The sequence below is a fragment of the Vigna unguiculata genome, chromosome 7 (assembly GCF_004118075.2).
Source record: "Vigna unguiculata cultivar IT97K-499-35 chromosome 7, ASM411807v1, whole genome shotgun sequence".
In the NCBI taxonomy this organism is placed as follows: Eukaryota; Viridiplantae; Streptophyta; class Magnoliopsida; order Fabales; family Fabaceae; genus Vigna; species Vigna unguiculata.
In genome coordinates, this window is record NC_040285.1 from 11,553,799 (window position 1) to 11,697,977 (window position 144,179).

Sequence of the window (144,179 nt, forward strand, 5' to 3'; positions counted from 1 at the left end):
GTATGTGTTCGACGCGGACTTGTTCAAAGGCGGATTAGATGGTTGCGCGGACCAGATGGTAATATTGTTGGAGGATGGGGTCCTTGATTTGGAACTCGTCGTTCAGATGACCTATTGTGAGTTTGGAGTCGGTTTTACATGTTAACTTTTTGACGCCGACTTCACGGGCTAGAGAGAGCCTGGCCAGGATAGCTTCGTATTCGACTTGATTATTCGACGTTTTGAAGGCGAAATGAAGGGATTTCTTAATTAGGATGTCGTTGGGCCTTCCAGTACGATGCCGGCACCGGCACCCCTTGGGTTTGAGGAACCATCTACATGAAGCGTCCATTGGTCCTCAGCAGGTGTTTGCTATAGGTCGTTGACGAAGTCCAAGAGACATTGGGCTTTGATGGGGCCGTGTGGTTCATAGCGGATGTTAAATTCGGAGAGTTCCACGGCCCATGATGACATGCGGCCGGCTAAATCCGGTTTTTGCAGTATTTTCTGGATTGGGTAATCAGTCTTGACGATTATGGTGTGGTTTTGGAAGTACGGGCGTAGGCGGCGTGCAACGTGGACCAAAGATAGGGCTAGTTTTTCTACCATTTGGTATCTGGTTTCAGGATCTTGGAGTGTCCTGCTTACAAAGTAAACGGGATGCTGGGTGCCCTCTGCTTCTTGGACAAGGGCAGCGCTTACGGTATGATCGGTGGTCGTGATGTATACTAGCAGGGGTTGGCTGATGTCTGGTTTGTGAAGGATGGAAGGTGAGGTTAGGGATGCTTTGAGCTTGAGGAAGATTTGTTCACAATCTTCAGTCCACGTGAACCGGGCGGATTTCTTTAGGAGCTGAATTATGGGTTGAGTTTGTTCTGCTAGTTTTGGTAGGAAGCGAGATATAGCCATGAGGCGGCCAATTAATCGCTGGACTTCCTTGACGGTGGTGGGGCTACGCATCTCGATGATGGCCTTGCATTTTTCGGGGTTAACTTCTATGCCACGCTGGGTTAGCATGAAACCGAGGAATTTACCCCGGTCTACGCCGAATACGCACTTTTCGGGGTTTAGGCGGAGGTTGTATTGGCGCAATGCCTCTAAATCTATAGCGTGTTGATGATGGCTTGGGGACTTGACGACCATGTCATCAACGTAGACTTCGACACAGTGTCTTGTGAGGTGGCTGAAGACTTTGTCCATTAGCCGCTGGTAGGTTGCTCCAGCGTTTTTGAGGCCAAAGGGCATGACTCTGTAGAAGTAGTTGGCATCATCTGTGATGAAGGCGGTCTTGTGCATGTCTGCTGTGGCCATGGGTATTTGGTTATAACCTGAGTATGCATCCAAAAAGCTAAGTACTTTATTTCCTGCCGCGCCGTCTACGAGGCGGTCGATGTTGGGTAGGGGGTAGGCGTCGCGAGGGCACGCCTTGTTTAGGTCTGTGTAGTCCACGCACATCCGCCATTTACCATTGGCTTTCTTCACCAAGACGACGTTAGAAAGCCAGGTGGTGTACTGCGCTTCATCTATGAATCCTGCGCTCAGCAACTTCTCGGCTTCTATCTTGGCTGCCTGTCGGCGTTCTTCACCAAGTTTGCGTTTTTTCTGGGATACATAGCGGGCTTCTTTGTATACCGAGAGCTTGTGGGATGCGACGTTAGGGTCTACCCCAGGGAGGTCAGCGGCTGACCAAGCGAAGAGATCCGTGTTGTTTGTGAGGATGGGTGTAATTGTGGCACGCTCATCAAGACTTAAACCAGTGCCCAAGTTGATGGAATGGCCGTTGGGGAGTTCCAGGGAGGTTGTGTCCTCGACTGGTTCGAGGCGGGCATCCCGGCCTATTCTAGGGTCAAGGTCCTCGCCGGATAAGGCGATGCGTGAATTAGGTGGTCGTTCGATGTGGTTTGTCTATTGGATTGGGAGTTGGGGCCTTAAGCTCGCCATGTAGCATTCGCGTGCCAAACGTTGGTCACAGTGGATGGTTAGGATGTCACCGGATGGTGCTGGGAACTTCATGGCCAAGTGCGGGGTGGAGACGACTGCACCAAGGGTGTTGAGAGAAGGACGACCCAGGAGTATGTTGTAGGATGTGGGTGCGTCGACTATGAGGAAGCGGATTGGGATTGTTTTTGTTTGGGTTCCTTCCCGAAAGACAGTATGGAGGTCTATGTAGCCCCGGGTATATACTTGTTCGCCAGAAAAGCCGTATATGGGCTCGTCATATGGTATCATAGCGGTGTCAGGGATTTGTAACTTTTGGTAGGTGGTCCAGTAGAGGATGTCAACTGAGCTGCCTTGATCCACTAGGACTTTTTTAACGGCATAGTTTTCGATTTCAACTGTGATGACCATGGGGTCGTCTTGCTGGTGGTCGAGGCCGTGGAAGTCGTCATCTGTGAACACGATGGGGGGCATACGTCGTCTATGATGGGATTGGGTGATGTGGTTGATGGATTGTATGTGGCGGAGGTGTTTCTTTCTGGCCGACGAGGTGGAGCCTCCGCTTGCGAAACCACCAGAGATGGTGTTAATGGTGCCTTGCAAGGGGGGATCGACAGGGGTGATGTTGGTGTGGGCAGGTTGTGGTTATTGGTCATTGGGTTGGGTGGGGTGGTTATTGTGGTTAACGCCGCTTGGTTGTCGTCTGTGGTCGTGTCGTGGAGGGTGGTGGGTTCGGGAGGAGGCGTGGTCATCCCTGCGGATGAAGCGGCGAAAGTGGCCGGCGCGTTCCAGTTCTTCGATCTTATCCTGGAGCGCTTTGCATTCTTCTGTGGTATGACCGTGATTGCGGTGGTATCGACAATACTTGGTCATGTCAGCGTTGGGGGGTGGTTGTTTTGCGTGGTGGGGGGAGGAGGTCAGCCTGGAGGGCCTCGTCTAGGATGCGGGAGCGGGCTACTGTGAGTGGAGCGTATCTGGTAAAACGTGGTTGGCGGGGTTCACATGGTCGGGTATCAGGGCGAGGGTGAGGCTGTGAGATGGGATTGGGAGTGGGGTTGAGATTAGGAGTGAAGGTGTTGGCAGCGTAGTCGTTATAGAATTTGGTGTGAAGAGTTTGCATTTCTTCCATGCGAACGTAGTCAGCTGCGCGCAGCTTGAGTTCGTGCATGGAGGTGGGTGGGTGGAGGTAGACATTGTTGGCGAAGGGTCCGGGTTGTAGGGTGAGGGTCATACATTGAAGTATCATTTCCTGGTTAAGATGTGGTGTACGAAGGGCTGCTTTACTGAAGCGATCGATGAATGTTCTGAGTGGTTCATTGGGCTCCTGTTTGATACCCAGTAAGGACATGGTGGTGGTTTGGTGTGGGCGGCTGCCGGCGAAATGTGTGGAAAACATGTGGGAAAGGGTGTCGAAGTTATCAATGGAGTAGGGTGGGAGGGTGGTGAACCATTCTAGGGCGGGGCCTTTGAGTGTTGTGGGGAAAGCTTTGCAGAAGACTGCGTCTTGGGATGTATACAAAGCAACGTGTGTGATGTAAACTTTCAGGTGTTCATCGGGGTCGGTCTCGCCAGTGTAGCGGTCGAGGTTGAATGGTTCCCATTGGATTGGGAGAGGGGTGTTAGCGATAAAATCTGTGAATGGGTGGCGGCGTCTGGGTTGGGGCGGGGGGAGGATGTGGGGTGGGGGTGGGTGGTTGATCATGGTGGGAAAGGTGGAGGTGATGTTATGAGGAGGGATGTGGGTTGTGGGAAGATACGGGGGGTTGTAGGGTGGGACGTATGCGGTGTGGAGAGTATTGGGTATGTTGTGGGGAACGTGGGTGGTTGAGGGTGCTGTAAGTCCTGGGTGACCGGGTGGGAATTGTTGGGGGTGTGTGGTGGTAAGGGTGGTTTGTTGGGTGGAGGTGAAGGTGTGGGGGGTGGGGTTGTATTCACTTTCTTCCTCTGTAGGTTGGAAGGCCGGAGACTTCATAGCTTCAGAAGTCTCTTTGGCTTTTCCCTTCAGGTTGGCGTCAGCCTCAATCTTTCTTCTGAGGCGGGAGTTTTCTTGTTTAAGCGCTTCCATTTCTTCAGCACTGCGCTTCTTCAGGTCTGCAAGCTCCTGTTCCATCTTCACCTGGCCGTCTAAAATGGCGGCCAAGTCAGGGGTGATGCCGGAAGGTCCAGAGGGACCAGCATCCACTTGCTTGCTAGCTCCAGCTTTGCTACGGGTAGAAACCATCTTCAGAGAAAAACGGGTACTAAAGGTGTTCGTCTCGTGCCCCACGGTGGGCGCCAATTGTTCCTGCAGAAGGACAAATAAGATAAGTTAGGCACGAGTGTCACCCTACCCTGTAGTCCGTTATCTCTTCAGTTGGCCTCTTCCCATTCGATACATGTCGGCTTGAACCCAGGAGGGGTTACCTGCAGAAGAATCTCCGAAGCTCAAGTAAGTCAAAGCTCTCAAAGAGTCAAATCAGCAATTAATGAATGCGTACCTTTAAATGATGGGGTCCACGTGTATTTATAGAATATTAATGACGTTTGACCATTGCATGGGCCGGGTTTTGACTTGGGCCCCAACTTGGGCCATGAGTGGGCCTGGGCCCCAAAACAGGCCCTGGAGGCTTATTGAAGGCGGGGCATTGATGTTGGTTAACCTTCTAGACAAGTAGTCGGTTTCGACCGGCTACCTGGCTAGATGGCTTTATGCCGATGGTATCCGGGTACCAGATGCTAGGCGGTTTTTTATTATACATATCCTTACTAGTAACTCGCTACAAAAATTGTGCAAGTCATGGTGGTTATTTTTTTATATTGCGATGTTTTTAACTGTCATTATTTATGTGCGTGATGGTTTCCGAAAATGCCATAGATTATGCTGCCAAAAAGTATAATATGACGGTTTAAAACGAACGCTACAACACCCACCATTTTATACATTATATAAAATGATGTTTTAAAAATGGTAAATAATAGCAGTTAAAACTGAGATAATTTTTTATTAAAAGAAATTCAATAAAAAAGTGGCACATATAAACACCATTATTCACATTATATTAAAATGTTGATAATTGTCAATATTATAATTAATTCTTAAATGAAATACATCATTATCAACTTTCATAGTATTATATTATTTATTATTAACCACCTATGTTTATAATTTTAAAATTCAATTACATTTATTTCTAATAATGAAAATTTAAATATATAAATATATATATATATATATATATATATATATATATATATATATATATATATATATATATATATATATATAAATAAAAGACAATCCAAATAAAATGAACAAATTTTTTTTTTCTATTGATGGATCAACAAATCCAAAGTACACAAGAGTTCAAATATATCAAAAAAATGAAATAGACAATAATAAGAGTTATTCATGGGATTGAATGAGTTTTTTTCAATAATTGAGAAATTACTTTGATTAGAGGTGAAAACTTTGGTTAATTAGATTTTTACTTGATAAAAGAGGTAGCAGAATAAACATTATTAGGCATAGTAATATTTAATTTAAAAGTTTATTTGGTTAAATTTACTATGACTAATCTAAAAGGTACTTTCTTTTAAGTGAGAAGTTATTTTGGTTAAAAGTGAGGATGCCAACAAACACTACTGTAGAATGAGCTTTCCACGATAGTTAAAACAACCCTCCAACGACGATTTTTGAATCGTCGTAGATGTCGACGATGTTAAAAGTCTGACAAAAATGACAAAGATTAAAACAATCATCGTTAAAAGCCTCAAATGATGACATATGTTCTTGAACCGTCATTAAAACTCATCAAAACAAAAGGAACAAAAATTAACGTGTTGCATATCACAATAGAATTAATAAAGGCAAACTTACCAGAAACAAGTAAACAAATCCTTGAATAAATATAAAGTACCAACCATAGGTGAAGAGGAGACTCATAGCTAAGGTTTTGCGGTGTGGTGTAGAGAGCTTCGTAGAGGATCCTCGCAACATGGTGTAAAGAACTTCATAAGGAGCCTCGCGACGTGGATTTTACAGTACAATGCGACAAAAACTTATGGTGTGCTGCTTGGTAGTGCTTCATGACTGGTAGAGGTTCGTGCGAAAAGGTTTGCGACTAGTGAAGCCTCATGGAGGTTCACCATTGGCGGTAGTGGTGGCTGTGAAAATGCAAGGGGAAGAGAAACTGAAATTACAGGGGGAGAGAAAATGAAAGTGTAGAGGAAAGAGGAAACACTCAAATGAAAGTCGCGCGCGAGAAAGGACATCCTTTTTTTATGAAAGTACTACATTTGGCGACGATCTCTATATAACTGTTGTTATTTCTTGTTTGTCACACTTTTAACAATGGTTCTCTAGATAACCATCGTCATTTCTACTTCAAACGATGATTATTTAGACAACTGTTGTTAAAAAGTTTACAAAAGTTGCAATATTTCAATTATGCACTTTTTTACCATGGTGGCTTGTTAAACATCGTCAATCATTGTCGTTGAAAGCTCTTTTTGCACTATTTAAATTTTGAGAAGTTACATTGATTAATTTGATGTCTAAGAGAATAATCAATTGAATGATAATCCTTAGAAAACAAATGATGAATCCTATTTTAAAAAAGCAATGAACCAATTTATTTATATTTTTATTATTGTTTTAATCCCTTTTTATTTGTTTTGCAATTTTTTTTCTTTTTTTCAGATATTATTTTTTATTTAACTTCTCATTTATTTTATTACCTTTCTTCTTTTGTTATTTTTTTTTGTTGTCTAACCTTTTAGCACATTTTTTTATAAGACCTAATTTGTTAGAAATCTATTTCGTGTTAATTAGAAGGTGACTTTGGGTTATCTTACCCATATTAATATTTTTCGCTACTTTGAAAACAATTAATTAAATTTTTATAAATAAGTAATTTGACCCTTTAACAACAATGTTACCTTTTGACGCAAACGAGTGTTATTGATGATTGAAATGAACTTATGTGAAGGAATGAAAAAGAAGTATCATTATCATACTTTTTATCAAGCAAAATCACATGTGAAAGGCAAAAATTGCACAAAGGCTTGTGTTGCTTTCATTTCCCATGCCTAGACTTTTTGATCTGATCTTGTAACCACCATGTTCCTTCAAGATCCACATTGTACCTTTTGGACATACATCAAGACTATACCAAAAGGAATAAGAGGGTACTACAAACTTGGTGACCTTGCATACAAGCAGTGATTCCTTGAAGACAAAAATCCTCTTCCACCTTTGCGGCAACCTCTTAAAAATTGTTGCCACAAGTTTATTCTATCATGACACGCAACTGAACCAAAAATATTTATCAAAAGAAGGAAATTCAAGTGCATTTTTCTAATGTGGAAGAAAAACCAAGACAAGTAGAAGGCAGAGGAAGAAGAAAAGTTAAAGAAATCTCTTACTTTAATATAACAACAACAAACACATAATATCCATGATTTATTGAAGTTGTTATAAAGAAGAGGATGAAAGCATTAGAAGACCAACAAACAAAAAAGTTGCAATGATTTGCTAAATCTTTCACAAATGAAATGCAATATTCTTTTGCCTAGTTGATCCAAACCCTCAAAGTTCCCTTATCCTCATATCCTTAACTAGAGCCATCAAAACATCAAGAAAAATGATGCACATTACTTTTGTTTTTATGTATTATTTTTGTATGTCATGATATGCATAATCTATTATTGACTAATCTATTCTGTCTCATTTAATGTAAATTATCTCAGTGATTGTAAAATTTATAGACTACATTGTTTTGCTAAGTAATAAAAAGGGGGAGAAATAGTACTGAAGTATATGATTAATCTGAAGACTAGATAATAAGCAACAATCTAAAGACTGGATACTAAGCAATATGATAATAGAGAATTATAATGCTTAGTTATTATCCATTACTCTAACATGTCTTGATAAACATTCAACAAATTGGTGTGTTCTAATAAACAACAAAGTTAACAAATTATCAAAATTAAATTAACGATATACTTGAACTAATATTTGCTATCATTTGAAATATCTTTTTGATTTTTTCATACTCTTTTTTTTGTTTTAATCTAGTAGTACTTTATGAAACTCTGAGCTGCTTGTTATGTTTCATCTACATACTTTTATCATCATAAAAAAAAAGGGAGATTGTTAGAACTAGATGTTGTAAAATCCCATTAAATGATGGTGTTATTAATTGGGTTTTGATGATAAAAAATCTATAAAATAGTAAAGGCATAAGTTAAACTGATTCTAGTATGCAAAACCCAGGCTTGTTAAGTAAGAAAAGATTGGAAAATGTATGTGCACAAACTAGTGAAGTAAGAATAACTTATGAATTCATTAGAGTCTATGAAAGAATATATTGTTAGATGCTATGTAATAGTCTAACATATGCCAATCATAATTGTTTTTATTATATACTAAATAACATGTGTTTATAAGTTAAAAAGCAAGCTCTGTCAAGAATGCAAAATAAATGAGTTTCATTAGTATCATCTACTCGTCCTTACCTCAAGTATCGTCTACTCATATCATCTACTCTATCCATTTCAAGATATTGTGTACCACTCTTAGACACTTAACAACATAGTGTCTACTACCATCAGATGCTTGACAACACAATGTTTATTGTAAGACCTTTGAATAGTAGCTAGTGATAGAGTAGCTGAGTCAAGAGTAGATGAATGCATGGTTATGTTGGTTAGACAAGTTTAGAGTGGTTAGATGAGTATAATGTTAGATTACCCTCAGTGTTAGACGAGTGTCTATTTGACAAGTGGAATGTTAGACGCTCAAGGGTGTTAGAAGTTATGTGTGCATTAGATGCTCTAAGGCGTTAGATGTTGTGTGTGAATTGCATGCATCATGGTTTACGTGCATGGTTGAGCTCATCAGACAAGGCTTTGTGGCGTGGGTGAAATTGAGAATATGGATAAAGGAAAGACACATGAAAGATAGAGAAATGATATGAAAGGAGAATATGTCGTGACACTTTGATATTTGTTGTCCTTTTCGGGGATACAAGTTGACAAGGTAATGATATGGTACTATTTTACTTTGTGTGAGGGAACAGGTTTAGAGCACACCAATAAATACTGTAGAAGTTGTGACAAGTGCCGAAGGAGTGGAGGTATATACAAAAAGGCATGAGTTACCCTGAGGGGAATAATAAATGTGTAAATATTTGGTTGCTAGGATATGGATTTTGTTGGTCCATTGTCTATTTAACATTAGAATGAATACATATTAGTTGTAGTGGATTATGTGTCTAAATGGGTAGAAATAAGGCTTAAATAGTCATTTGGTCCTAGGTTTGGTCAACTTTTTTCAATTTGGTCCTAGCTTACGAATTGTTCTAATTTTCATAAATTTCTTTCAATCAAGTCCTTTTCCTTAACGTCGTCAAAATTGTTAACAAATAATGTACACGGTGGATTGTTCTTGTAACGTGATGCACTCTGTTCACTGTTTGTTCATTGACGTGGCTTTTTTGGGTTTAGGGTTTGATTTAGATTTGGGGATTTTCTTCCATTGAAGATCTAAGGAGGTTGTCCATTGTGTGCATTGTGCATTTTGTAACATCCCGACCGGATATTATTAATTTAAATAATTAAAAAATGGATATAAGTATAAAATCGCATTTATGATAATTCCTTTTCCCAAAATGCGGGAAAATTTAAAACTTTATTTCAACGCGTCAATTATAAAATCCATACGACGTTCAATTATTACAAAGATTAATTGTTCATAATATTCATTACAAAATAGTTCATGAAGAAAACTAGTAAAAACTCCCATAGCTGGCCCCACTCTGAATCTAAGCATCCACGTGCTCACCTACATCCACATCTGCTCCCATGTAACGAGTTACATGATCATCGCCAAACACACACAGATAGGGTGAGCTCGAATACAAGAAAGATAAATACAAGATAAGTAATAAAGCAATTCAAAATATGACCTAGGTTAGCACCCCAATCCTCAATCCTCAACTCCCAAACCTTATGTTCGACGCATCTTGATACTACACCCTTTGATGAGTACATTGATCGATCTTTGCTGCATGAGTGTCTACTCGCCCCTCTGACTACAGGCCACCGCCTAATAGTCCACACGCGAGAATAAATTGCAACAACCACAATTCGCGACACCAAGTGGAGTTCCCCAAAACGAACCACAGTTTGTAGTTATCCCCAGACTACCAAACTCAATCAGTTACACTAAAGAGGGCAATCTTCCGGAACCTCATCGTACGAACCACAATCTCGCACACTCCATTGGACATCCAAAACCACCAGGCTACAACCTAGAGTGGGCATGTGTTACCCCAATACATGTTACACTTGTAACTGGGCCCCCAGCAAAGCATCGCCTCATGACCTCCATCCAAAGCGGTGCAGGAATCCTCCTCGCGATCCAACACTGCACCCAAAACTGCTTGGTGCAATCCTCGCGTCGCTAGGCAAAACTTGGATCCAAACTGCTTGGTAGACACCTCACATCATTAGGCGCTATACGCTTTCCAGAGCCTTTACCAGATCTTTTCCGCTTGGCGGGATCACATTTTCCGCCAAGCGCCATGCGTTCCAAGCTTCTCTATTTTTCCTTTATCACCTAACAGCACACCCCAAGCCGCCAGGCAGCACACCCCAAGTCGCTAGGCGCCACACTAGTAGCGTCACTGCTACTGATTTTTGGCACTTTGAAGCAAGTCCCAAAGAACCTCAAACACTATACATACGATCTATAACATGAAATATGCTTATCTAGTCATAATAACATGACTGGATCATAGTCCAACACAATCCTAAACAACCAAACAATATACAAAAGCAGGAAGAATACATAACCATTGTCCCAACTATCGCATGGGGCAATAAAATAGTAATAATGATAATAATAATAATAATAATAATAATAATAAAAACAACAATAACAATAATGATAATAATAATTATAATAAAATGAAACAATACAAATAAAAAATAATAATAATGAAAATAATAATAAAATAAAATGAAACAATAATAGTAAAACAATAATACTAATAAGATAAAATAATAATAATAATAATAAAATAATAAAATAATAAAAATAAAATAAAGCAATAATAATAAATGATAATATAATAAAATCATAAATAAAATAAAACAATAATAATAATAAAAATAATAATAAAATAATAGTAAAATAAAATAATAATAATAATAAAGATAAAGTTAATTATAGAATAAAATAAAATGAAAATAATAATACTAATAATAAAAATAATAAAAATGAAAATAGTAATATTAATAATAAAAATAATAATAAAATAATAACAAAATAATAATAATAATATAAATAATAATAATAATAGTAATAAAACAAAATTTTAAAAATAAAAATAAAAATAATGAAAATAATAATAAAATAAATAAAACAACAATAATAAAACAACAATATTAATAAAATAAAATAATAATAATGATAAAATAAAAAATAATAATAAGACAATAATAATGATAATAAAATCACCAATAAAACAAAACATGATAATAATAACAATAATAATAATATAATAGTAAAATAAAATAAATAATAATAATAATAATAATAATAATAATAAAGATAATTATAAAATAAAATTGTACCACACCTAGCCGATCCCACTAGCATATATCACCCTTGACCGACACCTATGTCAGTCAAGGCTGGGAGACTAGTGTACCACACCAAGCCAACTTAACAAAATAATAATGAAATGATCACTATACCTATACACCAAAACATTCAAGTAACCGGCCTAGTCTCGGCTGACCTAAGCCTAGCCGGCCTGAACCGGTAACATAAACATCTAGGGGAATAACTTGCCTAAGACAGCATGTGGGCAACACAAACCGCCAAAGGAAGTAGTCGGTTTAGGCCGACAACCTTAATACACTTAGCAAAATCAAAGCCCCCTGATATTCAATGAACCCACATACAAGAGTAGTTCACTGTGTACATTATTCTGTTAACGATTTTGACGGCGTTCAGGAAATGGACTTGATTAAACGATACGAAATTTAGGACCACATTGAAAACAAATCTTAAACTAGGACCAAATTGAAAAGAGTGGACCAAAACTAGAACCAAATGACTATTTAAGCCTATAAACAACTACTATTCAGATGGCTAATTAGTGATGGAGGCAACCATTTCTGCAATGAGCAGCTCAAACGCATACTTGACCATTGTAATGTCAAACATAAGGTGACTACACCTTATCATCCTCAGAATAATGGACAAGTTAAAATTTCAAAAAAAATAACTTAGTAATTCTAGAGAAAACAATTTCTAATTCAAGGAAGGATTGATCATTGAATTTGGATGAAACTCTATGGGTCTATAGAACAACATTCAAGACATCTATAGGTATGATCCATACCATTTTGTGTATGGAAAGGCTTGCCACTTACCAGTGGAGTTTGACCACTAAGCATTTTTGGATTTTAAAGACTCTGAATTATGATTTAAAAGTTGTTGGTGAGAGGAGAGAATCTCAGATGCATGAATTGTAAGAGTTGAGAATGCATACCTATGAATCACTAGCATTTACAAGAGAAGGATGAAGGCCTTTAGTGATAAGAAGATCTTAAAGAGTAGATAATTCAACCAAACCAATTATTGTTGAGGCTGTTTCTAGGAAAATTGAAGTCCAATTGATTTGGACCATTCATTGTCAAGATAGCCAAGCCATATAGAGCTATTGAAATTAAAGATCCTATGACAAAGAGGAGTTGGCTTTTGAATGGATAGAGACTCATGAAATACCAAGGTGGTGACTTTGTAGGACTACCACAAGGACAATATTAAATGACAAATGATAAATAAGGCATCGAGATAAAGACGTTAAGCAAACACTACTAAGAAGCAACCCAACATAAATAACTAGTTTCTTTTGATTTATGTTTTGAATTTTATTTTATATTTTTTCTTAGTTAGGATGCCTCTAAAATAGAATAAAAAAGGGTGAGAATAGTAGGAGATGATTGGAAAACTAAAAAAAAATAAGCGGTTACAATTTGAACAAAAACAAAGCTTTGGGCTCTTATTGAGGTCGTACCCAACCAAATTAAATAGATAAATATAGTACTCAGGAGTTAACCCAAGGTCGTCTCCCAATGACCATTGTTTTCAATCAAAGCTTTCCAAATTAAACAAAGGGGGAGGTGGGATGGGTTGGCAGATTCACAATTTCAACACAAAATTAAATTGTTAATTGCCGATTTGATAAAAACGCATTGATTCTCTGATTCAAATAAAATTCCACCTATCACAGATCACCAAATTAAGCATGCTATCTAGAAATTCTTGTGAAATCGTAATTAAACCACTAAACGAGAATTAACACGATTTCATCACATCATTTAATCATAACCACTGATTAAGCATATATGAGAACATCCAAAAATAGAACCCAAAGACATTAAGCATGAATTCAAGTCTATTTCAATACAAGAATGAAAACCCAAACATTAAGCATGCCCATAATTCGTATCCAACAACCAACCACCAATTAAAATGATGAAAAGCAACATAAAAAGCGAAAAATATGCACAAAATCTTAAGATTTCATCACATTCTCATCAAAGAATCAATACTGCAAATTAGTTTTCCATGGGACTCGAGTTATAGCATAAACCAGAATGAAAACGCATCATAAACAAGGGGAAATGGAATTGCAATGTAAATTATCAAACCAAAATGTGAAACCCTAACATGGGTGTGGTCCAAAATGCACCAAAACCTCAAAATAGAGTGGCGGCCATCAATGGCTCTTCCAAGCTCTCCAAAAATGCGAAAAAGAAGATGATAAAACGAAAATGAGGGTTCTACCATTAAAACCCTAAACCCCTAACGTGGTCATATCACCATAGAGGCCTAAATTTAGAAAAATGCCATTATGGGGTGCAAAATTATATAAATGCCACTATGGACTGAAAATGCTAGCCCAAACACTAAAGTGACATGGAAATGACATGGATTGACGTCACAATGATGTGGTAACTCTCTCTTCATCTTAGAATTAATGTCCAACCTTCAAAATTGCTTCACAAAAATACCTACAAAATAATTAGAAACAAAAATTAGAACAATTAATGTTAAATTAATCAAAATTCAGAATAATGACCCAATGAAGCCCAATTGATGAAAATGAATTAAAAATAGACAATTAAGCACTAAACATCCATAAAGATGAACACAAAAAGGCAATGGATTAGGGAAAAATAATGACTCATCTGGCTTGAGCACAAAAATCTAGTGTTGAGCCACTATCCTCTAGGGCCTTTAAATGATGTTTAAAAATTTGAAGTTTTAAAATAGACCTTTTATATAACCACTCTCATTTTAAAAGCTCATTTCAAAAACTTCCATTTTCTTTCTGCCTTCTCTCCTTTTCCAAACCTCCAATCCTCTCAAATTCTTGAAACTTCCATCAAACCTCTCACTTTTCATCTTCATTCTACAAGTAGGTACAAAAGTTTTCATTATTCACTTTGTCTCTGTAAAAGAAAAAACCTTTTAGTGTTCGCTCAAACCCATTTTTTTGGCTTCAGGATCCATTGATGCTTCAACCTTCTTGCATGTAGGTTTTAGGTAGCTTCTCATTGTGGATGATGAAAATCACTATAATGCAGATTTTGGAACTGATTTTACAAATTACGTTAATGGAAAGTTTCCATTTTTTTTACTTGCATGCTTCCTATTTTTGTGCGAAACTAATTTTTGGTTTCATGTGCAGAGAATGCGAACTACTCATGTTTTTAATTTGTATGAAATATTGTTAATAATTATGCATGTAACATTTTTCTTTGAGGAAAACCTAAACGCAACAATAATTGTGTTTAACAAGTAGAAAGATGAAATTGTAATGGTCAAAATTGCTTAAATGGACCCTTTTGAAGAAGCAAATTCCACCCCAAATGCATATAAAATAATAGTGATTCTGATAACCAGAGCAAAAGTTATGGTCCTCTGAAGTTTCACTAAAAATCAGTCCAAAATTTTTTTGAATCTCTTAACTCAACTGCTCCAGCTATTTTTCCTATCAAGTTCAATGTCTTAGAAGTGGGGGGAAAAAATTTCAAGTCAAAACAAGCACCGTAGCTACCAGAGCAAAAATCCAGAAGTTAAATGCCAGATTCGGACACTATTCATACACTAGATGACATTATTCATGCGCGTCGCGACACTATTCACACTACACTACACAGAAACACACAGAAATGGAAACATGCATTGAACTTAACACAACATTAACATCACAATGAACATATACCAACTCAACCACACTTGAACTACACACACACACACACCAAAACACGAAATACAAACACTGAAAATTTTACTTTGAACAAAACGATTGGTCCCCGGCAACGGCGTCAAATTTGATAGAGGCCGTACACCACCAAATTAAAACATATTAAATGCAGTACATGAAAGTGAACCAAGTCGTCTCCCAACGACCAATATTTTCATTCAAAGCGAAATTTCTAGATGAACACAACAATAAAATACAGGGGGGGATTGGCAGACAGATTCAGAATGCTAATGAACAAATTAAATTAAATGCTATAGTGATTAAAACTGTATTGACATCCTTGATTCAAACGCAATTTCACTTATCATAGGCCATCAAATTAACACCAACTTGCCTTATCTCAATCCACTAGATAATAATTCACTAAGCGAAAAGTACAATCTAACTTCATTATGCAATTAAGCAATGCACACATCCTTAAATTCGTGACAGCTAAGCTACATATATTAAGCATGAACGTATCTTAACCAAAACATATGCAATTACTTTGTAAATTAAGCATTAACAGACTCACCACATGCATTCCACGAATTCAGAACAAAAACATGGCAGATTTCACAAAACAAGCACAACCTCAAAGCTTCATTGCATTCTTCATCAAGAAGTCAATACACGAATTTAGCTAGACATGGAAATGAGCAATTAAACACTTCAAAACTGGAATCACAAAAACAGAACCAAGAACCCTAACTTATGAAATCTGAAAAAACAATGTAAGAGCAAAAATAGAGATTTCAAAGCTTAAATGGAATGCAAAACGGTGCTATCATATATAAATGTGAAGACCCCATTAATGGGTGTTGTTCTAGTTGTATAAAACCCACAAAACGAACTGCCCAGCCAAGAAAATGAATTCAAAACGTAAAACCCTCAATGGGTGCTGTCAAATATGCATAAAAACGGTAAAAATGAGCCAAAAACGTGAAAAACCACAAGGGGCACGTCCATGGAAGCTTGGAGAACGAAAATGGAGGTTTTGAAGAGAGGTTCAAGATGATGGAGCGGCTGGTCCCTTTTCATGCAGACCTAATTCGTGGTCATATCACCCCTGCCACTCATATTTACAAAACTGTCACTTTGCCACTTAGATTTACAAAAATGTCACTCTGGGCCTCAAATGTTGACCCATTGACTTTGCTGACGTGAAAATGACATGGAAATGATGTGGCAATGATGTGGAAAGTCTCTTCAACTAAATATTAATGTCCAAGCTCCAAAATTGCTTCACCCAAATACCTAAAAATAATTAAAAATAAAAATTAGGCCAAATAATGTGAAATTAGTCCAAATTCGGAACAGTGGCCCAATAAAGCTCAACAGATGAAAAACACTCTAATGATGAACAATTAAGCACTAATCAACTGTCTAATGGGTGCACAAAGGCTAGTGGAATGGAAGAAAATAATGACTCATCAGGGAGCTCTTAGTTATCTTGGGTTCAACTTGATGTTGCACAATTTTCCACTTGGCATTAAGGTTAGAGTATCAAAATCTAACACTATATTTGTTTGATGTTTTGTTAAGTTGAGAATATGTCATCTTTGAGTTATCATTGTGTTTACCAATTTTAAATTTCATTTCCTCTGTCTTGTAAGTCTTTAAATGTGTTTAGCTTTAAATTTTGAGTCATATGTCATATGTTTAATTGAAGTTTTTCATTCCTTGTTTTCCAAGTATTTGAAATTGCATGATCAAAATGACTAGTTCGAGTATATATGTCTTTGAATTGATTGGTTGACTTAAAACTATGACCTAAGTGTTCAAATACATATAGACACCTTTCTTTAACTTGTGCTAAGCTAGAATCTCAACATAGACAAAATTTTCAAGGCTAAAAACCAAAAAGTCGAGAGCTAAATGTGCACCTTAGTGAACTCAAAAATTGCAAATCATGATGCATTATGATTCTAGCTTGCATGACTTGAGTGTTTGATGTGTGTGACAAATTACTTCCATCATTATTTGGCCCTAGTCTTCTTTAGTATATGCATGATTGATTGGTCTTTGCGATTGCATGCTAAAAATACTTTCCATAGAGTCTTCTTTCCATGCTTTGTTTGAGTTAGTCTTGTTGCTAGTTTTGTCACATAATTTTCTTTTCATAGAGTTTACCTTTCTTTATTTTGTGTTTTTCTTACTTTTCATTAGGGTCTTAAAAGTTTTTTCATTTAAGTTTCCATTTCTTGCTTTCTTATTGTGTTGCCGAATCATCAATCCTCTTGTGTTGCTTTTCTCTTGATTTTAAGACTTAGAGGATTTTGCACTAGGAGGAGCTTGAGTGATTGCCTAATCTTTTGCATGTTGTGAAGAAACCCAAACACTTTGATAATGTTTTTTTAAGTGTTAATTGGTCTTGATTTTGAGCTTATCTAACAATTTCCACTTTTTCTTATCTCAGTTTTGAGTTGCTTTGGTGTATGGAACCTGAATTGAAGGAGATGGAAGGAGAATCCCCAATTAATTACACACCAAGCCAAGGAGAAGCCTTAATTAAGCAATAAATAAACTTTGGACCAACTTTGGTGAGGTTGATTCAACAATTGTTATTGTCTAGAAAAGAAACCATAAATCAAATCCTAGAAGTTAAGCAAGAAAGTGAAAGACAACTCAAGGACCAAATCCAAAGGCTTGAACTAGAGAGACAACAAAGAAAAGTGGATAGGCACATAGAGAAAGAAGGGAGCTAGCTAAAAAATAAGTTAGAGAGGAGGCTAGAAGGACAAGGGCTTCTTCAGCCAAGGATTCTTATGGTGGAGGGCGAATAAGTATCATTATAGAGGGGATGAAAGGCATAATTCAACACTAAGGAGGCCACCACCTTTAATCAAGATTCCCAAGTTCAAAAGAGATAATGATCCCAACATCTACTTGGAATGGGAGTGTTAGGTACTTATTTTTCCATGTTTTAGGTAGTTAATTGTGTCTTTCTTAGCATAATAATCTAGTTAAATAGTTCATTTTAGGCTAGATTCCTCTTTTGTAGTGATTTTTACCTCTTTAGTAGAATTCTTGCTAATAGGTTGTTTTTAAGCATCTTTTTAGGGTTGTTCAATAGTTTTCAGATTTAGCATCTAAGCTTGGCATTCCAATCAGTTAGAAGTTTAGTTTGGTATTCATAAGGAAAAACAATCTAGTTTTCTAGCCTAGTTTAGGTGTATTTTCATTGGTTTGTTTAGCTAGGCTGTGTAACTTGAAGAGCTGTTGTAAAAGTGAACACAAGGTAGCGACAAAGAGATATTCTAAAGTTGATCAAGATCAAATGATGGAGAAAACAACATCTATAAATAAATTGTACAATAGTTTTGGACCAAAATTTGAAATGTTGACTTTTTGGTTGACTTTTTTGGAAATCAGTTTCTGTGATTGATTATGGTTTTGTAAGCTGTTTGAAAAGTTAAGATACATTTTTGGAAGTTAGAGAACCCTAGAAGAGGGTTAGAAGCTGAATTTTTGGACCAATCTCATGTTACACTTATTTAGTAGTTAGCTAGTTAGCTTAGCCTAATGAGGTAGTTTTTCTTAGCAACTAACACTTTAACTCGAGTTGTGTGGCTTTGGCAAAAGTTTCTACAGGTGAGGCAGTGATGCAAGATTGGCTGGAGAAGGAGCACACATAGTTCACAGCAAGATCAAAACTGAAAACCAGATTTCAACTTTCACATGCTAAATGGTTGACCAAGAGTTGCCTTTCACATTTTTGGGTTCCAAACGGTGCCAAACATATGGGCGACCATTGAAGGTGCATTTGGTGGCTTTCTGAGTAGTAGTAGAATCCTTGCGATACTCAAATCGTGCCAGCTAGATCAAAGTTAAAAGTGTTGTTTGGATTAGTAGAGTTAAGTTGGTTTTGGTTATTTTGGAGGGAATTCTAAATGGTTTTGGTTAGAAGTTGAGTTAGTTAACTAGTGGTAGTTAGTAGGTATACAAAGTATAATCTGAATTAGGTAAAGAATACAATTCACATATTAGAAACTTAGTTCCAAATTCAGTTTTCTTTTCTCTCGACTTCTCTCTCATCTTTTAGCTTGGAGTTCAAGAACCTAGGTGAGATAGGTTCAAGTTCTTCATGGATTTGTAATTACATTCAGTACACTCTATTTGATCCATGCTTTTTCTATAATTTTCCATCATTTATCTTTGTTGTTTTGCACTCTACTTCGTTACTGCTAATGTTATATTGTTTTCATTATGTTTTCCACTATTTTAGCTTGAGTACATCTTAAATTCGAGTTGGATCCAATTTCCTTCCATAAATTGCTATGTTTTTGGTTATGGAGTCATTCCACTAACCTAGTAAAGATAAAAAAAATGCCAAGGTTTCTGTGTCAAACCTAGTCATTGGAAACAAATTTGGTGATAAACTTGAGTTTAAGTGTTCTTAAGCATTTTCCTCTGTAATTCTCGTTTTTGTGTATGAATTCTATGTTTTTCTCGTTGTGAATGTTTCATTTTTGGTTAATTTAGTGGTATGAATATGTGAAATCATGAATTTTAGTCTAAAAAGCAGAAAATCAAAATAGGTACAAATGATAATGAAAACCGTTATTATTGTGTTCTTCAGTAGAAATTAGGGTTCAAATTTTGGGATCTTCGTTTCGACTGCATCATTTGCTTTCGCTCTTATTCATGTTATATTCTTCATCTAGTGAAACATTCTACACCATTATTTCATTCATTACATCACTTAACATCTATTGCAATTCATGCTCAGCGTCTTAGGGCTCATATGAACTCCGGTTATGTGAGAATGTTGACTTACTGATTTTGATTGCATTTTGATGTTTCCTTAGGTTCTGTTAAGTAATAAACATGTGTATTACTTATTTTAAGCAATTAAATTACGTTCCATTCCATTGCATAGTGAATTATCTACCTCATGTTCATCATGCATTTCATCAAACACCTTATGTGCATCATGAGTTTGTGAGGATTTTTCCTCAATTAGTTTGTTGGTTTGTACTTTTCTAGTGGTTTTTAGTGTTTGTGTGAAGCATTAGTCATGTGCTAGGTTCAGTAGGCTATTCAACCATCCATTACAACATTTGGTTGAGCATTTAGAGTAGATTTGCATGGTTCTAGTTTTCAAGTTAGCATAGCTTATAAAGTGTTTAGTATATAAATTTCCCTACCATAATTTTCATATAAATAGGCATCTTTAATTATTCTTGTCCACGGATGGACACTCAAGTTTTCACTATTACTATATTTTAAAGAAAAAAGGGAAATTGATTTTGAATGAACTTAATGCGACTAAAAGGGGATTTGACTCTATCTTTGTGGTTATGGATATGTTTAGTAAAATGACTCATTTTATACTATGTCACAAGGTAGATGATGCAAGATATATTGCTAGACCCTTCTTTAAAAATGTGGTGAAACTTTACAGATTTCCTAGAACTATTGTGTGTGATAAAGATACTAAGTTCCTTAGCCATTTTTGGAAAACTCTTTGGTCAAGGCTGGGAACCAAGTTTCAATTCTACAACTGGTAGCATCTGCTGGTGAGCCAGAGGTGTTAAAGGTCAGGTTGGGGGTTCGATTCCCACTGGCAACAACCCACCCAGTATGAATGGACGGAGAAGGGTGAGGGGTTGGGGTGCATTGGGCTGTAGTAACCTGACAGCCTCTGGGGCCCGAGGAGGGGTAGCCAGGGATGTTACATTTTGCATCTCCAAATTTGGAGACACCTTAGGCTATAAATAGAAGTCCCTCCCCCTTGTAAATTCACTTTGAGATTAGTATAGTTTTGCTGCCAAATTGCTTGTGTGCACTTATTTGTCTCTAAAGTTAAGGTTAGAGCATCCCATGTGGCGTCTTCTAGTCATCCTTTCTTGAGTATTGGCCTAACCTTACTTGAGAGTACTAAACCACACCATTCTACTCACCAAAACACCAAAGTAGAGACCTTTGTAGACACTTGTCTTTGCTTCTGCGCGCCTACAACTATTCATGGAGTCTTCTTCAATGCTTGGAGCATCCTAGCTTGAGGAGGGAATAATCACATGCAGTGTCTACTATTTTATCACATACTTAACATTCTTCTTTGTTCGACCATACATAACATCTACCAAGCCCTTCCACACTTGGTGTCTACCATGTTTACCCACACTTGGTGTCTACTTCATACAACCACACAATGTCTACTAATCACACAGAGTTTACTAGGTTACCCTACGCTTGGCATTTTTCCTCGTCCAACCACATAGTGTCTAGGAAGTACATCTACATATATCGTCTACTGTGTGTAACTACACTTAGTATTTACTTATAGTGTTTGTCATGCTTACCTATCTTTCAAATTTCTGCTAAAACTCTTATACATTTCATATAACCATCACCATTACACACCTCATCTACTACTCTTTTCTACACTCTTCATTTGGTTCTATAATTAGGTTATTTTCTAATTCCTACAACTTGTTTACCTCTCTTATTTGATCAAATACTTAGCATATTACTAGATCCTTATAGCATCTAATTCATTCCTCTTACACACAACTTCTACTCTCTTTCTTCTAGGCGTGTTTCTTCTACTTCTACACTTACTACTTTCCTAGGTCCTTAGCAGTTGTGTATTGATTGGAGATTCAAAAAAGAAATAGCTTGACTTTAATAATATAGGAATGACATAAAAAAAATATCAATTTGTGAGACTTAAAGAGGCTCATATGACCTAGTTTGCGGTGTGAAAAAGAATTATGTCTGATAGGTCATATGAATTTACTTAGTTTGTGGTGTGAAAATGATTTATGTCTGGTAGGTCATAGGGATTTATTTAGTTTGCGATGAAAAAAAGAACTTTGTCTAGTAGGTCATTGAGATTTACCCTATCACATGAGTGGAAATATATTCCTATTATGTATCTTTGTGGTGATGATAACTTGATGAAGGTAGTGTGACAAGTATAGATATCTGAGTCCAATTCAAAGCATGTTTCTTTCAAAAATAGTGTCAATTATATGTGATGATTGATGTCAATAATATCCTGACATGAGATGTAGTAAATGGGTTGATTTTATTAGACACTTGATTCTTGTGTTTATTAAACGAATTAATTGAAATTTTATCAATTAGAGTATATGGATAAGATATGATTAATTTTGTTTATGATTTAACCTATATATTAAAGTTTTTAAAACTTTAGCTTACTCTATGTTATGTATTTGTATGTTTTTTATTAGTGTGATAATCATGTGGTACACATGAGCAAATGATATAACAAGAAAAAAATCTCAACAAAGATAAGCATAGAAGATAAAAAAGAATATAAATATTTATATATTGTTTATATTATTTTCTTTCTAAAAGTTGTATAAATATAATAGGATTTCCAACGAAAAGGAAATTTATTTTAAATTGTAAAGGATACTACAAATATTGTGTAATATTTTTTAACTTAACGAGTAGTGTTACTTGGATGTTACACCTCTTCTCATACTAACTTGATCAATATACTTTAAATGCATAAATATGTTTTTAGTTCCTAAACTTGGACGTTAAATTAAAGTTCGTCATTGTTTCAAACATTGATATATGTTGGTCCTAAACTTAAAAAATGAACGGATATAATTTTTTTAACCCAACAACTTCAATTTTTTTTACGTGTTAAACGACATTCTAGGGGCTTTATTTGAGTTGGAACATGTCAAATGGTGTAAGCAACTCAAACTTCAATATGAAAAGTTGTTTAACATGTCAAAAAAATTTCACATAATTGAATTAGAATAACTATATCCATTCATTTTTTAAATTTAAGGATCAAATTGTATTAAATTTTATAACAATAACGAATTTTAATTTTGCGTCCAAATTTAATTACTAAAATCATATTTAACCTTACTTTCAATATGATTTAATTTCTTAACTTTTATAAAAATACAAATAAACAAATGTATTTATAATGCAATATTTTATTCATACTAATATTATGTATTTTACAGTTTAATTTCATATTATTTAAGATATATTAAGTGAATAAAATAAATTCATTTAATATTTGCAAAATGTTTTTAGCCAGAGATATTTCAGACCAACATGGACAGTGGTTATAACACATTGCCTTAATAAAAGCGTTAAAAAATGTTAATAATTTCGGAAAAAATAAATAATTAAATAAATTATTAAATTAAAATTTGTTACCAATAAATAAATCAATTCCGCTCTTTTTGGCTAGTACTGCCACGCCTCCTATTATTCGGGATTTAAGAAATAACTTAGCGCCTTATCATGTCTCCCGCCATCACCACTCTAACACAGCCGTTATCTCTCGCCGTCACTTCGGCGGCGCGTCCTCCACGGAAGGCGGCGACGGTTAAGACCGACAAAAGGAAAGGGCAAACAAGCCTCGGCTTCGGCGGCGACAAGAAGGAAACAAAGTGGCACTGCGTGGAGGGTTGTGGGGCATGCTGTAAGCTACAAAAGGGTCCTTCTTTTCCTTCTCCTGAAGAATATTTTGATGACCCTTCTGATGTTCAGGTCCATTTTCTATTTCTATCTTTTTTGTTTTTCCAAAAATCCAATCAAATTAACATGTACTAGGTTAATTAGAGTGGTATTGAATTCGGTTTCCTTAACCATGGTTTCACTATATTTGTAGACGAAAAAATGCAACTGAGAGAAAAATTACTAGTTAGGTTCCGAGATAGAGATTAATATAAGTCATAGTGATTGAAAAGAATGGTAGATACAACATGGTCATAAAAAAAGTTCGAATAGATTGTTTATTCTTTTATTTTTGTCACGTGTGATGTGATATACTGTGAACTGAGCTATGAACATGCCATTTACTGTATCTAATTATTTATCTGTGTTACTGTGATGGATTTCAGCTCTACAAAAGCTTGATAGGAGCAGATGGATGGTGTATTCATTATGAGAAGAGTACTCGGAAATGTTCCATTTACCCTGGTTGCTCATAATGCATCTCATTGTTGATGTTTGAACTTGATGGGAATGTTAGGTTTAGAGTTTAACTTGTCATTCATTTGTTCTTCTTCAGATCGTCCTTATTTTTGCCGTGCGGAGCCAGAGGTGTTTAAATCTTTGTTTGGAGTTAAAGAGAAGAATTTCCACAAGGAGGCCTGCAGGTCCACCATTCTCACATTTTAATTATGTTTTTTTCAGAAAGAATCGAACTATAAGATTACAGGGAAATGTTAAGAAGTGGACTTCCAATAACACACTCTCACACGCCTCACGCCGAGGTATATACATATCGAATATGAGATTAAATATTAATAGATAGTCCGATAGCGGGTAAAACGATAGACATAATAAATAACAAATTTTGTTATGTAAGAAGTGAACTTGCAACAGGGAATTTTTCTTGACCTATAACCATAAATGAATCTACCATTCAAAACTGAATGGTGTTTGAATATTAACTTGTTTCACATGCACCCTAGATACTTTCCCTCTATTTAGTCCAGGAATCTGTTTAGTCTCTAATGGCTTTAAGCAATATAATGGGTAAAGATTCTCATGAATTGTGGTATTGGAACAATTCTAAGTTTTTATTTGAAGCCTTTACAAAATGTTGGCTCCTTGAGATTCTATTTTCACTCTTGAAGCTGGAATTACGTGCAACTTTGTGTCAAGATTTGCTAGTGAAGCTTCTAGGGAGCTGGTTATATTTATGAGAAGTTTCTGTAGTATCTCTAGTTGTTCACAGTTAATTATTAATGTATGATAAGAAAGAAAGGCAAGGCCTATACACAATGAACTTAACTTTTGTCAACATTTGCCTTTATTTGGTTTGGGACTAATGATGGGTTGGAGCTTTCGAAACGATGGTGTTGGCATTATAAATTCATTATAACATTGCAGTATGGTGTAGTGTAGACAAAGTTTTAATTGTACTAATAAGAGCCCCATCTTTCCCTTGGAGTTGTGACTTCGGTATATGCTTAAACCTGAGGAATAAATCAATCATTACTCCTCACAATGGAGAAGAGTTGTTCATACATGCTGAATTTTGCTAAAGCAGAACTCATATTTCAAATTTTGTTACATTGCCCCATATTTTTTGTTGACCTTTTTGCAATTTGTTCACTGAATTTATTGTTTAAAAAACTGGCAAAAATTATTAAGCAGAACATTTCCTTGAAGGCCGAAGCTATTTTATCTTGAAACAAAGGCACCCAAAGAAGTGTGTTTCTCTTATCCAATCTTCTTTCTTTCTTGCAGTTTCTGCAGGGACACGATTAAGGCTATTTATGGTTCCAATTCAGAGGAACTTCATAATTTCAACTGCTCAATAAGGAAATCTTCTAGTTAGAATTTATGGATTTTGGACTCGTAATTTCTCAAGATATCTCGTCATTGCGTCCATTGATTATTATGCTGGTGGGGTTATTCTTGTTTATAACTTCTGATATATGATTTGTTGAGGTCATGCATGTACTATCTGAATCTACAAAGTACAGTCTAGCAACAGTGGAAAAAATAGAAAAAATATACAGATAATGAATTTTGTTGGGAATTATTAAGCTTGTCAAGATCATGTTGGTATGACAAACAAAAATTTTCTTAGAGCACTATGTTTAGAAATACTTTGATTATGATGGTTGAGGTTTCCTAAGCCTCTTTCTTTACTTCTTGGTTAAAGAGAAGTAACTACAAGCAGGTTGACAATTCAAAGCAGCATCCGTGTTCTGATTGCTAAATTACAAGAACTTTGGAAATGAGCTTAGATGAATGCCGTAGAAAAAAAATATATATATATATAAAGAAATTGGGTGTGTATAAAATGTGATGTGTTATATATAAATATACCGTTAATTTTATAAACCACAAATAGATGGACTTAAAACATAAAATAAGTACAGATTTGGCACTTACCATGAACCTATTTGAAATTAGAAACAGTTAATTATTATCATTGTATTGGTTTTACATTTTTGTAACTTAAACATTGTCATTCATTTGTATATTTCTCATTGATTATGATAATTGTTTCGAAATTTCATTTTACTAAGTTCAATTTACTTTTGTAAAGGATAATGAATTATTTAATACATATCTCTCTCCCACATATGCTTTATTTTCTTTCACGAGATATTTAACATTATATCAATCTACTTAGATCAATGTATAACAAATAACAAAATTGTTTATTGTTTTCAATAACCAAAATATAAAATTTTACTCATCTTGAATTATTTAATGTAATATCACCTCCACTAAAATACACTTTGATTTTACATTAAAAAAATAGAACTAAATGCATATTTCACCATAAGAAAGTAAAAATACATACCATTTATGATTTTTTAAAATGCATAATATCCTTAAATTCTTATAAATCCTTTCAATTATTATGATTTGAAATTTCATAAATTGTTTAAAAACTAAATTACAAAACCCTAATTATAAAAGTGTTTTAAAAAAAAATCACTATATTCTTTTCATAATCTATTAAAATCTAAGTAACTCTTTCATAAAAAAAAAAAAAAAAAAAAACAAACAAACTTGAGATTGAATACACCCTAATGGTGGGTGTTACTGACTTCCTTTGAGTGATCAAGTACAAGAATCTACACAAACTCTGCGAAATGCACAAGAATCCTAAGGCCTATGAGAATAATGGTCATTCATGACCTATTTATTTGTTTCCCTTATTTATATTAGATCGCCGAGCTAACCTAAAATACGACATTTTGTTTATTTTGCCTCAGTTACTATTAGATAGCTGAGGAAACCTAAAATATGATTTGCAAAGTAGCCTTCTGTCTTATGTACAAGTGGATTCGAACATTGACACCTTTCTTTCCACCATGATGAATATCTATCTCCTATCAAACCAGAACAAAATAACTTTTCGTCGTTTCGTAAAGACAATAGCGGTGGACGTATAATGTTACACGACGAAATTTGTTTGCTATCGTTATTTCATATTACAGTGCCAAGCCCCAGCTCATCCCCAATTTCATCATCATCTTCAAATAACTTCAAAAGCCGAGCCTGGTCCTGTTCCCTAATCTTCTTTTCCCACAACTTATATGCACCCACCACTCCAAGAATCAGTATAATCGAGACCAAAACACTCAGCAAAACCACAACAACTATATGCATTCCTTTTCCATCATCATCATCATGCTCATCAACTACAGAACATGAAACAACTAATTTTGTTAATATATAAAATACACTGAAGGGAAGCAAGTAAATGAGAAACAATGCAAGCACACCAAGCATATAATAAAATTTAAGTCCTATACATGAAAAAAAAAAAAGTCTAGGAGAGAGGGAGGGGAGATTGTGGATATTTTTCTCCAAGATTAACAAACTAACTTACGAAAAAATCCTGAAAGATTCGTTCACAAATGCAAGGAAGTGGAACAAACTAAATTCTGGCACACCTAGTAATTCCACAGGTTGAACCGTTAAAAAAGATTCAATCTTAAAAATAAAATAGTTATGATGAAAAAAATATTTATTTACAATAAAAAATGCTATCGTTAAATCTAAAAGGTGTTAATCCTACTAGCTTTGGTATCATTAGTTACTAGTTAGCTCATAAGTTTTCTACTCAAATGCTATTCCAACTATTGTTTATCTACCTTTACATAGAACAAAAGGTGCGGAAATGCATTTAGTGTAATTAATTCTTCAACTCAAATGCTTGGGTACCAAGAGGGCACTTCAATTCATCTATACAACAGATAGATGGATATATATCTTTTATTTTTCTATCTACATATGACGCTGAATAAGAATAGAAAAGACATTAAACCAAAAAAAAAATCCATGAGTTGGTGGCCCAATTAACAAATTTGCTGACAACACTTTCTGGGATTATGCAACTTTTGCCAATAGACGGGCGTTTGCACAGTAAACATAAAATGGAAGATAAACAGAACAATTTAGTTTATTAGTCTTATTATGTCTGCTAACAATCAGAATTAAAAGGCTATTGACATAAATGATTCTCTTAAATGTAAGCAATAAATAGTAGAAAGAACTACAGATCAAAAGAATCATTCATACCGATTGAAATGAATTGCTTTTGAAAATTATACAACTTTTGCACTTGCGTCTCCTAGGTCACAACATTTTTTCAAATAAGTGGTAATAAAGAATCTCTAAAGAAAAGAATTGCAAGTACTCACCAGCAGCAAGTGATAAGCACTCTGAACACAGAAAAGTAGCAACGAATTGATTTTCCTTGAACCGAATATATTCACCATCAGGTGCAGTAAAGTCAGATGGACAAAACTCCCATTCGTCAAATACATCGTCTGAAGTAATGCTGTCCTCCTCATAGAATCCACACCGCTTGCATTTTTTACTTGTAAAGTTGCTTAAAGGCTGAGAGTACAAAGCAAAACCCAAGTATTAGCATAAACAGTAACACATGCAGCTCAAATGTGAAGGTACTTGGAATTTAATGACTGAGCTTTAGGTTCCTAACCAAAGAAGTTCCACAAAGTTCAAAATTTAATCCACAAATTGTACAAGAACTTAGATCAAAACAGAGTCAGTCCCCTTGAACAAGAACTAAATAAACAGTATATGGTTAAACTTATTATTGTTGGAAAATCCAAGTAAGTCTAAAATTCACATACATATAAATGAGAAAATTGAACACTATATAAGAATGAAAACTGATAAATCCATTGTCTTAAGGTTTTGGATTAGAGATGATAAATCTCTTGTGTGAGTTGGGTTCATGAGTCATTGGTGTTGTGTCTTCCCGGTGACCTTCCCTCAAAAGACCCATCAATAGTACTAGAGCCGATGGTTAATCCCGGTTACCAGCTAAAACAACTCTCTCAATTGGAAGTCTTCATGACAGAAGGTCAGGTAAGCGTTTTCCATTATGATGAATAGGCGGTACAAGTGAGGGATACTCGTGGTTAGCTTGAGAGGAAAGTACCAATGTGAAGGGACTCATACTTGAAGAAGAGAATGTTGGGAAATCCAAGTATGAGTCTAAGTCTACATTGAATAGAGCTAAAAAAGTTGAACACCATATAAAGAGTTTTCCATAATATTTTGGGTAAAGGTAGTGTCAATCTCTTATGCGTGGATTGAACTCTTGTCTCATTGATGTTATATCTTTTGAAGGCCTATCAATTATGTTGTCTCATTTGGTGAAATAAGCAAGTGGTCAAAACTTCCCTTAGGAGACATCGTCCCTATTCCATATACGTGTGTATTTGAATTCACATTATACCTTGTGAATTTGACTATTTTCATTTCAATCTCCATTAAGAATTTAATTTTTGTTCTATTGAACATTCAAAACACTTTTTTTTTCGTCTAACTACACTGTCATTTGATTTTTGGCGTCTATAAGATGGCGTGGTCGTTAATTCCAACTTATCATCTCCAACTTGTTCATTAACTTGCACTTCCAATCATGTCCAAAAGCAAGTTGATTGATGAGTTAAAAGGTGATTGAAGAAGGTAAGAAAGAGTTGATAGATAAGTCTAAAATGTCATACAAAAATCAAATGGGAGCAGAATACTTTTACCAAGATAAAAGATATTTCGATTTCTTAAGATAACGAAAATTCTATTAGGGACTCAAATTACGAGTTGAATAAAACTTAATTAAAGCCTACATAAAAAATAACAGAAGCAAGAATTAAGACATAAAAGTAGCCCACTGAAATCCTAAAAGGAGAGAAAAAACTGTATAAATAACCTGCCAAGATTCTTCACCACTGAAAGCATACAAGACATGTGATTTCCTGACATCAAGAAGCACGGTCTTGCTTTCCCCTTTGCACAGGAAATACACAGTCGTAGTGGCTTTCAGCCATTCGTGCGTTTTAAAAACCTCAATTGATCTCAGCGACACAACTGCACATAACGTTGACCCTGTGCAAAACAAAAACAACAAAGCACATCCATTTATACACATACACAATTTACTTAATTTGTTGTAGTATTTAAAAAATCCCACATATATCAATCCAGGAAAGCATTATAAGTGCCAAAGTTCCCCGAACCGAATAATCGCACGCTTTATGAACGAAAATGTTTGGTCAAAGAACTAGTAGACAGATTACGAATTAATGAGGAAAAAGAAAAGCAGTTAATTCGGGAGAAAATTTTTACCTTGAAAACAAGTGAAGAATATCGAAGAGATGAAAAGGAGAAGAGAAACCCTAGAATTGGGATTCACCATGGCGAGAAGTGGAATGCAAGAAAATGGTTATTCTTGGTGGTTTTGGAGTGCGCGAGACTGACCAGGTCGTCCCGTCTGGTCTACGCAACGTGAGCAATACGCACATGTCAACGCAGCCGGAAGAAAACCGGGAAGCAGCCACGTCACTGCCGGCGAACCCTGCCATTGACTTGGACCCTGTACTCATAGTGTGACCAGTGGCTTCTCCTCTACTTGTCAAATCAGTTGAGGGTGTTTCGGCACCTGGAAATGTAACGCAGCTTCGATTTATTGTTTTCCTTCGCTAAAACATTATATGTATTATATTGTTTTATTTTTCACGAGTTAAAATTTAATTATTATATAGGTTTTATTACATTACATGTTAAATATATATATATATATATATATATATATATATATATTTTATTTATTCTTATGTTATCTTTTAGATTTAATACTAAAGGAATTTGATTTTTACCATCGATGGAAACGAATAGTGGAACATCCCATTTAATTAATAACGTAATTAAAAGAAGCGTCACATTAGAATAATATCTTAGTCCAGTCCTGAAGTTTAAAAGTAACTTCATTCAACCAACCAAAACGCGTAACGGTGCCAAAAGAAACAGTTACAAAATATTCTACACAAAACAACTTGAAATGTAAGGGACAGATGCTACATGGGTCGTGGCCCTAAAAGAAAGATCATGGATCAGGATCCAGCCCAAGCGAGCTACGCAACAGAGTCACCATTCCCCTGTTGACCGCGAGAATCTCTTGTTTCTGCTCACATCAATAATTTGATGATCATCGCAAAAGAGAAGAACCACACACAAGACAATCAAACAAGCAAAGGGTAAGCTAGAGCCAAAACCATTTCATTAATGATATCAGATACATATTCACAGTTCATTATACACACATCACACAAGCATGTTACAACCTTCCAAGCAATACACTAAGACTCGACTCAACTCATTCGGATACATATAACCTGGTCGGATTCAGCAGATGCTTGCACTTGTGGTGGATACCTCTGCTTACCCCTGAGCTGCTCACCCCCGAGCTATGTGTTACAAGTGTTACAATGAATCAATTTTCCCTCACCACAAGGTTAGCCCTTAATGAATTTCAGGACTCCTACTACTCTCACCACAGGAGTCAGTCCGCTCTAGGTGAGACTAACTGACCCCTTAGAGTGTCAGGATGCAACCTTACCTTGAATCCTTACCTAGTTATACAGATGGGGCACCACCATGGACACCCACTAACAGGGGCCATGGAATTACGTCTTGACTACTGAAGTACGACCTGAGAATCTCACCTAGAGATCCCAAGGAATTACGCACTGACACGGACCAAAACATATGCACAAAACCAGGTAATATTTATCATGCATGTATAAAGATCATGTCAACCCTCATAGCCAATCCCCTTTCGTGTTCCAGGTCAAATTCATACCAACTCGTCATACTCCACTCATGAGTATAGGGTGTCAACTCATCTCATTACCATGTTGCATTCATAACCAACCAATCTCATATTCATTACATGCCAAGAATTTGTCCAAGTTCACCACTCACAACTCATACACCCTCCCATTTCATGCATACTCATTTATTTCATATTTTGACATAGCAATACAACCAAACATGTATGTAATACCCCAAACAAGGATTCCAAACAGTACCCACACATCCTCTCGCCCAACCCTCGCTTAGGCCAGAAGCCCTCGCTCAGGTGAGAGGGGTCCTCTCGCTTAAGCGACAAGCCCTCGCTTAGGCGAGATCGCGACAGAGGCGAATGAAGTGTTTCTCGCGTACTCGCTTAGGCGAGGCTTCCCTCGCCTGAGCAAGCCCACTCCTCGCCTGGGCTACAACTGCAGCAACCCATCCTCGAACTCCCACGCGAGCTCGCTTAGGTGAGCGTCTCTCGCCTGAGCGAGATAGCACCTCGCTCAAAACTAAGACCCTCCGCCTGAGCGAGAGCTCGACCGCGATCTGGGGTGGGTTCTCTGCAAGTCTCGCCTAGGCGAGACCAAGTCGCTTGGGTGAGAATGACAGACCACGCCACTGTTCAACCTGCATCAGCTATATTTTCGCACCCAATAATATTTCCAGCCATCTCATACGTTCACAACAACATGCAATTTCAATCAATTACGATACAAACACACAACCACAGAAAACGCATCACATAACCAGAGGGTTCTAGCTTCCCTTACCTGGAAATAAGCTAGCAAGATATCCCGACGCGCCCTCGACATAAAACGTAAGAGCGCAACAGCTCAAGGAAAGAAATAAGTGGCTGGAAGGAAACCAAGAAATAGAGTAGAATGAGTTATCGAAATGAGTCTCACAGGAATGCCACAGTAGAGTTAGTGGAAAGCTACTACGAGTTCGGGAATAACTTACATGGAGTGGAAAAGTCGAAGTTCGCTTGGAGTGGGTGACGGCTAACCCTAGTAGAGCTCTGAAACAGAAGGGGGCAGTGTTTAGGTTCAGATTTGCAAAAGTGAGGCTGAAAGGGAACCCTAGCAGCTTTAGGGCCTTAACACCCTATGTGCCACCCTTTAGGCGCAACAGATTAAGGCCAACCCTTAAACATGAGGGCAAAAATTTAAAATTGGGCCTTACAAATAGGATGCAGAGAGTAAAATAATTGAAAACAATTAAAAAGGAATCTGATACATTGGCAACTGTTTTCTAATAATTTTTTATTGTGTTTAATTTAAATTTATATTTGACTTAAATATATATTTGGTCTCTATTTTTGTTATTTTTATTCAATTTGATCTCTATTTTCGTTGTGTTCAATTAGGTCCTCATTTTTGTCAAATTATGGTCAATTTTATCTTTTTCACTAACGGTGTTTAAATAGTTAATGTTTGTGAGCAGTACATGTTACGTGTCAGCTCTTGGTTTTTTTGTTTTTTTTTTTTAATTTTTTTAATTTCAAAAAAATTGTCCATGAGTCAACTCACAATTATGCCACGTGTCAATGCTAGTGCCACATGTTAATTTATGGATGTATTATTTCTTTTTGTTCAATTAAGTTTCGATATTCGTTATTTTTGTTTAATTCAGTCCCTATATTCATTATTTATGTTTAATTTAGTCCCAAATTTTGTTAAAATAGAACCATTTAATTTTTAAAATTGACATTATTATTAGTTATTTCTTAAATTCAATTATAAATTATAATATTTAATTCTAAATTGAATATAATTTTTAATTCAATTGTTAAATAGAATATAATTATCTAAATATTATTAAAATATAATTATTAAAATTTTAAAAATAAATATTAACATTTGTAAAATTCACATTTAAATTTAAGGCTTAAATACCTTTTTCGTCCTCATTTTCGTAGTGTTTGTTGCGGATGGTCCTCATTTTGACAGAATGTTTAAAATGGTCCTCATTTTTACCGAATGTTTAAAATGATTCTCATTTTCGCAATTCGTGTTTTATACGGTTCTTTTCTGTGATGCCATTTAAATCAGTAACGGAGCACTGTACAAGTGGAACTGTTTGTATTACATTGCATTGGAGTGTGTTACGTGTACCTGTACAGTGTTTTGTTACTAATTTAAACGGCGTCACAAAAAATGACCAAATAAAATACGAATTGCGAAAATGAGGACCATTTTAAACATTCGGTACAAATGAGGACCATTTTAAACATTTTGTCAAAATGAGGACCATCCGAAACAAACACAACGAAAATGAGGACGAAAAAAGTATTTAAGCCTAAATTTAAAATATTTAATATTTTTATTACATTTTAGATATTAAAATCTAAAATATTTTATATTTAAATGTTAATTTTATAAATATTAGTTTACTTTTCTAAAATATTTTGAATATTTAAAATATTTTTATATATCAATTTTAAAAGTATTTTAGAATATTCTTATAATTTAGTGTCAATTTGAAAGGGACAAAATTGATTTATTTTAACAAAAATTGGAACTAAATTGAACAAAAATAACAAATATAGAGACTAAATTGAACAAGAAAATAATACTACCACAAATTGACATGTGACACTAGCATTGACACGTGGTATAATATTGACTTGACACGTGGACAATTTTTTTTTGAAATATAAAAAAGTTTAAAAAATTTAAAAAAAAAGTTAAAAAAATCAAAAAAGCCAGGAAATAACACATAACATGTATTATTCAAAAACGTTAACTATTTAAACACCGTAAGTGAAAAGGACCAAATTGACCATAATTTGACGAAAATGAGGACCTAATTGAACACAAAACGAAAATAGGGACCAAATTGAATAAAAACAACAAAAATAGGGACCAAATGTATATTTAAGCCTTTATATTTTATCAAATAAATAAAAATATACGTAGAAAATAGAATTGTGGGCTTGATGGTAAGTGAATAATACTTTTTCGCAGTATAATAAAATGGAGACAATTTTATTTTAAATATATATATATATATATATATATATATATATATTTTGAAAAGTAAAATATATATTAAATTTCCTTTCTTTATAAATATATATAGAGAGATAGATTAGCTAAAATTTATTAACAATTTTAATATAAAGTTTATTGAAATAAAAATATTAATTAATAGGAAGGCTTTTAAAAATGCATTTAATAGTTTTACTAAGAGTTGTATTTTCATCAGATTTAATTGAACTGTCTTTGAGGTGGGCTTACCTCATTGTTAACATGTGATCGAGTCCCGAATTATCACTAAAGAGAAATCCACCTATAAAGACTCTCTCATGCTCATGTCACTAAAAAGTTTTTAGTGAATATTTGTTAATAAAATTAATTATGAGATGAGATACTTCTTGTGGTGACATATATTTATAGTCTTTTTAGGCCTACCATTAACCGGTTAACAAGTTCTATTATTGTTAATGGATTTTGTTTATATCATATATCTCATAAATATTATCTTCCCCGAATTTTAGGGAGGTTAATATGTCATATAGATCACACACTTGGATCCTATGTTTATTAAGCAGTTTTAGGTATGTCAATAATAATAATAATATTGTAAATATGGGTTGGTTTGGTACATAAGTCGAGTTGTACTCGTTACTTAGCCTTGATAAGTGATCTACTACAAGGTTCTCACTTTTGTTTTTTATCTTTGATGGTCAAATTGAACTCTTGTAGTAGAAGAATCCACCTTATTAGTTTAGGCTTGGAATCACTTTTGCTCATGAGATATTTGATAGTTGCATGGTCAGTGTAGACTTTTATTAGTGACCCAATCAAGTATGTTCTGTCCTTTTCTAACCTAAAAATAATTGCGAGAAACTCTTTTTTAGTTGTGACATAATTCACTTGAGCTTCATTGAGTACCTTGCTGGAATAATGAATGGTATGAAAGTGCTTTTCTTTTCTCTAGCATAAGACAACTCCAACTAAAAAATTACTAGCATCATATGTCAATTCAAAACCAATTTTTCCAGTCTGGTGCAAAGATAACTAGAGTCGTGCTTAGCTTCTACTTGAGCATTGAAAAAGCTTCTAAGCACTCTTCATCAAAAGAGAATTTTGATTCTTTGAGCATCACATTGCAAAGAGATTTTTCAATCTTTGAGAAGTCTTTTATAAACCTTCTATAGAATCCAATATGTCCAAGGAAGCTTATGATTCCTTCAATATTGTTTAGAGGAGGAAGTTTGGCTATGATGTCCACCTTAGCTAGATCAACTTCTATGCCTCTTTTTTAGAGATTTTGTGGCCAAGTACAGTACTTTCCTTAACCATAAAATGGAATTTTTCTCAATTGAGCACCAGGTTGTGATGAGTCTCCTTAGGCGTGTGGGCTAGAATGAAGACACTCCGTGGAGGATTTATGTAGAAGCAATTGAAGGAAAAGAGGATAGAGTGTAGCGGCTTGGGTGGTGATGGATAAACCCTAAAGAGGTTGGGCCAACTTTAGAGGAGAAAGGCTAGAAGAGCTTCTTGAAGAATACTCTAGCTAGGTGACTCTCAAAGGAATGTTTGTGGAGTGATCTCAACATCATAATATTACACATTCAAGAGTAAATTTACAGGGGGGAGAGACACCTCTATTTATAGCCTAAGGTATCTCCTAATTTGGAAAAGCAAAACCTTAAAAATTCTAACTTTGACTAGTTTGGAGACCAAACCAAAATTCCTCTCCAATAGGAGAAGGACATATGGTCACTTAAGAAGGCGGGAAAAACTCTCCATTCCTAGAGTGCCATGTGACCACTCAAGAAGGTGAAAAATACTCTTCATTCCTCGAGTTCTATGTGGCCACTCAAGAAGGTGGAAAATACTTTTCATTCCTAGAGTGTCATGTGACCACTCAAGAAGGTGAAAAAATACTCTTCATTCCAAGAGTGTCATGTGACCACTCAAGAAGGTGGAAAAATACTCTCCATTCCTAGAGTGTCATATGGCTTGATCATGCCTTCCTTATTGACCTAGATGCAACTTAGCCTAGACTTTTGTAATTGGGCCTAATGGATCCAATTGCAAAGCTAGGTGAATTATGATCTAAAATTACTTCTAGAAATTTATTTTAAAAGCATTGCCTAAATAGTTAGCCTAGTTGAAATCTAAACCAATGAACTTTTAGGAAGCTTGATGTCCTCTTTGGGCCATGAGATAAGCATTTGGGTTTAGGCCCATTGTGGTCTTGAAACTTTTAAGCCCATGAGAGAAGCATAGTGATTGGCCTTTGATTGGGCCTATGGTTAGGCCCAAGTCATCAGAAACTTTGTTGAGGTTTTCTAGGCATGATTCAAATGATTATCCAAATACTGAGAAATCCTCCATGAAAACTTCTATGCATTTCTCTACTAAGTATGAAAAGATTGCTAGCATGAATCTCTGAAATGTGACTAGAGCATTGCACAACCTGAAGGGAATCCTTCTATAAGCAAAAACTCCAAATGGATAAGTGAATGCAATTGTTTCCTGATCTAGTGGATCCACGACTATTTGATTATATCTAGAGTATCCATTTAGAAAACAATAATAGGCATGTCCAAATAATCTTTCTAGCATTTGATCCATGAAAGGTGGTGGAAAATGGTATTTTCTGGTTGCTTGATTCAATTTTCTATAGTCAATGCACATCCTCCACCCCGTGACAAATCTTGTAGTGATGAATCCCGTCCTAGGGGTCCGCATCCTATAGGCCATGGTTTAGACCAATCTTTATTTGTTTGTTTTTAATTAGTTAAATAAATGTATAGGTTAGTGAATTGTGTGGTGTATTTAGCATTGTCATTGGGCTTATATTCTGGCCCATATATATAAGTGTCTTTTATTCTTTTCCTTGTATTTGTTTGGTCCACTAACATCCCATAAGCCCAACATCAATCAACAACGCATTCCATCCTTCAATAGCCATCATGAACGTAACCAACGTATAACTCAACGTGAAGTGTGAACCTTTGGGTTGAGTCTTCCAGCAACCCATTCACTTCTATCACGTGATGTTTTCTCGTCAGAGTGTACATTGGTATGGAGTAGGAACGCGCCTTCTGTTGGGCCAACACTAGAATCAACTAGAAAACATTACATAAAAATAAGGAACTTAAAAAGGAATTAGTTATGACCTAGGAGAATATAAGAAAACAACCCATAGAAATAGATAACAATAAAATAGAAGGAATTGAGGCAAAAGATGTTGTATTAAGGAAAATTCTAGGTTAAATTACTCTTTTGGTCCCTCTATTTGTCAAGTAATATTAGTTTGGTCCTCAAGTTTTTCGTTGTCTCAATTTGGTCCTCATTCTCTTAAAAATGATTCAATTTGGTCCTTGCCGTTAATTTTGACCAGACGGTGTTAAAGTCAACATCATGTGTCAATTTCTGGTTTTTTTGAATTTATTTATTTATTTATTTATTTTTTTACACGTGTCACTTGACAGTTATACCACGTGTCAAAGTGACTCAATTTGGTCCCTATATTTGTTTTTAGTTTCAATTTACTCCCACTTTTTGTAAAAATGAAGCAATATTGTCCCTCCTTAAATTGACACTCAATTTAATTTTTGTATACAACTTATGATGATATTCTTAATAAAATTGGCATTTTTATTAAATATTTGTAGAAATATTTTTAAACAAGTTTTTTTTAGTTTTATTATTAAACAAAGTTAAACCCCAAACTTAATTTCAAAAATTAACAATTTTTTCATCATATATAAAGGCATCAAGTGTATCATATTATACAAACTTAGTGAAGGTTAAAAATCAAATAACTTGTCACACATAAGTTTAGGAACTAAATTTCAAGTTCAAAACAAAACCAAAGTCTAATGTTTTGTATAGAATTTAAAGTTAATTTAAAATATTTATAGAGCCTCACACTTCTCATCCCAATGGTATTCTTGCACAACATTGCACTAACATTGTTGAGTTCTAATAAGCTCAATATGACCTCCTTCCAACAGAGCCCGAGAATAGTAACTTATATTTAAATCTTTTAAATCTTTAGTAGATTATCAACTACCAAAAGAGGACGTAAATCCCTATCTTCATAAAGACCTTTTTACAATTCCTTTAACATTCGTTGTCGAGCATGTGCTATTTGCACTTTGAACTCACGCTACAAATGCTTATTGTCCAATACAAACAACATATTAGGCAATAAAAATTTGTACAACTTGAGTTGAAACTACACATAACACATGGTCAAAAGCGAATGTCAAAGAGGTTATAGAGAGATATTTATGGAGGTGGTGATTTACATCCTCTTTGGGTAGTTGGTAATCTACTCAGGGCTAAAAGATTTAAATCATAAGTTACTCTTTTTGGATTTTAATAGAGGAATGTGAGATTAAGTTGGTAGGAACTCAAAAATATGCATATTGGTGTATTTATTTGGAAAAGAGGAGAAAACATTTAATCAAGTACACACAATGTGAACTTGAAATGTCATTCTTATTGTGTTTAAGATGCAAGTTGTCAAATTCTTTCATGATAACCAATGAAAGAAGCTACTCTACCAATCTCAAGCACTCATCGCATGCAATTGGCTTTTCTACTTAAAACTAGATTATTATTATTATTATTATTATTATTATTATTATTATTATTATTATTATTGTTGTTGTTGTTGTTGTTGTGTTTTGTATTAATTTTTTTAATTCAAAATTATTGATATTAAAAACAAAATTTGTTGTAGTATTTATTTAGAATTTGTGTCGTTCTAATTAATTGATCACAAGTAACATTGACAATATTAGACAATTTGTTATATTATGTGGCTTTAGTGACTAGAATGCTTTATTTCAAACTTTGTCCCATGTTGGACTTAGGTAGGCTTAGGTGATAGTACTTAAGTCTCATATCGGACTTAGGTAGCCTTATGTGTTAGTATTTAAGTCCCATATTAGTACTCTACCAATCTCATAATGTCCTGTGTTGCACTTATGTAGTGTAACGTAACATTTATCATTTTTCTTATTATAGATGTGCCAAAGAGAACATTCATCGTGCTTGGATGTATGAGTATTGTTATAATGGTGGAAGATGTTTGAAGGAAGCTTTTGTCATTGGAGTTGAAGAGTTTTTCCGGACAAGTCAGCAATATGAATGACTAATTTCGTGCTCAAAAACTCACAATCGTGGCCCAACTCTCTAAAAGACAACTTAAATAATTTGATCTTAAGTGAATTCAACAGGTTGATTTGTTTGTACAATTTGTTGATTTCACTTGACTTAAGTGAAATCAGTCGATTGAAAACCAATTCAACTGATTGAATGCATTTAAATTAGAAACTATATACAACAAGTCTTTTAACCTATTAGAACTCATTTTAACAGATTAAAAAGGACACACTAAGACTAACAAGACATCTAACATATATCATATAGCCTACGAATATGGTACAACATGTAAATATCATATTCTACACTTTATTTCCAGATTTAACACTATAGAAACATGATCATCAAATGGATCTTCATCAATCTTCATCAATCACATGTGATCTTATGCACTTTGCTTTATCAAATCTTTGCACCAATGTTGCTTGTGCTAACAGAATCAACCTATAAGTTTTACAATTTATTGGTAAAGGCAAATGAACCAGTATTTGAAGGAACAACTGGGTCAAAACTATCAATATGCATTAGACTTTAGGCTTGCAAATCAAATTGAAATGTTCCTAACCAATGTTTGGACTTTATTTAAAAAATCCTATTAGATTTAACACTACCAAATACTTGCCAAACAATTATTATGAAGCTAAGAGATTAGTTTCAAAGTTTTGATTGAAAGTTAAGAAAATTGATTTTTGTGCGAACGATTGTATGCTTTTCTATGACAATGATAGTGGGAAAAAGGATGCATCCTTACTTCAATGTAAATTTTGTGGCAAACTCGATATCACAAAATCCATCCAGGAAGAAGGAAAGGAAAATAATACCATTGATATCCATGTTCTACTTGTATATAATTCCAAGCTTACAAATAATATTTGCTTCAATGAAAACAACAAAACATATGAGATGTCATGATGAGAGAAAAACATAAGGCATGTTACGTCTTCCATCATAAAAACAAGCCTAAGGGTTGCATTGACTTAAATGAGGTTGAAAATGATATCTCCTATCAAGTTGATCAAACGTCACAGAAGAAGAAGAATTTTCACATTTGTTTATGAGTATCATGATGATGACAATGATGATGAGGATGATTAACTTTTCACATTTGTACTTGACACTCATAATTTTTGGTTAGCTGTAATTTAACTTTTTGTCCTGTTATGAGATTTTATTTAGTTATTCTTATAATTTTGAACCTTTATTGTGCCATGAATTTATTAATTGCTACTTGTAAGGTTTTAGTTACACTACAATGTCATATGGAGGTCCACTTTGCCTCGATAAAGGGAAGAGAATAGCAAAAAAAAGGAGAAAATATTTTCTAAGAGTTCCTTTAGTTATACCATCCACACCTACCCCAAGTCCACCCACTATTGCTAACACACATAGTGAACCCATAGAGTCCCCTACTACTCACACCATGCCATGGTACCCACACCATATTGTGCTACTCACCCATCCGTATCCATACCATAACCTTTTACCCATACAAGATCATCCCCTACTTATATACCCTCCACATCATCAATAATGTCTCCTGTTATTGCTCCCGCATCAAATTCTTCTAATTCAGTTGTTGAATTTGACCATCCTCTCCATGATCGACCAATCACTGAATCTTATGGTAGAAAGTATAGCTGTCAAAATGGGTTGGAACCCGCAAGCCAACTCGGCTCACCACGGGTTTGGGCCGGGTTGGGTTAAAATATGTTTACAAATTTCAATATGGGTTGATTTTTTATCTGACTCACTGAGAACCCAACTCACTCGGGTTGATTCTGTGGTGAGCCGGGTTGGCTCACCAACCCACAAATAAAGGGTCACACAAGTATTTTTTGTTAAGTTGGACTTTGCACTTGGGTCATGTTAGGTTGTTTTTTTTAGCCAACACAGATAATTTGTATTTTTGTGATTTTGTTGTATTTGGATTGTATTAATGTTTATTTAGATTTTAATTTTAATTATAATTTAGTTTTGACTGAAAGAAAAAATAAAAAGTTAATTTTTTTTAATTAAGTAAGTCCGTGAGCCAACCCGTTTTACCCACCAACCCATGGTGGGTCTGTCTAGATTCAAATTTTTTTGACTCGCTAATAAGTGAGTTAGGTTGGATTGACTCACTAAGTGATCAACCCGTGATGAGCCGAGCCGGATCGAGCCGAACCGCTTTGACAACTCTAGTAGAAAACAATTATTCGAATAATCTTAAAAAATTGATTTGTATGACATGTTTCACCTCATAAGTTCCTTTGCACGACTTTTCTGCATCCATATTTAGTTTTGAAATTTTTACTCTTTTATATATCTAAGTTGGTCCATAAAAATTTGTTTACATAAGAGGTTCCTATGCAACCAAATCAATATATATATATATATATATATATATATATATATATATATATATTATCTTATTCTATAAAATTTTGAAATGGTATTTAAATTCTAAAGTATAAGATGAAAATGCTTATACGTTAAGGCATCAATAGACAATGGGTTTCACACATTAGTCCTCATTTTTTGATTTTTGATTTTTTTTATCAGCATAGTCTGCGACCAAATGAAAAGGAGGCAGTGGTGCTACAGTGAAATAAAGGTGAAAGCTTAAAAGTTGTGTGCATTTATGCTTTGGAATGGATAACTATAATGCAGTTAGGTGTATTTAATCTCCATTGCAAAATCAAGTAAAATAATGCAACAGCTTTGTACATTTCTTCGAGTGCAGAACAAGCGAAAAACAAACCCTCATCATAATACTCATTATGCTTCTGTTGCATAGCATGGAAACAAGAAATTCAATTATTCTATAACCATTTTCACGGCTAGATATACATATACAACTTCATATCATAATTACCATTGGTCCCTACTTGCGTTTTACTTCATTAGTTATGCCCATTCTTTTAATCATTTTGTTAATCTGTAATATCTGTTAATTTTACCAATGATTATAATCTTAATAAAATATTGTTAACTTTTTCTCAGTAGCTTAGTTATTTCAATCATATTGTTTTTCTCTATATAATACTCAAACCTAAAATATATTGCTTAAAAGATTAGATCAAGTAACACTCACTCAATGGTGCGGATCTTAGTGCATGAGGGGCTTGGCCGCCCAAACATTTTCAAATTGCTCAATAATATATTTCAATATACGGTTAAGTATGTTTTTAGTCCTGAACTTTGACCTAAAATTGGAATTCGTTCTTAACCGAAATTTTGATAAATTTTGGTCCCTAAACTTTAAAAATGAATGAATATAATCCTTTTAACGCAATTGTGTTAACTTTTGTTTAGGTTTCGATTGCATTTCTCAGTAAATATTAAGCTGAGAATGTGTCAAACAGCGTAAACAACTCCAATATTAACACGAAACACATTCAACATGTTGAAAAAAGTCAACATAATTGGGTTAAAATGACTATATTCATTTATTTTTAAAGTTTAGGGACAAAAATTTTTCAAAGTTTTGACCAGGGACGAATTCTAATTTTTGGCTAAAGTTCAGGGACTAAAATCATATTTAACCCTTCAATATATAATTAATATATTTTATTGTTTTAAAATATATAATATATAATAATATACTTTTGTTGTTTTAATATAATATATATATATATAATAATGTAGAATAATATATTTTTATTATTTAAATATACATCGTTCATTAATATATAATAATATGTTTTTATTCTTTTAAAGTATGAGTATCAAAAAATTATTGTTCTTAGTTATTAAATTTAAAAAATGAAGAAAGATGAAAATATTTATCAAGAATCTTTTACTTATTTTCTCATTTATTATTATTTAACAATTTTGTTACAATGTTGACAATTTCAAAAAGAAAACTAGTTTAAAAGTTCAAGGCTTAATATTTAATTTGGTCCTCTAATTTTATTTGAATTTTCAAAAAGACACACCAAGTTTTTTATTTTTCCAATTTAGCCCTCTAATTTTTTTAAAATGTCCAATTTGATCATTTCTATTAGACTGATGTTAACGACATGTTTATACATGCCACGTGTCAATTGGTAAAATTTTTAATTTTTTTAATCTTGAATTTTAAAAAAACACTACCACATGTTAGGTAATGGTTGTGCTACGTAGTAGTGACAGTGCCACGTGTCATGTGACATGGTCGTGCTTGTTTTCAATTTAGTTCCCTATTTATAATTTCGATTCAATTTAGTCATTTTTTGTTTCTTAAATGAAGCAATTTGGCCCCTCTCCAACTTGAGAGTAACACAATCGAGGAACCAGGTAAAGTAAAAGAACTAATGATATTAGATGATACATATAAAAAGCATCTACTACTACAATTGAATTTCTTAATGATGAAGCAAGAGAATCAATTACTTTAGGTGCATACTTTTACTCAAAAGAGGACACTACTTTAGGTACAACAAAGAATATCCTCACCTCATTGAACATGGATAAGTTCATTAGAGTCTATCAATGAAAAAGTGAAAAAGACATGTGGGATGTGCTTGAAGCTACTCATGAGGGAACAAATGATGTGAAGAGAGCAAGGAAGCATGCCTTGATCCAAGAATATGAGTTGTTCAAGATGCAATAAGGAGAATCAATAGCTGAAGTGTAAAAAATATTCACACATATTGTTAACCATCTTATAAGCTTGGGAAAGGAGTTTGATAAAGAAGAGCTAAACATCAAAGTGATAAAGTGTCTTGATAGGAGTTGGCAACCTAAGGTCACAACCATCTCATAATCAATGGATCTATCCACTATGACCACAATTGCATTGTTTGGTAAGCTAAGAGAACATGAAATTGAGATGCAAAAACTAAATGAGCAAGATTCAAGTGAGAAAAAGATGAAGACTATAGCCTCGAAGACTGGCACCGAAAGGAGTGATGAACCCGAGGAGGAGGTGGCTGAATCAAGTGACAATAGGAACTTGAATCTACTAGTTAAGAGGTTGAATCAAGTTTCTTATTTGTAACTACTTGGCCAAAAGTTTACCCTGATATTAACCCATTGATTGCCCTTTTGAGCTTTAAACATTTTTTTCTTATTTTAAGTCCACTACAAAACCTTACAAAGAAAAATACCACATTATCCCTTACCATAGGAAGAAAGAAAAATGGATTTTGTAAGGAATGGTTAATGCCTAAAGAGTTGGGATGAGTGATGGCAAACCCCTAGCTAAGAGACCAACCACAAGAGTTATGACTAGACGCATACAAAAAGAGTGAGCCTCAAATAACCTAAGTGGTCCAAGCTCTTATTCTCATAGATTAATATTAATTGTAAATAATTAGAATATGTTTTTTTTTTCTTGGAACTTGTATTTTGAGTCAAATAGTGTAAGATAAATATTATTAATTTGAATTATCACTCTTATTAATTACAATTAAAAAATAAACCTAAATAATTTATATAATAAGATATAAGTTCTTGTATGACGTACTTCTTTCTTAAACAATGTGGATCTATTGTTATTAAGATTGTGTTTAAGATAATGATAAATTGATATTATTTTAATGATTATATATATTATAATTAATTAATTAACTAATTAATAAACTGTAATAACTTGTTATACAAATTAGATTAATTAATATTATTTTTTAAGAATGGTTTACTTGTATGATATAACATAACATGTGTGTAGTGGAAAGAAGTTTAACTCTTGTAATTACTTCAATACAATTTTCATTTAATAATATTTTATTATTTACTAATTATTTTAAAAATCTTTAATTTACATTGATATTTTAAAATACATTAATATATATATATATATATATATATATATATATATATATATATATATATATATATATATATATATAAATAAATAAAGAGGTGTTTGTTGGAGAGGTGTATGAGAAATGATTATGGATGTACGAGAAGTATTTGTAGGAGCGGTTTATGAGAAATGCAATTTTCTAGAAGCTATTTCTTTTCCACCAATCTTAGTTTTGTAAAGTTTGTTTTTACATGAACACTTCTATATTATATTACATTAGCGATCCTAATTTGAAAATTTTACATTAATTATAGGAATAATATTATTCTTAAAATTTAGAGAGATTTGGTAGATGGTTGAGAAGTAAAAGAAATTTAAATAAGATCACGTGATAGTATAAGAATAGCAGGTAGTGAAGAAAAAGTTTGAAATAATCAAACTCACCCATTGCATGTGAATTCAAAATTTAAATTTAAAAAGGATGTTTCAGATAAAACCAATATATGCTGCAGAATTATATGTGTCGGTATCACACAAAACCCTCTCATTGTGTGCGCCTGCTGCCCTGCCGCCTGCAATTTCTACAACTATATTTTAATAAGCATGATCTACGTTTGCAAATGGTTAAAATTTTAATTTGATCTTTGAAAATTTAGATCTCTCACTTTTATTTAATTCAATTTATTTTTTTAATTTAAAAACAATTTAATTATATATTTTTCGTTAGATTGATGTATAAATTAATTTCAAATTATTTCACTTATAAAATAAAATAAATTAAAATATTAAAACTTTTTAATTAAAATGATTTATATATTAACTTCAACAAAAATATATTAATGAAAAGAAATTAATTGAATTATCTTATAAAATTTAAAAAATAAATTGAACAAAATAAAAAACGAGAGATATAGTTAAATTCTTTATAAAAATTCAAGAACTAAAATAATATTTTAACCTTTTAAATAAATTCATTAATGTTAATAATATTTAATAAATTTAAATCATCTTACAGTTTTTTAACGTAGAAAAAACTGTAGATGACATTTTCCAAATATTACACCGGATATCTTACAACATTGGCTGAAATAAAATATTATGTCCACAACATCATCCAATTTACTCTTCTTTCTCTTTTCTTTAACAATTTTGAGTAGTAAATTAATTTGTTTATTGAAATTTTATTTTGAAACTCAAACAGTGTTTTAAAACCAGGAGAACAATCGTCAATAAGTTCAAAAAACAGAACACCAGCCTCGTACAGTTTAATTATTAATCAATAAAAATACAGTTAATCTTTCCCGTTGTTAATATTTAATATTTTATGACTTCAACATAGACTTTAGCAACTGCAACTGCAATATGCATTAAAACATTAATTAATATGTTAATTTCTTCACGCAAGCCTCTGATTTAGGCGTGTTTAGCTGTAATGTATTTTTGATCGGTGGATAGTCCCACTACTTAGTAAAAGAAACTGGGTAATTAAATTCCACTAAAAATAGAAAACGATAAAAAGATACATTCTTTTTTAACATATTTAATCAAAAAAGAATGTCTACTTCACATGCACATTTTTTTAGTGGTTCAATTTCACAATTTTGAGCTGTGAACAAAGCGTAAGAAACAAGATCTCTTTTTGAAAGGAAAAAAGATACAGAATGTCTTTTTTAACTATTACCGTCAATCGGTGGCACAACACAGAAGTGTACTTGTAGGTGGGTATTTAATTATTCATTTACTTATGACTCTTAGACAGTGACTTCATAATAAAAAATCACCATGGGTGAGTTGTTGTGAGCAAGATTCCATTCCCTCTATAGACATTTTTTGAAAAGCCAAAGTACATTTGTTTTTGAACCTGAAGTGCACACCCCACACCGAAAAACAAGCATTGATCTTCCAGAGAACCATCACATTCCCGTTTTCTGTGTTCATAAAAGAACTGAACACACTTTTTGGGGTCTGATCTGAAGAAAACATAGATGGGGTCTTGGTGTGGTGAAAGTGTAGGTGAGAAGCAAGTGGTAGCTGCTGATAAGGACCACATATGGAGGTGTGTTTCTGTTCTCTCTCACTCTCTATCTATCTCACTTACATTGCATTGTGAAATGGGGCACCCAGTGGCAACAAAAGTGGAATCACATTGTTGAATGTGTCAATTCAGCAGCAAGAAAGTGGAAGAGGGGGGTCTGAATCTGAACACTGTGGAGTGCCTCAGAGGGAGATTACTGGCAGAGAGACACGCTTCAAGGGTGGCCAAGATGGAAGAAGAATCAATGGGGAACAAGGTAACATAACATAACACAACAACACATCTTTGTTCTAACAACAGCGTCAATCTTGAATAGTTGTTTCATTATCACTTTATGTGGCACTGTTTGGATCACCGCTGTAACGAAAAGAAAATGGCATTGCGTGTGGCTTTTTGTCTGACAAACTTTATCCTGTGTATGTTTCCATTTTTCTCTCCCGAAAATTAATGAAAATTTCTTCTGGAGACAGTTAGTTGAGTTGGAAAAACTGCTTAGAGAAGAGACCAAATTAAGAGATAAAGCTGAAAGAAGGCTCAAATTTTTAAAAAACAAGGTTGGATCTTTCGGCATACCCTCCAAGTCAGGGCAATTGGAACGTTCTGATTCGTCGGAGAAATGTGAAAATTCCCGTGGCTCGTCTTGGATCAGTTCACTTTCCAAACATTCAGAAGAAAACGAAAAAAAGCATGGTGCAAAAATTCCAGCTTTGCCAGAAAATGTAGATCACAGTGACAATGTTTCCGAAGCCTCTACTCTTATTCAGAACCACAATGGTCCATCCAGTACGAGAGATTGTGATTCTCAGAATACTGATGATTTCAGTAGTAATTCATACCCCCAAAGCCTGGGCGAGAATCCGAATCTGAGCTATGGGAATTTGCAGAAGGATGAAAACAGGTACTAGATTTGAACGTTTTGATGCTGACATTTTGGTTCCTTTTCAACGAGGGAATGCACTTTTAGAAAGTAAAATTTCTCTGTTGTATGGTCTTAATATTAGAGGAGTGGAGTATAATAAAATAAGAGTTTTTCTGTCATGTAAGATTAATGTAAATGTTATAAAGATCATTAAAATTATTATTTACCATGATTTGTGAATAGACTACATGTAAAAGAGTCTTTAAACTATCAGTTGTCTATAAACTAAATTCTTAGGTGACAAATTATGAAGTTGTTGACTGCTATACTTTATGAGTGTTTTATCTGATATATATTCTTTCTGATGAATAGTTTGTGTGGTTGAATATTTAATTTTTGTGGTTTATTTCAGGTTTAGCAGTTTAAGCTCAAGATCATCATCAGTGACTGAGAATGAGAGTAATGATGGGTATGTGTGTGATAATTCTCTGGCATTAGTTCCCGTGACTGTGACACCTACATCACAAGCCACCAGTAACCAAAAACCAATTACTGTCAGTGTGATTGAAGCTTTAGAGGCATTGAGGCATGCCAGAGAAAGGCTCCAAAGTTCAATGAGAACAAGGCAAATGATTCATGTTGGCCCAATTTAAGCTCCAACGCAACACTGGCATAGTAATAATGCTAAATTATTGCAATATTTATGTATTATAGGTAGTGAGATTGTGATTTAGCATTACAACAGGGGGAATATCACAAACCTTGAGTTCCTAAAATTAATAAGATTGGTAGCAGAGAGGTAAAATTCTTGTGAATTGTGGTTTCACTCACCACAGAAAGCATGTGACGTAGGGATGTGCTGTCATCTCCTTTGGGGTCCAACTCTTCTGTCCATATTCTTTTATTATGCTTTTCCTTCACATACTTTTTTTTTTGCTGACTTTAATGTGGTCACCCCTTGATTCCTGTGACTTGCATCAACATTATTATACTTGGCCTTATGGTTCATGAGAAGGACAAGGCTTATCCTCAACCATGACTATGCTGTTGTAACTAGCCAATTTTGTCATCTGTTGCTCTCTTTTCTCATAAACACCCCATAATTTTTTCATATCAAGCAATGGAACATCATCGTTTTACATGTCTAATCTAGAGTGACAAACTACAATCAAAGAATAAATTGATTTGTAACTTATTAATTTTGATTTGATTTGTTTCTGATTTGTGTTATTATTTGTATCAGATTTTGAATGTTACATCTTAAAGGGATTTAGAAAGCATAGAAAATCCCTTTGGTCCAGTGTGTTTCCCTCTTGGATTTCACTCAATGCCGTTGTCGTTGTCAAATGTATAAGTAACACTGATTATGTGTTGACGTTGTTACTCTTTGGATGTTGTTTGCTTCTACGAATCTCACCGTCAAAATGTAACGCGTCACAAAGAGCGTGTTCCATTTGTCGCTAAAAGTAAAGAGAAATTAAGGTGGAGAGAGGCCTCGTCATTCTCTTTTGAGATGCCCATTCACGGTTTAGAGAAGCAAAGGTTCCTATCAACTCATTTTTGGGACTGTTTCCCAATCCACTTTATCAATTTTATTTAGAGAATTTAGAGAGAGGGATAAGTACGTTTTTAATCGATGAATTCTAATCCAAAGTTAGAATTTGTTTATAAAACATATATATTTTAGTTTCTGAAATTAAAAAATGTATGAATATAATATTTTTAATTAAATTACATTAATATCTATATGTCTTGTTTTTCGATTAACATTATAAATAATTTAAATACCGACATAAAATGTTTTTACATAGCAAAATCATTTATTATGTACTTTAATTGGAAAAAATATTATATCTATTTATTTTTAAAATTTGAGAAATAAAAATCTGACATTTATTTTAAAATTTAAATATAAGTATATTTAATCCAATAAAATAATCATTTATTAGAAGATAAAACGCATGTAATTCCTTATGAAATCCTAAATATATATAATGGAGAAATGTGATATGCTACTGTGGATAGTGCATGTGGGGCATGTAACATTGATGTTGCGTAAATATTAGGATACCAAAATTTATGTAACTATTATCATGAAACACATCAAGAAAATGAAAGAAACATGATAACTTTACAGTCATATAGGAAATGACCTGTAAGTTAGGGACGTGTGTTCTAATTATCATTAGGGGTGGCGTCTCTTATATTGTGACTTCTGGGGAAGTTGGCCTCTACCAGAAGTTTTTTTTTTTTCATCATGCACTTAATTCTTAAGAATGGATTCATTTCTCATTTTATTTCATCATAAATTTTGTTAATTCCAAATCTTTTGACGTTGTAGTAGGGTAATTGTGTTGTTCCAAATTTGAACTGCGTTTTAATAAGATTGTTATAGAATCCATACATATAAGTTGCTCCACATATCATACGGTGACACTTCAATATATATATATATATATATATATATATATATATATATATATATATAGGTTGCTCCACAATAGTTATCTTATTATACCCTTCTCTTAAATTATTGATGTTTTTGGTTTTTTCTTTCTAAAACTATTAATTAATGTTTTATAAATTTCACATTTGATTAATTAGCAAGATTTAGTATTTATGTACTAATGTAAAATTAGTTTTTTACGTTACTACTATGAGTCCAAATAAAGATTATTTAACATTTTTGTAAATAATTGAAACTTATTAACCATCATGTTACACGTTACATGATTTTTGTAAATAATTTGTAATAAAAGAAATATATTTGTTTTTGCACATGCTGGCTAAACCGAGACCGACATCATGTTAACTAGCGGATGTTTGTGGTGGCAGGGAGGGACCATGGCCCACCCCAAAAATTTGATTTTTTTTTTAAATTTTAGGTATTTTAAATTTTTTTATATTATAAATATTAGATAATATATTATAGATATTAGATAATATATTATAAATTAATGATGATTAAATTAAATATTTTATTTTTTTATAAATATAATAATTAATGTTAATAAATAATAAAATATAAAATCAAACATAATAAAGAATAAAGAATAAAAATATTTATCAAGATGTTATTATTATTATTTTTCATCATGGTTTGAGCTTCTTATAAATCGTTTTCATTTCTTATTCTCAAATTTTTTCTTTTGTTTTTGAAGAGAAAAATATCTATTTTTTTGCTATTATTTCTCTTCGTTCTCTTTCATTTACGAGGAGGAAAAGAATGAGGTAATTCTTTCATCTTACATGATAGAGAAATATTAGTTTAATAATTTATTTAATAAGTCTCTTTTATATTAATTTTTATTTTATGAACATAGAAGTAAAAGTATTTTACTGTGTGTTTTCTATAACCAGATTTTAACTGTGGTTCATTATATGATTTGAGTTTCTCACGAATTGTTCTTGTATCACACCTAGCCGGTTTTGCTAGTTCACCAACACATGTTATCCTTGACTGACAACCCATATCGGACAAGGCTGGGGGATTGGTGTACTGTACCTAGCCAAGCCCAATCAAGTAAATAAGTACACACGTTAAAACCACATACCATCCAGCACCCGGACACAACCAGCACTAGCCATCTAGACAGGTAGCCGGCCAAAACCGACTACTTGCCTAGAAGGCTAACCCACTTCAATACACCTCTGGAAACTGCTTTAGGACCAGGCCCACTCATGGCCCAAGCTGGAGCCCAAGTCAAGGCCCAGCCCATGAAATGGTCAAACGTCATTAATGTCTATAAATACACGTGGACCCCATCATTTAAAGGTACGCATTCATTAATTGCTGATTTGACTCTTGAGAGCTTTGACGTACTTGAACTTCAGAGATTCTTCTGCAGGTAACCCCTCATGGGTTCAAGCCGGCATGTATCGAATGGGAAGAGGCCAACTAAGGAGATAGCGGACTACATGGTAAGGTGACGCTCGTGCCTAACTTATCTTATTTGTCCCTCTGCAGGAACAATTGGCGCCCACCGTGGGACTCGAGACGAACACCCTTAGTACCCGCTTTTCTCTGAAGATGGTTTCTACCCGCAGCAAAGCTGGAGCTAGCAAGCAAGTTGACGCTGGTCCCTCTGGACCCTCTGGCGTCACCCCTGATTTGGCCGCCATCCTAGACGGCCAGATGAAGATGCAAGAGGAACTTGCAAACCTCAAGAAACGCAACGCTGAAGAGATGGAAGCGCTCAGACAAGAGAACTCCCGCCTCAGGAGGAAGATCGAGGCAGATGCCGACCTGAAAGGAAAAGCCAAAGAGACCTCTGAAGCTGTGAAGTCTCCGGCTTTCCAACCTACAGAGGAAGAAAGTGAATACAACCCCACCCCCCACACCTTCACCTCCACCCAACAAACCCCTCTCACTACCACACACCCCCAACACTTCCCACCAGGTCACCCGGGACCTACCGTACCCTCAACAACCCACGTTCCCCACAACATACCCACTACGCTCCACACCGCGTATATCCCACCCTACAACCCCCCATATCTTCCCACAACCCACATCCCCCCTCATAACATCACCTCCACCTTCCCTACCATGATCAACCACCCACTCCCATCCCACATTCTCCCCTCCCACCAGCCTAGACGCCGCCACCCATTCACAGACTTTATCGCTAACACCCCTCTCCCAACCCAGTGGGAACCATTCAACCTCGATCGCTACACTGGCGAAACCGATCCCGATGAACACCTGAAAGTTTACATCACACATGTTGCTCTGTATACATCCCATGACGCAGTCTTCTGCAAAGCCTTCCCCACAACACTAAAAGGCCCCGCCCTAGAGTGGTTCACTACCCTCCCACCCTACTCCATTGATAATTTCGACACCCTTTCCCACATGTTTTCCACACATTTTGCCGGCAGCCGCCCCTACCAAACCACCACCATGTCCTTACTGGGCATCAGACAGGAGCCTAATGAACCTCTCAGAACATTCATCGACCGCTTCAGTAAAGCAGCCCTTCGCACACCACACCTCAACCAGGAAATGATACTCCAATGCATGACCCTCACCCTGCAACCCGGACCCTTCGCTAACAACGTCTACCTTCACCCATCCACCTCCATGCACGAACTCAAGCTGCGTGCCGCTGACTACGTTCGCATGGAAGAAATGCAAACCCTTCACACTAAATTCTGCAACGACTATGCCGCCAACACCCCCAATCCCAACCCCGTACCCAATCCCACCCCACACCCTCACCCGCGCCCCGATACCCGTCCACGTGAACCCCGCCAACCACGTTTTACCAGATACGCCCCACTCACAGTAGCCCGCTCCCGCATCCTTGACGAAGCCCTCCAAGCTGACCTCCTCCCCCCACCACGCAAAATGACCACCCCTCCTAACGCAGACATGACCAAGTACTGTCGATACCACCGCAATCACAGTCATACTACAGAAGAGTGCAAAGCGCTACAGGATAAGATCGAAGAACTGGTACGCGCCGGCCACTTTCGCCGCTTCATCCGCAGAGATGACCACACCTCCTCTCGAACCCACCACCCCCCACGACACGACCACAGACGACAACCAAGCGACGCTAACCACAATAACCAACCCGCCCAACCCAATGACCAACATTCACAACCCGCCCACACCAACATCACCCCTGCCGACCCCCCCTTGCGAGGTACTATTAACACAATCTCTGGTGGCTTCGCAAGCGGAGGCTCCACCTCATCTGCCAGAAAGAAACACCTCCGCCACATACAATCTATCAACCACATCACCCAAACCCATCACAGACGACGTATGCCCCCCATCGTTTTCACTGATGATGACTTTCACGGCCTCGACCACCAACAAGACGACCCCATGGTCATCACAGTTGAAATCGAAAACTATGCCGTTAAAAAAGTACTGGTAGATCAAGGCAGCTCAGTTGACATCCTCTACTGGGCCACTTACCAAAAATTGCAAATCCCTGACACCGCTATGATCCCATATGACGAGCCCATATACGGCTTTTCTGGCGAACAAGTCTCTACCCGGGGCTATATAGACCTCCATACCGTCTTTCGAGAAGGAACCCAAACAAAAACAATCCCAATCCGCTTCCTAATAGTCGACGCACCCACATCCTATAACATACTCTTGGGCCGTCCTTCCCTCAACACCCTCGGAGCAGTCGTCTCCACCCCCCATTTGGCTATGAAGTTCCCGGCACCATCCGGTGATATCCTAACCATCCACTGCGACCAACGTTTAGCACGCGAATGCTACATGGCAAGCTTAAGGCCCCAACTCCCAATCCAACAAACAAACCACATCGAACGACCACCTAATTCGCGCATAGCCTTATCCGGCGAAGACCTAGATCCCAGAATAGGCCGAGATGCCCGCCTCGAACCAGTCGAGGACACAACCCCCCTGGAACTCCCCAACGGCCATTCTATCAACTTGGGCACTGGTTTAAGTCTTGACGAGCGTGCCACAATTACACCCATCCTTATAAACAACACGGATCTCTTCGCTTGGTTAGCCGCCGACCTCCCAGGGGTAGACCCCAACGTCGCGTCTCACAAGCTCTCGGTATATAAAGAAGCCCGCTACGTATCTCAGAAAAAACGCAAACTTGGTGAAGAACGCAGACAGGCAGCCAAAGTAGAAGCCGAGAAGTTGCTGAGCGCAGGATTCATTGATGAAGCGCATTACACCACCTGGCTCTCTAATGTTGTCTTGGTGAAGAAGGCCAATGGTAAATGGCGGATGTGCGTGGACTACACAGATCTAAACAAGGCATGTCCTCGCGACGCTTACCCCCTACCCAACATTGACCGCCTTGTAGACGGCGCGGCAGGAAATAAAGTACTTAGCTTTCTGGACGCATACTCAGGATATAACCAAATACCCATGGCCACAGCAGACATGCACAAGACCGCCTTCATCACAGATGATGCCAACTACTTCTACAGAGTCATGCCCTTCGGCCTAAAGAATGCTGGAGCAACCTACCAGCGGCTAATGGACAAAGTCTTCAGCCACCTCGCGGGACACTGTGTCGAAGTCTACGTTGATGACATGGTCGTCAAATCCCCAAGCCATCACCAACACGCTACAGATTTGGAGGCGGTCTTCTCCGCACTGCGCCAGTACAACCTCCGCCTAAACCCAGAGAAATGCGTATTCGGCGTGGACCGGGGTAAATTCCTCGGCTTCATGTTAACCCAGCGCGGCATAGAGGTTAACCCCGAAAAATGCAAGGCTATCATCGAGATGCGTAGCCCCACCACCATCAAGGAAGTACAGCGACTAATTGGCCGCCTCACAGCTATATCCCGTTTCCTACCAAAACTAGCAGAACAAACTCAACCCATAATCCAGCTCCTCAAGAAATCCGCCCGGTTCACATGGACCGAAGACTGTGAACAAATCTTCCTTAAGCTCAAAGCATCCCTAACCTCACCCCCCATCCTCCGCAAACCTGACACTAGCCAACCCCTGCTAGTATACATCACGGCCACCGATCACACCGTCAGCGCTGCCCTTGTCCAGGAAGCAGAAGGCACCCAGCACCCTGTTTACTTTGTAAGCAGGACACTCCAAGACCCTGAAACCAGATACCAAATGGTAGAAAAACTAGCCTTATCCTTGGTCCACGCCGCACGCCGTTTGCGCCCATATTTCCAAAACCACACCATAACCGTCAAGACCGATTATCCAATTCAGAAAATATTGTAAAAACCAGACTTAGCCGGGCGCATGTCGTCATGGGCCGTAGAGCTCTCCGAATTTAGCATCCGCTATGAACCACACGGCCCCATCAAAGCCCAATGTCTCTTGGACTTCGTTAATGACCTACAACAAACACCCACCGAGGACCAATGGACGCTTCATGTAGATGGTTCCTCGAACCCAAGAGGTGCAGGTGCCGGCATCGTACTAGAAGGCCCCAACGATATCCTCATCGAGAAATCCCTTCATTTCGCTTTCAAAACATCAAATAATCAAGCCGAATACGAAGCTATACTAGCCGGTCTCTCCCTAGCCCGTGAAGTAGGCGTCAAAAAGCTAATATGTAAAACCGATTCCAAACTCACAGTAGGTCATTTGAACGACGAGTTCCAAATCAAAGACCCCATCCTCCAACAATATTACCATTTAGTCCGCGCAATCATCCAATCCGCCTTCGAACTAGTCCGCGTCGAACACATACCCAGAACCGACAACATCAGAGCCGACATCCTTTCCAAATTAGCCAACACCAAACTCAAAAACCGCAACCGATCCTTGCTACAGCAAACACTATCCACACCCTCCGTCACACACACTTGCCAAACGTTAACCCACACCCCATCAGACAATCTCACCCCTACCCAAAGCCCAAACTAGACCACCCCTTACATTCAGTACCTCAAAACTGGCAACCCCCCGCCCGACGCGGACAAAACTTGGATGGCCAAGGCCGCCAGGTACACTATGGTAGGCGACGACCTCTACAAACGCGGATATGGCCAACCCCTACTCAAATGTGTCACACCAGAGCAAGCCCAGTACGTCATCAAGGAACTACACGAGGGGATCTGCGGTTATCACTCAGGAGCGCGCACCATGGCCACAAGAGTTCTCAGAGCTGGGTACTTCTGGCCTACAATAGAAGCGGACTGCCAAGAATACGTCAAAAAGTGCAAACCGTGTCAAAAGCATGGTAACCTCATACATCAAAAACAAGAACAGCTACACCACATATTGTCCCCCTGGCCATTCGCTAAGTGGGGAATGGACATCCTAGGCCCATTCACACCCGGCAAAGGACAGGTTAAGTTCCTCATCGTAGCCGTGGACTACTTCACCAAGTGGATTGAAGCCAAACCATTGACCACTATAACGGCCCAGCAAGTCCAGCAGTTTGTGTGGAAGGACATCATATGCAGATATGGTATACCGCATACCATCATAACAGATAACGGCCGACAATTCATTGACAAGGAACTAGCAAAATTCTACACCGGTTTGGGCATCAAACATATCACAAGTTTTGTAGAACACCCACAGACCAACGGGCAGGCGGAAGCGGCAAACAAAGTTATCCTCGTGGAACTGCGTAAAAGATTGGATACCGCTAAGGGCCGATGGCCAGAGGAGTTAATTGAAGTACTATGGGCCTACAGATGCACCCCACAATCGTCAACTAACGAATCCCCCTTCAGCCTAGTATACGGCGCAGACGCCATGATACCAGTAGAAATTGGCGAACCTTCCCTGCGCCGAGAACTATACGACCCAGCTCACAACCACCAAAACATGGCCTTGCATCTCAACCTCCTTCCCGAACTCAGAGAAAAAGCCCAAATACGCAATCTCGCCGCCAAACAATGAGCCGCCAGGAAATATAACGCAAACCTGCACCCGAGATCGTTTGTCATAGGAGACCTAGTATGGAGAATGGCCAGCAGTGCTAGAAAGAGGGATGGCAAGTTCTCCGCCAATTGGGACGGCCCATACCGCATACGAGAAGACACAGGAGGTGGGGCTTATCGCCTAGAACAACTATCCGGGGAAGAAATCCCCAACACATGGAATGTATCCCACCTAAAGTTTTATTTCAGTTGAACATACACCATACTTGTAACCACGGGTGTACTCTTTTTCCTCACTTGGTCTTTTTTCCCTAAGGAGGGTTTTGGCCAAGGAGGTTTTAACGAGGCACCCCCATTTCAATCAATAAAATGAGTGGTTCCCTACTCTATGACTCTATGATACTTGTGTTTAATTCGTTTAAGTTCCCCACCCTTACCACAAGTAAGCGGCCTGGGTCGAACACCCTCTACTTGTGTTTAATTCGTTTAAGTTCCCCACCCTTACCACAAGTAAGCGGCCTGGGTCGAACACCCTCTACTTGTGTTTAATTCGTTTAAGTTCCCCACCCTTACCACAAGTAAGCGGCCTGGGTCGAACACCCTCTACTTGTGTTTAATTCGTTTAAGTTCCCCACCCTTACCACAAGTAAGCGGCCTGGGTCGAACACCCTCTACTTGTGTTTAATTCGTTTAAGTTCCCCACCCTTACCACAAGTAAGCGGCCTGGGTCGAACATCCTCTACTTGTGTTTAATTCGTTTAAGTTCCCCACCCTTACCACAAGTAAGCGGCCTGGGTCGAACACCCTCTACTTATGTTTTAATTCGCAAAACGCCAACAACGTTCCCTTATTTAAATACACATACAACATATCTCATATTCCTATCACATGCTATCATCAACAACCACAAAACATGTATATATCCACAAGATGCATCATATTAAAAACAAATCAAAATATTGTACGAGTTATTACAGACTTAGGATTCATTGCGAAATCAAACAATATAAAAACTACATCCTAAGCTGCTTGGTTACCATCACCCTCCACGGTCACATCCGCTTCCTTCTCTGCCTCGGGCGCCTCACTCCCAACCCCTTCCTCACCTTCTTCATCCTCCCCTACCAGCTTTCCACCGACCACATCTTTATCTACATCAAACCTTGAATCCAGTGCATCCACATCGTTATAGAAGAAGGCCGCCTGCCGCAACCCCTTCTCAAAGCCGTTTATATGCTCCTGAATAACACTGTTCTTTAGGTCATCCAATTCACCGACAGCCCCATCATACTTATCCTTTAGATCCTCATAGTCCTCCTCCATCTCCCCTATCCGCTTATTCAACTTCTCCTCAGAGTCTAGACAACGAACCTTCCACGACACCAACCTTTTTCTCTCAGCTTCCCATCCTTCCTTCTCCTTCTCCAACGCCGCCTTCTCCTCCGCCAACTTGTCCAACTTACCCTGCAGCTCCCCCACCTCCTTCACTTCCCTTCTGTAAAGGGACCCCACACGTCTACCCAACACCAATGCCTTACTCCCAAATTCAACCATGGTCCTCACAATATGATCAACCTCCATATTGTCGATGGAGTTCACAACAGTATCAGGCAAGTTTATCGAGATATCCTTCCTCACGGATATCTCCGGCAACTCGATTAGCCCGGCCTCCGGCGCCTTCTCCCCGCTGGCCGATCCCGCCCCATCACCTGACCCAAGGATAGCGGCTCTTATCTTCTTTACATCCTTACCCTTCCCAGGTCGAGCTGGAAGCTCAGCCCTCCTCTTCGTGCCGCCATGTACATGCACTTCCACCACGGACTCCTGCAGATTGGGAACACCGGCTTTCCCAGCCTCCTTGGCCTTGGCGGCCATCTCCTTCCTCAGTGCTTGAAAGAGCGCCAAGTTCTTCTTGCCAGACTGCGCCATATGTCCTGCAATAACATATCACAACTCGGATCAAAACAACTTAGCATCATTAACACAGATTAAGTAATAAACAGATACCTTCAATATCTATAATCGGATGCACCGAATTATAAACCCTAACTAAGCCCTTAGTGGGCAACTTATTCACAAATCTTAACAACATCCCCACCACCTCCTTATCTCCGGACGACAACTCCTCCATCCCCATATCCTTGTAACGCGAAGGGTTATTGGTCCAACTGAAAGGGAACTTTGTACTTCCATCCGCATTCAGGAAATGCTGCTCACCTCCCTCCTTCACCACAACCTTGAAGTATCCATCCTTGAAGTGCTTGAAAGACTGGGAAAATGCATCCAACCTGCTAATGCTGGGACGACTTATCAATGACAACCATGTAGCCGGCCTCCGGGGTCTGGTATCATTGAAATACAAAAACGCATAAGGTGAAGGCTCCAAGTACAGCGACTCGCACAAAATGCGGAAAGCCTGTAAGTAAGCCCAGCTGTTAGGGTGTAGTTGAGTAGGCGCCACATTCAAAGCCCGCAACACGCCCATGGTAAAGTCGTCGAAAGGTAGACGTATATGCAGTTGAGAAAAATGGCACATATACATGTAAAAGAACTTCTTGGTAGCCCCTTCTTGCCCATGGCATACCCGGTCTATGGCGCTCACTCTTTCCAATGAAACAATGTCTCCACTGACCCCTCTAGAGATGACGGGTGTACAGTTTAGCCAGGAATTCAGCAGACGAGACCACCTGAACAGGGATGACTGCTCACGAACATCAGATGCAACCCACGCATAACCACCCTTAGCCGGCCAGTTGCTTTCCTCCAGTTCTTCAGGGGGATCTTCTCGGATCTCCCTCACTACTTCCATTGGCACCCCGCTTGTGCCAACTCCAACATTCACACCCTCTCCACGGAGCCGGTCACCTCTACTCCTATCCGACTCAGTACTTTGACTACTACTAGACGTAGATAACGATGAACTATCGCTACTGGACATACCTGTTTGATTTTTTACGGAAAGATGTCGGCGGAATTTGGGAACTAGTCGGACAAGATGTTGCGCACAAGATCTCTGATTTCGAAACTCGCAAATGAACCAAGTAAACCATCAGCTGCATTCAAAGCTGTATTTATAGTCCACGATCCCAAACGACTTAAACTCTTCCCGCCAAAATGGAATCCCAGACCAAGCGACACCATCATTATGAAATGTATGACACATAAAAAACGACGGCGCCAAAAGTTTAACGATGTGACCACCTGACGCCTTTTCACCTACCTTCTGACACTTCATAGCCTTAACACTGTTCATCACACTTAAAGGCTGGGGGACTGGTGTATCACACCTAGCCGGTTTTGCTAGTTCACCAACACATGTTATCCTTGACCGACAACCCATATCGGACAAGGCTGGGGGACTGGTGTACTGTACCTAGCCAAGCCCAATCAAGTAAATAAGTACACACGTTAAAACCACATACCATCCAGCACCCGGACACAACCAGCACTAGCCATCTAGACAGGTAGCCGGCCAAAACCGACTGCTTGCCTAGAAGGCTAACCCACTTCAATACACCTCTGGAAACTGCTTTAGGACCAGGCCCACTCATGGCCCAAGCTGGAGCCCAAGTCAAGGCCCAGCCCATGGAATGGTCAAACGTCATTAATGTCTATAAATACACGTGGACCCCATCATTTAAAGGTACGCATTCATTAATTGTTGATTTGACTCTTGAGAGCTTTGACTTACTTGAGTTTCGGAGATTCTTCTGCAGGTAACCCCTCCTGGGTTCAAGCCGGCATGTATCGAATGGGAAGAGGCCAACTAAGGAGATAGCGGACTACATGGTAAGGTGACGCTCGTGCCTAACTTATCTTATTTGTCCCTCTGCAGGAACAGTTCTCATCTCCTATTCTCACCTATTTTCTTTTGTTCTGAAGAGAAAAATATATACTATTTTTGCTCTCATATATAAGTTGTTGTCTTCCATTCTCGAAAAAATAAAGGAAAAGGTAATTCTCTCTTGTATCACATGATAGTGAAATATTAGTTTAATAATTGTATATTAATTTATTTAATGAGCTTGTATATTAATTTTTTATTTTATGAACATAAAAGAAAAAATATTGTACTGTGTGTTTTTTATAACTGGATCTTAAGTGTGGTTTGATTATCATCGAATTTTCTTTTGATATTTATGTCTCTCAATTTTTTATTAGATTATGAAAAATTATTTTTGTCTTTTTTTTAAATAGGTATACAAATTCAATTTTTCATATGTTCAACTTTTAGTTATATATTCATTTTTATTATATTAGTGACAATAATTAAATATATAAATTTTAAACGTATTATTTTGGCTCCCCCAATAATGTTGGTCAAGATCCGCCACTGATGTTAACAACACATAGACTTAAACATAGGACATGTTAGGTCAAGGGGACTAACATACTATACATATTTGAATACATATCAAACACCTAAAGTGAGATGTAGTAGGTCTAAGTATAGTTGGTCAGGACGAGACCAAATCGGCCAAGTCATTGATATCGGTAAAATATAACTAAGTTAAGAAAAAAAGTTAAAGTAGGCTAAACTAAGGTAATTGAGCCATGTGGCTCCAACCCATTCAAGTAGTGACCCATGAACAATAATATAAATATCATATTGCACAAGGTAATTTAATTACATTCATTAATTACCACATTTATTGCCATCTGATGCACTTGACAGACTTTAGTGTCAAAGTGTCTGCTGGCACAACCACTGTTACGGTTGGTAGAGGACGATATCTGAGGGGTTATTGACTTGTGAAACTTTGGAGATTGGAGTACAAAATGATAGTTGTTAGTGAAGATCTTTACAAAGTATAGTTGGTTCTACAAATGAAAACATTTTGGTTGGCATGTGCAAAGAAAATTTGTGTTTCTTTGGTTATCTCTCATGTACAACCATATGATCACAAAACTTTTAAAGAAAGAGATAAAGGATGAGGAAAAGACTAAAATGACCAACAAGCTGACAACCTTGAAAAAACAATGTGTCATTCACAAGGAAGCGTTGGAAAAAGAGCGAGAAATTGTGAAGGGGGAAAAGGTTGAACTAGAGAAAAAATATAAGAGTTGGAGGAACTATTGCTTGGAGTCGGAGAAGAAGAGTAAGGGCAAGGAGAAGGAATTGAATGTTGCATTGGCAAAGGAGAAGAGTGAATGAGAAAGTGTTTAGGCTGGATCCTTCAAGTATCAGAAGCTTGTCCTTTCTAAACATAACAATGGTTTTGGTAAGGCTCTGAAGCAGGCTAAGTTCCTCTTCAAGGTATCGATAAAAGATGAGCGGTTTGACATGAACAAGGACGTCTTTAGAGGTACAATTATGGATGCACTTATGAATGTTGATGAGATTGTTGAAGCACAAGCTAATTGTAAGATGCGGGAAAAATAATAATTATTTCAAAGGTGGTGGTTGTACGTGAGATATATTAATAAATTAATAAATAAATCATTCTATAGAAGTGAAGGGTAACATAATTAGTTATAGCCTTAGCTATAGGTTGGTGGTCATGGGTTTGATTTTTGATGTGTGCATTTGGAGTGTTTATATTTTAAATATTGTTTTTATAATTGTTTGGAAGTGTTATGTGTGCAATTGGAGTAATTTATATTTTGTAAATTTTTACAATTTAGTTGGAATGCATTATCTGTGTAAATATTATTTATAATGGTTTGAAGTGTTTGCTCGAGTTTTGGTGATTGTGTGTTTGAACCTTGGCTATAACAAAATGCACATATTAGTTTTCTTTTTGGATTTTTTTTTGTGGTGCTCCTAGGAAGGTGAAGATTTGAAGGCGGGTTCGTTGAATTTGATCACATCCATAGGAAATAATTGATAATTAAGTGGGATTAAGTGGAAAAATTAAGTGAAGGGTTAAGGTAGCATTAGTTAACGTGGATATTAAGGAAAATAAGAGGAAGAAAACAAAGTTATTTTATTTTAATGTTGGTTTGAGGGGAAACAAAGGGTTGTTCTACTAAGTTAAATTTTTGGGTTGGGAGGAGGGGAAGTGCTTAGAAAATTTTTTCTACGGGAAAGAAGGGAAGAAGGAGAGTCATTTTGGAGTAGTGGAAATTTTCAATTGAAAAGAAGAGAACTCTTGTTTTAGGAATTTCAGGTAAGGGGTGGTAAACCTTTTCCTTGTTATTACTTGATTGTGTGTGGAGCAATGTTTGCAAGTTGATTTATGGGATGGTGAACTGTGTTTTATTGATGAATTTTAATATGATGTTTAATCTCTTATGGAGGAATCAATGGTGAATATTTAGTTTTATTGATGGCTTTTAATATGATGTCTATACTTTGTTCTTATTATTTTGTGGTTATCTATAGTGAAAGTTTTTGAAGTTGGAATATGGAATTGTAAAGGAGAATATTCAGTTTCTATGATATTTTGCTATATTGCTTGTGACTACGAGATAAAAATAAGAACATGATAATATTAGTGGAAAGTTTGGATTCTTTTGTAAGGTGAAACAATAATTTTGTTATGAGATGTATTCTTTAGGTGGTAGAACAGGTGGTCTAAGAATTTATTTTAGTATGGTGAAATTTTATTGTTGTGGTTAGAAAGTATTTTTTTTATGCTAAGTTGATATAAAGAGGTGTTATGGTTGTTGGGATATAGGGAAATTTTAATTCTTAATATGAATTTTTGATGACATTGGATAAATATTGTTGGATGAACAACAAAAAGGTTTGTGTTGATAAATTGTTGGTGGTAGAGAATTACTTATGCAGGTTAAGTTGATTGATTTTGGTTCATGTTCATGTGCACTGATGGTTGTGGTATGGATTCTTGGTATGTGATGAGTGTAATATAGTTTGGTATTTTAAGATTGAATTTGAAACTGTGAATATGGTGTTGGAGTTGTTTGGTTGTAAAATTATGTGCCCAATATTATGTGCAGTTTTGTTCTAAATTGGTTGAATTTAGTCTTGGTTGAATTGAATGTGTTATAGCAGTGAATGATGTGCATGAAACGGAAGGTTAAAAGGTAAGGAATAAAGTATTGTGAAGGTTTATGCATGGTGAATGGTCATTTGGTATTTCTTTTATGTTTGGGTGCTTTTAAAGTGACCAAAATATGTATGTTACACTATTTTTCGTATTCTGGAAGTGTTTTTGCGAACCAAAGTGGTCCATGGGCGACTAGAGTCATTGGGTAAGTTACTACGTTGTTTGTGTGTGAGAAATTGCGAGCCAAAGTATTCACTGAGTGACAAGGGGTGAGTTCTCTAGGCGAATAGTGAGGTCACTAGGCAAGGGTGTTTTTTTTTTTGGTTCGCGCAATTTTGGAAAATTTGAGTTTCTTGGTTCGTTAACCATTGGATGGAGTTGGAAGTTTGTCAAAGTATCGGTAATGTGTTGTTCTTCAGTTTGACCATTGTGATCTTCATTTGGAGGTATGTAGCTGGAGATATATGCCACGCACGATTGCTATTTTTCTTTTCTTATTGTAGTGTGTTGATACTCTTATTGTGATAAATTGTGATAGGTCCCTGTTTGCAGTATACTGGATGTTTGGACATGATGAGTTGATATATGGTTAATTGTGTGATATGGTATGATATGTATATGTGTACATATGTGATGGGACATTGGTGATAACCGTAAAGCAAGGATGGTTCTTTTACTCAGAAGGCTTTATTGAGTCGGGTAAAAGAGTTCCTTTCGACCATAAGGCTTTGGCATGAGCTTAACAAGAGTACTATTACCTAAGGCTTTGTCGAGAGGGTAGAGTTGTTGCTTGTAAGTATATGGAAAGTAGGGGAAAGGCCCTTTACAAGAGATATTGTTGTGCAAGAATGGTAGATTGGTTGGTTATGAGAGAATGTCATACTGTTTGATATTACTTAGTGATAATATGTTGATGATTGCATGTTGTGGTTTTGGGAACATGTGATGAGTTGTTATCTTGGTTGAGGTTATCCATAGATTGTGATAATGCAAGGTGAGTTGAATGTTGGCAATATAATGTGTATGATGTTTTATCTGGTTAGCTCACCCTTGTTTTTGTGTGCTGTTTGTGTTTGTACAATGATCGTATAATGTGTGTGTTATAAGGAGCAGATGTTGATGTAGATGCTAGTGGATATGCATAACTGTGAGGAACTTATGGGAAATATTTTTGGGAGTTTTTATAGGAAGCATTTGGAAATGTTTTCTTTTTGTATAAGATGTAATAGTTTGGCTATTTGGAGTTTTAAACTTCAAAGAACTTGTTTTAAGTTTTGTTTTGATGGCTTAAACCAATTTGGTTTATTTATGAGGTTTTATTTTGAATAATAAAGTTTTATTTGGATGAAAATTTTGGCAAATGGTTTTTGAAATAAAATGTTGTGAAGTTTCCTATTTTATAGGATGATATTAGAGTTTTATGTTTGAAGTTTCTCAAATTATAAGACTACACATGGCATCTTGAAAGTGGTGGTACACTAATGTTATCCATAAGAATGATAATGAGGCTTGTGGGGATACTCAAGTGCCTTCTCCTGTTTCGATCGAGATGCCACCAGTTTGTATTGTATAAGAACTTTCTCCAAGTACCAAACACAATAGCGTTGTTGTCGAAGCTATAGTTAATGAAGAAGAAACCGACATTCTAGGATGGTGATAACAATATATTTTATTTGTTGTTTGTCTTCTTTTTATATGTAATGGCCAAAATATATAAGGCAAAAAATTGTAGCTTTTTTAGTTCTCTATCAATGAAGTTGATGTTATTCAGTTATTCAGTAATCGAATATTCAGTTATTCAGTAATTGAATGTCGACAATAAACTTAGTAGTGGATTTAGCTAGGGTCGACTAGGTTGTCGGTAGGGAATTGAGAAGTGAGTTCAACCATGACCGATGAGGTAACTGACAAGTAACTAAGAAATGAGTTCAACCAGGACAGACAAGGTAGCTGATAGGGAACAAAGTTCAACTATGATTAACAAAGTAAGCTAATAAGGAACTAAGAAAAGAGTTCAACCATGACCGACAATGTAGCTGACAGGGAACCAAGAAATAAGTTCAACCAAGACCGATAAAGTAGTCGGCAGGGGACTGATGTGTGTTATGAAATTCTCTAAGTTAAGAAAGCATAAAATAGTCCAAACCTGTTGTTTTATTAATTGAAGTGCCTTATTGAAACCTTCTCTGACTAAAACCCTTCTTAGGAAAAAAAGGCCGCATAAGGAAAGAGTACACTATAGCTTACAATCATGAGCTGAAATAAAATTTCAAATGGGTTACATTGCAAGTATTTCGTATAGGTTGTCCTGACAAGTATTCTAGCATATTAGCTCCCTTGCCGACGTCTTTAGCTATTATGAATGGTGCTTCCTAGTTGGCAGAGAACTTCTCATTACTTTTCCCGGAATTCCTTGTAATGCGCCATACCAGGTCTTGCCCTTTTGGAAAGATCTTGGCTTCAACTTAGAGTTGTACTTTCTATATGCTCTCAGTTTGGTTTTTGCTTCTCATATTTGAGATTTTTCTCTTCTTTTCAATGAGCAAATCCATATCAATGTGGAGACAATTATCATTATGAATTTCATTATATCGTTGTCGTCGATATGATGGCTCACCTATCTCCATAGGTATAATATCATCAGTGTTGTGTACTAGATTGAAGGGCGTTTCTGTGGTAGACGATTATGGAGTACACTTGTAAGCCCATAACACTTTTAAAGGATCTTATGGAAATCTTCCTTTGGTTGAGTCCAACCTCTTTTCTAATTCTATTAGGATGACATTATTTGTGACCTCAGCTTGTCCATTGGACTAGGGAAACTCTACACAACTTGTTACGTATTTAATGTCAAGGTTGGTATAGAACTCAACCAAGCTTTTATCAATGGGTTGTCTTCCATTATTAGTTATGATAGTATGCGTCACACTATACCAACATACTATATTCTTCAAACAAACTTTTAGACCATTTAAGTTGTGATGGTGGCCAAGAGTTTTGCCTCAATCCACTTAGTGAAGTAGTCTATACCGACTAGCAGAAACTTGACTTAGCCTTTGCCATGAGCAAAGGGGTTAATGATGTTTATCCCTCACTTGGCAAAAGGCCATGGTGAAAACATATTGTGAAGCTCTACTTGGTTACTATAAACTAGGTTACCATTTTTTTTGGAAAGGTATGCACTTCTTCACATATTTGGCATAGTTTACCTCTAAGGTCAGCCATTTGTAACTTGCTCGTAGCACACGGGCCACCATAGGGCTTGCACCTGAGTAGTATCCACAAATACCCTCATGTAACTCTTTCACAATGTATTTGGCCTGACACATTTCAATAGTGGCCGACTATACCCTCTTCGAAATAGTTTGCCATCAAGTACAATGTACCTCGTTGCCCTTAAGATATTTTATGATGGACATCATCCATGTTTTCTAAGCTTCTACCAACATACATTTGTCCCTTCTTCTTGGTAGTGGCAAGTTTCAACAATACATCGACTCTCATGTTATCTCCCCTTCGAATATTGTTCCAGCTTAAATTTTGCAAAACTCTCTAGGATATTCTTTTCTAGGAGATAATATTGAAGTAAAAATGTGTAATTCACCTGATACTCCTCAGTAAGGTCGCCGATAATGAGTTGGGAATATGTTCGGCATATAACTTTGGTTTCTCCAACTCCCTTGCCAAGGAGAGTCCAACTTTTAAGGCTTCATACTCAATTTGATTATTAGAAGTTTTAAAACTAAAGTGCAAGGACTTCTCCATTAGCATATCATTAGACCCTTCGAGTATTATTCTAGCACCAGCACCAACACCCTTAGTGTTCAAAGAGTTGTCCACATATAAGGTCTACCATGCCTTTTCTAACAATCCTTTAGCCTGAAGTTCAATAAAAAAAATATGCCAAGCATTGCGCTTTTATTGACCCCTTTTGTTGATATCGAATAGGATTTCTAATAACTCCTCGACACAAGATGCAACCCTACGAGCTAGGTATGGTTTCTACAATATCTTGTGGATAAAGCAATAGATCTTAACCACTACCTTATAAATTTAAAAGTAAGGCCTCAACCTTCTTGTTGTCGTCAACAGGGATAAAATCACTTCCTCCACCATTTGGTAATAAGTTTCAGCGTCCTACAAGCATCTGCTTATGAAATAAATTGAGTGTTGCTCCCTATCACGTTCTTGAACCAAAGTCACACTAATGGCATCTTCAATTGCAGCGATATATACTAAAAGTTTCTTTGAAGTATCTGGTCTATATAGCATTGATGGGGATGTTAACCCAGCTTTAACATCTTCGAACCTAGCTTGACAGCCTCGTCCCCCAAAAACTTTGCAACTTCTTCAATAACTTTACCATCACCTTGGTCTTTTTTGCTAACTTCAGCATGAAGCAAGATATCATTGTTTGTCTTCCTATCAATCTTTGAGTCTCTTTAATATTCTTGGGGCTCTTAATGTCAATGATAACATTACATTTTTTGGGATTCGCCTCGATCCTGCGATTGGTTAATAGAAACCTAGGAACTTTACTTCATCACCCCGAACACACATTTCTCCAAATTAATATAGGTTATATACTCTTAAAGCTGAGAAGACGTCAGACAAATCCTTCACATGCTAAAGGGGAGGAGGAGGGGGGGGGGGGGGGTAAGAGATTTCACTACCATGTTGTCCATGTATACTACGATTATGCTGACCAAATGACTAAAAACTTTGTCCATGAGTCGCTGATAGGTGGCTCCAACATTCTTGAGGTCGAAGGGTGATCTCATAGTAATAGTTGGCCTCTTTTGTAATGGAAGAAGTCTTTGACTTATCTCCTTCATCCATGAGGATTTGATTATATCCCAAATACGCATCTAAAAAACATAACATACTATGACTAATAGCTCCATCCACTAGTTGGTCTATACTAGGTAATAGATAAGCATCATTTGTGCAAGCCTCGTCAAGATCTATATAGTCTACCCACATCTGACATTTCCCACCAAAATTTTTTACCAACACACCATTGGCTAACCATGTTATATAGTGCACCTCCTTAATGAAACCAACTTGTAACAACTTTTCGGCCTTGGCCTTGGCGACTAACCTCCTTTCTTCCCTCAGCTTCCTTTTCTTTTGCGATATCTGCCTAACTGCTCTAAAAATGGATAACCTTTGAGAATCTACCCTTGGGTTGACCCCTGGAAGGTCGACCACTGTCCAAGCAAACAAATCGACATTGTCAATCAAGACTTGCCTCACACACTTCTCTTCTTCTCCACTTATTGTGATTCCTATCCTCAAACCTTGACCTTCTTGTAGAGGGAACAAATTGGTTTCCCCCACTAGTTGAATCCTAATAATATTGCCTACCCTAGGGTCGAGGTCTTCTCCTTCTATAGTAGCGCCGATTACACTTGCTCTTTCAATATTATAAGCACTGAGTTGTGCAATTGGAAGCTGCAAACTTGCGATGTAACACTCCCGTGATTTTTTGTGGTCTCCATGGACCGTCATGATGTCACCTAACGATGAAAGGAACTTCATGGTCAGGTGCGGTGTGGATACGATTGCACTGAGCAGGTTGAGCGATGTGCGACCCAATAGGATTTTATAAGACATGTTTGTGTTTATTACCAGATACCAAATATGTACGGTCTTCGTTAGTCCCCTCTCCCTAGAGGAGGTGTATAGGTCGATATAGCCCTTGGTGCTGACCCTCTCTCTAGAGAAGCCAAATATGGGCTCATCATACGGGGTCATAGCTTCCTTTGGAAGCTGCAACATTTCATATGTCTTATAGTGGAGTATATAAGTATTGAAATGATTGAAATGCCAAGAAGGGGGGGGGGGGGTTGAATTGGCTAGTTAAAAAATATGATGACTTTTAAAGGCCTAAAATAGTTTTCAATTGAATCAAATCAACCACGAAGTATGGATACAAACACTCTTGAATTAGACACTTTCAATCAATCAAAAATAGATATAGCCGATTGATTTCATTAAACAGATACAATACTAATAGAATCAACAAATTAAATCTTAGAAACAATCAACTGAAAAACTGGGAAAATTGCAAACATATGAATTTGTGATTTAAGCTAGGAACAAAATGAAAGATCAAACAAGATTGATTCCTATGAGTTATACAAACATGAGCAGAGCTTCAGATTATGCTATATTACACAAGAATGCCAAAAAGATGACTCAAATCAAAATTCTTCAAACTTTAAAGTGCAATACAAGTGAGGAGAGATAAAGACAAGAACAATGCAAAAGATTTTTATACTGGTTCACTCAACCTTGAGCTACATCCAATTGGTCAAGGCAACCTGAGCCTGACATTTGCACTATTTCAAAAGATTTACAAAGTTTACAATATTACACTTTTAAAATATGCAAACACACCACACAATGACTCTCAGCAAAATAAGACACCTCTTGCAGACCTGAAAAACCACCAACATAATCTAAAAGGTTGAGAAAGACTAAACCTCAGTGGTAGCATAACCTTGCATACCAAAACCACATTCTCCAAGCTTCAAATACTAAGCAAAAGCTTCAAGAATGATCCAAGATCAATCTTCAACAACTGCATACTATATGATCACGAAAGAGAGAGTTCCATAGATTCTAGAAAGTTTTCACGCTAAAAAATGGTCTTCATAGCTCTCTTTCAAAAAATATAACTTTTATAGTCAAATTGTTACGAAATTCAACAGGTTGATTTTCAAAGCAATCAGTTGATTTTAGTTAACTTAAGTGAAATCAGTTGATTACAAAATAAATCAACTGATTGAATATGTACCCATTAAGACTACAACAACAAACCTTTTAATCTCTTAAAAACTCATTCAACAGATTAAAAGATACAATTTTACTTGTTGAAAAAATTTTTAATAGATTAAACGCACAACTAAGACCCTATACATCTAATTAATGCAAAATGGTCTACAACATGAATTGCAATCTTCAAGTTTGTTTTCCCCATGAATAATCTAGATAGAGAGTAGACACAAAAGGCTTGATCAACACGTGAAACATCAAATCTTCACATCTTCATCATTATAAGCATGGTTCCAACATGTTCCAAGGTAATGACTTCATGTACCTTCATCAAATCTTTAAGTACCAAATCATCCAGGCTATTTGTGCCAACAGAGTATAAACTACCTTAATCAACCAAAATCTATTTGTGCCAACAAAGAATATCTACTGAACTACCTGATCAACCGAAATCTTCTTAACATGGAAGTTTTTTGTAACATCCCGCCCGAATATTACATATTTTAATTAATAAAATAAAAATGTAATAATAATATTTCATTTATTATAAATCATTTTCCCAAAACCGTGGGAATTTAAAACTTTATTACATCGATAAAAACCAACTTAAATCCAATTTTTATAAACACAATACATTATCAAAATTAGTCTCATTATAAAGCCAAGTTCTATAATTCTAATTATTACAAGAAATCCTTAAAACTCATAAAAATGATGAAATGCTGCCACAAAGTTTCCCAACTAGCCCACGCTCCAGATCTACGCTCCACTATAACCACCTGCAACGTCATCTGCTCCCGCGTATCGCGTACACGATCATCGCCAAACACATGTAGATAGGGTGAGCTAAAGGAATATAAACATATGCAACAATTTATATAACAAAACACACACATTAAAGGAACTCCATCCTTTGGTCTCATCACACATGGCCACCACCATGTAATCCATGTTCTACGTCTTTGGTTGATAATCTAAAGCTATCGTTGTTGTCCAACCTACAAGCCACCACTTGTAGAACACATGCAAAAACACTCGCTATTCCGAGCCAGAACTCAAAGAATGTTCGTATTACCCTCTATCCCGAGCCACAACTCCAGGAATACTTCAGCATCTGACCCTTGAGATATTGCCCAAAGCCTCGTAGATCACGCACATCCAAAGCAAGCAAAATACAATGTCTGCTTCATAAAAAATCGCTTGGCTAGCACCCAGAACAAATTAAAATCAATTCATTCACATTTCATATATATATATATATATATATATATATATATATATATATATATATATATATATATATATATATATATTCCCCCTTTAAATCCATGCTAGAATTCAATTATAACTTATGAATAACGCATGCTCAAACAAATATAAGCAGCAACACTCTAACAATTTAAGCACATGATCCTATGCACCAATGCAAATTAATATTGACACACATGCATTCACAATTAACCAATTCTCCACATGTGACTAACCCAAAGGAACATTAAAATTGTTAGAGACTTACCACATAACTCAATCATGCTTCATTAGAAATTACTTGAAATTATCAAGAGCTTATTCATGTATTTTAAAGACTCCAAAATCAGCAATATTGAGTAACGTATATCTCTAAATACTGATATCAAAATCAAATCTCCACCGTTCCAAGTGAATAAATACATGTTATGGAGTACCTGTCAAAATTTCACCTAAATCGGACGGTTAACGAACCAGGAAATGCAATTTTACGAAAATTGCGCAAATTAGAAAAAATGATGGCGCCTAGCGCCTAGAAATCAGGCATCTAGAGCCTGGCGGTACAAAACCAGCGCCGGGCGATTCCTGTTTCGCGAAAATATGAAAAACAACATTCTTTGTGAATCAGAACACCACGCATCTTTGGTATGGCGCTTGGCAGCTAAATGGTTGCCGCTAGGCGGTTCCTACTATTCTAAGAACCCAAAAATTTCCTCAGCACCTGCAAACATTATCCAACCCCTACAATTCTGATTCCACTTGATTAAAAATCCAATAGGCTGCATTCACGTGTTTATTTTCACTATTCCTTCATAAGACTATGATGAGTGCGTATTTTTGCCCTCATTTAATGTTTAATTCTGGGTATTTAATTGAATTTATGTGCTTAAAGATTGATTTAATTGGGATTTCCTATAATTGGGTTTATTGAGCATGAGATACAAAAACATGTTAAAAATAGCTTTTTAGTTGCATAAATGTTCTTTGGATATTTTGAGGTGTGTTAGTGCAGTTGCAGCTAAGTTGAGCTAATGGAGGTGTGGAAATAAATTAATTAAAGCTTCATGACACCTTAAAGATAAATCCAAGAATAAGAAATTATCAAAAGCACAAAAATCCAAGCCAAGCATTGCATGAAGATGACAAGAAAAGCTTGCAAAAGTGAAGAAGTTTGAATAAACCAAGAAGAGAGGAACAAAAAAATTGGACCTTGCGGTTTTCTTTATTTTTATGATAGAAGATAATTTGGAAAAAATATATCTTTAGATATTTTATTTGATATTTTTAAATAATTATATTATTTAATTATATCATAAAATATTAAAAGATAATAACTACCAAATATTTTTAAATATGACAATATGTTCTTGAATCTTTTTAGTTCCACAACAAACAAATATATCTTGAAGATATTGGATTATTTAGAAGATAATTTAAGGAGATTGCAATGGGTTGATTTGGAAAATTAATACAAATACTAATTGGTGATAATATATCATATATCTATAATTAATTAATTAATTTAATTATATTAGATATTGATATTATCAACCAATTATATTTGTCAAATAGTTTATATCTCTCCAAATATTTTTAAATATTTATCTTTATCTTTATATTTATTTTAAAAGATATTTGAGAGATTTTAGCAACAAAAAAGCTTAGTCCAATTCCTATATAAAGAGACTAAGGGAGAAGTAGAAAAAACAAGCTCGAGACTTCAGAGTTTTGAAACCCTTAGGGGTGCCTAATTTCGTTTCCTTTCTCTCTCTTTTCTTCTCTCCATTCTTCTATTTATTTTGTATTCCATGGATTGCTAAACTTCTTGGGTTGATTCCATTGTAATTTCATTATGGATTCTGAGGTTAGAATGAATTAATTTCTTTGTTCTTTTTATTATTGTTGAGGTTTTAATTCATTTATGTCTTTTATCTTTGAATCACGTAAGAAGTAATGATTTTAAATCTATATGCATGTTGGTCATATGAGTCCAAGGGTTTTTAAATTGAATTGAGACTTTACTTTGATTTTATTTAGAAACTTTCATATGATTAAATGAGTTTTTACCAATAATTGAGACTTTACTTTGGTTAAAGGTATTTACTCTAACTACAATTAATTGAGACTTTACTTTGATTAATTAAGCTTTTTATTTGGTGAAGAGATAAAAGAATAGACATGATTAGGCATAGTAAAATTTGATTGAGATTGTACTTTGGTTGAATTTACTATGGATAATCTAAAAGTTCTCACTTTTAATTGAGACTGTACTTTAGTTAAAAGTGAGAATGTCAATAAATTAATTGAGACTTTACATTGATTAATTTGCAAATCTACAACAATAATTAATTGAGCAATAATCTTTAGATAACCGATGATGAATCTATTTTGAAAAAGCAATGGAATCAATCTATTTTCTTTATTATTGTTTTTATTTCTTTTTATCTTTTAAATTTTATTTCTATCTTTGTTTATCTTAATCCCCTATATTTTTTTTTATTTTATTTGACTAACTCATTTGTATAGTTTTATAAGAACTAATTTGTTAAAAATCAATTCCGTGTTCGTTGGGAGACGACTTAGGTTTACTTTACCCTTTCTATATTCTTGACTACTATCTTAGCAATACTGAAGTTGTTATAGGTTAGTTGTATTAATTTGATCGCGTCAACGATAGCATTATCAAATTTGGCGCCGTTGCTGGGGAACACGGTTAGAATTTTTATCATTTTAGTTCTTATTATTATTTTTATTCTTTTGATTTTATTTTTTATTTTTATTTTTATTTTTATTTTTGTTTATCACTAACATTTTCTTTTCTCAATTTTTTTCCTAACATTTTTTTTCTTTAGTTATTTTATTTTATTTTCTTTAGTTACTTAATTTTTTTTAGTTATTTATTTTTTTAAGCATAATTTTTGTTTGAGGAATTTTGTTGGGAAATTTGTGAAACTGGTTGGGAAAAACTTTGGCTAAGGAAAGATAAGGTACTTAAGTTGTCCATTGAGACGCACCTCTCTTTCCTGGAAGTCTACCCAACAAGCTTTCAACTTATTTTTTTTCAGAAAACCTCTTTCAAAAATGCAAAATAATTTTTCATACAAAAATAATCAACATTGTAGTTTTCAAATGGATTACAATTGCTATCCGCAGCAACCACGTGATTTTCAGCAACAAATTGTCACACCTACTTCTGCACCTGATATAAGTAGGTTAACTTTACGACAATTTAATGATCTATATCCTAGATCATCTTTTTTGTGATATGAGCAACGATCATATTCTAAGTGTCCACCTCAGCAACCATATGTTCCAAACAGTTTTCAACAACATTATGTACCACCACAGAAAGTTGAAACAACCAATGGACCATCCTACAGGGAAGTTATGATATTAATGGGTCAACAAATTAATTGAGACTTTACATTGATTAATTTGCAAATCTACAACAATAATTAATTGAGCAATAATCTTTAGATAACCGATGATGAATCTATTTTGAAAAAGCAATGGAATCAATCTATTTTCTTTATTATTGTTTTTATTTCTTTTTATCTTTTAAATTTTATTTCTATCTTTGTTTATCTTAATCCCCTATATTTTTTATATTTTATTTGACTAACTCATTTGTATAGTTTTATAAGAACTAATTTGTTAAAAATCAATTCCGTGTTCGTTGGGAGACGACTTAGGGTTACTTTACCTTTTCTATTTTCTTGACTACTATCTTAGCAATACTGAAGTTGCTATAGGTTAGTTGTATTAATTTGATCGCGTCAACGACAGCGTTATCAGACTCCTCCATATACGAAATTCCACTAACCTTACCACTTAATATAGTGCGACTAATAAAGTTGCTATGGGTATGGGCTCACCACGAGGCAGGCGGTTCCTTAAAGGAACCCAAAAAAACAAGAAGAACAACTTCCATTTAATAGCTTCCTTAGGCTTCCATTTACTTTTTTCCTCTATTTCTCTTCTCTCTCCCACTCTAATTTCACTTAATTAACCATTAACGAAAAATAGCATTAAGGTTATGTTAATTGCTATTCAAGATACATTATAAAGAAAGTTTAATTTGGATTTAACAAGGTTTGAACCCATACCCATGCCAATTACTAAGCACATGCACAACCATCAATCCAATTCATGTTTCTTGATAATTTCAATAAATATAAGATTATATTATCCCTCTTCACGCTCAAATATTATTAAAATTACATGATTAAAATAACACCTAAATGGCATGCATAAGATTCAAACCCAAGTCCTCTCAATCTAATTAAGTACTCTCAACCATTTGAACTAGTACTTTTCCACGTTATAAAAATTCTAGTACCCGTATTTATTAAATAATTATTTATTTACTTATTTAAATTTCACGGTTCTTACATTTTCAATCTCCATTATGATGACTATGAAGTCATCTTGCGTAGGGTCCACACCTAAGAAGTCATCATCCATGAAGGTGATAGGAGGCATCCTCTTCATCCTAAAGATTCTAAAACCAGCACTAACGGACTACACCGCTCTAAGGTGTCTCTTTCTAGCTGATATCGATGAGCCTCCTCCAACAAACCCACTTGATATTTTTTTTGTTTTTTTCCTTCTTGTTTTTTATTTTCTTAATAAAATTTTCATGTTACGAAAATAATATCTCACGTGAATTTATTTCTAACTAATAAAAAAATACAATTATACTCATACATGAAAGAAAATCAGTAATTACCAATTTTCTTTAACAAAATGCAAATAGATGTTTAAATAAAATTGAACTCAAATTTTGATCCATCAATTTAGCACAAATTCACATAAAAATGGCAAATGAAATATGTATGCCCGCTGATTCCATCTCCCAATCCCTTCCCATTAAACATGTACCCCTTTCACTCTTTATAAGCATTATTAAATATTAAATTAGTATAGGTTTAGAGTACACCTCATGGTAACTTAATCACATAAAGCTAATAGAAAATGGTGCAGGAGTATTAACCTCCAAAAGTAATGCAAAATTCAAGATATAATAATATAAAATATAGGCGATTAAAAATTAATTTGGGCAAAATAAAATTGGAGAGAGAGAAAAAAAGAAGAAGAAAAGGCTGATTCATTGGTTAACCACTCTCATGCGGATTTAATCAGCCCACGAATTCCATCTTTAACCCACGCTGGATTTCTTGCCATGATCAACCAAGAGAAGCTCCCAGGAAGAGAAGGAAGGTCTGAACCTTTTCCTCCACCAACAGCATTAAAAACCAAATGAAAAAACTTTAACCGAGAACAGCTCGTGCATCCAAGTCGAAGGAAGGTGACGTGTAGTGGCTCCCGTCGAAGGAGACCAAATCCGGTGCGGGTTCTGATGCCGCCACTTCGAGGCTCGCCGGAAAAGATAGATCGGTACTTTTTGTGTGTTGTCTAGAAGTGAGGGGAATGTTGGTGATGAAGAGGAATGATGAACCTGTTAGAGTGGATGGAAAAAGCTGATGGGTGTTGGTGTGGAATGGATCGTGTTTTGGAGGATGAAAGGGAAGAGATGATGATGGAATCTGCGGTGCGTCCTTTTCTGTTACACCTGTGATGATGTGTTCAGTGAAAGAGAAAATATGGAGGGATGGAGAGATCGGAGATGTTGAGGATGGGTGGAGGAAGAAGAAAAAAAAAAAATCATGATATAATTATTAGAAGTAATCAAAATGATCAAATATATCAATCATATGTAATCAAAATAGTTGTTATCATTGATTGTTCGAAGATTATTTCAAATTTTAAATATAATTTCCCTTGTACTATACCTAAGCGGACTAACAAAATACACCAACACTTCTCATCTTTTGCCGTTATAGATACACCAACATATGCTGGGGAGACTGGTGTACTACACCTAGGCGGCCTAACCTGATTACAACCGTGAGATCCGCCTACATAATCCCTCAAGGATGCAAACGATCATCGATGTCGAACAAGCAAGAGTAAACGACCTAAGCCGCTAACTCAAGGAAATCAAACGAGTACTTGATAGACCTAAAACACTACTAACCAGGCCACTGGGGCCCACAATAACCAAACTGTGGGACCTGGGCTTGGTCCAGGCCTCTTTGTGGCCCAATCAAAAGCCCAGCCCATGACGTGGCCAGACACGATAATAATCTATAAATATACATGGACCCCACGAATTAAAGGTACGCATTCATTAATCCTTTAATCACGATATTTGACTTTCTGAGAATTCTTAGCTGACTTGAGCGTCGGAGTCTCCTCCGCAGGTAACCCCTCCCAGGTCCAAATCGGTCCAAGCCGGGACACCAGTAGATAGCACATACATGCCGGAAGAAAGCTTACTAGAGAGATTGCAGATTGAGGTAAGGTGATGCTTGTGTTTGACATCTCTTATTTGTTCTCCGCAGGAACATCCCTTATTCAATTTTTTAATTAAAATTTAATTATAAAAATATAACTTTAAACATTGTGACATTTTTTTAATAATTTTGATTTCAAATAATTAGATAAAAATATTAATTTAAATATTCAATCAATAACTAAATTAAAAAATAATTTAATGTAGCTTTTTTTACTTGTCTAATACACGTAGTCGTATAATTTTGAGGGAGGTTGTATATTTTTCTTTTCGACTTGTATAATCAAATTTTTTATATTTTATTTGTTTTGCGCTAATTATCTTTTGACAAAACTTGCTTGAAATTTTTGAACACACATCAGAATTAATTAAGTTTTGGAAGATAAAATTATGACGAAATCATTGAGGAGTACACTTTTTTTGTTAAACAATTATTGTTTTGGGATGGTGATGGAAGATTAAGGGAGCTAAAATGGAAGTTGCGTATATTATGAGGTTGGTAATTGTTTTGTTAATCAGAAATATAAGTTTTAATAATTTGTGGATGGCCTGAATGATTTAATGGGTGTTCTAAGAATATTTTTTAAATTGTTAAGATTTGTTATATGAAAGGATTGGAGCTATGATATTTGTTCCTCGAGAGACAATAATAGATTGTTATAGGGCTCAAACTTTATCTTACTACAATTTTTGAATTTCTCAAATGGATACTCTTTGGTCCTATTTATCATGTCTTCATCATTGGATATTTGATGGAGCGTTTGGGTGTTATCTACAGAAATGATTCCAACGATCAAGTCAACAAAAAATCTTAAAGTCAAATATCAGATTATGCACTAATGAAAAGTGTACCTATATGCTGGGGTCCATCTTTATTTATAGAGGATTAATCATGTTTTCCTTGGTTTGGACTAAGAGTTGGGCCTTGATTATCTCTTTAGTGGTCGAGTCCTTAATTGGGCTTGTGTGGGCTTAGTTGCACCCAAGTTTCAGGTTCAATACTTTTTCGTAATGATTTAACTGATTTATTCCAAACTAGAGTATGCAGCATTTACTGGTTATAATAGACGTTTGAGGAAGTCATGTAGTTAATTGACTTGGCCATTATGTGGGTTCAGTCATGGACCGTGTAGTATCCTTCTAAGTCCAACGACTATTTTTAAGTTAGCGGCCTTTATTTGTAAGTTAGCGGCCTTTAGGGTTGGCAACTTTCCTAAGTTAGTAGTCAAATCAGAATACTATGACATAGTGGCTAGCTTGGTCATTATGGTTTATAGCGGTCGGTTTGGCCACTATAGTACATCAGTCCCCTAACCTGTAGCAAGATCTGTCATGCTAAGTGCTCTTTGTAAGTGTTTCAGTTTTTGCAAAAAAACTTTCTCTTTCTTTGGTCTACACCCTTAGGGTATGGTAGCCCCCCAGCCTCAAGGAGCTGAAGCGACGTAGAGGTGGTGACAAAGATGGGATAAGGAAGCTAGAGGTGGTGTTAAGGGAAGTTAAAAAGACACCTTATTTTAATATGATATTTATGAATGTATCATGCATAATGATTTGGGTTTTGGGCGGGAAAGTGTGGAAGTTAAGTTCAACCCTATAAATAAGAGTTAGGGGCAAATGTATGAATTCACTTTTCATTTGCACGATTGAGAGAAAGTTTGTATTCTATCTCCATCAAGCTTTTCATGTCCGACTCATTACCCTTGTGTTGTCATCTTCTCGTTAAGGTATGTCCGATAGTGATTCTATCTTGGGTACGAGTAGTTGAGGTAATGATTCGACGAGTGAGTCAAGTGGTTTTTTATCTAGTAAGAGAGGGATCTACATGGATGTTGTTCCATATGTGAGGGAGGATCTAGCTGAAGAGTTGGCCGAGAGCAATATATCGGGCAAGATCGCATATGACTAGGTGGATTCACATGTGCACCAACCCAATTGCACCCCAATAGTTGGGGGTACTTGCAAGCATTTAGACTATTATTTTGGTCGTTGTATCTTTGTCCGTCTCCAAAATGTTTTCTCTACTTTCATGATACCCAGACAAAAAATCCAATTAGATGGCTATCTTTGACCAGCCAACCGGGTATAAGTATTTTAAATGCTTTTTCATAGTCATTCAAGCATTTTAAGGATGGCTTCTTTAAGGTTGTCGTGAAGCCGCCAGGCCACTCATTATTTTACAATGAGGACATGAGTGAAAAGTTTCCTTTTAGTTGGACAGATAACCCATGGCATTACAAGGGGATGAGGATGGAGGACTTGTCGGCGGATGATAAGCGAATAGTAAAAGTTCTAGAGAGATTTAGTATAAATTACCTACTAAGGATTTAGTTAGGGTTTATTTATCAATCCATCCTTTTGTTGATCTAAAAGGTATCGTGTTTTATTTTCTTTAGAGTAAGAATGATGACGAAATGTGTACTTGTGATGTAGGTTATATGGCTTAATTGGGAAAGAGGAATTTGAGTTTTTTCAAGAGTTTAAGGAAGGAGTTGGTGGAAAAGGCCAGGAATGTTGGGGACACTGAGGTGCCCAACGTATAGGAGCCCTTGGTAGAGGTTCGAGTACAATGTGAAACTAAGAGGAAAATGACAATCCCTGTTCAGAAAGGGGTTGGGAAAGATATCAAGAGGGTCAAGGCTGAGCTTCTAAGGCCGGGTTCATGTTTTGGGATTAAGAGGCCAGAGGTTGGACTTTTGGAGTTACTGAAAACTATTGTATGTCATACATTGAGATAAGTCTGGATGAGGCTGTATTATCTTCTCTGGATAATATGGAACCTAATGCTTTGGTGAGGGCAATAGTGGGATTCAATAGTAGGGCTTTAATCTTAGGCCAGAGGGTGGGCAACATTGTTGCAAAAGGAGCTAAAAGAGGGGGAAAACCAAGGTGGAGCAGGTCAATGGGGAGTTGAATGCGTTGTATGCTAATTATGAAGAAGAAAAGGTGGCCTAGGAGAAGGAGAGAGAGGAACTGGTTGCCGAGATGAAACACCTTGGTTCATGGAAGATAAGGTGCTTGGACTCAGAGAAGAAGATGGAGGAGAAGATAAAGCTTCTGGAGGCTGAAGTATCAGGGAATAAAGATTGAACTTGAGGGAGAAGTATCAGGGAATAAAGATTGAACTTGAGGACTTGAAGAAATACATAGTCCAAGATTATATAAACAATTTTAATAAGGGCTTGAGGTAGGCGGTGTTTTTGCACGAGGTGAATGTTGAGGATTCGCGCTTTGATATGATTAAGGATGTTCTTGATGACCGATTGTTAGATGAGGAAGAGATGGAAACCCGTAAGACTTCAAAGGATTTTGAAGTCACCGTTGTTGGTGTTGCTGCTAGGGCGAGGAGGAGGCGGTCCATAAAGAAGTTGAGATTACCCGGAGTAGTCATGTCTTGAAGAATTATGTTTGCTTTTGTTTTGCTTAAATTTAAGCTTGTTTTTGTTTATGATATTTTTGGGATTTTTGTCAAAAAAGTTTATAATAATTAATACTCTAATACTTCATTTGAACATGCAAAATGTTAGTGATACTACCAAGATATAATATATCTTTTTCGGATACCTTGCTTAAGATCCTTTAATTTGCGATTCATACTATTCTAGATATTATGCGTAGTAAAGAACGTAAAATTGTGTATGCTAGGATAGAGATAATAAAATAGGTAGTTAGTAATGTGCCTCGTTTGCTCTTTGCTTTTTTTGATGATGGTCGTTTTCTTAGGTAGGTGATAAAGAAGTAGTTTAGTTCAACGCGACTTAGTTAGGTAAGCGACATGAAACTTGCTTTGTTCAACTAGGACTGCCTACTTAAGTAGACGACATGGAACTTGATTTGTTTAACCAGGACTGCCTACTTAAGTAGGCGACAGGGAACCCTTATTTTATTGATGATAGGGTGCCTCATTAAAAACTCCCCATCCAAAACCCTCCTCAGGGAAAAAAGACTGAGTGAGAAAAAAGAGTACACCTAGGGTTACATTTGATTACTTTATTTTTATAGCCCGAGCCTTAACTGAAATAAAATTTGAGATGATAAACATTTCACGTATTCGGTATTGGTTCACTAGATAGTTGTTCCAGCTTATAAGCTCCTTGGCCGACATTTTCACGTACTCTATAGGGCCCACTCCAGTTGGCTGAGAACTTACACTCCTTCTTTCTGGTACTGCTAGCCATTCTTCAAATGAGATCCCTTTTTTATGAATGCGCACAATTGAAGCTTGAAAATGTACTTCCTTATGTCTCTTTGTTTAACTGCTATGTTTCTGATTTGTGCCTTTTGTCGTAACTCTAGTATTAGGTCCAGGCTCGTGCACAAGCTTTCTTCATTTAGCTTGCCATATTAAATTTGTCTTCTTAGAGAGGGCTCTCCAATTTCAACCGAGATCATAGCCTTCGTTTCGTATACCAAACTAAATGGGGACTCGTTTGTAGCAGATTGTGGGGTGCACCTATATGCCCATAATACTTCTAATAGCTTATCTTGCCACTTCCCTTTTGATTCATCCAACCTCTTTCTCAGTTCTACCAGAATTACATTGTTGGCAACTTCGGCCTACCCATTAGTTTGAGGGTGTTTGACTAAACTGGTGATGTGTTTTATCCCTAAGCCGATATAGAGCTTTGTGAGTTCTTTGTCTACAAGTTGTCACTCATTGTCTGTTATTATGGTGTGTGGCACCCCATAGCGACACATGATGTTCTTCTAAACAAACTATTGGACTTGTTGGGTCGTGATGGTAGTTAATGGCTGAGCTTCAATCTATTTTGTAATGGTGCAACTCTTTTTGTCTTATATGAGTGAGGTTTCCATGTTTCTGGCAGGGTACACACTTTTTAACGAAGTCGTGATAGTCTGCTTCCATAATTGGCCAAAAATATCTCGCCCTTAGAATTCTTACTGCCATTGTTTGCGATCTAGAGTGATACCCGTAGATGCCTTCATGAACTTCTTTTATGACATAACCTGCCTATTCCTTTATGACACACTTTAGCAGGGGCTGGCTATGCCCTCATTTGTATAACTTTTCCCTTATCATTATGTATCGTGCTTCTTTTCGTAGCCATCTTTTGTCCATAGGGTATAGAAGGGTGTCGATCTTCAAGTATTGTAGGTATGGTGTCATCCCAGTGTCGTCGCTGCTGTCCAAGTTCATACAAGTATTGGTAGTTGATGGTGCCATTAATGTTTGCTGAAATAGGGATCTACAATTCCCTTTTTTCTTGTGCTTGCTAATTTGGATAGAGCGTTATCTCCCCTTGTACGTGTTGTATGATTATCTCATCGAAGTTGGTGTTCATGACATCATGGACCAAATGATAATATTAAAGAAGGATTAGGTCTTTTATCTAATATTCATTGTTCAGGTGGCCTGCCGTGAGCTTGAAGTTAGTTCTACACACTACACGACGTGCTCCCATTTCTTTAGCAAGTAAAATCCGGCGAGGATGGCCACATATTCTGCTTGGTTGTTGGAGGTTTTGAAGGCAGAGTGTAAGGACTTCTCGATAAAAATTTTGTTGAGTCCCTTCAACACAATGTTGGCCCCTACCCCTTTGGGATTAGAAGATCCATCAACATATAGGGTCCATTGGTCTTCCTCTAGGGCCTAATGCAAGTCGTTGACAAAGTATGATAGGCATTGAGCTTTGATGGGTCCATGCAATTCATACCGTATGTTGAACTCCGAGAGCTCAACAAACCATGATGACATCCTTCCAGTGAGATTGGACTTTTGTAAAATCTTCTTGATGGGTTAGTCGGTCTTAACAATAACTTAAATGATTTTTGAAGTAGGGTTTGAGTCTTCTTGTTGCGGTTTCCAAGGATAAGGCTATTTTTTCTACCATATGATATCTGGTTTATGGGTCTTATAGTGCTCGGCTAACGAAATAGATAGGTTATTGAATACCATCTAGGTTTTTGCAAAATCGGGGGAGGGGTGGGGAAGCTATATCTCCTTCAATTCTGTGAACATTTTTTGGCATTCTTCTCCCCATGCAAACTTAGCAAATTTTCTTAGTAAGCGGATCATAGGGCGTGTCTTGTCCGCTAACCTAGGTAGGAGCCTAGATATGGCTGTTAGTTAGCCTTTTAGTCGTTGTATCTCCTTAACATTAGTTGGGCTTCTCATTTCTATTATCGCCCTACATTTTTTCAGGGTTCGCCTTAATTCCCCTTTGTGTGAGCATAAACCCTAAGAATTTACCGCCATTTAAACCAAAAACACACTTTTCTGAGTTTAGCCCTTAAATTATCTTTTCTTAGTGTCACGAATATGTTTGTAGATCTTCGGAGTGTTGCTAAAGGTAAGGTGATTTTACGACCATATTATCTACATATACCTCAACGATTTTGCCGGTTAAAAGGCTGAAGACCTTGTCCATTAATCTCTGATATGTCGCTCTCGTGTTTTTAAGGCCGAAGGGCATGACCTTGTAAAATCATCCGCGTCTTCTATGATAAACGAAGTTTTAATCACATCGGCTAGTGCAATGGGTATCTAATTATACACGGAGTAGGTGTCTAAGAAACTGAGTACGTATTTTCCTACTGCTTCGTCAACTAGGCGGTCGATACTTGGCAAAAGGTACACATCCTTGGGGCAGGCCTTATTCAAGTCAGTGAAATCGACGCATATGTGCCATTTCCCGCTCGACTTCACCAAAACTATGTTGGCCAGTCATATCGTTTATTGGGCTTCTCTGATGAATCCGACCTCCAAAAGTTTCGCTACTTCTACATTGATTGCCAATCTTCTCTCTTCCCCAAATTTTCTTTTCTTCTAGGAGACATATCAGTCTTTTTTGAAAATTGATAATCGATAGACGACTATCTGGGGATCTAGTCCCGGTAAGTTTGCTACTAACCAAAAGGTATGTGTTATCCTTTAATGTTGTCCTTCAAGCTGAGCCAACCTTTAGGCTTTTATTTGGCGTTAGTTCTACGCCTTTCGTCTCTCCCACCAGCTCTATCCTTGAGTCAGATCTTTAGGTTTAAATATTCTCCTACCAAACTGGCGCCTGCTCCTATTTCTCTTTCGATGTTGTTAGTGGCCACGACGGGTTCCTTTGGTAGTAGGCTTGCTATGTAACATTCTCGTGCATGTTTTTAGTCTCCGTGGATAGTGAAAATGTTGCCATATGCTAATGGAAACTTTATTGCAAGGTGAGGGGTTGATATAACCGCTCCCAAAGTGTTCAAGGATGGTCTCCCTAATAGGATTTTTGTATGATGTGTGTGTTTCAAGTACTAGAAATCACACGACTATTGTCTTTGTTTGGTTTACTTCACGGAATACTATGTATGCTTAAACTACTAGGAATCCCTAGGTACACACTCTTTCTCCGAAAAAACCATACATAATCTTCAGTGCAACCTTGCTAAACCTATCAATGAAGACTCTCAATGTATTGTCTCTTTCCTGTCTGACATTTAGAAGGGATAATGGTGTTGCTAAGTGGGAGCACCTGCTCGCGAACTTGGTGGAGAAAAGGGTGGAAAGGATGTCGAAACAGTCGATGAAGTAAAGGGGCAGGGACGTGAACCATTCTAAGGTTGACCCAATGAATATGGTGGAGAAGGCTTTACACATGACAACATCTTCAGTCGAATAGAGTCCAACCTGAGTGACATAGATCTTTACATGCTTATCGGGATCTGTCTTTCCACCATATTACTCCAAGGTGAAAGTTTCCCATTGCTTGGGAAGTGGGATCTCAGAAATGTCGTCAACGAAGGGGTGGTGGCGCTTATTTCTGTTGGTGGCGAACGAGTTTGTGGTAGGTGTATAAATGGTGGCAGTGTGTTGGGTGGTTGTGATGGTGTGGTGAGTCGGGGTTATATTCGCTCTCTTCTTTAGTCATCTAATATAGGGGAATTTTGGACTCCGGATGGGCTTCTTTCTCTTTGCCTTTGCTATATGCAGCTTCCATCTCCACCTTCCTCCTTAGATGGGAATTCTCTTGCCTCAGGGCTTCCAATTCATGCATATAAGGTATATAATAAGAGACTTATGATTGTTAAAGAATATGTACATGTTGTATTTGATGAATCTAACTCTAAGCTGCAAGATCAAGTCTCTATTGATGTAAATATGGAAGATACAATTCAAGAAAACCAAGGTGAACTCTTGTTAACAACATTATTGGTGATATTTGTAGCATAACCAAGAAAGATTCCTTCATAAGCTTTTGCATCAAATTTGCCAATTTTTTTTTACCATTGTTTAGAATAAAGCATTTACAACCAAAAACCTTTAGATGAGTCAAAACATGCCTTCTTCCTTTAAAAATTTCATGAGGGGTTTTCTTTAAAATTGACATTGTCAACACACGTTTTAAAACATAACTAGTTGCGTTGACTGCATCAGTCCAAAAGTATTTTGGCAATAAAGTTTCATTCAACATGGTTCTAACAAGTTCTTCAAGTAATCTATTTTTCCTCTCAACCACACCATTATATTTTATACCATTTTTTTCACACAAAAAATTCAAACTTTTCATTTTAAAACTCTACTCCATGATCACTTTGGTAGAAACAATTTTACAACTCTTTTCATTTTCTAAAACCTTGGCAAGTATTTTCAAGGTGTGATAAGTATCATTTTTAATGCTAAAAATAGTGTCCATGTGAACCTAGAAAAATCATCTACCATGACTAATGCATAAAAGTTTCCATCAAGTCTCATAGTTTGTGAAGACCCAAATAAGTCCATGTGAAGCAATTCTAAAGGTCTTTCTATTGAAACACAGTTCTTAGGCTTAAAGAGACCTTAGTCCATTTTCCTTTCTGATATGTTTCACATACTTTGTCCTTTACAAACTTGAGTTTTGGCAATCCTTCAATCAATTATTTTCTATTTTGCCGATTTAAATGATGCATGTTCATATGAAAAAGTTTTATATGTCATAAATGTGTATTTTCTTCTTTTCTAAGAAAACAATGTATGTTATTTGATGCCCAATGCAGATCAAGCAAGTAGATATTCTTTACTCTTTTTCTTACTAACACAATGTACCAAATGCATCAAATATAAGACAATGATTAGGTTCAAAGACTACTTTATATCCTTTATCACACAATTGACTTATACCTATCAAGATGTCACTTCTAATTTTAAAACATAAATAATACCACAACACATCTCTGGTACAATCCTAATTAAATAGGAACTTGTCAATATTTTTCTCTTTTAACCCACATGCCAAAGTTTCATCCAAATAAAACTTTATGTCCAAAATAAATTAACATTAAAACGAAACCAAACTGGTGCAAGTCATCAAAAGAAACTTATTACAAATTGATTGAGGTCATATCCAACCAAATAAAACAATTAAATGTAGTACTCAGGAGTTAACCCAAGGTGGTCTCCCAATGACCATTGTTTTCACTCAAAGGTTCCAAATTCAACAAAAAGAGGGTTGGTTTGATAGATTAAGATTCAAACACAAAGCTAACAAAATGTAATTATAAAACTTAATTAAACAGATTTCAAAATGTATTGATTCCTTGATTCTAATGAAAATCCACCAATCACAAGTTACAAAATTAATTATCTTATCCAATTTACTCTCATGAAACCCAAAATTAACCAACTAGGCAAAAATTAACACAGGCTCATTATGCTATTAAGCATAACACACATCTTTCAATTTCACACATATAGATTAAGCAACTATGGTAGAACCCAAACTCATTAGGCTTGAACAAGGGCTGTAAAAGTGTAGAAAACATGAAGCCACGATTAAACATCATAAAATCTCGTTTTCATTCAATAAGCCATGATGCACTGCAAAACAATAACCTCATGGTTTCAATTCAATTTCTTCAGGGAATCTATACCAAAAGCTTAGTTAGACATGGAATTCAAAAAATAACTCAAACAGAAACGAAATTGCATTATTAGAGTAAGAATAAGGAAAGAGTGAACAAACAAGATTTTTATTGAATGGGACGAAAACCCTAAGTTGGGTGGTTATCCAATGGTCTCAAATCACCAAAATCAAAAAACCCCAAGGGGGTGTTCTCCTAAAAACGTAAAATTCGAATGGGGAAGGAGAGTTTGTCTCAAACCCTCCCAAAACCCTAAAAACGTGGTGTTCTCCATTCTGCCACTCATATTTACAACAATGTCATTAAAGGCTTTAGAATTACAAAAATCTCACTCTAGGCCCAAAATGTTCGTCCAATGACGTGGGTAAGTTAATTGATATGGCAAAGACGTGGCAATGATGTGGAAATGACGTGGCAACTCTCTATTCACCTTATGATTAGCATCCAAGCTACAAAATTGTTTCACAAAATACCTAAAAATAATTAGAAACACAAATTACACCAATTAATGCCAAATTAATCAAAATTCATAATAATGGCCCAATAAAGCCCACCGGACGAAAATGCACTACAGATAGATAATTAAGCACTAAACATCCATAAAGATGAACATAACAAGGCAATGAAATAAAGGAAAATAATGACTCATCACAAATCCTTCCAATTCAAAACAAAACTTCAAATAAAGACAATTATTACATCTTATTCAAAAACATAACAATTCCAATTGCTTTCCAAAAACTCCCAAAAGCTTCCTCGTGAGACTCCTTAGTATTATGCTTCTCCAACTACATCTAAATCAACATTTGCTCCCGTATAACACAAGTTATACAATCATTACACAAACACAAACAACATGCAAGGGTGAGCTAAGTAGATAAAACATTTCATAACAATATATTGTCAACATATCACTCACCTAATATGATCACATATATTCATAACTCAACAAATTCATATTATCACCAAGTAGTATTAAACGGTATGTCATTCTCTCATAACCAACCATTTATCTTTCTTGCAAAAACAACATCTCTTGAAAAAGGTCATTCACTTGCTTTCCATAAGACTTACAAACAATAACTCCACCTGTTACCAAAGCCTTAGGTAAGAGAATTATTGCTAAGCTCATGCCAAAGCCTTATGGTTGAAAGAAACTCTTTTACCTGGCTCACCAAAGCCCTTTGGGTAACAGAACCAACCTGGCTTTATGGTTGGAAGAGAATCTAGACATCATCACCATATACATACATACATACATATAACATCATCATATGATCAACCATACCTCAACTCATAATGTGAATTCATCATTAAAGAACTTAGCATATCACATCATACATATATCATCACCATAGGACCTCTAATCACATTTGGAACAAGCAAAACACACAAAACAAGCAACTTGACACTCAAAACACCAAAATATGTATCAACTCATAAAACACAAGTCGCCCAGTGACCACCCTGCCTCGAAAAACTCTCACCCCATGACCACACTGTTCGCCCAATAACCACACGAGTTGTCGTCCAATGACCAATTTGTCTAACCCAACGAGCGCGCAAGTCGTCCAGCTACCACTTTGTTTCGCAAAAATCTCGCCCAATGGTTAACCTTGTCGCCCTACGACCAGACAAACGAAAAATAACGCTTTTTTGCACACAAAACCTTCTCCATTTATAACTTCACATAATTGAGACTATTAAAATCACGTAAGATATCCACCCTTTACTTATACATTTGCCAACTTTTAAACCACATAATATCATAACTAAAGAACCATCTAAAATTGGATTGAAATTTCATATCACACTATGTCCAATAAATTTAGGCACCATCAACACACCAAAAATAATTCCCAACAATTTAAACCACAACCAAACTTATTACTTAGATAGAAAATTTTGCAACAACCAATCATGCATTCAAGTTAGGATACAAATCACATATTCCACAACAGTCTAAGACAAAATTAACTACTTCACATGGGAAATTATATTCCTAGAGTTACATATATCTCCTCATAAAAAAAAAAACTCCATAGAGATGGACAATGTAATCATTATTCTTAAACATTCTCTTGCGTAAAAATCCAACATTTAAAACCTAAAAATAATTCTTATTCTCATTTCAACCATCCTTTTTTCCCAAAATTAATTTACACGAGCACCTTAACATTTATTCACAAAATTCTTCTAGCACAAGTTACTCAACATATAAAAGAATTATCAACACCCAATTTCGTCCGGCTAAATAAATAATAGAATAAATAATAATAATTCGTTTTTTCAAAAAAGGGTCAAAAATAAAAAAATAAAAAAGTTTTCTCTTTGGTTTTTTTATTTGTCTAAATAATAATAATAACGGGATAATAATAATAATAAATTAAGAAAGATTTTGTTTTAATCTTGTATATATTTTCTTTTGAGGCTTTGTTTTATTTTAGCCCAAAATACTCTATATACCCACAATATTTTTCTTGCAACTAACGGCAGCCCAATATTTAATTTTCGCACCCTCACTCTATGCTTTGTCGTTTCTGCTCCAGATTAAGAAGTTAGTCTAATAATTAGAAATAGAATATGTTCTAATATTTAGAATTATTTACTCTGACGTTGTGCTTTGATTTTATGACACCTCCTTTTCCATATGAGAAAAATATTAATATGTTTCTCAAGAATATCTTTTTTTGTAATTATAATTAATCTGTCCTGATCACGTTTGATTTTGTGCTCTGATTTTATGACACTTTTTTTCCAGATAGAGAAAGTAGTAATATAATTCAAAATAATATCTCTTTTACTAATTAAAATCAATTTTGCTGATCACGTTTGATTTTGTGCTCTGTTTTTTTTTCTATAATTTGATTCCCATTTTGTAATAATATTAAGACCAATTCTTGCCTTTTAAAACTCGTTGTAATGAAGGCAGACCTTTATTACGAGATTACATTAGATTTATAATGTTGTGTATATAAACCCATCAAAAAAAGAAGAAAGGGGAATTTTTTTCTCTCTCAAAAATTATTCCTGGAGACCTCTGTTACCCTAAGCACACATTCTCTTTTAACCATCGCACATAAAAAACCCACTCACCTTCAATCGCCACCCCCACGTGTTTCTTAGTGTTCCAACACAACTATTGTAAGTACGATCTCCCGTTTAGGTTTGCAAAATTATTTTTTTATCGTGTTATGCAGTATTTCTCGAGGTGTGTTTTTCATCTTGGTTGAATTTGATGTTTTCACTATTTCTTTTTTATATGGAAAAAAACATTATTGTCATGCTTTTTGGGGTTCATTAGTTTTATAATTAAGGTTTTGTTGATTGCTTTGGGTTGTAAACGTTGTTGCATGAATAAGTGAGTGGTATCATGTTTTGACATTGTATGAATATGTTGTGTCATATTTTTTCATGTTAAGCGGTGTAAAACTTGTTCATATTAAAATAATATGTTTAATCCTAAACGTTATGTCATAATCTTTTATTTATTTATTTTCCTAATGTTTTCATAAATTGTGGATATATAATAGTTACATTTTGTTGGGTATCAATGTCTTATTTCAGAAGTTTTTTTTCTTTTTTAAAGGAGGTAATAACAAAAAAAATAATTTAAATACCCTTTTAACTTTTAAAAATGTATAAGTGCTCGTGTGGTCATATTTTTTTATTAATTTATTAATTTTATTTTATTTATTTATATTTTATTTATTTATTTCATTTTATTTTATTTATTTTTTTAAAATAAATATTTAAAGGAGACCACATCAATTTGTATTTTAATTAAAGGTACCGTCTTAGGATGGGCGTTGTAGGGTGCTAACACATTCCCTATGCGTAATTAACTCCCGTATCCCCAATCTCTATTTTCGTAGACCTTGCTCCTTTTTTATGGTTTTCCATAATTTCCTATAATAACTATGGTGGCGACTCCAAAACTCTGTTTTTACAAATTTTGTTTTTTTTGGTTCGTCATCCCGTCCCGATTTCGATTGTGACAGATGGTGACTCCACTGGGGACTTTAGAAAGTTAGGCCATTTAATTAAATATATAAATTGATGTGGTTGTTTCAATTTTTTTTTTTTTTTTATTGTTTTTACTTTTTTCTCTTTTTTTTTGTTTTTTTCGTCTTATATTTATTTGTTTTATTTTATTTTATTTCTTATTATTTCTTATTATTTATTATTATTATTGTGTATTTTTTTGTTAATTTTGGATGATGTTTATTTTATTTTATCTATTTATTTATTTATTTATTTATTTATTTATTGTTCTTATTGCTTTATTCTTATGCTTGAATTTTGAATCCTAGGATAGATGACTTTATTATATATATTTGTCTTTTTTTTTTCTTTGTTTGTTTGCAGGAAGGGGTTTGGGTATGCATTATACTCCCTTCACACACACTATGTGCATGACATGAATGGGGCCCTATACCCAGGCCTGAGTAACTTTAGAAATAGAGGGGATTGTGTAGCAGTGTCACAGTGGATGTACTTCCCAAGTGGTCATTGTGAGAACCCCAGCTAGAGTTTGTTTGCTTCATTGGTACTCCCACCTCTTGTTGTTTAGCAACTGTCGTGGGAAATGTCATGAAGTGGGCCATAACTCTAGTGACCTTGATATTTAGGCATTAGGAAACCATCCTAGTAAGCGCATGTATTTTACCTTAGATCCATTAGGCACCAAACCCAATGGATAAGGCACAAAGGGAGATATTCTTTTTTTCCTCGTTTCATTTTATTTATTATTATTATTATTATTATTATCTTTTTTTTAATTATTTAATTATTATTTATTTATTTTTTTGTTTTTTCTTTCTTTCCTTTTGATTTTTGATTTAGTAATAAAATAATGCATGAAATATTATTGCATCTATATATTTATGTTTTCCCATGTCATCTCATCATGTTTATTTAATTTTAGGTTCGAAATTATAAAGCTGTGTTTAAGTTTAAAAAGAAAAGGAAAATTAACATGGAATCTGAAGTCGGGGGGCAATTAGATTTTGTTTCTTTGAAGAAAAAGTTGTCCATTAAAGTTGTAGAGGGTAATTTGAGTAATTTAAGAGAGTTAGCTGGAAGAATGAAGACCATATCAAGGAATACTTTCAAGAGGAAATATGGGAATTTATTAGGTTTGCTGAAAGTGGAAGTTATGGTTGCAGCACTCACAGCTTTGGCCCAATACTATGATCCACCGTTAAGATGTTTCACCTTCCGAGATTTTCAGTTAGTACCCACAATAGAGGAATTTGAGCATATCCTGTGTTTGTCAATGAAGGGCAAGGTCCCCTATAGATACTCAGACCAACATATCTCAACCGTCACGTTAGCAAGGATCTTGAAAGTGCATCCTGCTGAGCTAGAAGGTAAAATGATTACCAGGGGCAATTCGAGAGGCATCTCTCAAGGGTATTTGGAGTGGCATTTGCGGCAATTGGCTGAAGAAGGTTTTGGAGAAACATTCATGGATGTGTTAGCTCTCACACTCTACGGAGCCATGCTTTTCCCTAACATGGAGAATATCATTGACCACACCACCATTAATGTGTTTGTGGCTTACAAAAATCATTCAGAAAGCCCAGTTAATGCAGTTTTGGCTGATATGTACGGAAGTCTAAACCTTTGCCATGAGTTCAAGAAGAAGAAGATGTTATGTTGTTTACATGTGTTGTACGTGTGGTTCATCTCAAGAATTAATAAGGGCATTTCAAATGTTGAAGGTCCAGTTGAAGAAGTTTTATTGAACAAGTCAGAAATTAAAGGGGCAAAGGATTGGGCCTAGTTTTGTGCAAGCTTGAATGGGGGAAAAATCAGATGGTGCCTTCCTTGGCAATCTAGGTAACATATCGTGTCATGTGGAAATTTTCCTAATGTACCTCTCATAGGCACAAGGAGCTGCATAAATTGTAATCCTGTGTTAGCTCAATGACAATATGGGTATCCCATTCGGGGCGCTCCAAATCCAGGAGCTTTGCTGCCCATATGGACTCATTATGAGGAACGAGTTTCCCCCGATTTAATTCAACAAATCAAGTGTGCTTGGGATGAGGTTATGCGTGTGGAGGAAGATCCAAGGTCTTTGATAATTGAGGACAATATCTCTTACAATCGATGGATTATGGAGAGAGTTAAAGTGATAAAGCTACCCTTCAAGTCAGACTTCTCTCCTTGAGAACAACCACAACCAGCAGAATCTGAGGAAATGACAATCCTGAAATGAGAAATAGAGGTAGTAAAGATGAAAAATGATGAGTTAAGTAATGATCTCCAGAGGCTCCAACAAGAATGTGCAGGCCTTAGGCGTGATAATGAAGAAAGGACAAGGATGTACCAAGAGCTATTTAGGACACTAAGGGAAGAGAGGAATCATTGCTTCAGAGTTAAACAAGATCTTGCTGCAGCCAACGTCGAATTAACATTAAGGGCTCAAGAAAGAGATGCAACAACTTCATCTGAGTACTATAGGAATCAAATGTATGAAGAGGTTAAGAGAGATAAGAAGGAAGCATTAAAAATATTGCACGAGGCCCAGATTAAGATAAATAATATGGAGCAACAGATGAAGGAGATAATGATGACCTATGATATGAAGATGAATGAAGAACATCAATATCAAGCAGAATCTGAGAAAAGATATCAAGAAATGATTGCCCAGATGAATGACTACACATTGGGGCATGAATGGAATATAAGACATTGGAAGAAAAGTTTTTCGCAATTGGTGGCCTTGGCGAATGGAGCCATCGAAGACATTCCACGATTACTATCTGAAGCTAAGTCTGCACTGCCAATCTTTAATCCTCCGAAGAAGATTGAGACCTTTTTAGACCACAGAAAGAAATTAATAGAAGAGATGAAGAGCATGATATCTAGGGCTAGAGATTAAGATTTTCTTCTTTTTTTTTTTGCATTTCATTTATGAGCTTTTTAGAGGGTGGGATTTGTATTGACTCTTTTCCATGTTAATTTACTTACAGCTTTATAATTTTGTTTAATAAATTAAACGTTTTGCATTGTTTTTCCTTCCTTTTCTTTTTCTTAAATAATAATAGAGCAAAAATAATAAAAAACAAATATGGAAAAACCAAGGCATCCCTACAGGACGCGAGCAAATAGAAAGAATATGGAAGATTGGGAAACAACACAAGAGGCCGTGAAAGCAGATATCTGTCAACTAAAGGACAAAGTTGGTCAAATACTGGAGGCCTTGAAGTCCCTAAAGGCATCAGGAGAAGCTTCGTCGGCAAAGGGTGAGGAAAGTACTTACGACGGTCCTGTTACTTTCCCAGCATACGGATTGCCATCTGGTTACACCCCACTTGTTGGAGAATATTCAGAGACTGAGCATGCTTCCTTCTCATTCCCAATCAATACTCAAGAGAATGAAACGACTACCTTCACGGGACCCCGAGAGATTGTAATGCCCAAGCCTTTAAACACCACTATCGGTGTTAACTCTTTGGACAAGATTAAATCACATTCTACTATGCAGGCCGTATCAACTGAGGTTGAGGGAACCAAAACTAAATTAGAAATTTTGGAAAAACGACTACGAGCTATTGTAGGAGGTGGAAACTATGGGTTTGGCGATGTTGCAAGTTTAAGCTTAGTTCGTGATGTAACAATACCTCACAAGTTTAAGGTTCTGGAGTTCGAAAAGTACAAGGGTACCACATGTCCTAGAAGCCATCTAACCATGTATTGTCGAAAGATGGTTGCCCATGCTTATGATGAAAAATTACTAATCCACTTCTTCCAAGACAGTTTGGCTGGGTAGCGTTGAGTTGGTACACCCACTTGGAGGCGTCTCGCATTCGCTCTTGGATGGATTTGGTAGATGCTTTTCTGAAACAGTACAAGTATAACATGGATATTGCGCCAGATCGTTTGCAATTGCAGAACATGGCCAAAAGGGATGCAGAATCATTTAAAGAGTATGCCCAACGATGGAGAGAGCTTGCTGCTCAAGTGGAGCCTTCTCTTCATGATAAGGAAATGGTAGCAATGTTTGTGAGCATGTTACAACCACCGTTCTATGAACACATGGTAGGGAATGTATCTTCAGTTTTTGCCGATATTATCATCATAGGTGAAAGGATAGAGATTGGGTTGAAGAATGGAAAGATTGCATATAGTCTGCTCGCGGCTACAACTCCTAAAAAGCTCGGTTTCAATCCAGGGAAGAAAAAGGAAGTAGAAGTGCACGCAGCATCCACAGTACCAAGGTGGGAAAACCAAGCCCACACTTAAAATTATCAACGACAGGTGAATCAACATCCTTATGTGACTCATACAGCAGCTACCCACCAACCACAATCTCCGCAACAGGGATTCAATCAGCCACTACACGCCTCAAATAACACTTGGAAAACTGAGGCTAGCACAAATCTCAACCAGCCTTTAGGGCAAATCGCTAGTCCCAGAAGGAATCAAGAAAGGAAATTTGTTCATTTCACTCCTATTCCTGTGACTTACACGGAGTTGTTGCCAGATCTACTCCGTAATGCTTTAGTAGCCATTTGCCCGATGAAGCCCTTGCAACCGCCATATCCTAAGAATTTTGATATAAATGCCAAATGTGATTATCACGGAGGAGCCATTGGACACTCTATCGAGAGATGTTGTCTTTCAAACACAAAGTGCAAGCTCTAATAGACTCAGGGTGGTTAAAATTTCAATAGGATAAACCCAACATCGAGGCCAATCCCCTCTCTGGGCATGGTAATGCTTCGATAAATGCTATTGACCTCAATGGACCCAAGTTGGTAAAGAATGTGAGCGAAATTCGGAGTTCACGAAGGGATATTTTTGAGGCGCTACTAACAGCAGGATTGTTGGAAGGATAATATAACTTGAATGAGGCATGTGGGTTCCATCCAGGTGCTAAACACTCCATTGAGTCGTGCAACAGGTTTGAGAACTTTTTGGAAGATTTGATCAATAAGAATTTCGTACAAGTGTTGTGTAGGAGTAAGGAGGAAGAAGTTTTTGCACAAACCAGTGAGAAATATGTCATGTCGCCACCAAAGCCATTGATAGTTCATTTCGCTAGATCCACTTTTGCACCAACATCTCCGAAAAGACAATCTGTTGTCATCCTATCACCTTCACCCTTCCCATACAAAAGTGAGAAGGCAGTCCCATGGAAATACGGTATACATGTGTTAGGAGAGGGACAACAAACAAAGAATCAATCAGCTGATGGGGAGCCAGTTGTAGAAAATATATCAGGCGTAGGAGGAATGACAAGAAGTGGTCGTATCTTTACACCACCTTTTTTAAGGAAGGACGTAGTTGGCAACGAGGGAATAACAACAGGAGAAACTAAAGAACTCTTGAAAGAAAAGGACGTGCAAACACAAGAATGACCTAAAAAAGAGGAAAAGCAAGAAATATCTGATGTAGAGGCTTGTGACTTTTTAAAGTTCATACAACAAAGTGAGTACAAAGTAGTAGAACAATTGAAACGCATGCTTGCTCGGATTTCCCTTTTGGAATTACTTATGCATTCAATCTCCCATAGAAAGATGTTAATGAAGATACTCAACAAAGCTCATTTGGATCAGAATATTTCCCTAGACAAGTTTGAGGGAATTGTTGGCAATATCACTGCTAATAATTACCTTACCTTTACTGATGACGAGATACCTACTGAAGGTAGAAGATACAATAAGGCGTTGCATGTATCTGTGAAATGTTTGGACCATGTCATGGCAAGAGTTTTAATTGATAATGGTTCCTCATTAAATGTGATGCCAAGATCGACGCTAGAAAAATTGCCATGTGATGGTATGCACATGAAGCCGAGTGCCATGATTGTAAGGGCCTTCGATGGAAGCAAGAGGGAAGTAATGGGAGAATAGAGTTGCCAGTTCAGATCGGTCCTTATATCTTTCAAATAATATTTCAAGCCATGGATATTATTCCAGCTTACAGTTGCTTGTTAGGTCGCCCTTGGATCCACTCTGCGGGAGTGGTGCCTTCAACATTACACCAGAAACTGAAATACATAATGGGTGATAAACTGGTAATAGTGTCAGGTGAGGAGGACCTCCTTGTGAGTGGGCCCTCATCATCTCGTTACATTGAAGCAGCAGAGGAAGCCTTTGAGACAGCTTTCCAATCACTAGAAATTGTGGGGAATGCATATATTGAACCATTTTCGATGATCCCACACATGTCTTGTGCTTCCCTCATGATGGCCAAGGTTATGCTGAAAGAGGGTTACCAATATGGAAAAGGGCTTGGTAAAAATAACCAAGGGCTAACTTTCCCCTTAGAGGTCTTTGAAAACAAGGGTAGATACAGTTTGGGGTACAAGCCTACTAAAGAAGACAAGAAGAGGCTGTTAGAAAAGAAGAAGGAGCGAATCTTGGCTCGCATAGAAGGTCGAGAACGAAAGATAGGGAAGATTCACATATGTGATATCAAGAAAAGCTTCCACAACGCTGGTTGGGTTAACACTTGTCAAATATAAGCTATCGAGGGAGGAAGTGGATCTGAAAGCTTGAACTTCGTGTGATATTGCCCTCCAGACGTGCAGCTGAACAATTGGGAGATAACAAATTTACCAGTGATGTTTAATTTGGAAAAAATGTAATAGATTTAGTTTATCATTTTGCTTTACTCGCGGTTTTAGGATTTAAGACTTTTTTGAGATGACCGTTTTTAATCTTTAAATCTTTATGCTCAATGTGACAATAAAATCATTTATAATTGACGTTTTTTGTTTGTTTCATTTTAAATATCCATTTTATAAACTCAAAAATACAGATATGATGATGGATGTTTTGAAAATGTTAATGTCGATTTCCCTAATTTTGAGCACCTCGTTGATAATATGGAAGGTGATTATGAGGATGAATGGGAACCTTCCCCTGAAATGTTGAGATTAGTGGAACAAGAAGCTAAAGAGATAAAACCCCATCAAGAGAATGTTGAAGTGCTCAATTTAGGAGATGTAGGAGAGATAAAAGAAGTGAAAATTGGCACTGGTGTAAGGAAAGAAATACGAGAACAATTGTGTGCTCTACTAAAGGAGTTCAGGGACGTTTTTTCTTGGTCATATAATGACATGCCAGGACTGGATACTAAGATAGTGCAACATAAACTACCTCTCAAGCCAGAGTGTCCTTCCGTCTTGCAAAAGTTGAGGAGAATGAAACCAGAAATGTCCTTGAAAATTAAAGAAGAAGTAAAAAAGCAATTTGATGTTGGTTTTTTGGCTGTGGCGAGATATCCCCAATGGGTAGCAAACATTGTACCTGTGCCTAAGAAGGATGGGAAGGTTCGAATGTGCGTTGACTACCGAGACTTGAACCGGGCCAATCTAAAGGATAATTTTCCATTACCGCATATCGATACTTTGGTGGACAATACGACCAGATTCTCGTTGTTTTCATTTATGGATGGTTTCTCGGGTTATAATCAGATCAAGATGGTGGCTGAGGATATGGAAAAAACTACCTTTATTACATTGTGGGGAACCTTTTGCTATAAGGTGATACCTTTCGGCCTCAAGAATTTTGGGGCAACTTATCAAAGGGCGATGGTAGCTCTTTTTCACGACATGATGCACAAAGAGATTGAAGTTTACGTGGATGATATGATCGCTAAATATGAATCTGAAGAAGAACACCTTGTCAACTTAAGAAGATTGTTTGAAAGGTTACAAAAGTTTAAACTCCGATTAAATCCGACTAAATGCACATTCAGTATGAGATCAGGAAAGTTATTGGGTTTCATTGTTAGCCAAAAGGGGATAGAGGTTGATCTTGACAAGGTGAGGGCAATAATAGAAATGCCAATTCCCAACACGGAGAAGGAGGTGCGAGATTTCCTGGGCAGGCTGAATTATATTGCTAGATTTATCCCCCAATTAACCGCTACCTGTGAACCGATCTTCAAATTGTTGCGTAAAAATCAAGCTCTAGAATGGAACGATGATTGTCAAACCGCTTTTGATAAGATCAAGCAGTACTTATAAGACCCGCCAGTACTGCGACCACCGGAATCCGGAAGACCCCTTATTTTGTACTTAACTGTACTAGAGGAATCCATGGGTTGTGTGTTGGGCCAACATGACCAAACCGGGAAGATTAAGCATGCAATATACTATTTGAGTAAGAAGTTCACAGATTGCGAGAAAAGATATTCTATGCTAGAACAAACTTGTTGCGCACTAGCATGGGCAGCCCATCGTTTGAGACAATACATGTTGAGTCATACTACATGGTTGATATCCAAGATGGACCCAATAAAATACATTTTTGAAAAGCCTGCTCTCTCTGGGAGGATAGCAAGGTGGTAGATGCTTTTGTCAGAATATGATATTGTATATGTCACTCAGAAATCCATCAAGGGTAGCGTTTTGGCTGAGTATCTAGCTCAACAACCCATTGATGATTATCAACCAATGCAGCCTGATTTCCCGGATGAAGATATCATGGCTTTGTTTGAAGAGAAGGAGGGAGGCCACGATGAACAAGCATGGATATTGTTGTTTGATGGTGCATCTAATGCATTAGGGCATGGAATAGGGGCAATACTTATCTCTCCGGAAAGTCAATACATACCAATGACAGCAAGAATATGCTTTAATTGCAAAAATAATATTGTAGAATATGAGGCATGTGCCATGGGAATTCGAGCAGCAATTGAATCAAAAGCAAAAGTTTTGAAGGTGTATGGCGATTCAGCTTTGGTTATCCATCAGTTGAAAGGAGAATGAGAGACCCGAGATAAGAAATTAATCCCTTATCAAGCTTACATCAAGGGGTTGATAGAGTATTTTGATTTTATAACATTCCAGCACAGTCCTCGGGAAGATAACCAATTAGCCGATGCTTTAGCTACCCTATCATCAATGTTTGAGATTGTTCCAGACAGAGAGCTACCCATGATCAAAATGGAGAGTTATGAGGACCCAGTGCATTGTCATTTCATTAAGGAGGAGTCAGATGGTAAACCTTGGTATTTTGATATCAAACATTATCTTGAAACTCGAGAGTATCCTGAAAGGGCAACCGAGAATGATAAGACAACTTTAAGAAGACTGGCTGCTAGTTTCATTTTAAATGGGGATGTCTTATACAAAAGAAATCACGATATGGTTCTCCTCAGATGTGTGGATGCAAAAGAAGCCGAAGTGATATTGAAAGATGTTCATGAGGGCACTTTTGGCACACATATGAATGGGCATTCGATGGCCAGAAAGATTTTGAGGGCTGGTTATTTTTGGTTAACCATGGAAAATGATTGTTGCAAGCATGTGAGGAAGTGTGAGAAATGCCAAGTATATGCTGACAATATTAACATGGCACCCACAACCCTAAATGTTTTGACATCACCATGGTCTTTTTCAATATGGGGAATAGATGTTATTGGAGCCATAGAACCAAAAGCATCAAATGGACATCACTTCATTTTAGTTCCAATTGATTACTACACCAAATGGGTAGAGGCGGCCTCTCATGCCAGTGTGACCATAAAAGTAGTGACGAATTTCATAAGAAGAGAGTTGATTTGCAGATATGGTTTGCCTAACAAGATCATCATTGATAATGCTACCAACCTAAATAATCAAATGATGGTAGAATTGTGTACAAAATTTAAGATTCAACACCATAATTCTTCCCCTTACCGTCCAAAGATGAATGGGGCAGTTGAGGCTGCTAATAAAAATATAAAGAAGATTATACAAAAGATGGTGGTCACGTATAAGGATTGGCATGAGATGCTTCCTTTTGCTTTGCATGGACATCGCACGTCAGTACGTACTTCAACCGGGGCAACACCCTTCTCTCTGGTATATGGAATGGAAGCAGTACTCCCTTTTGAAGTAGAGATCCCATCCTTGCGAGTATTGATGGAAACCCAATTAGAAGGAGCAGAATGGGTTCAAGCCAGAGTTGAACAGCTTAACCTCATTGAGGGAAAAAGGTTAACTACGGTGTGTCATGGACAATTATACTAAAGAAGAATGAAAAAAGCGTTTGACAAAAAGGTGCGTCCTAGAGAGTTCCATGAAGGCGATCTAGTTTTGAAAAAAATCTTACCTATACAAAGGGACCATAGAGGCAAATGGACTCCAAATTTTGAAGGCCCGTATGTGGTGAAGAAAGCATTCTCTGGTGGGGCACTAATTCTCATAAGGATGGATGGGGAGGAGTTACCATTGTCAATCAACTCTGATGCGGTTAAAAAATTCTATGCATGATGATTCCATAACAAGGGATGCAACTAAGGATATCGACATTATTTTCAAGTTTGTGTATTTCGTTTTATTTGATAAAAAATATATATCATTTCATAAATGTGTTGTAAAAGTGTCACATTGAGCTGATAATTAAAAATAATAAAATATTGGTAAAAAGGGTACATTTATGATGAATTCACTAAATGCCAAGAAAAAGGAAAAGAAAAGGAAAGGAAGGAAAAATAAGAGTTTTATGCATGCATTCATGCACCCTCATCATATCATACCATTCATTTTTATCATCAAAACATATTTTGAGAAGTTCGAAAAGGAAAATAAGGGCACACAGGAGCAAGTTTTCAATTGGGATCACTCTACTTCTTTTTTAAAAGGCATTCACATTGTGTTGATATTCAGGTTCTCCTTTGGATGTAGACCCTCTCCTCGGGATTGGTCTAATCTTTCTCAAAAAGTTTTAGTTTGTAAAAAGTTTATGTTTTTGGGATCGGAGCCCTCTACGTGGTAATGGTCTCCAAATCCTTTGGATGTAGATCCTCTCCTTGGGATTGGTCTAATCTTTCTCAAAAAGTTTTAGTTTACAAAGAATTTATGTTTTTGGATCGAGGCCCTCTACGTGGTAATGGTCTCCGAATCCTTTAGATGTAGACCCTCTCCTTGGGATTGGTCTATTCTTTTTCAAAAAGAAATCATATTTGCAAAGAGTATACGTTTTTGGATCGAGGCCCTCTACGTGGTGATGGTCTCCGAATCCTTTAGATGTAGACCCTCTCCTTGGGATTGGTCTAATCTTTTTCAAAAAGAAATCATATTCGCAAAGAGTATACGTTTTTGGATCGAGACCCTCTACGTGGTAATGGTCGCTGAATCCTTTAGATGTAGACCCTCTCCTCGGGATTGGTCTAATCTTTTCAAAAAGAAATTATATTGGCAAAAAGTATATGTTTTGGTATCGGGGCCCTCTACGTGGTAATGGTCGCCGAATCCTTTAGATGTAGACCCTCTCCTCGGGATTGGTCTAATCTTTTTCAAAAGGTTTAGTTCGCAAAATGTTTATGACTTTCTGGATCAAGGCCCTCTACGTGGTAATGGTCATTGAATCCTTTGGAAGTGTGGTTGTCGGTTTGTGACCTTTGATTTCATATTTCGCCTTTGTTTCTTTTGAAACCAGACGAAATTAGTGTCTTTATCTTTACTTATATTTCTTTGAGAATATGAAAATGTAAAATTCTCATATTATCAAGCAAAATCTAAGTAAAGAGGGGCAGCTGTCAACACCCAATTTCGTCCGGCTAAATAAATAATAGAATAAATAATAACAATTCATTTTTTCAAAAAAAGGTCAAAAATAAAAAAATAAAAAATAAATAAGTTTTTTCTTTGGTTTTTTTCTTTGTCTAAATAATAATAATAACGGGATAATAATAATAATAAATTAATAAATAAAAAGAAAGATTTTGTTTTAATCTTGTATATATTTTCTTTTGAGGCTTTGTTTTATTTTAGTCCAAAATACTCTATATACCCACACCGTTTTTCTTGCAACTAACGGCAGCCTAACATTTAATTTTCGCACCCCCACTCTATGCTTTTTCGTTTTTGCTCTAGATTAAGAAGTTAGTCTAATAATTAGAAATAGAATATGTTCTAATATTTAGAATTATTTACTCTAACGTTGTGCTTTGATTTTATGACACCTCCTTTTCCAGATGAGGAAAATATTAATATGTTTCTCAAGAATATCTTTTTTTGTAATTATAATTAATCTGTCCTGATCACGTTTGATTTTGTGCTCTAATTTTATGACACCTTTTTTCCAGATAGAGAAAGTAATAATATAACTCAAAATAATATCTCTTTTACTAATTAAAATTAATTTTGCTGATCACGTTTGATTTTGTGCTCTATTTTTTTTCTATGATTTGATTCCCATTTTGTAATAATATTAAGACCAGTTCTTGCCTTTTAAAACTCGTTGTAATTAAGGCAGACCTTTATTACGAGATTACATTAGATTTATAATGTTGTGTATATAAACCCATCAAAAAAGAAGAAAGGGGAATTTTTTTTTCACTCTCAAAAATTATTCCTGGAGACCTCTGTTACCCTAAGCACACATTCTCTTTTAACCCTCGCACATAAAAAACCCACTCACCTTCGATCGCCACCCCCATGTGTTTCTTAGTGTTCCAACATAACTATTGTAAGTACGATCTCCCGTTCAGGTTCGCAAAATTTTTTTTATCGTGTTATGTAGTATTTCTCGAGATCTACTTTTCATATTGGTTGAATTTGATGTTTTCACTATTTTTTTTATATGGAAAAAAAACATTATTGTCATGCTTTTTGGGGTTCATTGGTTTTATAATTAAGGTTTTGTTGATTGCTTTGGGTTGTAAACGTTGTTGCATGAATAAGTGAGTGGTATCATGTTTTGACATTGTATGAATATGTTGTGCTATATTTTTTCATGTTAAGTGTTGTAAAACTTGTTCATATTAAAATAATATGTTTAATCCTAAACGTTATGTCCTAATCTTTTATTTATTTATTTTCCTAATGTTTTCATAAATTGTGGATATATAATAGTCACATTTTGTGGGTATCAATATCTTATTTCGGAAGTTTTTTTTTCTTTTTTAAAGGAGGTAATAACAAAAAAAAAATAATTTAAATACCCTTTTAACTTTTAAAAATGTATAAGTGCTCGTGTGACCGCTCGCGTCGACTTAGTGCTTAATTCGCTTTTCTATAAGATTACTAAAAAAATACAAATTTTCAAATATTAAAAAAGAGTGATATCAACATCTTCGAACAAATTGTTTTCAAAAAGTCTTTTTTGATAAAGAACTACGTAACCCTGATTCTCCATTCACATGGAGATACGTAGGAGCGAGGATTAATCCTTGTCGAGCCCAAAAAACAAAAAAAAAATCTTTTTTTGTTTCCTTTGTTTTTCTTTGTCATATTTTTTTTATTAATTTATTAATTTATTAATTTTATTTTATTTTATTTATTTATTTCATTTCATTTTATTTATTTTTTTAAAATAAATATTTAAAGGAGACAACATCAATTTGTATTTTAATTAAAGGTACCGTCTTAGGATGGGCGTTGTAGGGTGCTAACACCTTCTCTACGCGTAATTAACTCCCGTACCCCCAATCTCTGTTTTCGTAGACCTTGCTCCTTTTTTATGGTTTTCCATAGTTTCCTATAATAACTATGGTGGCGACTCCAAAACTCTGTTTTTACAAATTTTGTTTTTTTTGGATCGTCATCCTGTCACGATTTCGGTTGTGACAAGAATCATATATCTATTCCATATTTCCAAAACCATTATCACCTTCATCACAAAATTTAAAAAAAAAAACATCTCTGCCACATTAGAAGAAAAAGAAAGAGAACCAACGAGATAGTTCCCTTTACCTTAAGAATCCCAACTTTTCGACGAAGATTAACACTTTATTATCTTATCTCATATTCACAAATAATATAAAAAATATCATATATACAAGGTAGCTACCCTTACCTAGAATTCCTGAAACAAGACCACACTACCTTTGCTCTAAGCTTTTTTGCTCTTTATGTCCAAACCAAAACTTTTGAGTCTGTGACCAGATACAATGAATTTGCCTTCAACTCTTCACTTTCCCCTAAGAGTACCACAAAATTACTAAAAAGAAAACTAATTTACTTTTGCTCTTGCCAAGTTTCAAACTCACCCCCACTAAGTTCCAAACCAATACTCCCAAACCAAACAGACTATCATATTTATCTTGTCATCCACATACACAACGAACATTACAACAAGTAGTCACATAATTGACACATTCAAAATAAATTGTATAGAAAATATAAAATGTAAATCACACCAATTGCACGCATTAGAGATAGAACATGTGACCTTCAACCCACAACAAGGCCTTAACCAACTGTGTTACATTTCACTTCTTTATACATTAGATAATGCCATTCACATCCAACTCACCATTCTTGACATGTATTTTTTTTCCTAGGTCTTACAATTTTCCTTTGTTGTTATCTCTATATGTCACGAATCCTTCATTCTTCAAGCTCAAGTTTGCAAACTTTGCTTGATCACCAGTCATGGGCCTGAAACACCCATTATATGGGTACAACAGATCCTTCTTATCATTCTTCAAGACCTATAAATCAGATTTGTATTATGTATTACCTTTAATATATTGGGCCAATTATGGTTAATCCTTTCTTGGTCCTTTTGGGATCCATTTCAAATATCCCTTAGGCACATCACATTTCCCAGCATTGCAACTTTACAAACATTACCATTTTTCATACAATAATTGCAAATAATGAAAGGCATATCATTTGATTTACTTGTGGAAAATAAATTTGTAAACTTCTTAACTTTCTTTTCAAAAACATAATTATATCCAATTCCAACCTTTTTGCAAAAACACAATTCTAAGAGCCAAGAACAACTTCTAAATTTGTTTTTCTTCTTGTGAATCTTGCATAGGTTTTTAAAAGGTATTTGAATTTATTTTCCAAAAAAGTGTAGTTTCCATGAGGTTTTGAAATCAATTGATTTTTATAACAACACGTTGAATTACTATAAATCATGTTCAGTTTTCAAAATCCATTTTTAAATCAGTTAAATCTTTTTCTAGCTAATTAACCCTATTTTCTAGCCAATTGTTTAAACCTTTTAATCGGTTATTTATGACACCAATCATAGTTGCTTCATTATACAATTCATCAAAAGGAAGCAGTAATTGGTTATAATCATTCTTATCTTTTTAAGGACAGAGAACTTGTCTACTTGATGATGATGATGATGACTTATAACCAGCCATGAGACACAAATTTACTTCTTCACTTTCTTCTTGTTATGACCCAATTGTTGAATTATCATTATCTTCCCAAACAATGTATGCACGTCTCTCCTTAGGCTTGCTTTCCTTTTTCCTTTCAGCACCTTTATCTTTGGTTTGGTTAATGTTTTTCATAATTATAAAAAGTAAAATTAGGAGTACCATTTGATTCATTACTTTTTGAGTTGTACATCCTTTGGTTACCTTTGTTACCTCTTTTCCTGACAAATTTTCCAAACTTCTTCATAAGTACACTACTTTCTAATTCATTCAACCTATTCATTTCAATCCCATGTCAACAATAGTCATTGTTGACAAATCCTTTGATTCTGAAATAAGCATGACTTTATGTTACTAACTTTTATCAAGACACTTCAAGACCTTGATGTTTAACAATATGTGTGAACCTTTTTTGGACTTCAACTAGGGTTTCTCCTTGTTTCATATTAAACAATTCATACTCTTGAACCAATGCATGTTTCCTACCCCTCTTCACATAATTTGATCCTTCATGTATGACTTCAAGCATATTCCACTTGTCCTTTGCAGAACCACATTGAGAAACTCTAAAAAAACTCCTCCATGTTAAAGCGGATGTCAAGATTTTTTTTGGCAGCACAATCATATTGAGCTTTCTTCTTTTCTTCTTCAGTCTAGAGGTTCCATGGCTTGTCAACTTGCTTATCATTAACAATATGCTTAGGAATGAATTGTCCACTCCTGATAGCATTCCAAATTCTTTGGTCAATAGATTATATGAAAATTTTCATGCGAATTTTTCAAAATTGATAGTTCACACCACTAAACATAAGAGGCATGTGGCATCTTCAACAAAAGGAAGTTTGCTTTTAGACATTTTGAAGAAATAAATTAGGATCAAACTTGATTAACTTTCAAGAACCCGCTCTAATATCAATTGTAAGTAACATAAGGTGTTTCTAGGCCAAGAAGAGGTGGTTGAATCGACTATTTTTTAACTAATTTCAAATACTCATAGTTGCGAACTTTATGTACAATTACACAATGATTGATATTAAAGATCAATGAATTTTGATTTCTTGACATAAACAATAGATTTAAAAATAGAATCAATTGATTAAAATTCTAATATAGAGTGTACAAAAATATCAATTAACACAAGATTTCAAATCTGATCAAATTACCAGTCAGGATCAATTTAAATTAATAGTAGAAGCAATGTTTTACCGATTGACTGTGCAATCATGTCAACATTAGAAAGAAAGATTGCTTGGATTGATTTTATTGATGACTTTTATGAAGAATCCCAACAATACAAAAAATGTAAATCAAATCACACAAAATTTCTTTATTGGTTCACTCTACTTAGCTACATCCAGTTAGTCAAGTTAACGTTAGCCTGACTTTCCATTATTTAAAAAGTTTTACAAAATCCTTAAAAGATTAGACTTTCGAAAATAATATGCAACACAGCAAGGCTCTTGAATCACACAATAAGCTCACACTGCACAACAAGAACCTCTCTTGTAGATATTGAATCACACCAGACATACCACAAATGCAAAAGTAGGATCAAACTTCCAAGGTGGCTTTCCCTAGCCAACCCAGAACCTTCTTTACACACCAGGAGCACTCACAGCTCCAAGACTCCAAAAGTATCAATGTGATTTCACACTCAATATGATTCTTTCTTCATTATCATTAAAAAATCAAGCTATATAGTTTGTCAGCTAACATATTGAACAAGTTCAAATTTATGCTCAATCGATTGATTCCAGTTGAATAGCAATTTATATAACTGCTTTATGAAACTTCTCTACGAACTAAAAATGAGAACTGTGGAGAATTAATGCATGCAATCATGTCTACTATATCCTAATAATGCAATCTTGCTCAATGCAATATGAGTTGGTCCTAAGAATGTCTAATTGAAGCATAAACCAAATAGAGCTAAAAATCCCCAATTGTGTAAAATGCTATAACTAAACTAGAAATTGTTGTAATATGCAGAAACAAGAGCAATCCTATTAACAAGTCTAATTGATGATTAAACAAATATAGAGAATGCAAGAATGTAAAATGCAAGATCAACCATGCTAAACAACGAAACTATAATGAGCACAAGACAAGGTAATAAAAAATTACAGTGGCAGGCAATAAAGATGGCAACAACACATGTAAAGTAAAGAAATTGGAAATTAGGAAATAAAATGTAAGAATGTAACAAACAAATAATAACTCAAAACTAAAAATCTTGTTTTACTCAATGTATTGAACTAAAACCTAGCTCAAGAAGACATCTTACCAAGTAAGACCCACTTTAGGGACTTTGGAATCTTAATTAGAAACCAAGATATGTAGAGTTCAAACATTCAATTCTTCAAAGTAAAAATAAGAAAATTGATTGAGTAAAGAGATGTGCTAAATAAAAAAGCTAGGACAAACAAGGCAACACAAATTTAAACTACCTAGAATCTAAATCAAGAATTCAATGTTGTAATAGTAAAGATGTAATGCAAGAATCACAAAAGAATAAGAATTGTATTAAACTATAATTTGGCAAGAAAATCAAAACTAACATAAAAAGGGATAGAAGGAGAAAAGTAAAACTCACAACCAACACAAAGGTACAACGTAGAAAGATAAAAATTGCAAGAAAGATTTAAAAAAAAAAAATTAACATTGTTAACGATAGAAGTAAAAGAATAATGGCATAATCAAATTAGAATTCGAGAAGAAAATTATACATTCTATTGAGTTCAAGACAAAGTGTATAGAAATTTACAATGATCGATTCATAAGGTTACTTTGTACTCTCAAGATTACTCAGAATGCTCCTCTGTACAGCAAACTTAAGCCACCTTCAAGGTTAATTTGCACTCATGGAAGGAACACTCACGCTACCATCTACAATGCAACCCTCTACATGTGTTAATCTTCTTTGAACTCTCAATCACAACTTTCCAAAAGGACTTTACACACTATGAACACTCTCCTCTATAGACTCTCTAAACTACTATCCTTTCTAAAATCTCTCCTTTCTAAAAACTCTTTTTTCACATCACATACTAAGTTATCTATACAGGAAAATACTCTCTCAAACTCTATTACAGAAGAAAGGAAAAAACATGGACCTAACACTAATTAACTACTAAGATTATACTCTACACAAGCTCTTCCTTTAGCTTAGCACACAACAATCGACTCGACATAGGTCCTAAATGAGCCTCCTTCCATTAGTGAGGCACTTTTCAAACAGACCTCTATGCACCATGGTTCAACCTTTGTCCAAAAATGATCGAGTAACTAGGTAAACAAATTTCAATTCAATTTTTTACCACGATAATTCTACCTCGTTGAGATATCCTACACTTTTATCAATCCTAGAACATTTTTCTTAATACTTGTTAAGAAAAATGGAATTCTAATCTAACATATTTTTCTATTCTTTATTTTCAAAAGAAAAGAGAAAATCTTATTTAAAAAAAATTACTATTAAAAATAAATTGTTAACACCATTTTCACAAAATCACCTATTTTCACACCAAAAACTATAAATTTATTCAATTCTAGAAAATTACAAACTAAAAAATACTAATAGAAGAATTTTATTTATTAAAAACATGCACAAATGGAAAATTATCAACTATGCTAATCAATTTATTCAACCTCACTATATTTGTTAGATGTTCCTTTGTAGTTGTCTAACATGGCTTCACTTCTAACCAGAGACTTACTCGTATGGTATAGTGGTTTATTTTGTCATCATCAAAACCTCATTGGTTATAAAGCTCGTCTATTCAACTTAATATTCTTCACAAAGTGAAGTTGTACCCTATGTGAGTTGAGTTGTACTCTCTTACTTTGAGAGTGTTTCTTGTAATTTTCAATTGTGAGTTCCTAATCTCAAGGGAGATCAAGAAGGTTATACGTGTGTAGGTTTATACTTGGTGTAACATAGAAAGGTTGATACTCATTGTAGCCTAAGAGTTGGATACTCATTGTAACCTGCAAAGGGTGATACTCATTCTAGTTAAGGGAATTTAGTAGTGAAAATATCTTAAGCAAGTTGCTTAAGAGACTAGATGTAGCCTCAATGGTTTGCTTTCTTATGCTTTTTACTTCGACTATTTATTTGCGTCAAAATTGTGGCAATTTCTTTATGGTCTTTATTCTTCCCTATTCTATAGTCACATTATACCAACACTAAGTAGTAAGAGCCAGTCAAATGAAGTAAAAATTTAAGATTATTCGTAATGAATAGACTGGATGACTATTGAAGTTGAGTTTAATACATTGTGACTTAATCAAATTAGTGAAGATTAATCTGAATGATGAAAAGGAAGATTATATCAACAACTTCAATATCAAGTGTCTCTTGATACAGATCAAGAATCAAAGGAAAACAATTGATTGGAGATTTGATTGACTCAAGATATGAAGATTATATTAGAGCTCAACGTTAATGATTTGTATATTATGTGAGAAGAAATATATTTTTGATACCCAAATCACCTACATTGATGCTGAAGAAATAAAGATATTATATATTGAAAGTGTTAAATAGAAAAATATATATCCAAAGATAATGATCATAAAATGATTCAAATTCACTAATCAAGTAAGAGATTACAAACGAGAAAATATTCTAAAGATATCAATGATAAAAGAATTTCAAATATGGAAATAACATAAGATTTACTTTATGAGAAGATACTCAAAAAAGAAGAAAACAAAAGAATCAACGCGAATAGAAGCTAAAGATTATTCTAAAGATTTTATGTTGCATCGTTCATATAAATTCAAGATTGATTTACAAAAGGAAAGAAAGAAGAAAATCAAGAATGGTAGAAGAACCACATAACTAATAACATATCAAAAATTTCTTAATGAGAAAAGAAAAGAAATTTTTGAACTAAAGAAGAATCAAACCAAAATATTTAGAGATGAAAATATCAATGATCAAATTCTAAAAATATTTATAAATAGAGGAACAAAGGTACGAAGAAATGGAGATTGTACCATAGGGGTCGAACTGGCTGCTAACCCAAAACATTGTTAACCAAAATGACCACCAACACCAAAAAATTGCTAACTCAAATAGCCACTAAACCCAAAATACCACAGGCACCACATTCAGGTACATAGCAGCATAACAAATAACAAGGCGCCTAACCGTTAACTACATCATGTATGCATAAGGTCGCCTATATAGTGGCAACACTAGTCAACTATCTCACTCCATCAATTAAAGAAGAGATATATATATACTAATTGAACATATATGTGGATGACAAGTATGCATGCAGGAAAATCTGTTATACTGGTATGTTAGCGAACTAACTCTAACTTAGGCAAAAATAAGCGAAAACCTAACTAAACATTTTCAAAGAATATTGGCCTTGCAATGTAGGACCAATTAAGCTTTATTTAGGCCCAATAAAGTTGGGTAAAACCTAGTTAAAGCCCAGCCCATAATTAACTAAGTAAAGGTACCACAAGTAGTTAACCTTTTATAAATAAAGGTGGACCCTAGTAACTAAAGGTACGCAATTCATTAGTACAATAATGAGATTTGAATTTGAGAGCTTCCTTTTTGCGGGAAATCCCCCACATTCCACCAAGTATCCGGTAACGAGGACCTTGCAAACAAGACTGTGGAGTATCCATCTGAGGAACCTAAAGATTGTTGTAAGATAAGGTATGAGTCCCATAATAACTTAATATTGTCCATGCATGAACAAAGATGAACATATGAAAGAAATTAACGAGATATACAACGACATAATCTTTATAATTAATATGAAGACTGAAGAAGAAAAACAAATAGAGACAGTAAGCGTGTAAAATCTTTTGTTTTAAACACATCAGGTTGAGAGTAAGGATGGCAACGGGGAAAGATAGGGATCTGTTTCATTATCCCATACTCATCCCAAAAAGAAAAAATCACCCTCATCCTCATACCCAAACTCAACAAGTATGAAATTTTTATCTCATCCCCATTTTCACTAACGGGTAAACACTCGTACTTGTGCCTATTTTCTTATTCTTTGAGTATCAATTAATTAATATTTATAAAATAATAAAAAATCTTACAAAAAAATATAATATTATCAAAATTTCACTATCAAAAGGATGTATTCTTGTTTCTTGAATGTGAAATATTTAAAAAAAAAAATTATAATTGTATACATTTCAAATTAGAATACCAAATAAAATTTTATGACACCGAAACATTTACTAAATTTGCAAATTTAATCAAACAAAGTTGATAAAGTTTAAAATTATTTTTATAAAATTACAAAAGAAAATAAAATCGAACTTAAAAGTATTTTAAATGTCTCTTTACTCTCATATTCTTTAAATTTTATTGATATATCTTTCTTTAAACATTATTAAAAATGAGGTTAAAATACTTTGTTGAATTAGGTCCCCATATTTTGATTGGTCTCCATTTTTGAAAATATGTAACAATTAGGTTCTTTTCGTTTGTTCTATACTAACATCGTTAAATATGTGTCACGCGTTAGTTCGTGGATTTTTAATTTTTTAATTTTTAATTCTTTTTTTTTGGAATCAAAATTAAAAAAAAAGCATGAACTGACATGTGGCACATATTTAACGATGTTAGTATAGTACTAATGGAAACAACCTAATTGTTACACATTTTCAAAAATAGGGACCCAATTGAGACCAATCATAATATGGGGACCTAATTAAGATTTTCAAACATATACGAGGACCAACGGAGCATTTTAACCTAAAAATTATAATACACCACTTGAATGAAATCACACAAAGAACAAAGGTTGAACTAATAATAATTGAAATTTAGCACATACCTTTCATTTTTTGAACTTTGATATATGTTAGATGGTGATAAATAAGATTCATGACAATGACATTAAATTATTATGTCTTACAGGACCGATATAGTACCTTGTAAAGATCTTTGGACTTCTGAATATAATTCTCTACCGCTTGTAGTGGTCATCAGTCAAGTGCTCGTACTTCTGCTGGCAAAGATAGGGGTGTACCTACAAAAAGTGCTCCAATGTCCAAGAAAACACAGAGCTTTTTCTCCCAAGATTAGATCTCAGAGTTTAGTGGTTAATAGGAAAAGTGTTGTGTGAACGACGAAGAGGTTTGATGAGGGAGTGACGTGTCAAATTAGGCTGAGGAGGGAAGGCGTTTCATCAAGAAGGCTTGGCTTAGCTTGAGATGGGAAGATGTAGTAGATATTTACGTTGAGCTTGGCATAGAAATCAAGAATAGTGGAGAATATCTAGAGTTGCTTCATGGCTTGTGTTGTTGTGACGTTTGCAGAAGAGTAATGATAACAATTGAGGTGAACACAAAGATGAAAAGTTGCGGAAAGTATCTATAAAAAAGGATCATTTGTCAGTTTTGTTATTGTGTGGTCATATTCTTGTCTCCGTTGCCGAGATATTATGTAGAAAAAAATTGAGTGTCGTCAATATCCATCTAATTAACGTATGTCTTGTAGTGGTTCGAGTAAGGCGTATGTGGGAGGGTCGAGTAGTCAGGGTAGCCTGACTCTAACTTCTTCTTTAAAGTATTCTTTGTCGAGGTCAAATGGATTGGTTATAGAGAGTATTTCTGATATTAGGAAGGATCCAGTAAACGAGCGCACCAAAAATGATTTGCTGCGAAGGGAGGGTACGAATGGGTATCTCCATTAGTTAGGGTTGCTTGACATAGTTTTGTTAGAGAGGGTGAGTATCATGGACAATGTTTGTCATCGCTAAGAACATTATACCAAGGAGCTTTTTTACATGTATATGTGTCATTTCATCCAATTGCAAATTCGATTGCCTTTTGCTGAATTTACTATGGTTGTGCTCCGTTTGCTAAATGTTGTGCCTAACCAGTTGCATCCAAACAGCTAGAGTTATCTTTAGGTGTTTAAGTTGTTGTATCGATCATTGTAACCGAGTCTGTCGCCTAAATGCTTCCTATTTTTATAATACACGTCCTAAAAATTTGATTACCTGTTGTCATTGGTTAGTCATTTAGGTATTATTGTTTTAGATGCGTATTCTCAGCCCCTTCAGCGTTTTAAAGATGGTTTCTTCAGGATTGTTGTGAACCCAGCTGGGCTGACCTATTTTTATCATGACAATGGCAAGGTGAAGTTTACTTTTTATTGGACTGATAATTCATGGAGGTGTAGGACACGACGAAGGAAATGTTTTTGGTGGATGATAGGTGGATTATGGGGATCCTTGAGAAGTTTCCCCATAAGTTGCCTACTAAAAGTTTAGTTAAGGTGTATTTGTCTACCCAACTCAGCGTATTGTTGAATTGCAAGGTAATATTTAACTTATGAATCTGTTTTGTGTTTTTTGTTTTGTTTTTAATAAGTTATTCGTGTATATAGGATACATGGCCAACATGCCAAAAAGATTGGGATCGACATTAACATGTTCAGGAGTTTGTGGCAATAGTTGGTTGAAGAAGCCAAGAAGTCTAGGGAGACCAATGTCCCCAACTTCAAAGGGACTTTGACGGATACTCATTGGCTCGAAAGCGCTAAGAGGGAAAGTCCTTTGTCTGCTTAGAGCGGTGTTGGAAAAGAGAGAAAGAAACTAGGGGCTAAACTTCTCAAATGGGGGGAGAGATAGACTTCAGGGAATAAGTTATTGGAATTTGGGGTTTGGAGAAGCCAGAAGTCAAGGTTCGCAAAGGGGTAGAAAATAACCTAGATGAGGAAGTGGTGAAAGCGTTGGATGAGATGAAGTCGAGCGCCACTATTCGAGCCATAGTAGAGCTTAGCAAAATCCTTTGGTGATAGGCCAGAAGGTAAGTAATTTGGTGCATCAGGAGCTAAGGGATAGAGATAAAGCCAGACTAGAAAAAAAATTATCTTTAATTCAAGCCAAGTATGAAGGTAACAAATTGGTCTATGGTATGAGGGAAAAGGCTTTGGAGGTTGAGAAAAAGAAATTAGGAACTTGGAAGGTGAGGTGTTTAGATTCTAAAAAAAAAAGCTAAGGACAAAGAGAAACAGTTGGAGGCGTAGTGGAGGAATGGAAGGGAAGAGTTGTTTAAGTGGAGGCCGAAATGAGGGATCTCAAGAAGTACATGGTGTCCGATCATATTAATGGCTTTAACAAAGCTCTACAACAGGTGAAGTTCTTATACAATGGAGTGTCCATGAAGGATGTGCATTTCAATGTGAACAAAGATGTATATGGCAACCATCTAATTGATGAGGATGAGATCAAGATACTAAAGGTTGTTGAGGGTCCTAAGCCAACTATTGTTGCTCTTAGTGTCGAGAATAATGGTGGCTCAACTAAGCATAATGCTAGGGTGATCCCTTCGCATTTTGGGGATGCTAATGAACAATTGGCAATGTCGAGGAGGAAGTTGTGGCAGACATTTAATTTGAAAAAGTTCCATGATTAAGTTTGTCCTTTTATGCTATTGTTGTACTTTCCTTTTTCTTTGCTCTTTTTTGTATATGGTCAAGAACTATGGTGGTCGTTGGTGTGTATATAACAATGACGTTTATTGGGCAACATATTTTCTTTCCTTGCTTTCGTTGCTTATATATCCATTTTATACACGTTGTTGAGTTTAATGTATGCGTAAACGTATGATATCCTACGTAGTTTGTTCATTTGAAATTTATTTTTCGACCAAGATCGCCTAGATAGGCGATAGGGAACACAATTGTTCAACCATGACCCCATAGGTATGTGGTAGGGATCACATACAAATTTAATTTTTCGACTAGGACCGCCTAGGTATATGGTAGGGAACACATAGAAATTTAATGATTTGACCAAGACTAACTAGTTACGTGGTAGGGAACTTAGAGAAATTTAATTGTTCGACCAGGACCACCTAGGTATGCGGTAGGGAATGCAATAGAAATTTAATTATTCGACCAAGATCACCTAGGTATGTGGTAGGGAACACATAGAAATGTAGTATTGCAAGAAACGTGTAATTTTTACAAAACCCTTGTTTTATTCGGTAAGGGTGCCTCATTAAAACCTTTCGGGAAAAACCCTCCTTAGGGATAAAAAACCAGGTAAGGGGAAAGATTACACACATGGTTGCAATCTGCTCAATTATCTGATGAGGTTTTTAACTAAAGTAGAACTTTAAATGTGTTATATTCCAGGTGTTCGGTATGGGTTCCCTTGATAGTCGCTCTAATCGATATGCCCATTTGTCGATATCTTCTCTTACTCTAAATAGCCCTTTTGAATTGGCAGATACTTTACCCTCTTTTTTCTTGAATTACTAACCATTCGCCACACTAGGTCTCCTCTAACATAGTTTCGTGGTTGGAGCTTGAAGTTGTAATTTCTGGTCGCCTTCTTCTTGGCTATCATATCTCGGATTTGTGCTTTTTCTCGTAGTTTTATCAAAAGGTCCAACCTCGTGCTAAGAGATTCTTGATTCTCATCTTCATCATAATTTTGTCTCCGTAGTAAGGGTTCTCCTATCTCAACGGGTGTCATAGCTTATGTGTCGTATACCAAGCTAAAAGGGAACCCATGAGTCGAGCACTAGGGGATACATCGGTAAGACCAAAGGATCTCCAATAGATCTTCTAGCCATCTTCCCTTGGAGGAGTCCAATCGTTTCTTTAGTTCAACAAGGATAACTTTGTTGGGGGCACCGACTTTGTCGTTGCTTTACCTCGGTCCACCTGTATTTATACTAATTATTTTTCCAAGGGTTGTTACCTGTTTAAGTTACCATCTTATGTGTACCGTGGTTTTATCGCTAGCTTAGGCCTTAGGGCCTTTAGATGGGGTTGTGTGGGCTTGCCATTAGAGGCCCAATTCTACTAGGAACTTTGTTGGATATTTAAGTTATGTTAGGAAAGAGGGGGAAAGGATTGTTTAAATTCCAGTTTGCTAACAAGAGTCCTTACCGTTATTTTTGTTTACATGTCATAGTCATTTGCTTTGCACATTTTACTTTATTAATGTTGTTAAGTAGTTGATTTAATCTTTTTTGGAGTGATTGATATGTAGTCGACCCTTGGAATGGTAATTGGCTTCTACTTCCTTACATAGTTATTTTGTTTACAGGTTTATGATTGACCTTCCTCGAGGAGTTCTTGGCCTTGAGTCTGATCATTGGCCAGGGACTAACCGGTCTTTTCTGTTGCATGTGGTGTAAGCTGGTTTCCGGCCTTAGGTTCAGTCGTTTGGTCGTAGACCATCCGACCTTATCTAGCATATACGATACAAATTATATTATCGTAATTTCTTATATGCAATTGTAGTGATAAAATTACACTTATGATAAATGGTTAGAAAATAAAAATAATTATATAAAAAACATCAAAATAGTACTTTACATTATAAACAACAAATAAAAATATTAAAAAGAAGTCAAATGTGTGTTCTAAAAATAATTTGATACACCATTGAATGAAATCACCAAAGGAAAATAAATGTATAATAAAGGTGTATCACACCTAACCGGTTCTGCTAGCTTATCAACACATATCATCCTTGACCGACAACCCATATCGGACAAGGCTGGGGGACTGGTGTACCGTACCTAGCCAAACTCAACCAAGCAAACAGTGTGCATATCGAAACCGCCTAGTATCCAGGCTAGGCCGAGTTAGCACTTCACATCACCAACATAAGCCATCTAGTCAAGTAGCCGGTCGAGACCGACTACTCCAATAAACTTAAGCCAACATCGATGCCCCCGCATTCAATAGGTCTCAAGGGCCTGGGTTGGGGCCCAGGCCCATTCATGGCCCAAACTAGAGCCCAAGTCAAGACCCAGCCCATGAAATGGTCAAACGTCATTAATGTCCTATAAATACACGTGGACCCCATCATTTAAAGGCTGGGGGACTGGTGTATCACACCTAGCCAGTTCTGCTAGCTTATCAACACATATCATCCTTGACCGACAACCCATATCGGACAAGGCTGGGGGACTGGTGTACCGTACCTAGCCAAACTCAATCAAGCAAACAGTGTGCATATCGAAACCGCCTAGTATCCAGGCTAGGCCGAGTTAGCACTTCACATCACCAACATAAGCCATCTAGTCAAGTAGCCGGTCGAGACCGACTACTCCAATAAACTTAAGCCAACATCGATGCCCCCGCATTCAATAGGTCTCAAGGGCCTGGGTTGGGGCCCAGGCCCATTCATGGCCCAAACTAGAGCCCAAGTCAAGACCCAGCCCATGAAATGGTCAAACGTCATTAATGTCCTATAAATACACGTGGACCCCATCATTTAAAGGCTGGGGGACTGGTGTATCACACCTAGCCAGTTCTGCTAGCTTATCAACACATATCATCCTTGACCGACAACCCATATCGGACAAGGCTGGGGGACTGGTGTACCGTACCTAGCCAAACTCAACCAAGCAAACAGTGTGCATATCGAAACCGCCTAGTATCCAGGCTAGGCCGAGTTAGCACTTCACATCACCAACATAAGCCATCTAGTCAAGTAGCCGGTCGAGACCGACTACCCCAATAAACTTAAGCCAACATCGATGCCCCCGCATTCAATAGGTCTCAAGGGCCTGGGTTGGGGCCCAGGCCCATTCATGGCCCAAACTAGAGCCCAAGTCAAGACCCAGCCCATGAAATGGTCAAACGTCATTAATGTCCTATAAATACACGTGGACCCCATCATTTAAAGGCTGGGGGACTGGTGTATCACACCTAGCCAGTTCTTCTAGCTTATCAACACATATCATCCTTGACCGACAACCCATATCGGACAAGGCTGGGGGACTGGTGTACCGTACCTAGCCAAACTCAACCAAGCAAACAGTGTGCATATCGAAACCGCCTAGTATCCAGGCTAGGCCGAGTTAGCACTTCACATCACCAACATAAGCCATCTAGTCAAGTAGCCGGTCGAGACCGACTACCCCAATAAACTTAAGCCAACATCGATGCCCCCGCATTCAATAGGTCTCAAGGGCCTGGGTTGGGGCCCAGGCCCATTCATGGCCCAAACTAGAGCCCAAGTCAAGACCCAGCCCATGAAATGGTCAAACGTCATTAATGTCCTATAAATACACGTGGACCCCATCATTTAAAGGTACGCATTCATTAATCACTGATTTGACTCTCTGAGAGCTTTGACTTACTTGAGCTTCGGAGATTCTTCTGCAGGTAGCCCCTCCTGGGTTCAAGTTGACATATATCGACCGGGAAGAGGCCAACTGAGGAGATAGCGGACTACATAATAAGGTGACATTTGTGCCTAACCTCTTATTTGTTCTCTGCAGGAACAATTGGCGCCCACCGTGGGGCACGAGACGAGCACCTTTCGTACCCGTTTTTCTCTGAAGATGGTTTCTACCCGTAGCAAAGCTGGAGCTAACAAGCAAGCGAACGCTGGTCCTTCTGGACCTCCCAGCATCGCCCCTGACTTGGCCGTCATCCTAGACGGTCAGGCAAAGATGCAACAAGAACTCGCAGACCTGAAGAAGCGCAGCGCTGAGGAAATGGAAGCGCTAAAACAAGAGAACTCTCGCCTCAGGAGAAGGATCGAGGCAGACCCCAACCTGAAGGGAAAAGCCAAAGAAACCTCTGAAGCTGTGAAGTCCCCGGCCTTCCAGCCTACAGAAGAAGAAAGTGAATACAATCCCACCCCCCACACCTTCACCACCACCCAACAGACACCCCTTACCTCCACCCATCCCCATCACTTTCCACCCGGTCAACCAGGGCTCACCGCACCCTCAACCCCCGCCCCCACCATCCCAACCACCCACGCCCCCTACAACATACCCACCGCTCTCCATACCACATATATTCCACCCTACAACCCACAATATCTTCCCACAACCCACATCCCACCCCACAACATCACCTCCACCTTTCCTGCTATGATCAACCACCCACCCCCACCCCACATCCCTCCCCCTCACTAGCCTAGACGCCGCCACCCATTCACGGATTTTATCGCTAACACCCCTCTCCCAGCCCAGTGGGAACCGTTCAACCTGGATCGCTATACCGACGAAACCGACCCTGACGAACACCTGAAAGTCTACATCACCCACGTTGCCCTGTACACATCCCAAGACGCAGTCTTTTGCAAAGCTTTCCCCACTACCCTCAAAGGCCCTGCCCTAGAATGGTTTACCACCCTCCCACCCTACTTAATTGATAGCTTCGACATCCTTTCACACATGTTTTCCACACATTTCGCTGGAAGCCGCCCACATCAAACCACCACCATATCCCTACTGGGTATCAGACAGGAACCGAATGAACCACTCAGAGCATTCATCGATCGCTTCAGTAAAGCCGCACTTCGTACACCACACCTCAACCAGGAAATGATACTTCAATGTATGACCCTCACCCTACAACCCGGCCCCTTCACCAACAACGTCTACCTCCACCCACCCACCTCCATGCACGAACTCAAGCTGCGCGCAGCTGACTACGTCCGCATGGAGGAAATGCAAACTCTTCACACCAAATTCTGTAACGACTACGCCGCCAACACCCCCAACCCCACCCCCAACCCCACTCCACAGCCTCATCCGCGCCCTGACACCCGCCCACGCGAACCCCGCCAACCTCGCTTCACCAGATACGCTCCCCTCACAGTAGCCCGCTCCCGCATCCTAGACGAGGCCCTCCAAGTTGACCTCCTCCCCCCACCACGAAAGACAACCACACCTCCTAACGCCGACATGACCAAGTATTGTCGGTACCATCGCAACCACGGTCATACTACGGAAGAATACAAAGCGCTCCAGGATAAAATCGAAGAACTGGTCCGTGCCGGCCACTTTCGCCGCTTCATCCGTAGGGATAACCATTCCTCCTCCTCCCGATCCCGCCACCCTCCACGGCATGACCACAGACGCCAACCAAGCAACGCCCATCACAATAGCCACTCCACCCAACCAACCAACCAACAACCAGAGCCCGCCCACACCAACATTACCCCTGCCGACCCCCCCTTATGAGGCACCATTAACACCATCTCTGGTGGCTTCACAAGTGGAGGCTCCACCTCGTCCGCCAGAAAGAAACACCTTCGCCATATACAATTCATCAACCATATCACTCATTCCCACCACAGACGTCGTATGCCCCCCATCGTATTCACAGATGACGACTTCCACGGCCTCGACCACCAGCAGGACGACCCCATGGTCATCACCATCGAAATCGAAAACTATGCCGTTAAGAAAGTACTTGTGGATCAAGGCAGCTCAGTTGACATCCTCTACTGGGCCACCTACCAAAAGTTACAACTTCCTGACACCGCCATGATACCATATGATGAGCCCATATACGGTTTTTCCGACGAACAAGTATCCATCCGAGGCTACATAGACCTCCATACCGTCTTTCGGGAAGGAACCCAAACCAAAACAATCCCAATTCGCTTCCTTATAGTCGATGCGCCAACATCCTACAACATACTCCTAGGTCGTCCTTCCCTCAATACCCTTGGTGCAGTCGTCTCTACCCCTCACTTGGCTATGAAGTTCCCAGCCCCATCCGGCAACATCCTGACCATCCACTATGACCAACGCCTGGCACGCGAGTGCTACATGGCAAGCTTAAGACCACAACTCCCAATTCAACAAACAAACCACATCGAACGACCACCTAATTCCCGCATAGCCCTATCCGGCGAGGACCTTGACCCCAGAATAGGCCGGGATGCCCGCCTCGAACCAGTCGAGGACACTACTCCCTTGGAACTCCCCAATGGACACTCCATCAACTTAGGCACCGGTTTAAACTCTAATGAGCGTGCCACAATCACACCCATCCTCATCAATAACACAGATCTTTTCGCCTGGTCAGCCGCTGACCTCCCTGGAGTAGACCCCCAGGTGGCATCCCACAAACTCTCGATATATAAAGAAGCCCGCTACGTATCCCAGAAAAAGCGCAAACTTGGGGAAGAACGCAGACAAGCAGCCAAAGTAGAGGCCGACAAGTTACTGAACGCAGGGTTTATAGAAGAAGCACAATACACCACTTGGCTTTCTAACGTTGTCTTGGTAAAGAAAGCCAATGGCAAATGGTGGATGTGCGTGGACTACACAGACCTGAATAAGGCGTGCCCTCGCGACGCCTACCCCTTACCCAACATCGATCGACTCGTAGACGGCGCGGCAGGAAACAAGGTGCTTAGCTTTTTAGATGCATATTCAGGTTATAACCAAATCCCCATGGCCACAGCAGATATGCACAAGACCGCCTTCATCACGGACGAGGCCAACTACTTCTATAGGGTCATGCCCTTTGGCCTCAAAAACGCTGGGGCAACTTACCAGCGACTAATGTAAGACCCGGGAAATGAGAATATTTAAAGTAATAAATGTGGAGAACTATGACGTGGAAAAGTACTAGCTCAAGTGGTTGAGAGTACTTTCTTGTGTGTGAGGACTTGGGTTCAAGTCTTATGTGTGCCACTTGGGTGTTATTTAAATTATGCATTTTTGTGTGTTTATATATTGAATGCGTATGGATGATGATAAATCCTTAAAATTGTGGGAGTCATCATGAAACATGTGTTGGTTGAATGGTTTGGCATTGGTTTGGTATGTGCATGAGTGTGGGTTCAAACCTTGTTGAGAACTAAATAGTTTTCTTTTTGCTAAATTTCCTTTAAGCATGAATATGAAAGGATTGGGAAACCTAGCAGATACTGGAGAGGCAATGAGGAGGGGGCTGAAAAATAATGGGTGATAACCATTGAAATGGCCTTAACCATATTTTTATTTAATAAAATTCGTTTTAGTAAAATAGAGAATAATTAGGGCACATTAAGCTTGAGAGAGAAGAGAGAAGGAGAGGAAAAAAATCAGTCTGTGAAAGGTGCAAACAGTTCTGAGAGGGAGAGGGGAAATTTCTGGTGTGTGAAGGGGCCAGCGAGAGAAGGATTAGAGTGGTTCTTTTAGCAAAGGGAAAAGGTGCGCAAGGAGAGTGGGAATCTCAATTTGGAGCGCGAATTCCTGGTAAGGGGAGTTGCTTTCGATGCTTTAGATACATATACATTGTATTATGCTTTGGTAATCGAAACTACATGCCTTCCACCTGTTTTCTGCACTGTTCGATTGGGTTTCTGGGTTTTTCCTAGAAACCGCCTGGCGGTTTGATCCTTACCGCCAGGCGGCTCATCAGAGATGAGCGTATGTTCTTGTTTTGGTTTGAGTCGCCTGGCGGCGATGAGTTCCTGCCTGGCGGCGCGACCTTGATTGTGTTCTGTTTGATGGCGTTGATGCTAAATTGGAAGAATGTAATGAACTGTTGAGTGTCAAATGATTGTATAAAATTGTGTGATGGATTATTGTCATATACTTCTTGTGGGAATGTTTGTGATCATATTGGGGTTTTGTACGTGGGATTGTTGGGTGGATTAGGAATTAACTGAAATTGAGGAATGTGATAATTATAATATTATTGAGTCTGGACGTTGAAAAGGTTGGAATTGTATGTGTGGTGGTTATCTGGGAAGGAGGAAAACAAGATAGGTTTGTGGGGAGTGCAAAAAACGCATGCAGAGGGTCTGATTCTGGTGTGCCGCCTGGCGGGGCTGTCCTATCCGCCAGGCGATGACGTGTAGCAGCCCTGATTGAGTAATGTACAAGGGAGTTCTGTGAGAGAGAGAGAGAGAATCTTGGGGAATGTAAAGGTTGGTATAGTGGAAAGGAGAGAATTGTGAGTGGGGAGTTGGAAAGGAGAGGTGGCTTGAAAAGAGACAAAGTAAAGGGGATAGGAAGTGAATTAAGATTATATATAGTGTAATGAGTGAGAGGAAAATGCAATTGGAATGTTATGATGCTAATAGAATCGGAACATGACCCTAACTTATTAGTGGATGTTGAGGGTCAATGATAGTGAAGAGGGGTTGGTTGAAAAGAATGGTAGAAAAGTTGGAACTAAGAATTCGAGTGAGATGGGCAAGAGGAGTGGGAAGATAGAGTGAAGGATGAAATGATACATGAACTGTCAATTGAGTATATGAGGTTTATGAGTGAGTATGATTGTGAAAAAGGGAGATATGGGAATAAGATCTGTTAACTTGTGAATTTAGACCTGATGGTATGACTTAAGAATAAATAAATCTTTAGTTGAAATTTGTGAAGGATGAGGTTGGGCTATAACGACATTATAATAGGATGGGAATTGGCAATAAATCAGAATGGGGTGCTGAGACCAAAAGGTGAGTTGCTCTTCGAGTAACTTAGGCTGTAGAATTAACCAAAATGGAGTGCCAAATATCAGTTGCAGAATGCCTCTGATATGGCGCCTGGCAGCTTGTAGATCACCGCCAGGCGATAAACGTAGCGTGAGTGAACCCTGTATGGGATGGCGCCTGGCGACACGGTGAGGTCCGCCAGGCGGTGACGAGAAAACAGTGGGTCTGGGAGGACGCTGGCGCCTGGCGGTGAGTGAATACCGCCAGGCGGTCTGGAATAGTTTCGCCTGGCGGCGTGTGGGCCGAGCCAGGCAAAAATGCTGTTATTCTCTGCCTTCTGGTGTGTTGTTTTAACTGACGAGGATACTTTGCTTGGATCGGGAGATGTTGTGCCATGAGCGGGTAGGTTCATGGATGGTGATTGACATGTGATGATATGAGCGGGGAGGTTCATATCAAGTTACTCTCAAGTGGGGATACGAGCGAGGTAGGTTCGTATGTTCCGTGCTCACGTTGAGAGATGCCACGTGCGGGGAGGTACGGGGGCTGGTGGATCACATGTGTTGGACTATGGACGGGCAGGTCCGTAGAGTAGGACTACGAGCGGGGAGGTTCGTAGAGGCAGGACCACGAGCGGGCAGGTTCGTGTGAGCATCATGTTCCCGAGTCCAAGGCTAACCAATTGTATGATTTGAAGACTGTTAAGTCTTGGGGTTAGGGTCTTGGCCAAGAATTATATATATAATGAATAAGATGGGTATATGATTTATCTGGTGTTCTATATGTTGTTATTTTATTTTCTCAGCTCACCCTTTCTGTTTGTGTGTGGCGATGATCGTGTAATTCGTTACACGGGAGCAGATGTTGATACAGGTGGTGCTGAGGATGCTCAGATGGCGGAGTGAGGGCTAGCATGGGATTAGAGCTAGGGTTTTGCTAATTTGTAATTTATGTTTTTAAATACAAATTTTGGTAACTTGTAACCTTTTATGGATTTAGTTATGAGTTATGGCGTACTATTTTAATGAGTTTAAATTTTTCCGTGTTGGGATTTTTATCGAGATGACTATTAATGTAATTATTTCTTTTATTATTTATTTTTTTAAGTAATATTCCCTTGGGATGTTACAACTAATGGACAAAGTCTTCAGCCATCTGACAGGACACTGTGTCGAAGTCTACGTCGATGACATGGTCGTCAAGTCCCCAAGCCATCATCAACACGCTAAAGACTTGGAGGCAATATTCTCCGCCCTGCGCCAGTACAATCTCCGCCTAAATCTCGATAAATGTGTATTCGGCATCGACCGGGGTAAATTCCTTGGCTTCATGTTAACCCAACGCGGCATAGAGGTTAACCCCGAAAAATGCAGGGCCATCATCGAAATGCGCAGCCCCACTACTGTCAAAGAAGTCCAACGGCTAATCGGCTGCCTCACGGCCATTTCTCGATTCCTGCCAAAACTAGCGGAACAAACTCAACCCATAATCCAACTCCTAAAGAAATCCGCCCGATTCACATGGACTGATGATTGTGAACAGATCTTCCAGAAACTCAAAACATCCCTAACCTCACCCCCCATCCTCTACAAACCAGACATCAGCCAACCCCTGCTGGTATACATCACGGCCACCGATCACACCGTCAGCGCAACCCTTGTCCAAGAAGCAGAAGGCACGCAACATCCTGTGTATTTCGTGAGTAGAACACTACAAGACCCCGAAACCAGGTACCAAATGGTAGAAAAACTAGCCCTATCCTTGGTCCACGCCGCACGCCGCCTACGCCCGTATTTCCAAAACCACACCATAACCGTCAAGACCGATTACCCAATCCAGAAAATACTACAAAAGCCGGATCTAGTTGGACGCATGTCATCATGGGCCGTGGAGCTGTCAGAATTCAACATTCGCTATGAACCCCACGGCCCCATCAAAGCCCAGTGTCTCTTAGACTTCGTCAATGACCTACAACAAACACCTATTGAGGACCAGTGGACGCTTCATGTAGATGGCTCCTCGAACCCAAGGGGTGCCGGCGCTGGCATCGTGTTGGAAGGCCCCAACGACATCCTCATCGAGAAATCTCTTCATTTTGCTTTCAAAACGTCGAATAACCAAGCCGAATACGAAGCTATCCTCACCGGCCTCTCCCTAGCCCGTAAAGTCGGCGTCAAGAAGTTAACATGCAAAACCGACTCCAAACTCACTGTAGGTCATCTAAACGACGAATTCCAAATTAAAGACCCCATCCTTCAACAATACTACCATCTAGTCCGCGCAATTATTCAATTTGCCTTTGAACAGGTCCGCATCGAACACATCCCCAGAACTGACAACGTCAGGGCCGACATCCTTTCCAAATTAGCCAGCACCAAACTCAAAAACCGTAATCGATCCCTACTACAGCAAACACTATCCACACCTTCCATCACACACACTTGCCAAACGTTAACCCACACCCCATCAAACAGCATCACCCCCACCCAAACCCCAAACTGGACCACCCCTTACATTCAATACCTCAAAACCGGCAACCCCCCCTCGACACGGACAAAACTTGGTTGGCCAAGGCCGCCAGGTACACTATGGTAGGCGATGACCTCTACAAACGCAGATACGGCCAACCCCTACTTAAGTGTGTCACACCGGAGCAAGCCCAGTATATCATCAAAGAACTACACGAAGGAATTTGTGGTTATCATTCAGGCGCACGCACCATGGCCACAAGAGTTCTCAGAGCCGGATACTTCTGGCCCACGATAGAAGCGGACTGCCATGATCATGTCAAGAAATGCAAGCCATGCCAGAAGCACGACAACCTTATCCATCAGAAACAAGAACAACTACACCACATATTGTCCCCCTGGCCATTCGCTAAGTGGGGAATGGACATCCTCGGACCCTTCACACCCGGCAAGGGGCAGGTCAAGTTCCTAATCGTAGCCGTTGACTACTTTACCAAATGGATCGAAGCCAAGCCATTGACCACCATCACGGCCCAGCAAGTCCAGCAGTTTGTGTGGAAGGACGTTATATGCAGATATGGTGTACCACATACCATCATAACAGATAATGGTCGACAATTTATCGACAAGGAGTTAGCCAAATTCTACACTGGCTTAGGCATCAAACACATCACAAGCTCTGTAGAACATCCACAGACCAATGGGCAAGCGGAAGCGGCAAACAAAGTTATTCTCGTAGAGCTACGTAAAAGGTTGGATACCGCCAGAGGCCGATGGCCTGAAGAGTTAATCGAAGTGCTATGGGCTTACAGATGCACCCCTCAATCATCAACAAACGAATCCCCATTCAGCCTAGTCTACGGCGCAGACGCCATGATACCGGTAGAAATTGGCGAACCATCCCTGCGCCGAGAACTATACGACCCAACTCACAACCAACAAAACATGGCCTTACATCTCGACCTCCTTCCCGAACTCAGAGAAAAAGCCCAAATACGCAATCTAGCCGCCAAACAACGAGCTGCTAGGAAATATAATGCAAACCTACACCCACGATCATTTGTCGTCGAAGACCTAGTATGGAGAATGGCCAGCAGTGCTAGAAAGAAGGATGGCAAGTTCTCCGCCAATTGGGACGGCCCATACCGCATACGAGAAGACGCAGGAGGAGGGGCTTATCGCCTAGAACAATTATCTGGGGAAGAGATTCCCAACACATGGAATGTATCCCACTTCAAGTTCTACTTCAGCTGAATATGTATCATGGTTGAATCAATACTTGTAACCATGGGTGTACTCTTTTTCCTCACTTGGTCTTTTTTCCCTAAGGAGGGTTTTGGCCAAGGAGGTTTTAACGAGGCACCCCTATTTGAATAAATAAAAAGAATGGTTCCCTACTTTATGACTCTATGTTTCTAATCTTGGTTCATTCGTTTAAGTTCCCCACCCTTACCCCAAGTACGCGGCATGGGTCGAACACCCTCTAATCTTGGTTCATTCGTTTAAGTTCCCCACCCTTACCCCAAGTAAGCGGCCTGGGTCAAACACCCTCTAATCTTGGTTCATTCGTTTAAGTTCCCCACCCTTACCCCAAGTAAGCGGCCTGGGTCGAACACCCTCTAATCTTGGTTCATTCGTTTAAGTTCCCCACCCTTACCCCAAGTAAGCGGCCTGGGTCGAACACCCTCTAATCTTGGTTCATTCGTTTAAGTTCCCCACCCTTACCCCAAGTAAGCGGCCTGGGTCAAACACCCTCTAATCTTGGTTCATTCGTTTAAGTTCCCCACCCTTACCCCAAGTAAGCGGCCTGGGTCGAACACCCTCTAATCTTGGTTCATTTCCCCATCCTTACCCCAAGTAAGCGGCCTGGGTCGAACACCCTCTAATCTTGGTTCATTCGTTTAAGTTCCCCACCCTTACCCCAAGTAAGCGGCCTAGGTCGAACACCCTCTAATCTTGGTTCATTCGTTTAAGTTCCCCACCCTTACCCCAAATAAGCGGCCTGGGTCGAACACCCTCTAATCTTGGTTCATTCGTTTAAGTTCAAATAAAACGGTCAAAATCCAACACCCCTTCACAATTATACCATACCGCTAACGCAACACAATCATACAAGTTATCAACATCTAATAACAAACATAGCATACACAAGGCATTCATCATATTAAGGGCAAAGTAAAATAGTGTACGGATTATTACAAACAAAGTTCAAGTTTCAAGAAAAAATGAATTGACTACATTCCCTTGTTCTCCTCACCCCCCACGGCAACTCCCGCATCCTTCTCCTCCTCTGCCGCCTTCTCCTCCACATCCTCAGCATCCCCCTCATCCTCCCTCACCAACTTCCCACCAACTACATCCTTATCTACGTTAAATCTCGAATCCAAGGCATCCACATCCGGATAGAAGAAGGCTGCCTGCCGCAACCCCTTCTCGAAACCATTAATATGCTCTTGGATAACGCTATTCTTCAAATCGTCCAGTTCTCCAACAGCCCCATCATACTTGTCCTTCAAATCCTCGTAGTCTTCTTCTAACTCCCCTATACGCTTGTTTAATTTTTCCTCAGAGTCCAAGCAACGCACTCTCCATGATGCCAGCCTTTTCCTTTCCGCTTCCCAGCCTTCTTTCTCCTTTTCTAAAGCCGCCTTCTCCTCCTCAAGCTTATCTACTTTACCCTGCAACTCCCCCACCTCCTTTACTTCCCTTCTGTAAAGAGACCCTACACGCCGACTCAAGACTAAAGCCTTGCTTCCGAACTCTACCATTGTTCTCACGATATGATCCACCTCCATGTTATCAATAGAGTTAACAACAGTATCCGGAAGATCGATCGAGATATCCTTCCTAACGGATATCTCCGGCAACTCGATCAACCCGGCCTCAGTCAACTTCTCTCCACTAGCCGACCCCGCCCCGCTAGCCGTCCCAAGAAGAGCTGCCCTTATCTTCTTCACGTCTTTGCCTTTCCCGGGTCGAGGCGGAAGCTCAGCTTTCCTTTTCGTCTCGCCGTGTACATGCACCTCCACAACCGATTCCTGCAAGTTGGGAACTCAGCTTTCCCAGCCGCCTTGGCCTTAGCGGCCATCTCCTTCCTCAGTGATTGAAAGAGCGCCAAATTCTTCTTACCAGACTACGCCATATGCCCTGCAATAACATATCACGACTCGGATCAAAACAACTTAGCATCATTAAAACAGCTTAAGTAATAAATAGATACCTTCAATATCTATTATCGGATGCACCGAATTATAAACCCTAACTAGGCCCTTAGTGGGTAACTTATCCACAAATTTCAACAACATCCCCACCACCTCCTTGTCACTAGCCGACAACTCCTCCACTCCCATGTCTTTATAACGAGAAGGATTGTTGGTCCAGCTAAAGGGAAACTTGGTACTCCCATCCGCATTCAAAAAATGAGATTTACCCCCTTCCTTCACAACGACCTTGAAGTACCCGTCTTTGAAATGCTTGAAAGACTGGGAGAAAGCATCCAGCCTGCTGATGCTAGGGCGACTGATTAACGAAAGCCAAGTAGTCGGCCTTCGGGGTCTGGTGTCATAAAAATACAAGAAGGCATAGGGAGTAGGCTCCAGATACAAAGACTCGCACAGAATGCGGAAGGCCTGCAAGTAGGCCCAGCTATTAGGATGTAGCTGGGTAGGTGCCACATTCAACGCCCGCAGCACACCCATAGTGAAGTCGTCTAAGGGTAGTCGCACATGAAGCTGAGAAAAGTGGCACATATACATGTAGAAGAATTTCTCGGTAGCCCCCTCCTGCCCGTGGCATACCCGGTCGACGGCACTCACCCTCTCCAGCGAAATAATGTCTCCGCTGACACCCCTGGACATAACGGGTGTGCAGTTTAGCCAAGAGTTTAACAAACGAGACCACCTAAATAAGGATGATTGGTCACGAACATCAGCAGCAACCCATCCATAGCCGCCTTTGGCCGGCCAGTTACTCTCCTCCAACTCTTCAGGAGGATCCTCTCGAACCTCCCTCACCACCTCCATCGGCACCCCGCTTGTAACAACTCCAGAACATGTACCCTCTCCGCCAAGTCGTTCATCCTTACTTCTATCTGACTCAGTACTTTCACTACTACTAGACGAAGACACGCTACTACTACTGGACATACCTGATTTCGTTTTTTACGGGAAGATGTCGGTCGAAATAGAGGACTAGTCGAACACTTTTACGCGCACAAGGTCTTTAAATTCAGAATTCACAAATGAAACAGGTAACCCCTTATCTGTTTGCAAACACACATTTATAGCCTGCGATCCCAAACGACGAACCTCTTCCCGCCAAAACCATACCACAGACCAATCGACACCATCATTGCGAAAGATCCCACTTCAAAATGACGGCGCCAAAACCTTTTCGATGTAACCAACTGACACCCTTTCACCTACCTTCTGACAGTTGCAAATTTTAAGCCTTAACACTGTTCACCACACTTAAAGGCTGGGGGACTGGTGTATCACACCTAGCCGGTTCTGCTAGCTTATCAACACATATCATCCTTGACCAACAACCCATATCGGACAAGGCTGGGGGACTGGTGTACCGTACCTAGCCAAACTCAACCAAGCAAACAGTATGCATATCGAAACCGCCTAGTATCCAGGCTAGGCCGAGTTAGCACTTCACATCACCAACATAAGCCATCTAGTCAAGAAGCCGGTCGAGACCGACTACTCCAATAAACTTAAGCTAACATCGATGCCCCCGCATTCAATAGGTCTCAAGGGCCTGGGTTGGGGCCCAGGCCCATTCATGGCCCAAACTAGAGCCCAAGTCAAGACCCAACCCATGAAATGGTCAAACGTCATTAATGTCCTATAAATACACGTGGACCCCATCATTTAAAGGTACGCATTCATTAATCACTAATTTGACTCTTTGAGAGCTTTGACTTACTTGAGCTTCGGAGATTCTTCTGCAGGTAGCCCCTCCTGGGTTCAAGTTGACATATATCGACCGGGAAGAGGCCAATTGAGGAGATAGCGGACTACATAGTAAGGTGACATTTGTGCCTAACCTCTTATTTGTTCTCTGCAGGAACAAAAGGATATGATAAGACGAAAAATATCTTAAAGATTTAAGTAAATTTTTCAAATATCAAACTAGTCCAATTGTTGATAGATAATAAAAAAAGTTTTAGCAAAACAAAAAGAATTCCTCAAATGAAACAACAATTAAGAATAAGAGATTAAAGAAGATAATTTTTTATATTACCTAATAAATGAAGGGTTTATGCTATTGAACACTTAAATTGAGAGTTAAATATTTTCATGTGAAAAAAAACCAATAAATAAAAATATTATAAAGGAGTATAAATATTCAAATACAAGAGATAAAAAATATTTAAATTACATACATCATTTAAACATAAGTGCACAAAGGTTCTGATAAGAGAGAAAGTGTCTTGAAGATATGAATTAATTTGATGGTAAGCCAAACAATTAGAAAATAGAGAAAAAGTATGTAGCTAAAAGAAAAAAAAAAGGTTAAAGGCTAACAATAATATATATACATACATACATATACACACACACACACGTGTATATACATATATATATATATATATATATATATATATATATATGTGTGTGTGTGTGTGTGTGTGTATATATATATATACATATATGTATACACACACACACACACACACACACACACACACACACATATATATATATATATATATATATATGTATATATATGTATATGTATATATATGTATATGTATATATATGTATATATACATATACATATATATACATATACATATATATACATATATATATATATATATATATATAAAAGACTACCTAATAAACTATGAGTATTTTAACAAGGATAGAGATGAAGGCAGGGATGGGTGTTAAGGTGGGTATAGGGATCGGGACGAGACAAATATGTACATTTTCATCCCCACAACCATGCCCAATTAATAAAATCTGGTAGTACCCATACACATACTCATACCTATTCAATGAGGGGATTCTCTGTTAAAACATGACCGGGTTCAGACAATACCCATAGAGAAAGGTTTATTTGTCATTCCTAGTTGAGAGCTTAACCATTATAATATTACTCCATAGTGAAGTTTACCTTGTGAGCTTTGATTGCACTCTCTTATTATAAGATTGTTTGTTCATTATTACTTGAGAGTTCTTGATCTCAAGGGGATATTCAGAAGGTTATACTTGAAGAGGTTTATACTTGTTATCTAGAGAGGTTGTACTCACCTGGAGAGATATATGTACTCGAGATATCATCAAAATAGTACTTTACATGATAAACAACAAATAAAAATATTACAAAGAAGTCAAATGTGTGTTCTAAAAACAATTTGATACACCATTGTATGAAATCACGCAAAGGAAAACAAATGTATAATAAAGGATATGATAAGACGAAAAATACCTTAAAGATTTAAGTAAATTTTTCAGATATCAAACTAGTCCAATTGTTGATAGATAATAAAAAAATTTTAGCAAAACAAAAAGAATTCCTCAAATGAAACAACAATTAAGAATAAGAGATTAAAGAAGAGAATTTTTTATATTATCTAGTAAATGAAGGGTTTATGCTATTGAACACTTAAATTTAGAGTTAAACATTTTCATGTGAACAAAAACCAATAAATAAAAATATTATAAAGAAGTATAAATATTCAAATACAAGAGATACAAAATATTTAAATTACATACATCATTTAAACATAAGTGCACAAAGGTTCTGATAAGAGAGAAAGTGTCTTGAAGATATGAATTAATTTCATAAGTGCACATCATTTAAACATAAGTGCACAAAGGTTCTGAGATAAAAATATTTAAATTACATACATCATTTAAACATAAATGCCCAAAGGTTCTGATAAGAGAGAAAGTGTCTTGAAGATATGAATTAATTTCATGGTAAGCCAAACAATTAGAAAATAGAGAAAAAGTATGTAGCTAAAAGAAAAAAAAGTTATAAAACTAAAGGCTAACAATAATATATATATATATATATATATATATATATATATATAAGACTATCTAATAAACTATGAGTATTTTAACAAGGATAGAGATGAAGGCGGGGATGGGTGTTAAGGTGGGTATGGGGATTGGTACGAGACATATATTTACATATCCATCCCCACCACCATACTCAATTAAAAAAATTTGGTATTACCCATACACATACTCATACCTAATCAATGAGGGGATTCCTTGTCAAAACGGGAGCGAGTTCAGACAATACCCATAGGGAAAGGTTTATTTGTCATTTCTAGTTGAGAGCTTAACAATTATAATATTCTTCCATAGAAGTTTACCTTTTAAGCTTTGATTGCACTCTCTTATTATAAGATTGTTTTTTCATTATTACTTGAGAGTTCTTGATCTCAAGGGGATATTCAGAAGGTTATACTTGAAGAGGTTTATATTTGTTATCTAGAGAGATCGTACTCACTTGGAGAGATATATGTACTCGAGATACTTGAAGAGGTTTTTACTCGTGATACTTAGAAAGACCGATACTCGTTGTAATCAAATTAAAATATTTGATTAATGAAACTTTTTGAGCTAGGTGCTTAAGTGACTGGATATAGCCCTTGCGTTGAGGGTAAACTATATAAACTCTATATGTAATGTTAATTCTTTACATTATGTATTTACTTTTTTATATTTGCACAAAACATTTAAAATGCCTATAGGCTCTATTTATCCTCTTTCTTTTATAGCCATCTTGCACTAATAGGATAAAGATAAACTTACTCAAAAGAGAATTGTGATTGGCTAGGATTATTTTGTTTTATGCCAAGATTTGTAAGATTGTCTTTGATCTTCAAAAGGATAAACAAAAAATACATCATGAATTTATAAATAAAAATAAAAATAGAAAAGAGAATATTTTTTAGAGATGATAGTTTTAAAGAAAAAAAAAACCTGACTAATTAATTTTTCTATTTATAAATTATATATTTTAATATTAAAAACCAATTATAAAAAATAATTCTATTCCTCACTATTTTCAATTTACTTTATATTTAAATCTATTGTGTTTGACCAACGCATGTCATTGAGCCCGGTTTGCATAAATAAGGGAATGTTTATTATAATTTTTCCTTTTTGCAGAAATTGTGATAAACATTATCTTCAGCTTATATTAATTCATCATATTAACATTAATGTTAATCGATACATAAAATTCTTCTTATTTTCTTGGAGTTAAAAAACTTTTCTTTTTATGCATTAGAACAAGATACTAATCTCTCATTTTTATCTTCTAGTTTTTCTTAAAATTTAATTTTATAAAAGTGTATAAAGGGAAGAATCAAATTATATGTAAAATATTTATTAAATATTTTATTTTCAATATATTTTGATTATTTTTTTTTTTTAATTTATCATTGAATTGAAAACTTTTCAGTTAATTATACATGTTTTTACCATATTTGGTTGAGTAGTCTCTAAGGTGGACTTACTTGATTACTTTTCTCTCCCATTGTGTCTTGAGTCTCTCACAAATTGTTCACATTTCTCATTCTCACCTGTTTTCTTTTGTTTTTGAAGAGAAAATGATCTATTATTTTTGCTCTCATTTCTCATATGGTATATTTCATTCTTGAAGAAAACATAAAGAAGGTAATTCTCTCTTGACTCACTTGATAGTGAAATATTAGTTTACTAGTTTACCTCATAACCCTCTTGTATATTAATTTTTTTTATGAACATAGAAAAAAATGTATTGTATTATGTGTTTTTTTTAGAACTGGATCTTAATTGTGCTTTGATTATCATCGATTTTTCATTTAGTATTTACATCTCTTAATTTTTTATTAGGTTATGATAAAAATTAATTTGTATTTTTTTAAATAGGTATATTGGTGAAAAATAAAAGAATATATTCATTTTTTAAAAGTGATAAAAGGGAAGCTACTTATGAAGATGAAAACAAGACAAATTCAACTTCTTCAAATATTCTAAAGCATGATACTGATGATCCAATTGTTCAATTAGAAGAGCCCTTTCTTAAGGTTCAAAGAATTACAAGTGAGAAGTTTCATATTAATTCTTTAGAACATGATCCAAGAAAATGTCTTCAAATATGGGAATATCCAATAAGTCAAAGAGATTAAATTAGAAGAGCTTATTTAAAATGGGGTCCATATCAAATACAACTTGAACGATACCATTTTTCTAATGAGAAACATCCAAGGAGATTTCAATTTAATTGGTTTAAAACTTTTCCTTCTTAGCTAATGTATTCCCCGACTAATGATAAAGCTTATTATTTGGCATGTTATTTGTAAGACCTGAGAAATTTAATTAACTAAATAATTAATTAATTAATAAATGCAGATAATCGGAACCTTTATGTCAGTTAATACTAGTTTTTATGATGTGGAATAATACTAGCTCAATTGGTTGAGAATATCTAGTTGTGTTGAAAGGACTTAGGTTTGAGTCTTGTGTATGCCAAATTATATGCTATTTTAATTGGGTATTATTTTAATAATATGATTGATCATGATGAGTGATGATATAATCCTAGATTTATAGGAATTATCCCAAAACATGATTTGGTTGAATTGATTGTGCACTTGCATGTAACTGTGTGATTGTTTGTTTGAATCTTGCTAAAATTATTTTTGGGATGGATGAGGCAACTCATGCTCTATTATGTGTACTTCTAGGTTCCTGATAGGAAGCGCCAGGCGGCATGAGTTAGCCGCCAAGCGACACAACCTCTCTTCCCTATTTTGTTGGGTTTTTAGGCGATCTGCTAGGCGATGCGAGGCAGATTTGGCTCGATTTTGGGTTTTGTGTTCTAGGTTGCTTTTAAATGGTGGAAAAGGTGTTTTAATCATGGATTGATTAAAGGGAAGGGATTAATTTTGAAATTAAGGTGTGGGGCGAGGAAAATGGATGATTATGATATGTACTTGTGTTAGGATTTGAGAATGTTGGGGGGGTTAGGCTTGGAATCTTGAGTTAAGCCTGTGATCGCAACGTTTCGAGCAAGGAATTGATAGAAAATGAAATTGTGAGATTTTTAAGGTTCTATAGTAAGTACAACAGAATCTGGGTTTTCCAGAAACTGATGTGCCGTCTAGCGGGACGTAGTCTGCCGCTAGGCGATAGTACAGAGCATAGTGCCAGTTTTGCTTCTGGTTGTGAGGGGCACAGAGGAAAAATCAATGATGTGTTTTAGAAAGAATAGTACAAATAAATTAGGGCAATGACAGGTCACAAGTACTTTGATGTTGAGGAAGAAATAGATGAAAGTTAATAAGAATAATTTGTGATTCGAAATGTAATGAAGGAATTTGTGATATTAAAACTGGTACAAAATATCAACTAAACCAATAGCAGGAATGGAGTGGTTGTAGCACGAGACTTAGGAACTCGTGGTATCTTTTTGGGGGTCCAAGTTAGACATGGTTCCATTCAAGTTTTAAAAGGAAGTATAATGAGGCAAGGGACTTAGAGAAAAATAGTCAAGTTGAATGAGTGTTGTGACTAGGTGTGGAAGGCAGAGGGCAGCTTGTATAAATTAATAATGAAAGGAAGAGGGTGAACACTTGAGATTTGCATAAGTGACAACATCTAAGGGATGGATGTCCATGAGATAAGTTGTTATAATTGGAAGTGGTGTAGACAATAATGGATTAGGTTTGTGGTACTTTGGATGAGTGACAATGTAGGTTAGCGTATAAGCAATTGTGCTTGGACCAGAAAAAAAAAACCATTATTGCATGAGTACTGGTGTAGCACTTGACAGTGGAGTTTGATCGCCAGATGACAACTACAACTTCAGAAAGCTCTGGACACGTGGAGCTTGGCGGTGAGGGTCATCCTGCCAGGAGATACCTGTAAAGTTAGTATACTTTGAGGCGCCTAGCGCCTGGTGGCAGAAAGGTCCCCCAGGTGGTCTGGAACTGGCTTTCACCTGGCGGCTCAAGAGTAGCGTCAGGCGATAATGCAAGGGCAGAATGATTGTATACTTTGGATGTGTGTGTTCTACAAGGCTTTGGGTGATACCTTAAAGATCGACTTGCTGGAGTGTTCTTTGAGTTGTGGCTCGGAACAATATCCCTTGAGTTGTGGCTCGGAACAATATCCCTTGAGTTATGGCTCGGGATATAGGGTAAACACATGGCATTCCTTGAGTTATGGCTCGGAATGGCATCCTTTGAGTTGTGGCTCGGGATGGCGGATGACACGAGCATTCCTTGAGTTGTGGCTCGGATTAGCAAGTGTTGTTGTGTGAGTGTGCGAGTTGTGGCTTTCGAATTATTTGGCTAGTTAATAAATATTTTCATTTTCCCTCATTTTTTTGGGAAAAAATAGTTTAATTAATGCATATTTATTATCAATTTTATTTATTTTATTTTAAATTAGTAATATCCAACCAGGATGTTACATTATTTATTTAGTCCAAAGCTAGATGGTCGTTCTGGGTCCGATGTGTTTACTAAACAAGGTTTTAGATCATGGAAAAAGGTTAATACAACAAAAAATGTGCATTTCTCAACCACAATAGAGATAGTCCTTACTCACTCCATAACAATGCAATTAAAGGTTGTGAAGACTTGTTGAATCAATCTATGCACATTAATAACATTATAAATGTTCAAAATTTAAAGCAAGTTTGCAAGAACCATTTACAGCTCAAAACCTCTATTGATATAATTCGTTGGCTGGCATTTTAAGCTTGTGCATTTAGAGTCCACAAGAAAACACTAGAGTCAAGTAATAAAGGTAACTTTCTTGAGATGATTAAACTTCTAGCATCAAATAATGATAAAGTGGCACAAGTTATGTTAGAAAATGCTCCATATAATGCTAAGTACACTTCTCATCATATTTAGAAAGAAATCTTGCACATATTTTCTAGAAAAGTAAGAAGACGGATTCAAGAAGAAATTGGAGATTCTAAATTTTGCATAATTTTTTTGAAGCACATGATGAATCTAAAAAGGATCAAATGGCTATTGTTTTAAGATTTGTAGATAAGGATGGTAAAATAAAAGAACGATATTTTAATCTTATGCATGTTAAGGATACAATAGCCGCCACTCCAAAAAAGGAATTGAGCTTCGTTCTCTCTAGGCATAATCTTGATGTTTCCAATATCTGTGGTCAATGGTATGATGGTTCTAGTAATATGAGAGGAGAATGGAATTGATTGCAAGCATTATTTCTTAATGATAATCCTTAGGCTTATCATGTGCATTGTTTTGCTCATAAACTACTACTTGCTTTGGTGGCTACTTCAAGAGAGATTATTCTAGTTCATCAATTTTTTCAAATTTAGCTTTTATTGTAAATGTTGTGTGTTCCTCTAGTAAACATCATGATGAGTTACAAGTTGTTGAATTAGATGGAATAACTCAATTGTTAGAATAAGTGAACTTGAAACTAGTAAAGGATAAAATCAAATTGGCACTTTAAAATGAGTTGTTGATACTTATTCGAGCTCACATTTTTATACCATTTATAGTATGATGAAGCTATATAATGCATCTTGTCTTGATTTAAGTTCATATTAATTTTACACATGATGAAAGAGATTATGGGAATTATTGATTGTCATTGCCAAACTTTGCAAAAACAATCTCAGTATATACTAAATGATATGCAATTGGTTTGTTCTACTAAAATTTTAATTCAAAAGTTGAGAGAGGATGGGAAAAAATATTGAAAGTAGTGATATTGTTTTATGAACAACATGACATTGATATTCCTGATTTTAATTCTACTTATGTTGCATGGCATAGTCGTTCTCAACATCAAAAAGATCATGTCATTGTGGAACATCATTTTAGGGTGAACATTTTTTTTTGTTATGGCGGACAAACTGTAAGACATGTGGAATTTAATTAATTAATTAATAAATGCAGGTAGTGGGAGCCTTTATGGCATTAAATGTTGATAGATGTGATGTGGAAAAGCACTAGCTCAAATGGTTAAGAGTACTTAGTTGTTGTGAAAGGACTTGGGTTCAAGTCCTATGTATGCCAATTGTGTGTTTTTTATTTTTTATTATTTTTAAATATACGTTGATAATGATTGAGGAATGATATAATCATTGAATTATATTAGTTATCATAAAATATGAATTGGTTGAATGGTTTAGCATTGATTTGACTTTGCCATGGTTGTGGGTTCAAACCTTAGAGAACCCAAATTAAACTTCATTTTTGCTAAGCTTAGTTTTGGATTGAATATGAAAGGGTAGATGAAACCCTAGCAGCCAAGAAGGGTTGGAAAACCTTCATGAGACAACTAATGAATGGTAATTAACATTAGATTAATGTTATTTTCGTTTTTATGCCATTAAACCACATTAAGACCATATTAAGACCACATTAAAAGGCCAATTAGAGCTAAGAGAGAGGGTTTTGGTAGGCTGCCATTGTGCTTGCAGAAGAGAGAACGAAAATTGAGAGTGTTGAGGATTGAGTGGAGCATTGAGGTTGATTTAAGAGAAGCCAAGGAAGGTTATTGGTGAAGCAAGGGAGAACCAAGGGCTACCCAAGTTATGTGTATTAATTTTAATTGCTTTATGAATAGCCTATATATGTATGAATCATTGCATGTCACGTTGAATTCTGGGTTTCTGGAAATTTTCCAGAAACCGCCTGGCAGGCATTCAAAGCCGCTAGGCCGCCAGGCGGCTTAAGCTATTTTGTGGTGTTTTTGGGTTCCAGAGATGGAACCGCCTGGTGGCACTACTCTACCCGCCAGGCGACGTTGGGTAAGTAACCCAGTTTCTGGGTTTTAGCATGAATTGTCTGGCGGTGATGAACACTCGCCAGGCGACGCAAACCTTATTTCCTCGTTTTTGATATTTTTCGCGTTTTGGGTGGAATCTAATTGGGGAAAATACATTATTAATGGTTTGGAAGTGATTGGAAGTTAGAATGCGCTGAATTAGTCATGATTAAATGTTCGGTTGGGTGTAAATGGTATGAACATGAGTTTATGAAAGATTATTTGTGATTATCCAATCCTCACGATGTTAGGTGGTAAAGTTTGAGGGAAACCCGTAATATTAGGGAAATTAGGTGTGAATCCTAAAATTAAACATAGGAGTGCAGCCAGGGGGTCGAATTTGCAATTTAAAATCAGAATAATTGGGGTTGATTGAAGTGCGCAGGTGTAGGAAGAGGTACTGGGTTCCTAGAATAATAGGAACCACTTGGCGGCATCTTATTTGCCGCTAGGCGCCATACCAAGGTGTAGGATTTGGAGGTCTTGGCACGTTTTTGTTGGATGAAACCATTTTGGCTCATGTGGGATATAAGTTTGGGGTTGGGAATTCAATTGGGAATGGTCTAAACGGGAAAACTGATGTTACAAACTTATATGATCTAGGGTGATGCATTGGAATGATCCAGACTTAAAGGAGTGTAGAATGGTATTGATAGAAGTGCAATGATGATACAGTAACAAAAACAAAATTGTAAAAGATTAGTGAGACAAGTAGTAGGTACTCCAGCACATGTATATGTGAAAGTTCATTGAACAAATGTGGGTTTGGTAGTTATGGAATAGAACAAGGCATTGAGACAAATAGAATCATGTAATAAGTAATGTGATATCAGTAGTGTTGGTATTGGACTTTGAAGAAGACTCCATAACAGTAGTAACAAGCTTGGCATTAACTTAAGGTTAAGGAATCCAAGAATGATAATAGGATGGAAATGAGGAAGCATGATTTTGTAATTGTGATGGTAGTAATAGAATATGCAATGTTATCAAGTTAGGGAGTGATGATTAAACCTCACTATTGTTAGTAACCATCTAAGTTATAGGATCTTGGGGAAATGACCTGAGTATGATGCGAGTAATTGTGCCTGGACTGGAGCAGAAACTAGTATCGCGCAAATACTGTCATGGCGCTTGGCGGTAATATGCGAACCGCCAGGCGATAGCGATGATTCAGTAGGTTGTCTGGACTTGCGGCACCTAGCGATAGAGAATTTTCCGCCAAACGATAACTGATACATCAGTGGCACCTGGAACTCGTGCACCTGGCGGTGAGGGTGGTTCCGCCACACGGTGTCTGCAGCGTTGGGATTTCTAAAGCGTTTGGCACCTGGCGGTACGCGTCCCCCGCCAGGCAGTCTTGAAGCGGCAGCACCTGGCGGTACGTGTCCCCCGCCAGGCAATTTTTGTTGCAGCAGTCTTTGGTTGCTGGTTCTACATGCGTGATCTACAAGGCTTTTAGGATACTTTAAAGGTCGGCTTGCTAGTGTTCCTTGAGTTGAGCTCGGGATAGGGGTTAAGCATGTGGCATTCCTCGAGTTGGGCTCAGAATGGCATCCCTCGAGTTGAGCTCGGGATGGCGGATGAACATGAGGAACCCTTGAGTTGATCTCGGGTTGGCGAGTGTTGTCGGTGTGAGTGTGCT

At 36.8% G+C, this 144,179-nt stretch overlaps 4 protein-coding genes across 7 annotated transcripts; 3 read left to right on the forward strand and 1 right to left on the reverse strand.

Annotated features, from left to right (window-relative positions):
• Positions 1-23,425: 23,425 nt before the first annotated feature.
• On the forward strand, positions 23,426-25,892 carry LOC114190849. Of its 3 annotated transcripts, XM_028079899.1 has the most exons (5): positions 23,435-23,726; positions 24,080-24,158; positions 24,250-24,281; positions 24,375-24,454; positions 25,437-25,543. In XM_028079899.1, the coding sequence occupies exons 1-4, from the start codon at positions 23,478-23,480 to the stop codon at positions 24,408-24,410; spliced, it is 396 nt and encodes a 131-aa protein (XP_027935700.1). In that variant the 5' UTR covers positions 23,435-23,477; the 3' UTR covers positions 24,411-24,454; positions 25,437-25,543. The 3 variants fall into 3 exon arrangements, 2 of the variants coding, with proteins under 2 accessions (XP_027935699.1, XP_027935700.1); XM_028079898.1 differs by lacking the exon at positions 24,375-24,454 and having other exon boundaries at positions 23,426-23,726; positions 24,250-24,337; positions 25,437-25,892; XR_003605866.1 differs by having other exon boundaries at positions 24,250-24,454.
• An 828-nt stretch (positions 25,893-26,720) lies between these two features.
• Positions 26,721-30,643, reverse strand: LOC114190334. Its single transcript, XM_028079173.1, has 4 exons — positions 30,318-30,643; positions 29,902-30,077; positions 28,361-28,559; positions 26,721-27,355 (listed from the first exon to the last, which is right to left on the reverse strand). Exons 1-4 carry the CDS (start codon positions 30,385-30,387, stop codon positions 27,141-27,143), a joined length of 660 nt encoding a protein of 219 aa, XP_027934974.1. The 5' UTR covers positions 30,388-30,643; the 3' UTR covers positions 26,721-27,140.
• Positions 30,644-47,411: 16,768 nt separating this feature from the next.
• Positions 47,412-49,716, forward strand: LOC114190815. 2 transcript variants are annotated; one of them, XM_028079862.1, is made up of 4 exons: positions 47,412-47,724; positions 47,836-47,959; positions 48,174-48,601; positions 48,975-49,716. In XM_028079862.1, the coding sequence occupies exons 1-4, from the start codon at positions 47,654-47,656 to the stop codon at positions 49,213-49,215; spliced, it is 864 nt and encodes a 287-aa protein (XP_027935663.1). In that variant the 5' UTR covers positions 47,412-47,653; the 3' UTR covers positions 49,216-49,716. The 2 variants fall into 2 exon arrangements, with proteins under 2 accessions (XP_027935663.1, XP_027935664.1); XM_028079863.1 differs by having other exon boundaries at positions 47,839-47,959.
• Positions 49,717-96,134: 46,418 nt separating this feature from the next.
• LOC114191163 lies at positions 96,135-96,836 on the forward strand. The gene has a single exon (XM_028080344.1). The coding sequence runs from the start codon at positions 96,135-96,137 to the stop codon at positions 96,834-96,836; it is 702 nt and encodes a 233-aa protein (XP_027936145.1).
• Positions 96,837-144,179: the final 47,343 nt, after the last annotated feature.

What these genes read in the sequence shown, in the direction of transcription:
- LOC114190849 (XM_028079898.1), top strand. Translation starts at nt 23,478, where the DNA reads ATGTCTCCCGCCATCACCACTCTAACACAGCCGTTATCTCTCGCCGTC. An exon ending in ATGACCCTTCTGATGTTCAG is followed by an intron (nt 23,727 to 24,079) that starts GTCCATTTTCTA and finishes GATGGATTTCAG; the next exon opens with CTCTACAAAAGCTTGATAGG. An exon ending in GAAATGTTCCATTTACCCTG is followed by an intron (nt 24,159 to 24,249) that starts GTTGCTCATAAT and finishes GTTCTTCTTCAG; the next exon opens with ATCGTCCTTATTTTTGCCGT.
- LOC114190334 (XM_028079173.1), bottom strand. Translation starts at nt 30,387, where the DNA reads ATGGTGAATCCCAATTCTAGGGTTTCTCTTCTCCTTTTCATCTCTTCG. An exon ending in GTGGTGAAGAATCTTGGCAG is followed by an intron (nt 28,560 to 29,901) that starts GTTATTTATACA and finishes TTGTACTCTCAG; the next exon opens with CCTTTAAGCAACTTTACAAG. An exon ending in GTGCTTATCACTTGCTGCTG is followed by an intron (nt 27,356 to 28,360) that starts GTGAGTACTTGC and finishes CATGTTCTGTAG; the next exon opens with TTGATGAGCATGATGATGAT.
- LOC114190815 (XM_028079862.1), top strand. Translation starts at nt 47,654, where the DNA reads ATGGGGTCTTGGTGTGGTGAAAGTGTAGGTGAGAAGCAAGTGGTAGCT. An exon ending in AAGAATCAATGGGGAACAAG is followed by an intron (nt 47,960 to 48,173) that starts GTAACATAACAT and finishes TTCTGGAGACAG; the next exon opens with TTAGTTGAGTTGGAAAAACT. An exon ending in TTGCAGAAGGATGAAAACAG is followed by an intron (nt 48,602 to 48,974) that starts GTACTAGATTTG and finishes GGTTTATTTCAG; the next exon opens with GTTTAGCAGTTTAAGCTCAA.
- LOC114191163 (XM_028080344.1), top strand. Translation starts at nt 96,135, where the DNA reads ATGGAAAAACCAAGGCATCCCTACAGGACGCGAGCAAATAGAAAGAAT.